At 41.6% G+C, this 144,179-nt stretch overlaps 1 protein-coding gene and 2 pseudogenes across 1 annotated transcript; 2 read left to right on the top strand and 1 right to left on the bottom strand.

Annotated features, from left to right (window-relative positions):
• Positions 1–4,982: 4,982 nt before the first annotated feature.
• LOC147421428 (uncharacterized) lies at positions 4,983–5,502 on the top strand (annotated as a pseudogene).
• Positions 5,503–80,909: 75,407 nt separating this feature from the next.
• Positions 80,910–143,026, bottom strand: LOC147421426 (neutral/alkaline invertase 3, chloroplastic-like). The gene is made up of 6 exons (XM_086503779.1): positions 142,269–143,026; positions 140,987–141,155; positions 82,902–83,113; positions 82,252–82,736; positions 81,629–81,677; positions 80,910–81,558 (listed from the first exon to the last, which is right to left on the bottom strand). The coding sequence occupies exons 1-6, from the start codon at positions 142,881–142,883 to the stop codon at positions 81,211–81,213; spliced, it is 1,878 nt and encodes a 625-aa protein (XP_086359905.1). The 5' UTR covers positions 142,884–143,026; the 3' UTR covers positions 80,910–81,210.
• LOC147421427 (uncharacterized) lies at positions 136,685–137,234 on the top strand (annotated as a pseudogene).
• Positions 143,027–144,179: the final 1,153 nt, after the last annotated feature.

Below are 144,179 nucleotides of genomic sequence, written 5' to 3'. Positions count from 1 at the left end.
GGCCACAATAGGTTTCTTCTTGATCAACCATGATATGCATGAATTGAGTTAAATCTTAGTGAAAATGTGGGGACAAACCATTCAGGGCCCAGTGGTACCCCAGATGACAATCTATTTAAGGGAGCAGAAGACACAAGAAGCGATTCATCTAGTGACTCTTCACTAGAGATCAGTCGTAATAAAAAATTAGACAAGAAGAGTAAGAGATATAAGAGGCAACGATATTGAGCAAATGTGCGTGCTAGAAGTAATGAAAAGAAATCTATCGCGGAATGGCTTAATTATATAGGGGCATGTGATGCTCATCGGAAGTTGGTAGATAACTGGGGTGAATACCTTCAAAGCGTTATGTGGTGTAGTCCACAACCCATTGACATCGTACAACTAGATGCTACAGAGAAGCCAAAGTTAAGCCGTACCATAAGGAGACGACAAAATCAAGAGTTAGCTCAACAACAAAAGAAATCGGAAGTGAAATCGCAGTCCACAGAACAACAGGACCCCACAAACTTACACCCTGCGCCCAAACATTTCAAATCCTATACCACAGAGGAACGTAAGGTTGTGTATACAAAGGCTCAAAGAAAACCTATCGATGGGAGCGATGGAGTCTATGACGGTCCAACAATAGTTAAGGAAATAGAGTTAGCAGACCCAAAAGAAGAGTCCAAACCTGTTTTCATTGCCCAAGATTTGACAGAGACTGAGGAATGTGTACTTAAAGAACTTCTCAAGGAATTCAGGGATATATTTGCCTGGATATATCATGATATGAAAGGTGTTCCACCTCTCGTGGTGCAACACAAAATCCCCACGAATAGCATGGCTAAACCAGTTCAGCAACGACCCTACCCAATGAATCCTAAATATGAAAAAATTGTTCAAGAAGAGATTGAAAATCTTGTGAAATGCGGATTCATACACCCTATTGAGCACTCAGAATGGGTGTCTCCAATAGTGATTGTACCAAAAAAGAATGTGAAACTCACAGTGTGCATGGATCTCAAGAAGGTCAATGCCGCCACTAGGAGGGACCATTATCCCTTGCCATATTCAGAGCATGTGCTTGAAATATTTGCAAAGAAGGAAGCTTATAGCTTTTTAGATGGGTACTCTGGCTACAATCAAACCACAATTGCGTTGGAGGACCAAGCTAAAACAATCTTTATAACCAAATTTGGAGTGTTCGCATTTTGTGTTATGGCTTTTGGCTTAACCAATGCCCCTGCTACCTTTCAAAGATTAATAAACACTGCTTTTAGAGAATACTTGAGGGAGTTTTGTGAAGCTTTCTTAGATGACCTTTGTGTTTATTCCTCTAGGAAAGAACATCTATCATGCTTATGAAAAGTGTTTGAGAAGTGCAAATTATATCGCATCTCCTTAAAACCCTTTCAAATGCCAATTTTGGGTTAAACATGGAGTCATTTTAGGGCATATAGTGTCCAAAAATGAGATTTCCACAAATGAGAGCAAAATTAAAGCCATTGCTTAATTGCCACCACCTACAAACTATAAAGGAGTTCAAAGGTTCATGGGCCATGTTGGTTATTACTGACGGTTTATTTTAAACTTTGCCGAGATAGCTCGTCCTTTGTACAAGCTTTTTATTGAGTTCCACTGGACCGTGGAGTGTGACCATGCTTATGAGTCATTGAAAAAGACCTTGACTAGCGCTCCTATTCTACAAGTGCCCGATTGGAATGTAATTTTCCATGTGCATATTGATGCATTGAACTTTGCTATTGGGTGTTCTAGCTCAACTAGGAGAATATAAACTGGACTACCCCATTAGCTTTGCAAGTCGTCATTTGAATGATGCCGAGAGAAACTACACCACTACAGAGTGAGAGGGTTCAAGTATGATTTATGCAGTGAATAAATTTTGCTACTACCTTCTGGCCAACAAGTTTGTTTTCTATGTTGATCATCAAGACTTATTGTATCTAGTAAATAAACCTTGTTCCACGGGAAGAATTACACGATGGTTGTTAATTCTCTTTGAGTTTGATTTTGTCATTGTGGTGAGACCTGGTAAAAGACATGTCAGGTGGATCATTTGTCTCGCATACCCAATGGTGAAGCCCCTACTAGAGTCGATGATGAGTTGCTCGATACTTCTCTATTCCTAGTCAAAACTATACCTGAATGGAGTGAGAAGAGCTTCGTAAAGACATAGCTCAAAAATTGTTAAAAGAATGTGAACCTTACTCTCTCATTGCAGGAACTCTCTATAGGCTAGGGAAGGATGATATTCTTAGATGTTGTGCCCGTGAAGATGGGTATTTATACATAATGCAAGAAGCCCACATGGGTATAGCCGGAGGACATTTCTCAGGGGAACTAACAGCTAGAAAGGTGTTGCAATCAGGCTATTGGTGGCCTACCTTATTCAAGGATGCATCACTTTTTGCAAAAGGATGTGATGAATGCCAACGCTACAAGATCACACAACGAAAGGATAAGATACCCTTACATCCTGTTAAAGTGACTCAACCATTTGAAAAATGGGGTTTGGACTTTGTAGGCCCAATTAGTTCGGTAGCTCGTAGCACTCAATCTCGATATATTATCGTTGCCACTGACTATGTGACAAAGTGGGCGGAAGCCAGGGCGACATGTAAGGCTGATGCGAGGTCAACTGCCAAGTTTCTCTTTGAAAACATTATTACAAGACTTGGTTGTCCCTTTGAGATTGTGAGTGACAATGGTACTCATTTCATAATGGAGTAATATAAGAACTCACTACCAACTTTATGATAGCTCACTATAAGTCCACACCTTATTATCCACAAGCAAATGGCCAAGCTGAGAGCACCAACAAGACCTTAATCTCTATCTTGACCAAAATGGTGGAAGATCATCGCACAAATTGAGATTTAAAGCTGACTTTAGCTTTATGGGCTTATCGTACTACGTACAAAGTTGCCATTAATTGTGCACCGTTTAAAATGGTGTATGGCCAAGAAGCAGTTATGCCATGGGAGTTTGTCATTCCTAGTCTTTGAGTAGCTTCTCAAGAAGGTTGGGATGGTAACCCCTTAGTTGAGCAATTATATATCCTTGAAAGTCTAGATGAAGAGAGGCAATTAGCTGTGCAAAATGCACTTGTGGAGAAAGATAGGAGGAAGAAATGGTTTGATCGTCATCTGAAGAACAAAGATATCAATGTTGGTGATAAAGTCCTTATGTATGGAGTGCGTAACGAAAAGAAAAAGTTGAAATATGCGAGAAAAGGACCATATAGAGTATGTGATATCACCCACCCCACAAGGAACCACTCATGTGGAGAATCTTGATAGAGCTAAAACCATTGGATTCCTCAATGGGAGAAAATTTAAAAGATACTATGATCCTTTAAGCCAAGAGGAGCTACGTGCCATCCGTAAAAAAAAGGTAGCCAAGGCACAAACAAAATTGAAGAAGATACAAGCTCAAGCTGAGGCTAAGGAGCGACAACAACGCATAAGATGCCAACGAGAGGCTAACCTTGGAGTTACACATGCATTCCACATTGAAACAGACAAGGATTGGTTGGACTCTAACACACCTCTACGATACCCTATTGAGCTAAACAACGCCTATGAAAAAGTGCTATATAATACCTTATTGGACACGGGTGCTAAATATAATCTGCTATCATATGGGGTGTGGTGTCAGTTAGGGAAGCCACCTCTATCTGAGAGTAGTATCCAAGTCAAGGGTGCCAACAAGAAAAAAATTGCGGTTTTTGAAATCTGGCACACTTCTATCAGTTATGACAATGGGGTTGTAGCTCAAGACTTTTTAGTCATGCCTGTTGGAACTATAGAGGGTAATATAAACCTAGGATGCACATGGATGATAGCCACCAAATGCACTATTGATTGGGGGACAGGGGGTGTCACAACATAGAAACCAACTCTTAGCCCTACCACTCAATCCATAAAACCCAAAACATTGCATGTCCAAGAGATTGAACCATATGTCCCCATAGCCCAACTCTCTAGAGCTTCAACTGATGTAGTTGAAATAAAGCTTGAGACACACACGATCCATCCCAATATAACAAAGAGAACATACAAGTGGGTCCCTAAAGCTTCTTTAGCGACCATAGCTAGTGCTAAAAGACAGGAGCCTGGTAAGAGACATCCCACTCGCCCCAAGAAATGTAAAGAAACATTGCATTGGATTCCTAAAAAACTATTAGAAGCCCAAGGCTACTATGAAGGAAATGACCAAATCTGGGTGCCAAAACGTAAATTGTGCTCTTACTTGTCACATGGCCCATGTGAGCCCAATCCTGTGGCTCCAAAACTAATTGAAGATCGCGGAAAGGAAAAAATCACGGAATGCTACACACCCGCTCCAGAGCTAGTTTGGTATCGAAGAAAGAACGATTTGTTCCACCTAGCTCAGGAACATGGAAGTCAAATGAAGCTTCTTGCTCTTCATGTAGTTCCTATGCAGAAATAGAAGCTTTGACACAACCTCCACCTACCATTGTACATATCCATACAAACAAGGGAGAGTTTGCACCTCCCTTTGTAAGTTCACCACCTACAACAACGTTGCAAATAAAATCATGGGAGAGTACCTTACCACCCTTGTAACTAGATGAAACGCATAGGGTGGTCAAAAACTATTGGTTAAAGCCTTCACCCATAACAACTTGGAACAATTGGTTTCAAAATGTGACGACATCATTCCAAAGGTATGATCTACCCAAGGAAGGGGGGAGCGTTTGCTGACATCCATCATTCACTTGCTTCCCTCTCAACCTTCCTCCCTGACCTCTCAATATCCAATCCTAGGGAATGTATATATAAATCCTTATACTCATAAAAACAAGATAAAAAAGTAAAAGAGAAAGAGCCACCAAACAATAATGTGGAAATTTACAAGTTCTATACATAACACAAAATCATAAAAACACATTATGCACAAGAACACGACCCTTGTATTATTTGCACTCTAACCATCATCTATCTGTGTGTACAGATATGTCTAGTACATTAGAGTCATCCACTCCTGCCTTGGGTGAGAGGTACCCTCGTTACTTTTCATAAGTGTTTCACATGGTCTTTTTGGTGCTTGCCTGTGAATGGGATTTGATAGGTACGCTAGCATGTGAGAGGAATTTAGAGGAGTTAAAATGGCTGATACGTCTCTTGACCACGACTAATCCATACATAGTAGAGAGTGTCTCTCCCATTGCACAAGCCTATCCTTTTGACCAAGATGACTATAAACTCCTAGTGACCTTCTTAGTAAATATTGGTGCCTCTGATGATGAAGAAGATTTACATGATTACACGGATAGGACATACGGTGTCATGGAGGATGACTTAGTTTTTTTCCACAACAAGGATAGGAGTTTAGCCTTAGGGTCCCCCCCAATCTCTACAATATCCTATTCCCTTGACTCTCTAGGGAGAGTGCAAATAATTAGGTTAGGGTTCCTTATGTTTTTTAATTGTGTTCAAGAAGTGTTGGTATCTTTTCCCACTAATGTGCCTCTAGAGTGACTATTGTGCAGTTTGTGACTACATAAGGATGCCTTTGAAGGACAACGACAATGGAGTTTTAGGTGTAATGCTTCCTTTTATCTATGCTTCCACATTTACATGTTTGCATCTTGTCATTTGAATTCTAACGTCGCATAAGAAATTGTGACATTGCCAATTTAGATGCTATAATTTTTTCAAACTTCTAGTACCTTGTTCTTCTCTTTGAGTTTGGTCTATTAGTTGGCTTTAAGTAGGTATCAGGACCTTAGGCTAAACTAGACCACTTAATTGCTGACTTTAATTCCTAAATAGTCTATTAACTGTAGTAACTTTAGTAATGTTTTGGGCTATGAGGATATAGTTCTCTCTAGTTTATTTCACCTAAGTGTGACTTGTGTCATGGAAGCCCATGTGTTAAGCTGGCATTTGAGACCTCGAGTCTCCTGGCTAGTTTACGCTCAAGCTGGTATTTGAGGCCTTGAGTCTCCCAGCTGCTGGTATTTGAGACCTCAAGTCCCCCAGCTACTTGTAGCAACTATGACAACAACAAAAAAAAAAAGAGAAAAAGAAAAGAGAAAGAAAATAGCACAAACTTCCTTGTATTTTATGTGGATCACACTTAAGTGGCATAAGTGACAAGACCACGTCCTTAGACCTCGACAAGCATTCCTAGGGTTAACTACTCTTTAGTCGATATTTTTTATTTAACATTGGTCAATCTGGTACTTACTTTAGCCCTAGCTCTTGTGTACTTCTCTTAGAGTCGACCTAATAGACCCTAACTCAATTGCATTTTCTTCAGGTACTACGCTTGTTCAGTTGGCAATGTTACAATTCATGGATTTTTTTTTTTGCATTTCCTAGAATATCATGTATGCATCTCACTTATTGCACACCTGTACATGCTGCCTTTGAGCTTTCACAATGTTGATTTTCTTCTGACACAGGTACTTCTATCGTGGATCCTGATGCTGCACTGTTATATTCCAAGGATGGAATCTACATCAGGAAGGGGGTCATGTTAACCACTGGCGTCCATTGCTAGTAGTCATGGGCTGGGCTTGTCGGTCCAATAGAAAAATTATAAGAGTGGTCGCCGATGAGAGGCGCACTCTAACATGAACATTCAAGGGTTAGTTGGCTAAGTATGGGCGCCCAAGTGTGAATGGGGGAGCTCATATAAAAGTCACCTAAACCTAAAATTCATTCATTCTTTCATTTGTGCAATTGAAGAGTGCTCTTACTCCATCTTCTTCTTCTTCTTCTTCATCTCCTTGTGTGTGTGTGCGTATGCGAGAGAGAGAGAGAGAGAGAGAGAGAGAGAGAGAGAGAGAGAGAGAGAGAGAGAGAGAGAGAGAGAGAGAGAGCATTGCGATGACGGCACGGCGGCGGAGAGGCGGTTGAGCACGGCATGGCGGTAGCTCCGTCTTCTTCACGGCAAGGAATCCTCCACGAAGGCGAGCGTAGGGCGGTGAGTGACACACCCTTGCTCTCTTGAGCTTGCTAGATTAGTCTAGTTGTGTGCTTAGAGCCATTTGCGGTTCTCACATAGTGTATTGGCAAGTCTCTTGCATTGACGCGTGAAACACGCACACTACATCTAACTATCATTGTATGCTTACATCACTACATTCACTTTTGTAGAGGGCATGAGTGTTCCCAAGTGGAACACATTTTCCAGGGTCTAGTGACAGGGTGCATGGATGTGGCTCGTGAGTTTTTGGCAGATGAGGGGTTTTTAGTCACCATGTGCATGGCCGAGCATATTGGAGATTTTATTGTAGATGCTACTAGGGTAGGACTTGTGTTGTTACGAACATGGAACCTCATGTGTACCAAGAAGGCATACCGGCATCCACTCACTAGAGAGGCGGTGAGATAACAAACTTAATTTCATAGTTTTATGTCCTAACTAAAAACTTTATGGCTATGAAATTATTTGAGTTATTTTTAATGCAGGTACTTGATCTTACCATGTGTCTTTGGTATTGTATTGGCCATCCTAAGCCACACTATGATAGAGAGGCAGGGGAGAAAATTGCCGAAAGATTGTTTCCAGCAGATTGTAGCTACATGATAGATGACGTAGTCTTCCCCATTGAGATTGATAGTGTCATTCTTAGAGTTGGGGCACCGCGGTCTTCTTTATTCTTTCGGTAAGATTAGTCTAAATTATGACACTTGTGAATGTTATGGTATATATGTGTTTGCAATATGTTTCTAATTTACTATTTATATGGTTAGGTGGTTGCTGGCAACGTTTACTAAGCCTCAGGACTATGTTTTGGACTTGTTTGCGGGGTGTGGCGATTTGGGCCGAGCTTCTGTGGAAGATATGAGGCATTGCATGTGTCTAGATCTAGATGATGTGCTCTACGAAAGATGTTTGATAGACATTGCATGTGGACCTGTGAAATGTTGATTGCGGATGCACACTTGATTGGGGAAACACTGTTCTAACAATAGACATCTTGATTTTTTTATTTATATTTTGATGTACATGGTGGCCATATGACATTGACATGGCATTTTGGTGTGCTCAATACATTTCATTTGGATGTTTCTTTTGTGTTTGTTTGGTACATGATGGCCACATGATGTGGAGATGAATTTGATTGTGCTTTCCTATGTAGTTGTATTATGCTGACACCATTGGCTTGTGTGTTGATTTGTGTGAGATAATAAAATCATTTAAGTAATGAAAATAAGATTTTATGTGAAGGAAATCCCATGTGGGAGCCCAAGAAAGGGTGTACAGGTTTTTTTAGAAGAGATATCCATACAAAGGAGACTCTGGCAAAAACTTTCAAATGAAGTTTTATGTGCAGGCTCGAAACATATACAAATGGTGCTTTTTGTAAAATTTCATTTTGCATAAGCATTGTTGTGCTTCCATATTTTACAACGTGTTTGGTAGTTGAATGATTTTACTGTAAGGTTTTCTGCTACACAATGATACTTAAGGATATAATTTGTGTAAAATCAAGGTTCAAAATCTCAAAAAAACAGTTCCAATTGTAAAAGCTTGAAACTGAAAGCTTGCAAAAAAAAAACCCCCCGAAAAGTATAAACCATGTCTTATGGTATATCACAATAGTTTGAAATGTTTTGGGTTTTTAACCTGTACTGTTCAATCTGGATGGTTTTCCTAGGAGTTACTTGTTTTTATTGCATTTTGCACGATTAGACAAAGCATTTCAAAGTGAAAATGGTTATCAACATGAATGACTATAATCTTGCACAATCTTTAGAAGTCTTTAAGTCACGGTTATGGTTTGTCTAAACTAGTGTGAGAGTGAAACATGTAAAATATGAACTCATGTCTTATGGTTTATCACAATATGTTGCAATGTTTTGGATTTTTAGCATGTATTGTTCTATCTGGATGGTTTTCTTAAGAGTTACTTGTTTTTAATGCATTTTACACGATTAAACATAGCACTTTAAAGTAAAAATGGCTATCAATCTGTATTAATATAATCGTGCACAATTATTTGAAGTCTTCAAGTCACGGTTATGGTTTGTTTGAACTAGTGTGAGAGTGTAGGTGCACCCATGAAACTGTATTTGATATGTTGTTTTTTATTGTCCAATGCAAAAATGACACCAGAGAAAAATAAAATTTTTATGCCTGCCATTCAAAAAGAATGTATTCTGGAAATATCTTCATGTGCAGATGGTCGCATACAACAGATTAATGAAAGTGACGTCTTAATTAAAGATCTCACTAGTGCTATCTGGGAGAACATAGAGTGCAAGTTGCAAGGCAAAGTCTAGTATGAGTTTTTGATTCCTATAGGGATAAGAGAATCTGACCTCCACCACAAGATTAGGACAATGCGGAGCAATATGAAAGTGTATTGTAGAGACTTAAAAGAAGATCTCCCTGCCACTTGCGATATCGCAAAAATAGAGTTGTGGGGTAAACAATGGGAGGAGCAAAAGGTAAAGATGAAGCAGGTGAAAGTCAAGAACAAGCCTCCTTACCCACGCAATTGAAGATGGCCCGATGTGCAAGCGGCCAAAGGTGGTTGATCCGTCGATGCAAGTGACACCGACAAAATCATGCACAAAACATTGAATTTGAAGTGCACACATTTGATCGGCATTCCTCACAAAATCTTGGTGAAAGGTGTAAGGATTGGAGAAGTCTCTTTTGGTGTATGCACATTATACACCATTAAAATCATTTCTTTTTTTCTAGAGCACATTACATATGTAGGAAAATGCTACAAGGGAGGAATGAGGCAAAATTTGAGAGCTTCTAGACAGAGCAAGGAATGCAAAAACTTCATCCATTGATTGTAAGATGCATTGGATTTATCGAGGCATCCTGGATCACAATCTTCACATACTACAATGGGGACACCTTGAGAGACAAGATGTGCCACTGCCATTTTCCCAAGGAACATTCAAACACTGCATGCACAAGCTACAAAATGGCTGGAGGACTTTGCCACCAGCAACTTAGGACTTACCAAAGATAGAGACTACATGCCTCAAAGTACTGATTGAGCATACATATGCCAACAATCTTACATGCTCTTATTGATGGAATTAATGTTGCTCACTCAACTGGTATAGTGTACAACGATCCTTTCAACATAATGTTAGATTTTACTCGTGCAAATAAACCCCACCTTGGAATCATTGATTGGGCATGATGCTTAGAATGCTAGCCAAGCACGTATCAAATAGTTTTTTTCATCCTCCAGCTCAATCAAACTTTGCAATTTTGGAGGCAAAGGAAGCAAGGGAATGAGAGCTCGCAAAACGGTCGTGGATTGCTTTAAAAATCTATGAGTCCTTTTACCCAGCTTGAATCGTTTTTACTTTGCTATTGACTTGTTTTCTGGGTATTATATTTGCATTGAAGTCCACATTATGGGTGGTTCACCTCACTTGAAGTATATTTGGATGGGTTGTCTCTAGTCAAATGTCTTGTGGTACAATTGGATCAATTGTGATATTTTTTCTCCATCAATTGTGGTATCTTTGAGGGTGTTGAATCGAGAGAACAACTGTTTATAAAAGACAGGTAGAGTATATATATGTCCCATGAAACTTTGGCAATTCTAGGGTGCTCAGGGTCTTCACCTTAAAGGAAAGACCTGGCCAATGAGAAGATCCTGTTCATCTGATATTTTGCAGGCTTCCAGCAAGACATGAAGTATATGAGAGAGGGAAGAATGTAATGGTGAAGCACAAAAACTCTAGAGGGAAAAGACTGTTGATATCCCTACCATCTGAAAAGTTTTTGTTTGAACCTGTTGACCACCCAATCCCATCTTTAAGAGAATGTAACCTTAGATCCCTTGGGACCATCAATGTTCAATTTGCATCCAGCATCCACAATCATCTGAGGGGGTTTAATGTGAGAACATTTATAACCAATTTTACTGTGATTGATCACTAAACCACTTGCTATGAAGAAAGTGTTAAGGAATTTCCAAAAACATTCCACAGTTTGAGCATCACTAGACATGAGGCCATTTGTATCATCTGCAAATTGTTGTAAGCAAAGGTCTTTATTGGATCTAAGGATCCCAATGCCTTTTATTCTTCTGTTTTCCATGGCATCTTTAATGAGCCACCCCAAGGCATCAGAGAAGATAGCAAATATCAAAGGAGCTATTGGGCAGCCTTGTCTGGCTGATCTCTTAAGAAGGAATGCCTCTGTCAATTCACCATTGATTGCTAATTTGGCAAAAACATTGCCAAAGAGGACCTATATAAATATGATGAACTATTTCCCGAAGCCAATATCATGAAGTGATTGAAAAATAAAGTCCCATTCTACTCTGTCATAAGCTTTATCAAAATCGATTTTAAAGAATATCTTTTCCAGTCACAAGATCTATGGTTTCCCATAGAGTAATTATAGCATCTAAAATAAATCTGCCTTTGATAAATCCCTTCGGCTCTAGGAGATTGATTTTGTCCATACTGCTACTTAACCTCCTAGCTTGGGAGAGATAAAAGACCTTATAAATGGAAGTCAGACATGTGATAGGCCGCCAATTAGCTAAATCCTCTTTTGCCCCTCTCTTGTGGATTAATCTAAACACCCCTGTGTTCATTTTGGTAGAGAGTGCTGTTATCTTAAGGTCTTCTTTCCAGATTTTTAAAAGATGAGGTATAAGAAATTCATGATATTCTTTAAAAAATTCATTAGGAATGCCATCCATACCATGAGATTTTTTAGACTTCATGGAGAGAATAGAATCTCTTAGCTCCCCCTCTTTGAGGGGCTGATCCAATTGAGCAGCCATTTGAGTAGTTACCATTTTTTTCATGATCCTAGCTATCTCAGCTCTAGCTCTGCACTGATCAGCCCCTCTTGTGGGAGGAGCAAAGAAGATACCAAAATAATATTTAAAAGAAACTTTCATATTTTCTTTGTGGGAGCTGACAACCCCTCCTTCTTTATCCTTAAGAAAAGGGATAAAGTTTTCCAAATTTTTTTGATATAGATTAAACATATTTTATCTGGTTTATCAACGTTTCCAATTCAGAAATCTCTTGTCCAATTTAAAGAATCCTTGGCTGATAGGAGCTTCTCTACCTTCAACTGGTTTTTTAAATCCACAAGAGAAGGGGGGGGGGGGGGGGGGGGGGGAGAGGACTGTTAAGAGGGACAGATTTCTCTAATTTAGAGATTTCACAATTTATCATCATCCTTCTTTTGGTCCTGATCTCCCTAGCCAATTTCTTATAAGAGTTGAGGATTTTCTGAGTGTCTTTGGCTGCATTGTCCCAAGTTTTGAAGGGGGAAGAGGTAGAAACAAAGGCCTTATCAAAAACTTTTCTGACTTTATCCTTGTCTAAAGATATGAGGGAGTGATCTAAATGAGGCCACCCATATTTACACTTGAATTCCTCTTTAGTCAACTCAATAATAACAGGAGAGTGATCTAAAATTTGTAAACTACTATCTTTATGACAGGATACTTGCCAAAAATCTTACAGCAAAGATGCGTTCATATATAGCATGTCCATTCTTGCTGCTCTGTAGCAGTTCCGATGTTGCTTTTTTGTCCAAGTGAAGTCTGTATCCACAAAGACATCAATTAGGTTAAGAGAATTAACCATCTTATCCTATGAATTCAATTCACTTTTATTCATTGTGGTACCCAAGTTGTTCCACCTATCCTCAATGGATTCAGTCATATTAAAGTCTCATGCAATAATACAAGGGTTAGGAAGGGAAGCAAGTTCCTCCACATTTGAGCTCTTTCACTGATAGAGTTAGCAACATAGACAAATACCAAAGTAGAGCTGAAAGGTGGAGAAAGGGTAACAACCACCAACTTTTACGTTTTATGGACTTGAGTCACCAACTAATTGTATTTGTCTGAAATGGCAAGAACTTCTCCACTCCTTCCATAGCAGTGGTTTGAAGAGTGCCATCGAAAACCTGTCCCAATCTTTGCAAGTTAACCATATGGATATTACCTGCAGCTTTTACTTCCTATAGATAGATGAAATTGGGCTTAAGACAGACATCAAGTAGCCATTGTTTAACTGCTTCTCCCCTAATAGGGTCAGTTAGCCCCTTGCAATTGAGAGTTAAACCCTTGACAACTGGACACTTCATTTCTTACTCCTCTTTGAAGGTTTTTCTATAAACATTGATTGTCTATTGGTATCTTTGGAAGATTCCTTACTTCTTTTAGGCTTCATAGCTTTAGGAGAGGGAAGTTTCTCCTCCTCAGCTTGAGTCATCAGCATGCCCGGGGGATTCACCATGGAAAACTTATCGCACCACATAAGAGAAAGGGAGGGTTTTTTTTACAAGTTACATAAGTGTATAAGTGAGGGGTAGGCCCCCAATAATTTATCTCCCAAGCTTAGAAGTAAGGGAGGTGGTATCATATTTATTGGTTTTGGGGGGGGGGGGGGGGGGGGGGGGGGGGGGGGGGGAGAAGAAGCGAGAAAAGGGAAAAATGAGAGGAATTTTTTGTGCTTCAAAATTATGGCTTCCCAAAAGAGTCTGCCCTTGAACTTTTGAGTCAATAGCGACAAACATCCTTGCAAGAACTAACACTGCTTTGTATCAATTGTTTGTTTTGTGATTATAGTTTATTTGTTGAGGGATGAAATCTATAAAGAGTTTAAATAGATGCAAATTTACACGAAGAACCTAGCACAACTTTGTGACCATGTTTTTGAGTAATTTAGATGAGGAAAAATTGGATGAGCAGCTAGAGTGCAAGTTGAGCGGGTACATAGTTTGAAAGCCAAACTAAGACACATTGAGGGTACAACTAGTTATCAACATAAATGGTTCCTTAGTACGTTGCCAGTCACTATGCTACTTGCACTTTCACTAGTTTTACTCAGTAAGATCATTTAAAACCTAAATTTTATATGTAAGATATGGTGTATGGTAATTTTGTGCATTAATTGTCGTATAAGTGTAGAAAGGGGGGTCATATTCCCTACTATGAGTCATATATAGGGGTATATCAAAGTTTTTGGCTCACAAGTGGCGTCCTATTTTATATACAGAGTGAATCCCTCGGGTCAGTATGTCCACATATGGTTCATGGTCATAAGATATCAACACTGTCTCCTTGAATTTTTAGTCTTTTTGTTCCAACTGTTTTTCAAAGGTGGCAATATCTTCATCCATCTTAGATTGCATTTGGGTACTAGGTATGGTTTCTTCTTTTGAATCTGAAGAAGAGTCTGAAGATAATCTTCTTGTTTTGTCATTTGGATTGGTTGGTGGGTTGGGAACCTACCTTGGGGAGTTTTGAGGAGTAGAGACATGGTCAGTTTTTTGGGGATCTTTGTCAATGCTGGTCACTTCATCTACTACATCAGATTCTACTTCCTTGTCCTTGGAGGGTTCCAGGTCGTAGTTGAAAGGATCATAAACATCAATTATTAGAGGGCTGAAATCATTCCTATTTCTCCCAGAGGAAGATTTGAATTTTTTTTGTGTTTGTTAGAGTTTCTTCTATTTACCTGCTAGAACCCATCTTGTTTGTCACTCTCATTTTTTTAAGGTATAGGTTTGAGGTTTTGATGTGATGTCCTTGCTTGAGGCAATGAAAGCAAGGCAAGCATTAGGCATGTTTTTATACACAACTGTTTGCAAATCGAGCAGCTTACCACATCAGAGTCCCTAATAGGAATGTAGATTTTGAGTTCATCTTTTAGGTCAATTTCTATCAGAAGCTGAGGATCCCATTTGGGGTTTATGGCCCCTTTGGATCTTTGTCCTAAAACTGTGCCGACACTTTCCCCAACCTTTTTCAACCATGGATAGATTTCAATAAGCAGATCAGGGAAATCACCCCATATTGGGACTTTGGTAGGTTTAGGTCCTTTAGGATTGAACCCAAGGTACCAATTAAATACTGACATAGGGGTGTCTTTAATCAACCACTGTCTGAATTCGTCCACCTGGAGAGCTGCATTGTGATAATCAAAAAAGAAAAGGTAGTAGTTGTTGGGGAGATATTGCACATGAGAAGCTTTATTATTTCTAGTCTCCACCTGTTGAGCCATCCAAATTTTTAATGCATCAAGGGGAGGTCTGATCCCATGACAGAGACCAATGATTACCCTATTTTGGATTTGAGAATACCAGGCACAACAAGCTCTTGGGTTGGAATGGTGACACCATCCTCTCTGGGATTAGCTTCCTTGTGGGCAGAGTCAGGATTCCCCTCCACTTCGCTAGTAGATGGGTTGTCTCCACCTTGAAGAGGGACATATTCATTTGCATGGGAAGCCCCATGATTGGGAACAATGTTCGTACCAAGGGAAATGGATCTAGATTCATGTAGAGGATCTACATAGCCAGTCCTATTATCTACACCACTTATATTAATACGAGATTGTTGAGCAAAATCAGTATCAGGGTTACCTGGATGAGAATGGACAACAAGAGGGAGAAAATTCATAGTACCCGACTAAGATTGAGAGCTCCATGCAGGCATTGCAGCTACTGATGCAATATGCGTTAGGGACAGGAGGTTGAATCTCCATCCCTTCCTGAAGTTGATGGTTGAAGAAACCCAGTTAAGAGAATGCAGATTGGCCTTCCAGGATTGAAGGTATCATTCTTAGGGTTGAACGCGGGGTGCTTCATAGAGGAGCATTGTTGACCATAGGGGAGAGAAGGAGGTTGGGCTGAAACTGAGGGAAGGAGGAGGAGTGGGGAGCAGAAACCATTGCGCTTGAAAGTAGTAGGGACACCAATGGGGATGAGATCATCCTTCAGGGCCACCTGTAGCTTCATAGACCTCCCTCCCATTGTGAGGGGGGGGAGGAGGGGAAGAAGGGAAAGTAGAAAGGGACTCGCTATCCATGTCGTAGTGAAGGTACCTTGGAGACAGGGCTTGGGGAGATTTTGAGGACGGATTTGTTAGCTGCCCATACTGTACAAATCTCCCTCCTCTTCTCATCCGCTCCCTTTCTTCTTCAGAGTTCCTCCCACATCATCATCTACACTTTTTTTTTTGAGTCTTGAGCCTTGCAATTGTAGACTCTCTCTTTCTCTCTCTCTCTCTCTCTCTCTCTCTCTCTCTCTCTCTCTCTCTCTCTCTCTCTCTCTCTCTCTTCGTATTAACTGGCTTGGCAACTTTACCTGGGCTCTAGAGGATTCCCTTAATGGACGACTTGGGATCGACTTGCCGTTGCTAGTGTGGAAAAGATGCCCTTATGACTTCGAGCGTGACCTCAGTTGAGTGCTCGAAGTCTGCCAGTGCTCCCATCCCCTCGTGACTATTTGACACCTCACTTGTCAGGTGGGATCAACGGTCCCCATGATCGTCGAACAATGTGAACCGTCCGTTTATTCTCAAGAATAAAAATATTCCGATCGATTGAGACCCCACTGTTGGAGCTATATATGGCTCACTCTCCTCAACTTGGTCTCACCTAAATATCTGTATCTTGTCCTCAATATGAATCAGTCTTTGGGAGTGTACATGGTGTGTCTCTTGTCTCATCTCTCTCTTTCTCTCTACATCTCAACATGGTATTTGAGTGGTAATGATCACGCGACAATTCAATTCATGGTGACAAAACAGAGTATGTGTATGCGATTCACATGTAAGATTCAGAATTGCTACAAATCTTATTTTTGAATATTCATTTTTGTTAATTGAGGTTGTTTTGTGTTAAGAAGAATATGATTAGTGTTTTGTGTGGTGTTTATTGCTAATCGATATAATGAATCGTTGATTACGCTTTCTTGTTGATTTGTCTTTTGACACCTTGAACTTCGTTTCAATTTTTGAGGGTCTTCTGCTCAAAATTTGGAGAAACGGGAAAAGCGCGGAGCGTAACGCCATGGCACTTTTCATCACTAACTTGTTTGTCTCCTTGAGCTCTTTGATTTGAGTTCTAGGTTTGCATCAATTGGAGTTTGCAACAGAAAGTTATGTTGTTTTTACTACAATTGAGCTTGACGTATGTTTTGTCCTCGTGCGTCTTCGTGAGGCGTCCGTGATCGTTTTTCTAATTTTGATGTCAACTTTTTTGAGCAAATTTAGCTTTTTGCTATTCATATTGTGGCCGTCAATCTTGAGTCTCATGTCGCATCTCACGTCACTCTATTTTGAGGACTCTTATTAACGTCTCCTTTTCCCTACTTTTTTGGGTGATGTCGCTCACATAATTTGACGTTTATTGAGCATCCTTCTTGCGTTTATCATTGACAGAACACAGTTGTCATATTTCTCTCATCCTCAATTGCAGCCTTCACCATATATGGTGTTATATATCTTCTCACAACCAGATTATGGCTATGACTATTCTCGTTAACGGTTTTCCTTCTGGCCAGTGTTCTGTTCCTCCTTTCCAAGGCCAAGGATTTCCAGGCTGGAAAGCAAAGATGTTAATTCTTGAAGGCGATGAACTCTCTAATACTGTCGTTGGAAATTGTGTATGTTTGCCTCAGCCTGCTGATACGGATCATGACAACGTGCTTGATCGCTGCCAGTGATCCTCTTCCACAAAAACAATTGATTACACTTCTCCTTGATATGGTGAAGGACTCGTCTTATGATAACATTGTTACCATTCTTTCTAATAAAGATGGTCTTGATTTTGACCAAGCCTACATGTCTTTAATTCAATACTCTCAACATCAAGAACAACATAATGCTAGTCATGATACAACTATGATTTCACAAGAGGAGGATGAATCACAATGACAGATGGAACGTGCTTTTTATGCTTGAAGGCTTCGATTTCAACGAGGAAACCCCAGAGGTGGCCATCGTGGTAATATTTTCTCTCGTCTCAAATTCCCTAATAAGCAATGTTCTTACTGCAACAAAAATGTCCATACTGAAGATGATTCTTGGGCATGTCAGTATGATGAAGAACACAATTTTACCACTAAAAACCCACATTTATCTAGAGATTCTTCTTCTTCTTGTGAATATTATGGACAATTTGATCATCCCACTCATATGTGCTATAAGCGTCCATTCAATACAGATAGTAATAGAGCATATGCTAATGAACATCGAAACAATATTGTACCAAAAAAAAGCTGCATCCTATGTTCAGTTGCTCTAGACAGAATACTTTATGTATGTGACGAATCACTTTCTATTCTCGATTTAGGTGCTACGGGAAATATGACATATCAGTCTAAGTGGCTCCATAACTATCATCCACTATTAGTTCAACGTGTTGTTTATCTTGCTGATGATACTTGTCAAGTAAAGGGTATCGGAGATTATATTTTGGTACCTTATCTTCTTTCACTCAAGTTTTGCAAGGAGTATTATATGTACCAGATCTTCAACGTAATCTTCTTTCAATTGCTAGACTTGTTGATCTTGGTCACTTTGTTGGATTTGATCATACCAAATGGCAAATTGAGAAAGATGGACAAACTATAGCCATTGCTCCTTGAAATGGTAATTTGTTTGAACTCTCTCTCAATGATGTTGTAGCAAATGTTGTCACTGCTGCTGGTGATCATGATTGCAAAGTATGAATCACCGATTTGTTCATGCTGATTTCTCAAAACTCCTTGATCTTCAACGTCGTGATCTTGTTCATGGCATGGATCTTAAAGCTCATCCTCAGATGGGAATTTGTGAGTTTTTTTGCTCTTGGGAAACATAATCGTAAACCCTTTCCTCTCTCAACATGGTCCATGGATGATTCTGATCATACTAAATCATTGCTTCAAGCTTTTCCATTTCTTTCAGATGATGAAACTCTTCCTATAGAGAAGCTTTCCTCTTCACAACCATCCATTCCAAATGTCGCCAATGATGATGATATTGATATTTTTGTTGATTTGCCTATTGATTTTGAACATGGCTCATGTCATGTTTATGATGACAATATTGTTGATAATGCTTTCTCTACTTCTGAAGATCCCTTTACTTATAATGAAGCTATCTCTTCACCATAAAAGGATCAATGGCAAGACGATATGGAAGCAGAGTACAATTCTCTTATCTCTAAAGGTAAAAAGATACTAAATGAACTACCTCCTGGTCATACAACTATTAAGTGTAAGTGAGTGTATAAGACAAAGGTAAAAACAAATGGATATTTTGACAAGTTCAAGGCATGTTTAGCTGCAAAAGATTACTCCCACGTTGTTGGTGTTGATTATCAAGAGACCTTTTCACCAGTTGTTCGCATTACAAGTGTTCGAGTTTTATTGGCATTTGCTATTCAATTTGATTTAGAAGCTCATCAAATAGATGTGCGAACTGCCTTTCTTAATGACCACTTGGAAGAGAAAATTTATATGGAACAGCTAGAAGGGTTTGTTATTCCAGGTAAAGAAGACCTTGTTGCTCAACTCCATAAGGCAATATATGGTCTCAAATAGGCTTCGCTATCCTGGTATACAAAATTTGATCTTTTCTCACCTCTAAAGGATTCACCTCTTGCTCTTCAGACCCCAACTTATACATAAAGCACTAAGGTAGCATTTTTGTGATTCTTGCTCTTTATATGGACGATACCATCCTTGTTTCCAATGATTTTGGGATTTCTTCAGCAAGTGAAAAAGTTATTGTCTTCTGTATTTGATATGGTGGATATGGGAGAGATTCACTTGTGTCTTGGCATTCAAATTCAAAGGAACCACACAAAAGGTATTTTATTCCTTTGACAGTCAAAGTTTATTGCAAATACTACTCAAAAATTTGGTATGGAATCAGCACATTTGGCTAACACACCTTGTCTTGTGAGTTCTACGAAGAGCACTTTTGACAGTGGTGGTCAACTTATCACAAATCAACCTTATGCTAACTTGATTGGATGTCTTCAGTTTGTTGGCACGAACAATCACCGTGATATTGTTTGTTGCTCATTATCTTGGACAACATCTTGTATGTCCTTCTCTTAAGCATTGATTTGCAGCAAAGCGTGTATTGAAATACTTTAAAGGCACTATAAATTTTGGTTTGGTCTCTCGACGACAACTGACATTGGATTCTATGCAATCTCTTTCTCTTTTGGGTTACACAGATGCCGAGTGGGCAAGCTTATATTTATCTATGCGATATACTAGTGGAAATTTCTTCTTTATAAACAGTTGTCTTGTTTCTTGGACCAGTAAGAAACAACGATGTGTTGCAGTTTCTACGACTGAGTCAGAATATGTTGCTGCATCATTTGCAACTTGTGAGCTAATCTGGATTTGACAAATGCTCATTGATATTGGTCACTCTCCTCTTTCTAGCACACCCTTGCGGTGTGACAACCAGAGTGCTATTAGTCTTGGAAAATACTATGTTCAAAATAATAAGTCAAAACACATTGCTGTCCATTATCATTATTTCAGCTATGAAGTACGCAAAGGCACCATAATGGTTGAACAATGTTCAAGTGACTAGATGATTGCAGACATTCTTACCAAAGGCCTCAACGAGTCACATTTCATCGTCTTGAGCTTGGACTTACTTTGGCCTCACTCTTTTTAGATTATCTTCTCTGCTATCGTGATAGCTTTGTATATATGACATTGTAATATTATAGGTACCATCCACTATGCACAATTCACACTTGCACAGTGTGATCTCTCAGTCACTTGTATATTTGTATATAGATACACAATTCACTTTCACATCATCATCACTAGTTCATATTTTCACATTGTATAGGGGCTTGGGTTTTTCCCTTGAACTCCCCAAGGGTTTTTTCATCCAAAGCTAGAGACCTTTGTTTGAGTGGGGGTGTTGGAGATATATATGTCTCACTCTACTCAACTTGGTCACACCTATATATCTATAACTTGTCCTCAATATGAATCAGTCTTTGGGAACGTACATGGCGTGTCTCTCTTGTCTTGTCTCTCTCTTTCTCTCTACATCTCAACACCCGCGCCTTGAACCCACCACCTACACCACCGGAGGCCATGACTCTCCCATTAAGCTATCACGTGCCACTTGAAATGGAGGTGTGAACATAGAATCATATAGCAAAAATAATGGGGTGGGGATCACATGGTGTCCACTTGGAGATCACTTTGGAATGGTTGGGCCCCATCCCGTTGAACATCGCATTCACTCCTCTCAAGCCTGAGGAGGCTCTCATTGTCAATGCTGTTAGGGACAATCTAACAAAACTCTACTACATTGGGACAACAAGCATCAGCGTCAATCGAGATGCCCTTCACCTCCTCGCAGAATCCAGATGTCTTTGACATCAACCTCGGCACAAGCTTTGGTGGTACCACCATCGCCTCCAAGATCGATACCAACAACATTGTGGCTTCCCATACATACCTGGCTCTGTGTGACAGCTTCATAGCCACGACACCCAAGACGATGGCATGCCTTTTGTTCCCTTGCACTTTCAGTTGTGGCAGTTTACTTGCAGTAACCCCCAACCTTCTACATATTCCCTTTCAGTATGGGGATGATCTTGAGGAACGTTTTTGTTTGAGCTTCACTATGCATAGGCTCCCTGATGACACCATGACTACTGACGTCCTTGGTCAACTCCATTTGCAACTCAACCTCCATCATGTGAGCTTGAACAAGTGCTCAAAACCCCAATCACCTGCAAGATCAGGAGCTCAAAAACTGCGCTCAACCTTCATCACCTATGCTCAAACCAGTATTCAAAAAGCTTCCTGGTCGTCTTCGTGCATCTGTAGGAGTAGCGAGCTCTACAAGACGCTCAGCAAGTGTACCCTCCATTTTCCAGGGACGTGCAGGCAGTGATGAAATAAGGGGGCGAGGGAAACTTAAAACCTAATCCTGATAGATTTTCTTCAAGACAAGTTAGGAAACTACTATACGTGGGAGAGGACAATCTCTTACGTTTTAAGGCTGAAGAGAGTGACCTTCTGGCACAATGCTATGAACCAAGACAGACTCCCAAGATGGTTTTGGTAGTTAGGGCCCTATCACACAAGGGCTGTCAAACAAAGCAAAAGGGCTTTTTTTGGGTGCCCTATGTGTCACATGAATGGTGGATAATGATCAGCTTCTTATATTTCCAAGAATCCAACATCAAATCAAGATAGCACACCTTTAAAGGCATGCACCTCTAGGCCATACGTTGGGAGTTCGGATCCGATTTGCTGCTTTCGTGTGTCTCATATATTGCAAATATCAGTCGCTAGCTTATTGTGGGCGATGAGGTAATCCCAATTAGATTTTTGCTTTGCCAGACAACAAGCTGCACCAATGGTACTATGCCAACTCAAAGTCATGCACGTTCGGGTTCACGTGTGTGACAAGGGCCTTGATGACTTGAGTGAAGCCAAAGATACACCACTACTTTCTAGACTGGAGGAGTGATCTTCCAACACACCATTCCTCTTAGAAATGGAGCCCAACCCCACAAACAACATCCTTACTTTTATAATGACACTTTTTTCAAGAGTATTAGGGAGAAAATAGATAAACTATTAGAAGAATAACTTATCTATGAAAATGAGCACAGAAATTGGGTATCCCCAATTGTGGTAGTGCCAGAAAACAATGGCACACTCCATGTTTGTGTCAACCTTAATGCTGCCACTATTTGTGAGAACTACACTTTGCCCATTTCAAACAACTTGCTTGAATGAGCAACAAAAAAAGAATCTTATACTTTTCTAGAGAGCTTCTGAAGCTACAATCGAGTGAAGGTAGCACCTCAAGATTAGCACAAGACCACATTTTGATAGAAAGGGGAATAATTTTTTTTTTCCATACTCACAATTGTGAGTTGAGAGAATATTTATTAGCTTGAAAAATATAGCTTCCCTCAAGCACTACATGTGCCTTGAGGGGGCTAGGGTGCCATCAGAGACTTGTACACATAAAAAGTGGATACCCACCAGAGATGTTACTCCTACCCTCTTGAGTGCTCTAAGCAGCTCAAAGCATGCACCCATCCTTCATCTTTGTCAACCGCCCCGATTCTTGCTCCTACCATATATATGAGCTCAGTGCTCAATCGCACAATATCATCAAAGAGAGATACATCCAGTTTGCTCTCAAAGACTTGATGGTTCGTGGAGTACTAGACTTGGTTCAAGTAGCAAAATTTGATCGTTTGAGTGCACACCAAAATGGCCTAGCTTTGGATACAACACCCTCCCAAGATCATGCCATCCGTAACAAATATGGTCTTCCAAGTCCTTCATACCCACTTACAAACCCTAGCGGCTAGTCCCCGTGAAGTAGGGCACTTGCCGAACAGATGAAGGGGGTCTTTTGAGGCTGACTTGCAGCCATAGCAAGTGTCAGAGCCAAAACATCTAGCTTGCACCTTAATCCTAGTGGGCAAGACTCCCTAGAGCACCTTCCAGATGAATACCTTTATGTAATCCGGCCATTTAATCTCCCAAATGGTAGTAACCCTCTTTTGCCAGCATTCTTCTGATCATTTTTTCTTTCAAATTTTTGTTGAGGGGCAAACCAATCTGCTTTGTACACCTGCACATTATAGGTACTCTGGGACTTGGGGAGAAAGAACACTTTGTCTTTCGACCAATGCCAGGCTCTCCAATCTATTTCTGATCCGCAGACAGAAGGAAATGAGGATGCCAGCACTTCCAAGAGTCTACTAATCAGAAGCCTTTCATATATGCCCAATTTATGTTGCATCACCATGAGCTCCACATCCTTCTAGCAAAAGCTTCTGTCATCCCAAAGATGCAAAAGTTTAGAGACTCCTTGTTGTACACCCTCTATGTAACTTCCCTCCAAAAGGGTCCAAGGAGCCCCTTCCAAGTTTGGAGAGTCAGGGGGACCCATTGCGGGAGGAATCCTTGAAGTATCTAAGATTCTCTCCCCATTCCAAGGTTGTGGCTGCTTTGACACTTTTGTGCTAGTTCCTCTGTGAAACCCCCAAGCTTGAGGGATGTCCAACAAGGTGCTAGAATCTTGTCCAGCACAATGGACATCTTCCAAATGCCCCCCATTTTCTTATCTAGAGTGATGCCTTCTGGGCTCATGAATGATGAAACTATGTGTTAGTGACCCATGTGCCATGCTTTTTGAGAATATATCTTCAATACTTCTTGGAATTCTCCACGAAGGACATATGCATGCACGCAAAAGAGAGGAAGGACCACATAGACTATTTCCATTTAGTGTTGCACCTATCACATCTACCTACATCAAAGAAATTTTAAATTTGTGGTACACGATCGCAAGATCTTCAGTCACATTGTGCCAGAGCATGGAATTACCATTTACATGGATAAAATCTCAATAATTGTTGATCTACTCAAGCCAAAAGTCCGATGCAATGTGCTTCTTTATGGGCCATCGCGGATACTGTGAGAGGTTTATTTGCACGCATGAAAAGAAAAAGCATGACCTCTATACCGGGTATTCATTAAGTTTGAGTCAAATTTTGATTATGATGAAGCATTTGAAAAACTCAATTTTTCACTCATTGGTGCACCAATTCTAAAGGCATCCGAATGCAAAAAAATCTTTCACATCCATATAGATGCAAATGCCTATTCAATTGGCTACATATTGGCTCAACCAAGAGATGGAAACATGAATCTCCAATTATCTATGTGAGCAGACATTTGAACCAAGAGAAGCTACCACTATAAGAGGAAAAATTGAGAGCCACCGTTATTATCGTGGATTAACAAATGAAAATGGAGAGAGAAAACATTTGTTGGTGGTAATAGGTGCGGCAATAGTCACGACAATGGTTAGCAATAGATGCGGTAATAGTCGCGATATATATCCGTGACTATTACCATGTTTATTGCCATGCCTATTACTGCGGATATTATCGTTGTACGAATTTTCAAAAATGAAGTTGCTCATTTGGTCCACCCAATTTTGGGTGTCCCAAATGAGCACCTTTATTTTTTACTTGCATAAAACATATGAAACATCAATTGCATTTTGAAAAATGTATAGAAAAAAATAAACAATAGACTTTGAATATATGTTACCTTGACAATTTAAAGTACAAAAGCTCTATAATTTAAAAATTACAAATAAGATCAAAATTTTAGTTGAGCTGTATATACATGCAATGCTCATAGAGTTTTTTGGTGTCACATTTGCACTTTAAAAGAGGACTCAAAAAATTATCTGTCTGTCCAAATCCTCGTCCTCCTCCTCATCCATAAGCTGAACCTTGAAAAATACTAATTTTACATGGAATTATTTGTCTATATTTTTTTCAGCTCCCTAATTTTGGTGAGGTTCTTTATGGCTAGTGAGAATAAGAATTTACACAAAAGTTACTTAAAGCCAGTAAAGTGGCTTATGACAACCCGAGTGTGAGGCTATTGACCAAGCTTGCAATATCTTCATTATGTTCCATTTTTAATTTGTATAGATCCTTCTTTAAGCTCACTTTGCTCTTCTTTTTCCTAGCTCCAAAGTTTTCTTCTAGTGCTTCCCATGCAACTAATGAGGTTTCACAATCATCAGTAAAGTGGACATAATTGTTATGTAGTGCAGTGTTTATGATTCCTAATGCCTGTTCATTCTTGGCTTGATTTTGTGCACTCATAGCTCGTGTCAGTATGTGTGCACCATCAATAGATGTTGGATCATTGATCGTTGACTTGACTACTCCCCACAACTGCTTTTTCATTAAGTAGCCTTTCAACTTGGTTTGCCAAGTGTGAAAGCCTTCCCCATTAAATTTCATAATCGCCTTCTCTTCCATTGCGCTAATAAGGGATCTTAGCTTAGGAGACTCTCCCAACAAGTGTCTACCTCTTTACACAAGCACAACTAAAAAATCATCCCGGTAAATGTGGATTATGATATTCATTGCAAAGACTATTGTGATTGGTTGCAAAGTTTTGGATTTAGTTGAGGTTGAGAGCGAGAGAGAGAGAGAGAGAGAGAGAGAGAGAGAGAGAGAGAGAGAGAGAGAGAGAGAGAGAGAGAGAGAGATTTCCTTGTTTTTGTGAAGTACCTCTTCACCGTCGGTGAAGCCCCTCTTCACAAATAGTGGAAAGACTTGATGCTTTGACTCTTTGCTTTGAAGTAACCAAATGGAGCCTCTTGAAGTTCTTTGGATGCCTTTGAGTGCTCTGGTTTGATAGCTTCAATGTGCTTTTGACTTTTCTTCAATGCTCAAAAAATGGAATGTTGAAGCTTCCTTTGAAATTTTGAAGTTGCTTTCAAGGCCTTTGAATAATCTTTGAAGTCCTTTTAGAGGGAAGTGTGAGTCAACCTTGAGATAGGAGGCCCTTGGGGCATGCAATAGCATGGGAATGCCTTCTCTGCTTGTTGGAGTTCTGTAGAACCGTGGCCATGGGGACCTCCAATGGGAGGGTGGCTCCAAGTCTTGGAGCACACAACACCGCGGGAACGCTCTTTTGCGGACTTAAAAGCACTTTATGACCTATTTCATGGAACTTGACATCCGCATGTGAGCAAAAATGGTGATGCGCATGAAGAGTCCCCTGCGGACCCCGACTAAGGCCCAAAGGCAAATTGGATGGAGAGTTTGTGTCTGCGCGTGATGTCTAACCTAAAGGAGGACGATCTGAGCCAACAAAGCAAGCTTGCACACTATTTTTAGTGCACTAGCCAACAAAGCAAGCTTGCTTGCTTGTGAGAAGCTTCTAAAAATAGAATTTTAAACCGAGTTAGTAGGGCTCCATATAAATAGCTACACACACCTAATAATAAGTAACATTGAGGATAGGAGTAATAGAGCTCCCGGGCTCGGATTGTAGAGCTTGAAGGATCTATGGAAACCTTGCAATGGGCACTTTGGAATGAGGAGAGCAATGCACGATAATTGCAAAATTGGGGAGATTAATTGGAGATGAAAACCACTAGAAATACGACACAAAAATGATTGGATTAAGGGCCCCAATTAAGAATTAGCAAATCCTAGCACTAATTAGGATACTAATGATCAAAGAGTAGTGTCCCAAGAGTTTCAAAACTCAAGGACATGCTCAAAATAACCATTACAGCTCTAGTAGGAGAGAGAGGGGAGGGCTAATAATCAAGGATCTTGCTAATGATAATCAAGGAATGTTAATCATAATAACAAACCTAGCTAGCATAACCTAATGCTCTAATACCAATGGGAATGGGATCGTGCTAGCTAGGGTGGATGAAAGACAAAGATGGTGCACACAAGTGAGTGTATGTTGGCTAGATTAACACTCAAGCAAATTAGGTTGCAAGATGAATTAACTTGGACTCATAAACACGATCTTGAGTAGTTGCTAAGCCATCACAAGCTCACCATAAACAAGAGAGATGTAATGCAAAATGGAATGTGTTTGTTAATTCATGAAATGAGCTTTAAGTAGATCTATAGCCTTGCACCAATACATGTGGGATAATTCCACCATTTCCCTCCTTGACTCCTCATACTCTAGTACTCTAGTACAAAGCTCACACCTTACATGATCCCTATGATGGAAGGGGAGTGGCGCTCTGATGGAAGGGGAGTAGGTCGGTAAGAAGAGATCGTAGAAAGAGGTGCCATCGATGTGAGGCTTGGATATAGGGAGTCCCTCCTTGGCTCCCCCATGGCCTCGTCTACAGAGAAAGATCGTAGGCCGCAAGCTGCTACTGAGTGTTGCAACCAAACAATCCCTCCATCAAACGGAGGTACTCATCCCACAAAGAGAGTGCATACCGGAGGTATGGGATCTACCATTAGCGGAGAAACCTGGGTAGATGGGTCAGCACCTTTGTAGGTGAAAGAGGGCCATGCCTACTCAAGAGTTTGGTCCACTAGAGGCCACATCCACCCTAGATGGTGGCCCATCTGGGATGTGAACCAACCAAAGGAAGAATGAGTGGGTTTCTCCCTAGTAGGTGGTCTCTCGTCCAACATCTACATTAAAGGTAGGTAAGTATTAATTTTTGATGATGTCCCTTAAACCCTATAAATAGGCATGCAAACTAAGATAATAAATCTCAATCCCACTTACCCTATTGCAATGAGCAACTCCAACCTTTCATAGATTAGAGGGGTGTATCTCTTGTTAGGTAGAGAAGAAAGAAACCTAGGCTCTAATCACTCACTATCTATCTCTGCACTCTCTTTATAGTAGAGAGGTAGAGAGGGGTAGGATGAGGGCATTAGAGTAGAGAGAGAGCAAAAGGATATTTTTCTACTCATATTGGTCTCTCTATATACTCATATTGTCCTCTATCTTTCTAATATGAGAGAGAGAGAGAGAGAGGGTAGAGACTAGAGAGATAGGGTAGAGAGAGCAATAGGAGATTTATCTATTACTACTCTCTCTATCCTCCCTCTCTCTACTCTCTACCATCTTTCTCTATTTTCTATCTCTAAATTCTATCTAATTTTAAATCCTAAATCTAAACCCTAATCCTAACGCTAGATTCAAACCCTAATCCTAAAGCTGCTATAACTCCCTATTTTTCTTTCCCTCTCTTTCTCTTTTTATCTCTCTATCTCCCTCCCGGCCCTCTCTCTCTCTCTCTCTCTCTCTCTCTCTCTATATATATTCTCTCCCTCTCCCTTTCTCTTTATCCCTCCCCCCCTCTCTTTCTTTCTCTCTATCTCTCTCTCTTTCTCTTTTCTCTCCCTCTCCCTCCCTCCCTCCCTCTCTCTCTCTCTCTCTCTCTCTCTCTCTCTCTCACTCAAACAAGCAACACGTACAAGCTAATCAAACACTCTCTACAAGCAATCAAGCAACGCAAGTGAGGGCAAGGAAGTAAACACCGCTTACATGCAAGAGGTATGACATTTTTTAATCTCTCTATTTTAATGTATGTGTGTTTAAGACAATAGGGCGTGGTGGGTTGGTGAAGAAGCTTACCTCTTGCTCTATGTCTACCGTGGTTGTATCTTCTTGCTATCTTCTTGTGTAGAGCTTTCACAAGATTGATTCTTCTTGCGATCCCACTCCTTCTCACGGTCCACCCTTTACTCTCCAACACTCCACCAAAGAGTGGTTGTGTGTGTGTATGTGTTTGCTTGTGTGTGTGTGTGTGTGTGTGTGTGTGTGTGTGTGTGTGTGTGTGTGTGTGTGTGTGTGTGAGAGAGAGAGAGAGAGAGAGAGAGAGAGAGAGCGAGAGAGAGAGAGAGAGAGTATTGTTTAAAATTATATCCAGTACTATTTTTAAACTTTTTACGTTTTTCTCTCTTTTTCTACTCATTGTACTTTATTTAAAAATATTTTTAGTCATTTCTTTCAATTTTTCTATTGAAAATCTAGCTAACACTTAATCTACTAATTGTTCATTTTTTAGAGCATATGTGATTTTTAATAAATTGTAATACTCATTGTATTTTATTTAAATATATATTTAGTCATTTCTCTTTTTTCTATTGAAAATCTAGTTGACACCTAATCTACTGATTAATTGTTTATTTTTCAAAGCACACGTTATTTTTATTTTATTTTTTGAATTAACATGTCTCTCTTTCATGCGTGTGCATAGGCCCTCCAAACAGCTTCAAATGTGATCGGTGGCTCAAGGACACACTCTCTTGTCTTTGTGCCAAGTGCAAATGGACAATCCCTCGCTTGAGGCACATTGCTATGGAGTATGTGGAGAACGAAGGGCTTTAGCGATCTCAAGAAGGCACTCCAGTAGATGAGAGTGCAGTCCTCCCCTTGCTTGAGGGCGAACGCATGGCGTGTGGTGACTCTCCCACTAGCTCTACTTTGAGAGCTCCTCCACACGTGTCTCAGGACACTTTGAGCTTGAGGATCACCACATGTTGGACATGGTTAATGAGTTAATGGCTCATGAAGGCATGTGCGAGGAAGATTGTAGACCATGCACTCAACGGGTAGCAGCAACGGAGGACAATTTGTTGACAAGTGCCCGAACTCCGCTTTATGAGGGTGCACAATACTTGGTACTCTAGTCATCATTGGAAGTCCTCAACTTGCAAGCAAAATTTGGTTGGATCAATGCAAGTGTAGATGCACTCCTTGGGTAAGTTCTACATACTAGCCTTTTTATACATGACACTTCCTTCATGGCATGGGCTTGCATTTGTATTAATTATATTTTCGTTGTAATTTGATTTGAAAAATTCTTCCTAAATGTCACCACATGCTGTGAAATAACTAACAAGATAGATTGTATGTCATTGCACTTGGCATGGAGTATGAGCGCATCCACATGTGCGTCAATGATTGCATACTATACCACAATGATCACGCCATGCTACCCCATGTCTCGTGTGTGGGGAAGCACCCTACAAGACCAAAGTGAGTGGTGCACACCTACTCGAAAATGGATTGAGACATTTTTCACTAATCCCTCGTGTTCAACACATGTTTAAAAGCGGGTCTATGGTGGATCTTCTCACATGGCATGCCAACCAATGGTCAAATGATGGAATGATGTGTGTCCCTACCAATTGAACTACATGGAGGCACATAGAGACTTAGTGGCCAAAATTTCAGCTAGAGGCTTGACACTTGAGACTCGGTCTAGCAAGCAACGTTGTCAATCCCTTGGCACCAGGTCCACTTCATGAAGCACTTGGCCTGTGGTGATCATCAACTACAATATTCCACCATGGGAGACAACCAAGAGGGTAAATATACTTCTTTCCTTGCTTGTTCCAAGAAATTAAAAGGTGGAAAATATCAATGTTTACCTTGAGCCCCTCATCAAGGAGTTGGAGGAGTTATGGAGAGGCATCCACGTTGTAGATGTCGCACTTCCAAAGGAGAGGAGAGGAGCCATTGTGAGAGGAATCCTTATGTGGACTATGCACAACTATCCTGGGCTTGGAGATATTTTTTGTATGTTAGTTTCATTCTTCTCTTTGGTTACCATTTGGACTTTGAAGCTTCTCTCTAACAATGTGATATGTGTGCAAGGTTTTCTACATCAGGCCACCATGCCTACTCTACTTGTGGGCCATCATTGGTGAGGGAGAGAACAGATTCCTTGCCCAAGGTAATCTATTAAAAAACCCCAACATTTCTTGCCCCAAGGTCATAGAAAATACAAGGCTCCAAAAAAGGGAAGACGCCACTAATTTGCATGATGGCAGATTGGGCAACTATTTGGGAAGAGCACTACAACAGTGATCTGGCCCCGACTACTCCACCAAAAGGTATATCAAGATATTCCATATTGGAAGGGCTAAAAAATACAACACCTCTTTGATCCCATGCACATATTCAAGAATGTAGCTCACACCCTGTGGAACCATATTATTGGAAGAAAATACTTATTTGGGGTGAGCGAGGATTTGAGGGCCTTGAAACGTCTCCCCACCTCCGCGACTCCACATCGAGCCCCCAATGCAAAGATTCTACTTCCTCAAGCACCATGGATGCTAACCAAAGAAGCGCTAGATCAAGTAAATGGTTCCAGTGCATCTATTTGCACACCAACAGGATACATGAGGTCACTAAAGGGAGCTTTTACAAAAGCAAAGAAAGGTAAAAACATTCAATTGTATAGGTTGAAGTCCCATGATTGGCACAATATGCTACATGTAATTATCTCTCTCTCTCTCTCTCTCTCTCTCTCATTGATTTGTGCATATGACTTTCTCTCACTTTTTTGTTTACTATTTTGACATTCTAGTTCATTTTTTCGATGAGTATGTGCATATGCCAGGGCAAGAAATTGAGGGAAGCTATTTTCAAACTCGGGGAGTTAGTAAGGTACACCATATCTCCACTCAGCTAAACTTTTTTATGTAGACAATACCCTCATCAAGCACTTAGTGTACTCTTGTTTGTTCTCTTGTAGACTTGTAAGCTCCAAAGAAATTGAAATTGATGCCATCCCTGCTGCTCAAACACTTGCCATGGAAATTGTGTACCATTGAGGATGCATTTCCTCAATCCATTCTTCTTAGCCAAATCCACCTCTTGGTCCACGTGGTTGGGATATCTCTATATGTATAGTAGTGCATGCATGATGGATGTTCTTTTTACAGAGGTTTTTACAATGATTTTGTGCAGCTACGGTCCCATTGAGAGGTATGTATGGCCAACGGGTGATTCAAACAAGAGGCATTTGTTTACATTTTAGAGTAGTTGGCACAAGTTGATCCCTCAATGCCTCGCATGTGGTCAGATGAGGAGGATGCAAGGATGACCTCACACTTGACAAGTGGAAAGGGAAAATTAGTTAACATGGATATGGATCTATCTCGATTGGTCAATAACTTTTGTATCCTCAATGCAAAAGTTATGACCAAGTGGATGGACTTGTAGACAATGGCAAAGGCAAGGAGAGGGAAGCATGGAAGCAAGCGCCTGGAGGTAGGAGGGAACCCCCAGTGTCTAGACACCTTCCATGTCTCCTAGATCTCACTAGTGTCATGTGGATTCATCAGAGAATGACCGAAGAAAAAGCACGTGGAGAAGACATCACCGATAAAGAATGGAAGTATGCACAAGGTTGCGTACCAAAGATAGAGTACTCATATACTTAATCCATATTATATAGTTTTTTCTTTATTTTATCTTTGTAATTGATAAAAGATATTTTCTTATTTTGTAGTGCCTTTCCTTTAACTATATGTGGTCAAAGGGTCGACACTTTTGTACATGCCACATTGACGAGCGTCGAATTGCCATGGACTGTGGCATCATGGGTACCTTTGACAAAGATGGTGATAAAGCCAGCTATTGTGGGACTATTGAAAGGATACTAAAGGTCAATTTTAGAACCTTTCATACCTTCATCTTCAAGTGCAAGTGGTTTGCAAATGTTTAGACGGTTTGAGAATGGCCTCTACATGGTAGACTCTAGTGTGCACCACACAAGGAGGTATGCCAATTTAGTTTTGCTACACAATTATGAGCAAGTGAGTGATTAATTTCTTTATTCTTATTTGCTTGTAACATTTATTATACCAATGCTACTCGCTTTGAACTTCTCTTCTATAGGTAATCTATATCCCGGCAATCCATAAACCAAAACTTTGGTTTATAGTTCTCGTAACATCTCGACGCATAACTAGTTTTTCCACTAATGAAGTGGAGACCATCTTCGACCCTCTCCCGCCTACTACTTTGGATGGGGGGGGGGGGAGATAGAGGAGAGAGAGATCGATGATTCAAGTCCAACGGCCGCAAGTATTATCAAGGATGATTTCCATGAAGATGATGATGATGAGATGGAGGATGACCAATTGGAGGATGATGAAGCCAACACATCCACAAACGGCAATACTATTTCTCTCTTTATTGATTTAGGAGCCATGGGCTTAGAATTGGATGACGCTTCTTATAGAGATCTTTTGGAAGATGATTCATAAACATTTTGTATACTTTAAGTTTGAATTTTTTTTTGTTGTGTCATCTATTTATCTCTCTTTCATCTCTCTCTCTCTCTCTCTCTCTCTCTCTCTCTCTCTCTCTCTCTCCCCCCCCTTAGCCATTGTTTCATGTTTTAATATCTTTTTTTCATTTTCTAAAATTTTAAATAGTGTTCTTTAATTTTTATTCACAAGCAATACAGAGGAAAACACCAAAATTTGAATGTTTAAGCACTAAAGTGGGGATCAATAATAACCACGGCAATAATAGCGGCAAAAATGTCCCCTCCCCCCCCCTCTCTCTTCTTTGGCCATCATTTTGGACTCTCTCTTTACCAAATGTGCTAAAAGGTCGTGGTAAAAATTTTGATATTTTCATAGTGTACATGACCATAAAGTAAGAAGACCTTTTGATGATATATTTGCAAACAAATAGTCTCCAAAAATTTAGAGACTATTTGTCTTGGAGATAGGGTTGCAAGGAAACACACGCAGCTTGGAGAAGACGAAGGAAGCTTAAGACACACAATAGAGAGTAGTATTATTTAGTGTGCAATGGAAAGATAAGATAGCCCTAGAGGGATGGGCATATATACAATGCACGAGAGAGAAAACCCTCCTAGTGAGGGAAAAAATGTATTGATAGTCCTAAGCATGTTCACACACATCACAATCACATGTATATGGTAACAAATCTCCCCTTGAGAGTGACATAGTGAATGAGAGCTGGCATATAGTGTATAGGGAAGTGCCATTCCCTTAGCACAGCTGATCTCTCCCACTAATAGTCTCTCCCTGATATAGAGGTAATCTACTTCAATGTGCTTTCTGCGAGCATGAAAAAGTGGGTTCCTTGCAATTGTCGATGCTCTCTAAATATGAATGTAGATGATGTTGGGAGTGTGTGTCAAACACACAAATCAACCATAAGACATTTGAGCCATACACACTCAATCGTAGTTGTGAAGATTGTCATGTACTCAACCTCACAACTGGAAGTGACCATAGTAGGTTGCTTCTTGCTCAACCATGATATGCATGATCTGCAAAGCATGAAACAAAAACCACTTGTGGACACTTACGTGTCAATAAAAACAAACCAATCTAAGTTTAAAAAAACATGAAAATCTGGCGGCAATGATCCCCCCTTGGGGTAAAACAACCCAAGATGTAAAATGCAACTCAAGTAGCAAAAGATCCACTTTACAGCCTGCCAATGCTTAAATCCTGGGGTATGCATAAATCTGTTGACCTGTTGTGAGACTGCAAACTGAATATCCGGCCTCATGTTGCATACATAAATAAGGCATCCAACAATAGTTTGGTAAAGAGTGACATCGTCAGGATCACCAACATCATGAAGAACATGTTTCCATGGGAGTGGCAATATGTTTTGCAATCCTTAAGTCTAAACTTACACAACAGTTTCTCTATCTAGCTTGTCTAGCACAAAGCAAGACCACCATCACACTGCTTAAACTATGTTCCCAAGTAATGATGCAACAGCCCCAAATCTTACATCTTGAAAGTAGCATTCAAATCAGCCTTAAATTCAGCAATATGTGCCTCATTTGAACAAGTGATCAGCAAATCATCCACCTATAGAACAACAATGAGAAGTACATTGCCCGCACCCTTTACAAACAAAGTGCTTTCTATTGGATTGTTATGAAAGCCTCGTTTAACAAAATGAGTGTATGCTTTCACTGTAAGAGGAAAAATTGAGAACCTCGTTGTTATAACCACGGATTAACAAATGAAAATGCAGAGAGAAAACATTGCGTTGGCGACACGATAATAGTTGTAGATATATATCTGCGACTATAACCGCGTCTATTGTTGAGCCTATTATCGCAAATATTACCGATGTTCTGCTTTTAAAGAATAAAGGTGCTCATTTGGGCCATCCAATTTTGGGTGGCCCAAATGAGCACCTTTACTTTTGACTTGAATAAAACATATGAAACATTAATTGCATTTTAAAAAGTGTATAGGAAAAAAGAAACAATAGACTTTGAATATACTTTACCTTGACAATTTAAAGTACAAAAGAGCAATTATTTAAAAAAAATTACAAATAAGATCAAAATTTTAGTGGAGTTGTATATACATGCAGTGCTCATAGAGTTGTTTTTGTGCCACATTTGCACTTTACAAGAAGACTACAAAAAATTAACTATCTGTCCAAGTCCGCATTCTCCTCCTCGTCCTTGTCCATAGGTACATACGTTTGATCACCCTAACTCTAAATTAACCAAAACCAAATTAAACAAATCAATAATTTAAATCATTTATACAATATGATTTGCCCACACTTACCACCTGTAGAAATCCAACTGCTCAGTCAAATTGCTAGCGAGAGATGTGATGGTTTCAACAACCATCACCAAGTATCAAATTATATGTGTCGCTCTCGATACTTGACCATCTCTCTGGTCGAGTGACTCAGAGTGATATTTTTCTAAGTTAGCAACAACAAGAGAAATTCATAAACTTCAATATTTTTTCAATTGGTTTAGGTTCCAATTCAAGAAAACATACATATTTGTCCTTCCAAGCTGCTTTGCCTCCCGAACCATAGTGTCTAAGAGTTTTTCTAGCCCAAGCATCGTACTATTGAATATTAGACAAGCCCGTTGTAGCTTGTTTGTCCTTTTATTGTGTTGCCGACTCCCACTCCGTATCTGCCATGTTGTCCCCACGATAGCTTCTGTCTGAATTTACGACCTGTTGGCAGCTGCATGCCATATACTTGATTGCTTATTTTTCAAATTTATATTAATATAGCCCTCCAACCACTATGCTAGAAAAGGCATTTGAAAATTGAGCATGCAATGCTTCGTCATTGTAGCGTGCATGATCGGATGTTGGTCTCTAAATTTTACAATATAGTTCTTACATGTTGAGTGTATAAGAATCTAAAGATTGTGTCAAAACACCCTGCCCTATGCTATACCAAATTCCACTTTGCCGTCATACTTTACTATTTAGTAGCACCCATGCATGTCTAGCATGAGTGTGTCAGTGTTCTGGTCATCTACATCTAGAGTGATACACTCTGAAATAGGGGATTGTGTCTCCCCTCCACTACCAAAACAAGTAAAGCCACAGGATCTACAGTCGCTCCGCCTCTCATAGTGCTTGCTTCCCTGAGGCAAATGTCAGCACGCGTTGCCAAAAGAAGCTCGTCGACCAGCTCTGGACTATCAACAATGCTCGGGTGAAGCACGATTTGAAATGGCATGGGGCCCTATGATGGAAGGGGAGTAGGTTGGTAAGAAGGGACCATAGAGGGAGGTGACATTGGTGCAAGGCTTTGGACATAAGGAGTCCCCCTCCTTAGCTCCCCCATGGCATGGTCTACTAAGAAAAATTGTAGGCCACAAGCTGCTGCTGAGTGTAGCGGCCAAACAATCCCTCCGTCGAACGAAGGTACTCGTCTTGCAAAGAGAGTGTGTGTTGGAGGTTTGGATCTACCATTGGTGGAGGAAACTGGGTAGATGGACCGGCACCTCCATAGGTATAAGAGGGCCATGAGTGCTCAAGATTTGGGTCCACTGGAGGCGACATTCACCCTGGTTGGGAGTCCATCTTGAACATGAACCAACCAAAGGAAGAATGTCTCCGTTGCTCCCTAGTAGGTGGTCTCTCATTCGACATCTACATTAAAGGTAGGTATCTATCTTGTCATTGTCTCTACAGCAAGAACTTATTTTACTACAATGTTAACTCTTTATATCCTAACGTTATGACAAAGCCAATGCCCAATGGAAAACCTATATGGAATGGTAATTTGAAAGGTTTCCCTCGTTCTTCACTTCTTTCTACCTTAAGTCAAGAGATAGATTTATTAGATAGATTTTATTATCGTCCTCGAAGGTCAAATATGACCTATGGGACCAAAGTTACATGTGATGTAGTATGTGTATGGCTGATGAGTGACTCTCGATGCTCCAAAATTGTAGTGATGAGAGTCGCAATGGAGAGCCCACACTTTGGCTGGGAGAGGAAAGTGTGTAGGTCTAAGTTATGGCTGAAAATATGAGAGAAGCAAGTTCGGATGTGATCAAAAGCTGAGCACTCTAGTAGTGTGTGGTACTCAGACTCTCGAACTTGCAATGAGCATAATGTGCACAATCGACTTGACTCTTCTCCATTGCCCCAACGCCCTATCTCGCATCGAAGGAAATGGGAGCTAAGCCGAATTGCTGCGATAGTGCGTATCACGGACAAGGGAATAGGCTCAAGCATGTAAGTGTGAGTACGGTTTCCTCTCTCAGCGAAGAACATGGTTTTGTAGTTGGGGGCAATATAGGTGGTGTAATGTATGAAGCGTGACCCACCGGATTTCTCCCAAGCCGTAATACATTGGCGTTGTAGAAAAGCTTCATTCACTTGAGAGTCAATTGAAGCATCATGTAGCAAGTGTAATGCATCCCATCTCCCAAACCACTTCTTTATGTCTTGCATCCATCCCGTGCTCAAGATCTTGCTTTTATGCGTCTTTTGAACTTTTTTGCTTGCTTCCCATGCAATTGTAGGAAGTCGATGTGAGGGGTTTTGACGCATCTTTATCATGTACTCCACAACCCTTTCCATGCCCATAACCTCAATTGGAAGAGATCCCGACTCAAGAAGTAGGAGCATATATGGTGTTTGTGTCTTAACTTGGAGAAAGTTTGTAAGAAAACGCTTTTGGACATTCTCAAACTCTTTCCAAGTAGACTTTGAGATGCTCCCGCCCCACACTTCAACTCCATAAAGAAGAACCGGTGTCACCAATGCATCAAAAAGATACTTCTTGAGAACCCAACACTTGATGTTTCCCGCATTACACATGTTCTCAAATGCATAATATGCTCTCTTTCCCGCTTCCAAACGACGCATAGCACATTCCTGCCACTTGTGATTGGATGGAACCTCAAGGCCAAGGTACTTAAAGCTCTCAACAACTTCAAGTGTCTCCTTGTTGTACACAATGCATGGCTTCTCCTTATGGTTGGTTTTCACAAGCATAACCTTTGTTTTGGATTGATTTACAATCAGCCCACTATGCAAGCAAAAGTTCTCAAGGACAACCATAAGCTTTTGTGCATCTTCTAAAGTGTGTGCTAGAAGCACTACATCATCCGCATACAACAAAAGCATGATTACCGCATTGCAAATAGTGACCTCTTCAATGCCTTCTTCTTGCATAAAGTCAAGTACCATTTGTTCCAATTGATCGATGCATAGACCAAAGAGAGTTGGTGACAATGGACATCCTTGTTTAACCCCAATAGTGCTTACAAAAATTTCTGAAATTTCTCTTCCCATGCGCAATTGACAAATCACCTTCTCATAGATTCGAGAAACCGCAAGCATAAACTCACTTGGCACTTGGAGTTCTTCCATCCTTCTCCACAAATTGTTACGTGGAATCATATCAAAGGCTTTCTTAAAGTCCACAAAACAACAATACAATCGCTTGCCTTTCAACCGACTTTCCTCCATGAGAACACGAAGAGTGACAAGATGATCAATGGTGCTATGGCATCGACGAAAACCCGCTTGTCCCTTTGCACGCTTGTCATTCTCTTCAGCCCAATCACTCAATTTCATCTCCATTATGCACCCAAACAACTTTGCCATAAGAGACCCAATCATTATAGTCCGGTAGTTGCTTACATTCTTTACATCCCCTCCTTTATGCAAAGGCTTAACCCAATTAGTACTCCAATCATAAGGCATACCATGTTGAAGTGCAAGGTTGAACATATCACACATCCACTCATGGGTAAAATCTCCCGTCCATTTGATCATCTCCGGCTTGATACCTTGAAGATCTCCCGCTTTGCGAGTGGCCAACTTTTCAAGCCCACCGCATACATCCTCAATAGTAAAAAAAGACGGCATACATGGGAGTGAACCATAAAATGGCATTTTTTCAGTATTTTCTTGTTCATATAATTGCCTACAATGTGTGTACATATCCACTAGACTCAAGTTACCAAAATTCTCAACCCGCTTGCCTCTCAAGTTTCTCCAAAATCTTCCACATGCATGTGCCTTTTCTTGGACTTGAAATTCTTGTTGCTTTACTTCCCATCTTCTTCTCTTCTTTTGAATCAATGCCTTGTATGTATGCAAATGACTTTGATAGTTGTCTTTGTCCATAGTTGCATCAAGCTTTATCAAGGACTTTCGAGCATCTTGACATTCTTTATCAAACCACCTTTTGCGTGATCTATCTTTGTTGATACCATGGAGATGCTTTATGGCAAAGCATTCTTCCGCACAAGAACAAATAGCTTTCTTGAAAGCTTCCCATTTAGTTTCCAATGGTGCATCACATTGAAGCTTTGTCATCCATAATTTTTGCTCAACCATTTCAATGTACATTGGTGCCCGTTTGAAATCCATACATAGTGATAACTTCTCTTTCCTTTGGCTGAGATTATCATGCTTAGTTGCTTCTCCACATGAAAGGTCAATACATAAGGTGCGATGGTTGGACTCCGGGGTCCATTGACCAAACATAAAACTCTTTATGCGATACATGATGGCTTCAGAGAGTAGCATATAGTCAATCACACTATCCCCATTATGTCTTCTACATGTACATCCATTGGTTCCACTCCACAAAGATACACCATTGGCAATGAGCATACCGTGGAACCAATGGTGAGAGAGAGAGAGAGAGATAACCTAGTTCACTTACTTTTCTTGATTACACCATGTTTCCTCCTCCCCAAAGTGTGTGTCCCCTCTCCGAGAGAGAGAGAGAGAGAGAGAGAGAGAGAGAGAGAGAGAGAATCCTTCTTTGTCGTGGCTTGATACAACGCTTATCCCTCTGATATGGCTTCCCCTTTTGAACTCACGGCAAGAGAGAGTGTTAGGACATCTTACACACATATATACTATTAGACCTAAGTAGGGGCTAGTAGTGCCAATGGTCTAATAGCACCTCTTTAGATATCATCACAATCTCAATTGTGGTAGAACCAAGGGTACATTGCGGTAATCCATATATGAGTGGACCATAGACCGCAATTCCACGATTTAAAAGGGACTATACCCAAGAGGAAGTGTTAAATCATCCGGTGCCATTCTCCCTTGCTTAGAGTGTGTTTTATTTGCAAGCTTCCAATTTCGAGCTTTTGCAATTGAAACTAGTTTTGTGAGCTTCTTGATTTTAGATTTAGAGCCTTTTCTAACGACACAAAAAATTAATTCAAAACACAGAGATCAAAATATTATACACAACAAAAAACATCTATCATTTTTAAGCAATTTGGCTAAAGATTTTGAGTCTCTTTCAACAATACACACCAAGAACATCTCCAAGTTTCCAAAAGCCATAGTTTTGAGCTTGTACAATTGTCTAGATAGATAAAGGAATTCAAATAAAGTCACACTGGTCTACAAAAGCCACTCCACATCGAATATATAAGAGAAATCTCCCTCACTACATACATGTACACAACATTCTCCAAGATTTAGGTTCACTACACCACAGGCTTTATCTTGCATGTTTGCCCCAATACAAATGCTAGGTCTATGGGAGTTAGTGCAGGCTGATGAATGACCATGTGATCTTCTGGTTGAAGCCCTAGAATATGCACATACACATAGTACATGTGCTTACATGCCAAAAATGCTTTATGTGAAAATTGTCTCTTCTGAAAATAGGGATAGGTGCAATTAGGCTCTACCTTAATGTGTACATCATAACAACTCTCTGTCAATACCCAAAAAACTATGTGTTGGTCGCTTTCTAGTTTCTCATCCAAGAACGTTGCAACCATACTTGCAGCTGACTCCAATCTCTTTTGTGCTTCTTGGGAAATACCATGTCTCCACTTGCGCTTCCTGCTACTGGAGCTTCCTTGTGTAAGGACAGCATTTGTGTTGTTCATGCATTGTAGTGGTGTTGAAAAATCTGCAAATTGAAATCCACTTTGTACCAAACTATCACTCTCTTCCTTTGATAAGTTTGTACCAATATCCACTTTGTACCAAACTATCACTCTCTTCCTTTGATAAGTTTGTTCCAATATCCACTTGCCAGAAAGTAGGAATGTCTGGTGAGAATTTAACTTGCCTCTGTACTTTTTGTGTGTGGCCAACTTCAAAATTACAGCACCAATATCCACTGTGCAACTATCTTGTCTTTAAAAGTTCTCTCAGAACCAAAAACAGGGAGCAACCATTCCCACTTGACGGCTCTGTAATTTGTTACCACAACTTTTCTTCCCTACCATTGAAACATTTCCACATGCAATTGGCTGGCATCCTTCATAAATCCCACTCTCGCGGGCAACTTTGACCTCCTGAATACACCTTATTGAGTTCTCCCCAGGCTGCACTAGAATGCTCTCTCCTGCTTCACAGTCAGTGACAACATATACTTCTTCATTATCCTCTCTATCAAAATGTATACTCCGTGGTCTCCCTTTGGTTTTGCATTGTCTTGCTTCCATTACATATCCAAGCTTATGTGAGCTTTTACCGACTGAACTAGTTTTCTTCCTCCGTTGTACGGTCTCTTTGTCACCTTCCATCATAGGCTCCTCATACAAAGGACTAAGAGCAACCAAGCCTTTTAAGGTACTCGCAAACTGAGTTGGATTTGGAGATTCTCTGCGTTTGGAGCTGGCCATCATTGCTTCTATGGAAGGACCAGTTCCAATGTATTTGCATGTGGTGTATACCAATTTTGTTCCATTGAATATATGCATTCAAAACATCACTGACACATGCATCATAAAGTGATATTTTACGTTTACCACCTTCACTTGCAAGCCAACTAGCATGGATGCTCTTTGACAAGTTTATGCTCGGTAATTGAGCTTTCTCCCATGGCCGACCTATAAATATAAAATGTGTAAAACCATAAATATGTAAATCTTTGTTTTCATGTATTTAATAAGAACCAAAAAGATTGCTGATATACCATTGTCTTAGAGCTTCCCCAATGAGCAACAACGTTGTTCCCACCAATTAACCCATCTCTCCAAAGCCTTTTTATTATCCCTTGTCACATTTTTCACCCCACCATTCTTGTATTGTGGAAGCTATACGGGAGGCCTCATTTGTAGTCTTTGCTAGGCACCATGCTTCTCACATTTCAATGTGATGCATTTGTCTATCCGTAGTGACATGTTTTTTTGTGTGTTTGTGTAGACTCTGTTCCTAATGGAAAAGACAAGAGTGCTCCCTCCCCTCCATTACATTATGTCGTCCTCCATTGTATATAGCTCGTATTGCCAGCCAATTATCCATGGCTTCATCATACATAAACCCAGCAAGGTTAGTTAGTTCGTGCCCACACCTCTCCATAACTGAGTTTAAATTTCTCCAAAACAAGATTTGTGTATCTTCATCTTCTTCTTTACATTCACATATTGCTATCACCTGTAATGCTCTCATGCTGTACACATAGAACAAATTTTCAAAAAAAGTTATCTTATAACAAAACATTCTATATATCATATTTTTATAAATTCACTTACCCAGGATCATAAACCGAGCAGGACATAGTTTCCCACCCTTCAATCCGATGAGTATGGTTTAAGTGCACCCAAGATCTACTCAAATCTCCTGTCCCTCCTTGCCTCATTCTATTGGCTAACTCAACTTCAAAAACTGATCCTTTAGTGGATATTTTGAATACGTAGCATTTATCGTCAGGCCCACCCTGGCCTGGAAAACGGCTTCCATGAAAGAAGGGAAAAGCACAATGTTTTTGTAGCATTAGTATATTGTCGTATCCATCATCGACAACTTGACCCTGTTTAGCTTTCTCATTTGACACAATAATTTTGAAGCCCCTATTCTGAACAAGGGGCATCATTTCCTCAAGGAAATGGTTTACATCAGTGGCTTCTATATCATCTTCTCTAGTCAAATATTGAAATAGCATCTGGCGAGCATGTAAGGTTTCCAGTTTCCGAAACCTTCAAAATTGTACTAAGCTTGAAAAACTTAATGGAAAATGCTATTGCAGGACTCCAAACACTAATTATTTTGGTATTTTTGGATTTATAAGCAGAGCTTTACTATGTCTAGAAATTTTCAGAATCTGATTCCGATAAAAACAGGAACAGTTACGGGACCTGGAAAATTACCATGAAAATTTAATTAATAACAAAAATTGAATGGTTTCATTTTAATCATTAGCAAAAGACTTCTTTACACTAAGGTTCTAGAGTTAAATAGGAAATTCCAAATTTCATCATGGAAAATCTGCAAAAATCAAACAGGCAAATTCTGGAAGGTATGGGGTGAGTATGGAAGCTGTGGAAATTGGCCAGAAGCAGTGATGGCTGAAAAATGCGCCATTTTTAAGCTGGGGGGCTGCTTGGACTAGTGTGAAGCTGCCAAAAGCTGCCAGATGCTCAGAAAAACCTATAAATAGGACCATTCTCTTCATATCTTGTCAGACTCGGAGCCTTGCTACTCTCTCTCTCATCTAGAGAGAACACTACGCAGAAATCATTAGAGTTTAATCTCTAATTGATTAACCCTAACGGTAATTAACCTAATCCTTCTTAATTAGCAAGGTTAGATTAAGATAAATTGTTAATAAATCAAAGATTAGGCCTATGCATGCTCCTTAAACCTCTTTAAATTAATTAATCTCTGCTGATTATTGTAATTAAGCTTAGTAATATTAAGCTAATTAATTATCCTATCATATTATGGCTGAAATTAGCAAAATTAACCATGAATTAATGATAAATATATTAATTAAGCTTCGATTAAGATGAGGTAATTATCAGAGTTACATTAGACAGTCATTAAGCTAGGAAAATTATCCTATAATTTTCTGAGTAATTTTCCTAATTAATTATGCAGAATTACTCTGTTTTTTGAGCTATTTAAATAGGGGAAATTAGTAAATTGATTTCAATTGCTATAATATATTTATCAGTGGTTAATTGGGTGCTAAGGAACCCGTGATAATTAGGAAAAACTCAGATAATGAATCTAGCTAATTAATTATGCAGAATTACTCTGTTTTTTGAGCTATTTAAATAGGGGAAATTAGTAAATTGATTTCAATTGCTATAATATATTTAGCAGTGGTTGATTGGGTGCTAAGGAACCCGTGATAATTAGGAAAAGCTCAGATAATGAATCTAGCTAATTAATTAGGTAGAATTACTCTATTTTTTGACCAATTTAAATAGGGGAAATTAGTAAATTAATTGCAATCGCTATAATATATTTATCAGTGGTTAATTGGGTGTTAAAGAACCTGTGATAATTTGGAAAAGGTCAGATAATGAATTTAGCTAATTAATTATGCAGAATTACTCTGTTTTTTTGAGCTATTTAAATAGGGGAAATTAGTAAATTGATTTCAATTGCTATAATATATTTATCAGTGGTTAATTGGGTGTTAAGGAACCCGTGATAGTTAGGAAAAACTCAGATAATGAATCTAGCTAATTAATTATGCAGAATTACTCTGTTTTTTTTAGCTATTTAAATAGGGGAAATTAGTAAATTGATTTCAATTGAATCGAGAACTTTGTCAAAGGTTTATTAGACCTCAAGGAACCTGTGATAATTATGCTACCTTTAGGAAATTAGTTTAATGATTTATTCCAGTAAAATTACTCCAATTTTGGGAAAAATAAAAAAGGGAAATATAGTAAAATAAATAGAAAACCTTTGATATCAATATCAGAGAAGGAATAGACCTTGGAAAATCTATTATAATTATCCTAACCTTAGATAAATAGTTTAGGTACATATTTTGGTCAAAAGTAACCAATTTGTATATAATGGATAAGAAAACTGAAGAAATAAAATTATCTAAGCACCAAAGAATTAAACGAGGTCCAAAACCCTTATTTTTGGATAAACAAGGAAAAATAAATGTTATTCAACAAATCCTCTAATGGATTAAGTCTTTTTATAAGGCCGCCGAGATGGCCCCCAAGAGAACGAGGGGAAACCCATTGACGGAAGATGAAGATACTAGTAACAAACGCAACAAAGCCAATAACGACCATGAAGCAGGGCCTAGCCATAGGCCCACAGAGGAGAGTTTACAGGCACCTGGCCCACAGCAGATGGACGACCAGTCCCAGGTGGTTTTCAATTATGCTATTAATAAGCTTTTAGGATTCAATTTAAGTTAAGCATTGCATACGAAGGTTTAAGAAGGAAAACACTGGCTGAAAAAGGAAGGTAATTTCCACGAAACCCATGATCAATGAGTGTAATTAGGAAAGGAATGATTGGGTTATTACTGGTTGAAATAGGAAAGAAATGTTTGACCATCCTTAAGACAACTTGTCTCAAGACACCTCTGATTCCTTGGAAATATTTTTACTCCAGGTAATGAGTAATGATGGAGATACCATCATGGAGGAGTCGGTTACCTCTGCACGTGTGGAGTCTTTACCCCGTGCTTGTTTATGTTTATGGATAGTACTTTTAAGTTTATCCTAGAGGAACCGCCCGGTTGTATGGGCAACTGGTTTTTGGGCGTATGGGCGCCCGGACTTTGGGTGAAGACTTTTTCCACCCCGGTTATATAAATAAGGAATGGGTGTCGTTTTTCACCCTTGTATAGGTGGTCTTGAGACAAGTTAGTACTGGTCAGTGATACTTTAAAATGACAGTACCTTGTCTTAAGTATAAAGATGTCTGTTTTCTGAAAGAATGCTTTCAATGCTGTCTTCAAGGAATTACTGTGATGGAACATTAAAAGAAACCATTATTTTAAATGTTAAAACAATGTAATAATAAGAAAAAAAAAAAAAATCATGTGTGAGTGCGGGGTGGTAAGTGGGGATTGACTCAGGTTGTCAATCATGGACGGGTGGACCTGATTAGTCAGGTAACTATCCATTCCCGCGCACTAAAACGTGTAGAAACTTCACTTGGATGAGGAATCCACCAGCGGTTGTGCCCTCACATATGTTAGAGGGAAAAAAGCGTTGGTTAAGGAGACCTTAATCTAAAGGATGAAGATTTACGGCCGGAAATGTTGTTTTGGGTCCCGTTTCCATTGCGAGACAGGACTAGGTCTCTTCTAGGGCTATAAACCTAAACCATTGCCAATGGTAAGGGTGAATTCCCTGGAATTTTTCTTGTTAAGGACTTCGACTTTAGTAGGCCTAGAGACCTGTCAACGGTTTCATCCCGCTTTTGGGTGTCGGCGGGTTTGGAGACCTTACAGAGCAACTAGCATTTGTTTTTTTTTAGGACCCCCCTTCTCAATATTTAAAACTGTCTTAACAAGATTGCGTACCTTTTCAAGAGCTGCCCTTCTAGTTCCTTGCTTTACATTGTGGTCATGCACTCCCAAATGGATCACCAAACGTGTTATTGTTTTTTCCTTTGGCATCACATAATAGATCATACACTTGCAAACATTCAAACAAGTGACCGTTATGTCACAATAGTGGCAGGTTATTCCAGATTTACCTTTGCTAGCCGGAGAGCCCATGCTGATTTGTCTGTCCAAATGTCCATGAAAGAAGGCATCATTGTATCTCCTTTCACCAAGGTAAATGAAGGAGTACGAGCGAAAGTGCGACGCGAGAGAGAGTGCGAGAAGAAGAGCACGACGATATGGTGAACTCGCTCTACTGTAATGTGTAGAGCATAGTGAATTCTTATTAGGTTTTTACAAAAGAATATGTGTACATACCTGGCGGCCCTCCCACTTACCTGGGCGACCACATTGGGCTTTATACCCCAACAACCTCCCACTTAAAGTCCAATGTGGTACTTTAAGTGTGAGAGAAGCTACTATACAAGCTAATATACAAGAGATGTAGAGAAGTGATGTACTACCCTACACCTAACTGCTTGCGAAAATGCGCAAAGCTCTCTGAGGGAAATCCTTTTGTAAGTAGATCAGCAGGATTTTCTGTGGTGTGAACTTTGACAAGCTGAAGTTTCTTATCCTCGAGCATTTCCCTGATGAAATGATACTTCACATCCACATGCTTTGTCTTTGAGTGATAAACTGGATTGCGAGCCAATTGTATAGCACTTTGACTATCACAATATAACACAGGCATCTCTTCTTTGATTCCCAAATCTGTTACTATTCGATTAAGCCAAATTGATTCTTTGCATGCCTCTGATGCTGCAACATATTCAGCCTCTGTAGTAGACTGAGTAACACAATCTTGTAATCTAGAACACCATGATACTGCTCCACCAGCCAATGTAAATACATACCCTAACGTAGACCTTCGGTTGTCTAAGTCACCTGCATAATCTGAGTCTGTAAAACCCTTTACACTTAGCTCCTGACTCCCATAGCATATACGCATACTCTTTGTAGCTTTCTGGTATCTCAATATTCTTTTCACTGCCTCCAAATGTTTCTTGCCTGGGTTTGACATGTATCGACTTACTACTCCCACTACAAATGGAATGTCTGGGCGAGTAGCAATCATTGCATACATCAAACTACCCACTACATACGCATATGGAATCTTATCCATTTCAGCATGTTCTTCTTCAGACACAGGACAATCTTGTTTGCTAAGTTTCACATATGGTGGCAATGGAACACTCAATGCCTTTCCCTTCTCCATATTGAAACGTTGCACAACCTTGTCAATATACTCAGTTTGAGATAACCAAATCAACTTCTTTGATCTGTCTCTCTCAATGCGCATACCAAGTATATGACTTGCCTCACCCATGTCTTTCATGTCAAACGATTTTGGCATCTTTGACTTCAAAGCTGAAATTTCTTCCAAGTGCTTGCCAGCAATCAACATGTCATCCACATACAAAATAAGGATCAGCCAACTGCCATCCTTAGCCTTCTTTGTATATAGAAAGTGATCGAACTCACTACGTTTGTAGCCTTGAGAAAGCATAAACTTGTGGAATATATGGTACCATGCCCTCGGTGATTGTTTTAAGCCATAAAGACTCTTTAACAACTGGCATACCCATTCTTCATTGCCTTTCTCAACAAACTGGCATAAAGACTCTTTAACAACTGGCATACCCATTCTTCATTGCCTTTCTCAACAAACCCTTCTGGCTGCTGCATGTAAATTTCCACATCTAAATCACCATGCAAGAACGCTGTCTTGATATCCATTTGGTGCAACACCAAATCTAATATGGCAACCAATGCAAGAAAGCATCTCAATGTAGTCATCTTGACCACCGGAGAGAAGACTTCATCAAAGTCAATCCCTTGTTCTTGCTTAAAGCCCTTGGCAACAAGCCTTGCTTTGTACTTTGGCTGACTATCATGAGCGGTGATCTTATACCTGTAAACCCATTTACAAGGTAGAGCCTTTTTGCCCTGTGGTAATTTAACTAGCTTCCATGTTTGGTTTTTATGCAGAGCTGTCATCTTTGACTGCATGGCCAATTGCCAATTCCCGGAGTCCTTCATTTGCACTGCTTCCTTGTAACATGAAGGCTCATTGCAATCAGTCAACATGACATAGTTCATAGATGGAACAAACCTATCAGGAGGTCGCGTGACACGTCCAGATCTACGCACAATAGGTGGCTCAGGCTCAGCCACAACCTGTGGTTCCACTCTATCCTGTCCTTGCTCCTCTTGAGCCCTGACATTTTGTCTTGCACGTGCAGGTCCATCTTCTTGGAAGACAACTCTTCTAATCTCCTCAACCCTCTCTGGTTTAGAATGATATTTGGATTCATTAAAGTGAACATCATTGTTGCGGACAACCTTTCTGGATTCGGGATTCCAAAGTCTGTACCCCATCTCACCAGAATTACCATAGCCTAGAAAGATGCACTTTCTACACTTTGGCTCAAGTTTGTTCCTAAATTCTTTTGGAACGTGAGTATATGCCTCACAGCCAAAGACTCTGAGATGCTTGTATGAGGGCATTTTGCCTGACCATACCATCTTTGGCACTGAATCCTTCTGCAAAACCTTGCTAGGAGATCTATTTACAAGATGAACAGCTGTTGATACAGCTTCAGCCCAAAACCCATTTGGCAGTTGTGCATTAGACAACATACTTCTGACCTTCTCTTGTATGGTCCTATTTATCCTCTCAGCAACACCATTTTGAGGAGGATTGTAAGGAGCAGTAAGTTCACGTTTTATACCTTTTGACTCACAAAAGTCCTGAAAGGCCTTTGAAACATACTCTCCACCATTGTCAGTGCGTAAGCATTTAAGCTTCTTGCCACTCTGATTCTCTACAAGTGTCACAAACGTTTTGAAAACACTAAACGCTTCATCCTTGTGCTTGAGAAAGTAAACCCATACTTTCCTCGAGTAATCATCTATAAATGTCATAAAGTAAGAAGCTCCCCCTAGAGATAGGTTAGGCATAGGTCCACACAAATCACTATGAACAAGTGCCAACTGTGTATCTCTTCTACTGCTTCTATGCTTATGTGGCTGCTGTGTTTGCTTATCATACAGACAATGTTCACACAATTCAAAATCATTAAATGAAAAGCCAGGCAAATAACCAGAACGAGACAAGATTTCCATTCCCTTCTTGGACATATGTCCTAACCGGCTATGCCACAAAGAAACGTTCGGCTGCTCGGTTACATTGATTACATTTTTAGAGACATTTGATACATAAATCATGTAAAGTCCTCCAGAATTTACTCCATGTGCTACTGTCATAGAACCCTTGGATATCTTCCACATGTTCTGTCCAAAAGTGGTGACGTAGCCAGCATCATCAAGTAAACCTGTGCTGATCAAGCTCTTTGTAATTGCGGGAACATGTCTCACATTCTTCAGCGTGAAAGAAGAGCCATTCTGAAACTTCAATTGAACATCTCCAACACCTAAGATCTCACATGTCTGCCCATTGCCTAGCCGAACATGATCTTTAGTGGTCACATAAGAGGTAAACCACTCCTTGTTTGGAGACACATGAAGTGATGCCCCTGAGTCTATAATCCAGTCACTCAGTGCATTTCCATCAGATGCTGTAAGAAGAGCTGAGTCCATTGTATTCTTCAAGAAGTAGATGTCTCCTGACGCTAGACTGTCATCCTCTGCAACAGTGTTTGTCACATTTATTTCTTGAATCTTCACTGAGGACTTGTTCTTCTTACCATGGTCTTCAGCTTTCTCTTTGCCTTTTTCTGCTTTCCATTCTCTGCAGTCTCTTTTCATGTGACCCTTCTTGCCACAATGGTAGCATTCTATGTCACTCTTGCCTTTAGCACTGCGGGACTTGCTACGAGACTGATTCTTCTTTCCACCTTTGTACTTTTCTTTGGTCCTTCCCCTGACAACTACGGCTGTTCCTTTGCCTTTGTCCATTGTCTTTCTATTGGTTTCTTCAGTAAGCAGACTTCCTTCTACACCTGCTATGTTCAAACCATTTGGAGGTGCAGAATTACTCAAAGCTGTGCGAAAAGTGTCCCAACTTTCCGGCAATGTGATCAACAGGAACATAGCTCTAACAGGTTCATCAAACTTGACACCTTGAGCTGACAACTGACTGTAGCTTGTGTTGAATTCATTCAGATGATTGGACATAGGTGTCCCTTCTTTCATCTTCAAGTCAACAAGCTTCTTAAGCCAGTATACCTGTGAAGCTGCACTCTGCTTCTCATAAAGATCACTCAGCTTTAACCATGCTTGATAAGCCGACATCTCGTCTGCTACATTGAAGTAAACGCTTTCTGCCAAAGTCAGCATAATGGTAGAAAGTGCCAATTCATCCATTTCGCTCCATTCATCTTCGTCCATATCTTCTGGTTTTATCCCCTTGAGCTTTATAGGTTTTATCTGCTTCTTTTGTACCAAAACGTGCCAAATCTGCTGCTTCCACAATGGGAAATTGGTTCCATCCAGCTTCTTGATATTGTAAAGAGCAGTGTCCTGTGATCCAGCCATAGCTACGCTTCACAGTAGTTTACTTTTCTGGGAAAAATTCGGCAGAGTTTCCCCTGTAAACTGACCTCTGAACCAATATCAACCTGTCAAATGAACCAAGAAAGCTTCAGATTCTGCATAAATTTCGGCAGAGTCTCCTTTGTAAAATGGCTCTCGTATACTCAAAAAACAGCTCAAAAAACACTGTCTCTCTGACACTGTAAGCTACGGGTAAACCTGTCCTACACCTGTACTGTCTCTCACTGTCCTGTCACTGTCCTATAAGCATAGAATGCGACAATGCCTCAACGGCAGTAAAGCAAAGATGCAATCCCAACTGTCTAACTCATAGTCAATACATCCTAGCTGCCTATCTAAGGGTGCTCGAGGGATCACTCCAAGACCTGTATCACCGAAAGGATCTCAACATTCGAGAATCCCCCAGCTCAATAAAACCTCACTCGACCCTCAACAAAGGGTGCAGTAAATCTGACAATACATAGACTTCCCACAAAGTCATACATCCACAAATTTCCCACTGTATGTTGTAACCGCTGCGGCGGTTGTTTGCTGCGTGACTCACAGCCAGCAAACCCTCAACAGACATACATCATCTCTGACAATACATCCCATGTGGAAGTACTTGCAATGTCAGGATGAAATCTGGAATATCAAGCAACAAACACAAGCTACCTGATGAACTAGTGGATGTCGCCTACAGTCTGTGTGTAGATGCGCCCATGTCGTATGTGACACGCCTCCAAGAACTGTGAGCCGTCCTTCGATGTGTAGACAGCCACAAATCAACACTCTAGGAGTGTCGATATCCTCAACACCTGCAGTCGTAGGCCGAAAACCCCAAATTTGCAGAGTCGGATCTGCACCCGTCGAGACCACGTAGTCGAAAATGGCCTGCGCAGACCTTTATCGAAGCTGAACGGTGGCCGAGATGACCTCAGAATGCAATTCTGAGAACACCAAGCCCGTCGGGCTTTCCCACAGGATTTGGGGCCGTGTCTTCGGCTGTCTAATTTCACTACAATCAGAGATGGTGACTCTAGCCTCCTGCAGTGCTGCCCCGAGCCCCGATCTGAGCTCTGATACCAGTTGAAGGAGTACGAGCGGAAGTGCGACGCGAGAGAGAGTGCGAGAAGAAGAGCACGGCGATATGGTGAATTCGCTCTACTGTAATGTGTAGAGCATAGTGAGTTCTTATTAGGTTTTTACAAAAGAATATGTGTACATACCTGGCGGCCCACCCACTTACCTGGGCGACCACATTGGGCTTTATACCCCAACAGTAAAAAGGGCATGTCACTCTGCAACATTGAAGGCTTCCAAGACAATAACGCAAACGCACAGTGCAATCTATAGCCATGTTGGCCGATGTTGGGCAAGACCAAAGGTGACCGTGATACTTCTGCTCCATACCAAGCATCCTTTTATTGTTTTGAATTGGAGGAAGCTCAAAATAGACATTGCCATCATAAAAATTTGGAAGTTCATCAACCTTTTTGGGAGGTCCACAAATCTCTAAAAGTTTAGACAGTCTACACACTTTACCTCTCTTTGTCATCCATGAAATGATGGATGTATCCTGCTTTGTATGCTCCATCCCATCTTGTGTGTCTTGAAAGGACTCTATGGACCTAGTTAGTTTTACATTCTCTAAAACAACTGCGTCTGTCCCCTCATCAATATCAACATTTAATTGTGATGTAGTCGATCTTTTGTTAGATGGTGTATCAAGCACAGAAGAATCACCGACTTCTTCACTTGGTGTAGCAAGCACAAAAGAATCTTTGACTTCTTCACTTGTTTCCAAACTGTCAGCTACATAAACAAAGTCATTTGAATGAAGAATGTGGTAAGCGGAGGATAGAGTATGGTCAACAAGGTAATGTTTTTTATCTTCATGATCCCATCTTGGCAAAACTTTGACCCTATACTCTGACCTCCCTATATGAACAATTGCCAGCAAGCTTTCAAAATTAATTAAAGGAGGCAACAAACTTTGAAGAAAATATTCACTAAGCAGAAGCTCTCTATTTCGTAATGAGACTCTGTAATCCATTTGAGCACCATTAATCGTCCATGAAAGCATAGATGTAGTAGTAGCTGTCATGTTAGAGACAAATATGAAAGAATAATACTTGAGGTAAATAGAATGATGAAAAGAGAAGGAACAAAATGTGTATTTGGTACAAAGAAAGAATAAAAGCATTCATCTGCAAGAAATAAATGCATTGATTGAAAACTATTCTAAGTAGATTTGGAATATTTAGTCTTTGAGATTTCAACAATCATAGCCTTTAAGATACATTTGAATCAGCATTTTGTCAAATCCATCTATTGATTTTTAGAGTTGTCAAAATCTTCTCATTAAAAAAATAAAAAATAAAATATATAAAATATGCGATGTTATAAAAATTATATATTGAATAGAATATAGAGTATATATATTGTGTAGGGTATGTTTTATATATCACCAATTAAACACTTCAAAATCAAAATAAACATAGTATATATAGAATATATGATATTTAAGTATATAGTATATATAGTTAAATGCATATTACATCTATAAACTAATAAAAATGGGATTTAAGTATATAGTATATAGAACTACACTAAAATAATATATCTTATTGTAGTATACAATATATTGGTATATTGCATACTACACATATTATAGTTTAGTTTATAGTTAAACTATAATGATATAATATATAATTAATATTATAATTAGGTAATATAATCATAATTACATATATAATAGTACATACTTAATATAGAATCATAGTAGATAATATATATACAGCTATACTTATAGCTATAATATACTTATTAGCTTTAACTAACTATTAACTTATGATATACTTATTAGCTATTACATAGTATACTTATTCCTATACACATACTTATAGTTTTAGATATAATTGCTTAATATAATAGTATGAATATAATAACAATAAGTATAACTTTATGAGTATAAATATAGGTATAACACTATAAACTATAACCATAAGTATAAATATATAGCCATAGTTATAACACTATTACCTATAGCTATAGTTATATTATATACTTATTTTAATATAGTATCTTAATTAGACTATACATATTAGACTTATATTATTAACATTTTAACTATACGTGCTATATAATTATATAATATTAACATATATTGTAATCTTATTATAAAAATATAATGTACTAATTTTTACTACAAGATATATATTATATTAATATTATAAACGTAAATATTATATATTGTATTATTGCTATATAACATATACATTTTATATAAGTATAAATTATAAACATACATCGAATGCTTATTATATCTATTTATATGTATCTATAATATAACATACATTATACTAATAAAATTACTATGTTCGGAATATATAATTAATGTATAATATTATATGTTATTATATCATATTATACTTATAATATAATGTATTATGTAATTATATAATACTATCATATATTGTATATACTATTTAACATTATTATCATATACCAAAATTTTATAACTTCTTCATATAATGATATACTTACCTAATATACGTATACTATATTTTAAACTATATAATATAAAGATTTATATCTTACTTACTATATATTAATGTATGTATACTATATATTAACTAATAAACTGATAATATATTACATACTATATATTAACTAATAGATTTATATTATATTATATACTATATATACACGTATAAATACCATATATATTAATATACCTAACGTAGTTATACATTATATACTATATATATCTCCTATAATTACAATAAGATGTAGTATATTATTATATAGCTAGTTTAGTTAGTGTAGTTTTTTGTCCGGGCATAATATGAAATGGATCTAACCTAGGGTTATGGAATTTTTCATATTGCAGCGTTTGTGTCCATCTGCTCGACCTCATCTCTCTTCACCTTCCCTGCGACGTCCTCGGTCCAGCTACGTATACACAGCAGGTACCTTCCCTTGCTATCTAGCACAAATCTTGTCTCTCAAATTCCGCCGCTTGCATCCTCTACACAGTCCGCCACAGCCCGTTTATGAGGAAAAAAGGGCACGTGGATGATGGGGGGGCTATGCCCCCCTCCCCCCTTTTTTGCATAAACGGGCTATGGCGGACTATGTAGAGGATGCAAGCGGTGGCATCCAAATGGATTATCAATCCTAATCTTGCGAGTTTACATTGATTATTGCTCATTATGTTAACACGCATCTGCTCTCAATTGATGTTTTTGCCAAAAAAAAAGGGGCGGGGGGGGGGGGGGGGGGGGGGGCGCAGAGCCCCCCCGCGCGCGGATGATGGGGGGGCTTTGTCCCACCCCCCCTTTTTTTTTTTGCAAAAAAACGTGCTATGGTGGATTGTCCATAAGCTGCAAGCGAGAAACTCATTACGGATTAATGCTAATTATGTTGATAAGCATCACTTCTCAATCCAAAAAAAGCAAAAAAAAAAGGGGGGGGGGGAGAGCCCCCCATCATCCGCGTGCACACGGATGATGGGGGGCCTTTGTCACCCCTTTTTTTGCTTTTTTTGGATTGAGAAGTGATGCTTAGCAACGTAATGAGCAATACATGTTTGTATTCACACATATTACCAATTATTTCCTTCACTAGGCCCATTGATTCGACAAAAAAAAGGGGGGAGGCAGAGCTCCCCCATCTTCCCCACACACGGGACATGGGGCATTTTGGCTCTCTCTTTTTGCTAACAATGTTTGTGTTTAACTATTTGTTTTATATTTTGCTGCAGCATTTCTAGGGCACATGTCATGCCAAACATCACTCATGAAGTGTACATGTTTCAAAGATTTGGCATGGCAAATAAAGAGTCTATCCTTCAAAAATTGACACCCGATATGAGAGAATGGGCTAGAGTGGAGATGACTGTTGAGCCACGTTATTACCATGGTGCTGCACCATGGTACAATACTCCATGTGGATTGATATCAAAACTTGTGTGTAAGGTGATACCTACTCTACATGTTGGGTAATTACTGCTAAATTTTATTGTGGTTTCAATACAGTGTTTTGTATTAGGATGATTTTACTGCCTTTATGTCCAAAGAAAGAGCAAAGCTAGATGCTCTTGGACTAAATGATGTTGAGAAGAAGAAGAGACTTGACATGGCCAGAAAGGTAGAAGAGGAACAGTTGAAAGATAGGGGCTACAAGTACCTATCAATCGCTAATCCTCTTAATGGTGATGAGTTCTTCAAGTTGCTTTTTAGCATCAAGTGGGATGAACCTGGAATGCTAAAGATCACTAGAGATAAGCTCTATTGTTTGACGAGCTCTAAAATCACTTCTAAGAGATATTGTAGCTATTACTTTCTCATTTGTTATTGTGTTTGATCCATTTTGATTTGCTATATGATTGATTAATATGTTGTCTTTTCTGGTCGTAGAAAGAAGATAATTTTGCACCTAATGAGCCTCACTAAGTCTAAGGATCCACAATATCTTCATTTTGGTGATTACAAGCTATTTAGAAGCTACATAAAAAAGGAGACTTATTGGGCTCACTTGCATGGGGAAGCTACACTTATGATTGAAAGGCTGCAAGTAGAAGGTCCACCACTTCCAAATTCTTTTGATCTATTCTACAAAATTAGCATGAAAAATCATATTTTGCAGGTAGATATTTCACCATTGTTTTTAATAGAATATAGAAATGTTTTAATTTACATAAGATCAAGATGAGTATGTTTTTTTATTTTTACTATGTGTGCAGGCTTTTATTTTTCTAATGGATGCGTTGAAATCTTTCGACTCTAGTGAGAAGATGTCGGAGCTTGTGTTGTCTGCTAAGAGAGTGATTTACACATTTGCATCTTCCACTTGCACTCTTTGCAAAATAAGAGCATTTCATTTGTTCGCCATAGTTAGGTCACAGTGGGTTGTATTGAGATTGGTGACATGTCATTTTCTGTTTACAAAAAATCCTTAAATTCCCTGTGGAAGCCCAGTATGGGGTGGATGGTTTTTTTTACAAAACGGCGTGTAAAAATCCAATGTTGAAAACACTAAAATCCCTTGTGGGAGTCCAAGACAGCGTTTATGGTTTATTTTGAAAAAGTGTACTCCATACAAAGGAGACTCTGGCGTTTTTTTTTGGGTTATGTGTCATTTGTTATAGTATTGTGTGTATGGTTTTCAAAGTTGATGATGCCCTAAAATTTTGTAGATGGGTTATACAATGCAGTGAGACACGTGAATTGAATGAAGCCCCATTATTCACTAGAGAGTGGATTAATGTGCGTGATGAGAATACAATGTTCTCTCCCTTTCTAATTGAATAGAATTTGACAACATGGGAAGCCAATGTTTGTCCTTGGTGGTTGGATTATCCACTAGGAGTTATTCCAAACCAAGAGTTGGAATTACGGACGAGTAAGTACCTATCACTTGTCGCTCTTTTCTTTTGAGATTGTATATCTTACTTTAGTACTAATCTATGTGATATTGTGTTGTATGATTGTTGAATAGAGGGTTTCAAAAAGAGAATGATGAGTACTTAGAGGAGACACAAGAAGAGTCTCTCCCTCCCGTTTCACTTAGAGTTACTCAAAACACCATTGAGAGTGGCTCTCAAGGTACTCCACTGGCAAGCAATCTACTCAAGAAGGATAAAGAGACCATGGAGCTCCAAGTACAACAAGATTACCTACTCCCTCTTCGATGCCTCCCATTGTGCCATCTACTGAGCTCGGCATGTCCTCTTTGGCAACCACTATACCACATATGACACCCTCTTCTAATGTGTCCACTACATCCTCATTAGCACACACAACTTCGTTTGTTGCAGAGTCTTCACTTGGGCAAGAGGCTTGGGAAGGAAGGCCAATCACACAATCTGTTGGTAAGTTTAATAAAATTGCAAATCTATCTTTCATAGTTCCTAATTAAAATGCAATTTGATTAATGCTTGTAGGGTTCCATTACCAAACCATTGTAGATGTTTTGCTTGTGGATATCACAAATTGATAAGTTTGCCCTTGATAGGTGGATTTCCATAATGCTTACTTCTTTGCATTTTCTTCTTGCATTGTTCTATGATTTTGAACATGATTCATGTTTGGTTTTCCTGTAGCATCAACAAATTTTTTGCAACACAAAATACCAATTTATATAGCAAAGATAGTGTGCCTGGTTGTAAGGTGGCTAGGCTTATCTTTCTGGATTTTCCTACAAGTTTACTTGTGGATGGTCTAGGACCCACTCCGTTGGGTAAGTAACTTTTCTTTGGGGTAAATACCTACAACTAATGATAGCCGTTTTTCGGCTTTCCATAATTGTTATAGTAAGTTACCTCACCCTATCAAATCACTCAAACATTTTGGTTATCCCTACCATTTCACTGTACATAGGCGTGTGTGAGTTAGGGGGCTTTTCCCATATCTTCTTAAAATCCTCAGCTAGCTAGTCACTAGGCTAGTTGAATCAAAAAAATAAATAAAATCAAAAAAATAAAAGTATATTATGGCCTCTTTGTGTGTAAATATTTCATTGTATATATGGCCTAAATATAAGGATTTTTTATAATTATTCTGGTATTTTATTTAAATATTTATACTTAGGTGTGTGTTTTATTAAACCTATGTACACCTTCTTTCATCCTCTTACACCATAATTATATTTTTTGCCAATATGTACATACTCTAACCTCATATTTTTTCTTTATACAAATCACTCCCACATTTTCACCCTCACCCTCGTGAAAACAAAAAATTGATTTCTACTCATTGGTCACGTTTATTATATTATTTACTTGCATACCTTTTCCTCTTTCACCCAAAATAATTCAAAGAGGGACCATATCATATGATTCCAATATCTTTCCATATCCATAACTCCTCCATATTTTTATTATTATTTTTACTCATTATTCTAACACCATGTGCTCATTGAGCTAAAGTCCATGAATAGTCCATACACTAGTCCCACCATGTATATATTTCTTTATTCACCAATAATCCTCCTCCATGCATGGGTCAAGGGCAACTTGGATGCTTTGTATTATGATATGACAACGGAGGAGCTCACTCTTGGATGCATTGTACAAATTCAACAAAGGAGGGGGCCACTAAAAGACTTTTGCAGGCATGAAAACAGGTCTTTTGGTGAGAATTTTGACACCTATCTCCACTCCGAATTTGGAGCGGCGGTCAAAAGAGAAAATGTAGCCCACGCTCTGAATAATCACCTCAAATTTTTTCATGATTTTTGGAGCTACCAGCGGTGAGCTATGATTTTTTTAGTGGACCCCAGTCTGCCCACTTTTCTCACAAGTAGCCCTTAGTCTTCTCTCACCCTTCCACACACCTACTCACTCTTACACATCCCTCCCTCTCCTTCCCTCACTCAAACCTGCAATTTCCATGGCTTCTCCCACCCTCTTCACCATTACCCTTCTCTCTCATCCCTATAGTTCTTTTATGAACCTCTACATACATACACCCTCTCCATGTCTCTCTCTATTGCTTCTATGTTACAATTTCATTTACCTCTCCTAAAAATATCTAAAATTCAGCATCTTAACCATGATAACTTCTGCAAATTGAGGATTTTTCATCAACAAATCCTCTTTTCATCGTGGTGGTCAACCGTGGCGGTGGCGTAAAGAAGCGAAGAAGAAGAAGAAGACCAGCGGTCATTTTTTCTACAATCTACACAAGGGTGAGTTCAAGCTTCTTCAAAGCTTCACCATCTCAATGATTCTTTTTTAATTCACCCCTCTTCCTTCATCAAATCAACTCATCCTACCCATTGTAAATGTATCACTAACAATTCTAGTGATTATTACCACTAACAACTAACTTCTCTTGTAAAAATGCACCCACACTATCAACATATGGAGTAGGCAACCGCACAAGTAAACCAAATTCACTCACTCCCATGGAAGTTTCTCTCCTTTCACCACATCAATAATTCTCTTACTTGAGCCCACATCCATGTGACTCAAGAGAAAAGAGAGACCCCATTCCCATTTGAAATTCATAAAAATTCTTAATCCTTGATCTTTCCTAATAAAATTGATTAGGCTTAATCCTAATCAAGGCTTCTAAAACCTATAAATAGAACCCATTCCTCCTTGTAAAAGACATCACTATACCATTGCACACTAGATTGAGCGTACCACACGCCAGTTCTATCTTGGTTGTACAGAGAGAGTAAGCTTTCTATACACCATCACCTTGGTGTATAGAAAAGCTTGAGCTAGTTTGAGTGAGTGTGAGTAGAAGATATTCTTCCTACCATTGTTGTATCTACCCCAACATCAATGAATTGGTAGTTTTGGGTGCAATTCATGTCCAAAGGCTCACGCTTCTCCTCCAATTTGTCTTGGCAAACTCATTCAGCTTCATAAGGTGACTTGTTTCATTGAAGGTTTTTGTTTTGTTGCTTGTGATTCATTGGCTATTGTTTGGCTACCATTGTAAGAGGGTGGATGGTGAGAGGGCTCCCATAACCCTAAGACAATGTGCTAGTGATGCTATAACCAAATCTTGTCACTTGATTCCGCAAGCTCTAAGTTCCTTTTTGTGCAAAATATAAAGTTGAAGCTAAGTTGTACACCATCTCTCTCTCTCTCTCTCTCTCTCTCTCTCTCTCTTGTTTTAGTGTGTGAGAGTGTTAGGGTTAGTGTAAATTCATTGCTTGTTTGTGGGTTGCTCTAACGATTCTCCTCTTTTGCGTCCTAGTTCGCTCTTAAACTAGGTGGTGCCCCTTGTGTAGTTGGGATTTGGCTGTGGGTTTGTTGTTTTGGTTTGTGTTGTGTTGTGCCCCAGCCCCATTGAGCAGCACGGGAGCCTTGAAGGGCGTCTAGAGGTTGCTCTTCTTGTTGCCCGCCCCGGACCGCCTCACTAACTATGGTTGTATGCTTACATAACTACATTCACTTTTGTAGAGGGCATGAGTGTTCCCAAGTGGAACACATTTTACAGGGGTCTAGTGATAGGGTGCATGGATGTGGCTCATGAGTTTTTGGCAGATGAGGGGTTTTTAGTCACCATGTGCATGGCTGAGCATATTGGAGATTTTTATTGCAGATGCTACTAGGGTAGGACTTGTGATGTTATGTACATGGACCCTCGTGTGTAACAAGAAGGCATATCGGCATCCTCTCATTAGAGAGGTGGTGAGATAACAAACTTACTTTCATAGTTTTATGTTCTAACTAAAAACTTTATAGCTATGAAATTATTTGAGTTATTTTAATGCAGGTACTTGATCTTACCACGTGTCTTTGGTATTGTATTGGCCATCCTATGCCACACTATGATAGAGAGGCAGGGGAGAAAATTTCCGAAAGATTGTTTCCAACAAATTGTAGCTACATGATAGATGACATAGTCTTCCCCATTGAGATTGATGGTGTCATTCTTAGAGGTGGGGCAGAGTGGTCTTCTTTGTTCTTTCGGTAAGATTAGTCTAAATTATGATACTTGTGAATGTTATGGTATATATGTGTTTGCAATATGTTTCTAATTTACTGTTTATATGATTAGGTGGTTGTTGGCAACGTTTATTGAGCCTCAGGACTATGTTTTGGACTTGTTTGCGGGGTGTGGTGGTTTGGGCCGAGCTTCTGCGAAAGATATGAGACATTGCATGTGTCTAGAGCTAGATGATGTGCTCTACAAAAGATTTTTGATAGACATTGCATGTGGAGCTGTGAAATGTTGATTGCGGATGCACACTTGATTGGGGAAACACTGTTCTAACAGTAGAAATCTTTATTTTTTTATTTATATTTTGGTGTACATGGTAGCCATATGACATTGACATGGCATTTTGGTGTGCTCCATACATTTCATTTGGATGTTTCTTTTGTGTTTTTTTGGTACATGATGGCCACATGATGTGGAGATGAGTTTGATTGTGCTTTCCTATGTAGTTGTATTATGCTGACACCATTGGCTTGTGTGTTGATTTGTGTGAGATAACAAAATCATTTAAGTAGTGTAAATAAGAGTTTATGTAAAGGAAATCCCATGCGGGAGCCCAAGAAAGGGTGTATAGTTTTTTTTAGAAGAGGTCTCCATACAAAGGAGACTCTAGCAAAAAAAATTCAAATCAAGTTTCATGTGCAGGCTCAAAAACACACATAAATGGTGCTTTTTGTAAAATTTCATTTTGCATAAGCATTGTTGTGCTTCCATATTTCTACAAAGTGTTTGGTAGTTGAATGATTTTACTATGAGGTCTTGAGTTTTTTTGCTACACAATAATACTTCAGGATATAATCTGTGTAAAATCAAGGTTCAAAAGCTCGAAAAAATAGTTCCAATTGTAAAAGCTCGAAATTGAAAGCTCGCAAAAAAAATCCCCCCTTGCTTAGTGTCTACATACATGCACATACACACACATATACATATGTATGTGCTACATAGATACACACATATACACAAAAATTTATTCATGCCTAGATACAAACATATACACACACATCTATCCCAAAAACACCCCTTGGTTCAATGTTCACATATGTCCACACCAAGGTCTGTATATGAGATGGAAAAAAACCACTGGCGAGCTAAGGTCTCTCTATATCTACCCCTTTCCTCTCTCTCTCTCTCTCTCTCTCTCTCTCTCTCTCTCTCTCTCTCTCTCTCTCTCTCTCTCTCTCTCTCTCTCTCTCTCTCTCTCTCTCTCTCTCGCTCTCGCGCGCGCGTAGAGAGAGGGTAGAGATAGATACACATTAAAGCTTCGATTACTACTTCTCTTAGCCTTCAAAAAAAATGCACTCAAGTAACATTTTAAAATATTTTTTATTGCAAAGAGTAGTGGAGTGGGTATAACAATGCTAAGTTGGCAACGGTTCCTATCAAGCTTGCTTAGATGCGCCACAATTGCCATATCCATAATGTAATTCACAACCACATACTGCTATATGAGCAGTGTTTACCAAAATTATTATAATTCACAAGCCACTCTGACCATAACAATATTCTTCCACCGTCATCATAATCATTCAGCACATTCAATCAGTTTCCTAGAACCAAGGTTGCAATAGTTGAGTAATAATATTGTACTAGTACACAGTTAGCACCAGTACCAGTCTCACAAGCAGCCTCCGTACCAGTAAAATTCACAAAAAGTATCAGTCTCCCAACCGGTATATCAGACAAGTGACTGCAGTATCAGTTCAGTGCAATAAAGTACAATAAAGTACTAGTATAAGTACAGAATAGCACTAGGACACTATTGAACCCAGTATCAGTACATAAGTATCACTATTGAACCCAGTCATTTTAGTGCAATAAAGTACCAGTACCCGTTCAGTGCAGTACCAGTACGCAAGTAACACCAATATCAGTACATAAGTAGTATCAGTGCTAGTCTAGTATAATAAGTACACGTACGAGTACCAGTACATAGGTATCATCAATACCAGTACCAACTCTAGTACCAGTACACAAGTAGTACCAGTATCAGTATAGTGAATTTGACACTTTATCCTAGCAGTGTGTGTGTGTGTGTACATGTGTGTGTGTGTGTGTGTGTGTGTGTGTGTGTGTGTGTGTGTGTGTGTGTGTGTGTGTGTGTGTGTGTGTGTGTGTGTGTGTGTGTGTGTGTGTGTGTGTGTGTGTGTGTGTGTGTGTGTGTGTGTGTGAGAGAGAGAGAGAGAGGGAGGGAGGGACAGATGGAGAAGGGGAGGGAGTGGGTACAATGGCGGCAATTCTTCAAGAGCAAGGTATGTCCAAAAAATGCGGCATACCTTGCTCTGTCTATTTTTTATGACCGCCAGTTATTATCGCGTTCGAGAAATCCAACATTTAAAAAGTATCCAATGTTGCAGTCTTTTTGCAATCCCACTCTACTTTTCCACCCCCTTTAGTACCTTTTTTTTTTTTAGGCTCTCTTTCTTTTCTTACTCATTGCATCTTCTAAAATTATATTTTTAGTACTATTTTTATTTATTTTTTTAAATTGCTCTCTTTTTCTATTCATTGTATTGTATTTAAATATGTTATTAATCTTTTCTCTCAATTTTTCTATTGAAAATTTAGCTAACAACTAATCTACTAATTGTTCATTTTTTAGAGTACATGAGATTTTTAATAATTTTCTTGAATTAACATGTCTCTCATTCATGTATGTGTTGGAAGAATGGGATGATTGCAGCCCTTCGAACGGCCCCGAGCATGATCAGTGGCTCAAGGACAAACTCCCTTGTTCTTGTGCCAAGTGCAAATGGGCAATCTCTCACTTGAGGCACATTGCCTTAGAGCATGTGGAGAATGAAGGGCTTTTTCACTCTCAAAAAAGTGCTAGGGTAGATGGAAGTGCAGCCCCCCCCCCCCCCCCCCCCCCCCCATTGCTTGAGAATTCCCCCCACTGGTGGTCTGTGTTCGGTGGTGGTAGAGAGACCCACAAGGCTGAAAGATATTGGTAAGAATCCTTGAGGGAAGGCATGGCAAGAGGCTTGGGTGGTGGAACTAGCTCCACTTCAATACCGCATCCACACACGTCTCAAGGGAACTTCGAATTTGAGGATGAGCACATGTTCAACATGGTGTATCAGTTGTTGGGACATGAAGCCAACATGTGCAAGGAGGATTGTAGACCTTGCAGCAAGCAGGCAAAGATTGTGCATGTCCCGTGTGTGGGGAAGCACACTACAAGATCGGAGTGAGTGGGGTGCACCTGCCCCACAAGGTATTGAGACATTTTTCACTTATCCCTTTGATTCAACACATATTTAAAATCAGGTCTACAATGGAGCTTCTCACTTGGAATGCCATCCACCACTCAGATGATGGTCAATTCACTAGCACGGAGGCACATCGAGACTCATTGGCCGGAGGTCGGGGCTAGAGCCTTGTTACTTGAGGCTTGGCTTGGCAAGTGATGATGTCAATCCCTTTGGCACCAAGTCTACATCATGGAGCACTTGGTCAGTTATGATCATCAACTACAATATTCCACCATGGCAGACTCCTAAGAAGGGCAATATACTTCTCTCTTTGCTTGTGCCAAGGAAGTACAAAGTGAAAAATATGGATGTCTACCTCGAGCCCCTCATCAAGGATTTGGAGGAGTTATGGAAGGGCATCCCATTGTGGATGTTTAACTTCCACAGGAGAGGAGAGAGGTAATGTGACGTGCATCCTTATGTAGACCATGCATCACTATCTTGGCCTCGGAGAGATTTTTGGTGTGTTACGTACATTCTTCTCTCTTTTTACCATTTGAATTTTGAAGCTCCCTCTCTAACAATATGATATGAGTGTAGGGTTGTACACATTGGGTCACAATGCATGTCCTACATGTGGGCCATCATTGGCGATGAAGCGGCCAAATGCCTTACACAAGGTAATCTATCCAAACAACCATCGTTTCATGCCCCAAAGTCACAGCAAATACAAGTCTCTAGCAAATGGGAAGACACCTTTAAAGCTTACAGTGGCAAATTGGACAACCGTTTGGGAAGAGCACTACAATAGTGATCCACCCCTGTCTACTCCACCAAAAGGTATGTCAAGGTATTCCATATTTTTAAGGTTTCCATATTGGAAGGACTTAAAAATACAACATCTCTTGGATCCTATGCACATATTCAAGAATGTTTCTCACACCCTATGGGGTCGTACATTATGGGAAAAAAGGACTCTTTGGGTGCTAGAGAGGATTTGAGGGCCTTGAAACGTCTCCCCACCTCTATCGCTTGTTGATGTAGAGCCCCAAATGGGAAGATTGTGCTTCCTAAAGGCCCATGGACTCTAAACAAAGTTGAGCTAGATTGAGTGAAGGCTTCCATTGAATCTATTTGCACACCCATAGGGCACATGAGGTCATTAAAGGGAGCTTTCACATAAGCAAAGAAAGGTGGAAGCGTTCAATTGTATGGGTTAGAGACCCATGATTGGCACAAGATGCTACAGGTAATTCTAACCTTCTTCTCTATCTTCTCCCTCATTTTGTATAGATATTGAATGGCATGCAAGACTAAAATCATATGGTATTTTAATCTTTTGATATTGTAGTTCATTTTTTCGGTGAGGATGTCCATGTGCCGGGAGTGAGGGAAGCTATTTTCAAACTTGGGGAGTTACTACACTATATCGTCTAGTGTGTTAGCTTAGTGTACTTTTGTGTGTTATCTTGTAGGTTTGTGAGCTCCAAAGAAATTGAAATAGATGCTTTCCCTATTGCTCATTTGCTTGCAATGGAATACTTTGTGTGCCATTGAGGAATCATTGCCTCGATCCGTTCTTCTTAGTCAAATCCACCTCTTGATTCATGTGGTTGAGGAGATCTCTATATGTGGAGTAGTGCATGCACAATGGATGTTCTTTCTAAAGAGGTTCTTAGAGACTCTCAAAGATTGTGTGCGACTACGGGCCTAGCCAAAGGCATGCATGGCCAAAGGATGGATCATGCAAGAGACACTTGTTTACATTTTAGAGTATTTGGCACAAGTTGATCCCTCAATGCGTTGCATGTGATCAAATGAGGACGATGCGAGGATGAATTCACACCTACCAAGTGGAAAGGGGAAATTATTTAGCATGGACATGGACCTACATTGAGTGGCCAGTAACTTTTGCATCCTCAATGAAAAGGTTATGACCAAGTGGGTGGACTTGTGGAAAAAAAGGCAAGGTGTTTGCAGGAGAGGGAAGCATGGAAGCAAGCTCATGGAGGCAGAAGGTCACCCCCAGTTCCTCAACACCTTGAATGTTTCCCAAATCTCATTACTGTCGAGTGGATCCATGAGAGAATGACCGAAGCAAAGGCATGCGTAGAGGAAAACAAAGAGTGGGAGTATGCATGAGGTTGCATGCCAAAGGTATATATAGTACTCATATATATCTATATATATATAACTAAGATATAGTACTCATTTTCCTTGATTTTAACTTTGTAATTGAGTGTATAAGGTTTTTTGTTGTATAGTGTATTTCCTTTAACTCTATGTGGTCAAAGGGGTGATGCTTTCGCACACGCCACATTGATGAACATCAAACCACCATGGGTTGTGGTGTCATAGGCAACTTTGACACAAATGGCAATGAAGCTAGGTACTATGGGACTATTGAAAGGATACTAAAGGTCGATTTTAGAACCTTTCATACCTTCATCTTCAAGTGCAAGTGGTTTGCAAATGTGTCTAGATGACATGAGAATGGGCTCTACATGATGGAATCTAGAGTGTATCACACGGGGAGGTATGACACAACTTAGTTTTGTCACAAAATTGTGAGCAGGTGAGTGTAAACCTTCTTCACCCTTATTTTCTTGTAACATAATACCAATGTCACTCATTACTCTTTTATTTTCTATAGGTCATCTATATCCCATCAATCTATCGACCAAAAATTTGGTTTGTAATTCCCATAACACCCTGTTGGACAAACCATTTTTGCCACTAATGAAGTAGAGACCGTCTTTGATCCTCTCCCACCTACTACTTTGGATGAGGGTGAGACAGGGGATAGAGAGATTGATGATTTGAGTCCCAGCGTCCCCAATCTCATTGAGGATGATTTCCATGATGATGATGATGAGATAGAAGATGACGAGTTTGAAGATGATGAAGCTAGCGGATCCACAAGCAACAATTCAATTTCTCTCTTTATTGATCTAGGAGCTATGGGTTTAGATTTAGATCCAGCTACTTGTAGAGATCTTTTTGAAGATGATTTATATACATTTTGTATACGTTATTTTGGGAAAAAATTTGTCATGTCGCCTATTAATGGATCTCTCTCTCTCTCTCTCTCTCTCTCTCTCTCTCTCTCTCTCTCTCTCTCTCTCTCTCTCTCTCTCTCTCTCTCTCTATAATTTTTTCAACCATGATCATTTGACATCGCAGTTGCATTTTGACATTGCCCCTAGTAAGCATTATTTAGTCAATCATCAGACAACAAGTCAATAAGCTCGAGAGTCAATTCCAACTAACCTAGCCATCTCATTTTTCTTTCATTTTTTAAAATTTTAAATAATGTTCTCTAATTTTTTTCATAAACAAAGTATAGGGAAACATGAAAATTTGAACATTTAAGCACTAAAGCGAGGTTGATAATTAGCACGCAATGTGTGCGGCAATTTCTATGGTTAATGTTTGCGGTAATAATTGTGGTAATATTTGCGATAATACTTGAAATGAAAAAAAATGTGCTCCCGCCCTCCTCTCTCTTCTTTGGCTAGCCCATTTTGGGCTCTCTCTCTACGAGACGCGATAAAAGGTCATAGTAAACCTGTTGAGATTTTCATATTAGTACTGTGACCAATAAAAATGCATTTAATAGCCTTATCATACATTTTTTTGCATTGCGTTTGTGGCACCAAAGCATAACCCAAACAACCAAAATGCGCAAGTGATCTCAATAGATGGATTTCCATCAAGCAATGCTTCATAAGGAGTCATTTACTGCAAAGCTTTCATAGGACACCTGCTACGTACACAAGTGGCACACATGATAGTCTCAAAGGCCAAAACAAATGTGGCAAGGCTTGACTTTTGATCATACATCATGCCATTTTCATAAGCGACATGTTTTCCTTTTAGCAACACCATTTTGATGAGGTGTATACGGCACTGTACATTGGTGTTTATACCAAGACTAGCCAAAAATGCATTAAATTCATGAGGCATATGATCCCTCCTCGATGTAACCGGAGGGTGTCCATAGTACATTTTGAGACATTCTCCATAGCACGCAATGTGTGAGGCAATATCTATGGTTAATGTTTGCAGTAATAATTGTGGTAATATTTGCAATAATACTTGAAATGAAAAAAAAAATGTGATCCCACCCCCCTCTTTCTTCTTTGGCTAGCCCATTTTGGGCTCTCTCTCTACGAGACGCGATAAAAGGTCGCAATAAACCTGTTGAGATTTTCATATTAGTACTGTAACCAACAAAAATGCATTTAATAGCCTTATCATACAATTTTTTGCGTTGCGTTTGCGGCACTAAAGCATAATCCAAACAACCAAAATGCGCATGTGATCAATAGATGGATTTCTATCAAGCAACGCTTCATAAGGGGTCATAGAGTGCAAAGCTTTCATAGGACACCTGTTACGTACATAAGTGGCACAGCTGATAGTCTCAAAGGCCAAAAAAATGTGGCAAGGCTTGACTTTTGATCATACATCATGCCATTTTCATAAGAGACATGTTTTCTTTTCAGCAATACCATTTTGTTGAGGTGTATAAGGCATTGTACATTGGTGTTTTATCCCAAGAGTAGCCAAAAATGCATTAAATTCATGAGGCATATGATCCCCCCCTCGATCTGAACGGAGGGTGTCCATAGTACATTTTGAGACATTGTCAGCCATAGCAAAAGATTATTCGAAGCACATAAACACTTCGGAATTTTCTTTAAGCGGATACATTCATGCATGCCTTGAGTAATCATCAATGAAATTCATGAAGTAAAGCTAAGTGCACACGAACAGAGTTTGCATGGCTCACAAACATCACTATGTGCAAGCTGCAATCTGCATGTAGCCCTAACTAAACCATGAAACTTTGAACGTTGCATCTTACCCAAAATACAACCTTCACAAACATGCTTCAAAAGTGCTTCAAGAGGCGGCAAAGAAGCAACCATATTAGATTTCTACAAACGTAGCAAATTGGCAAAATTCAAATGCCCAAAACGTGTATGCCAAAGTTTTGCATCTGAAACGGCCTTTGAATCCACAACTACATTTTCAAAATTTTGCCCACACTTGTCATACAAAGTGATCTTATGCAGCCCACGACATAAAATCCAGATGCAACAATTTCATCACCAAAACTAAGATCATGAAATGTACATCTGTCATCCACAAATTTCACAACTCAACCAAGTCTAGCAAGTGCAGATACAAACAAAAGATACTTTTGATCTTAGGTAAATACATTGCTTCAACAAGTGTGAAAGAACTGCCATTTGTAGCAATTAGCACAATCTTTCCAACTCCCTTGACTGGATTAGAGGCATTGTTTGCACAAGTAAATGTGTTCCCATGAGGGCATCCTTGAGAGAGGTAAACAAGTCACGATGAGAGGTAATGTGCTTTGTAGCACCACTGTCAAAGTAACACACGTGAGCATCTGCATCACAGATAGAAGGATCATAAGTGCACTATGCACTAAAATCCCATTCTACATCTACATCAACATCACAATCTCTTTTCACAAAAGACTCTACAATAGCTACACTTGTAATAGAACCATCCTCTTTTGCCTTCAATTTTGGACACTTCTTAATCAAGTGATCATTAGCTTTACAATAATGGAAATGCATCTTATTTTTTGCCCTTTTCACCAGAATTACTAGACAAAGTGATGCTAGTAGAAGCATTAGAAACGGGTAATTTTCCACTCACCGAAGAACCATGAGAATTGGCTACATTGTTATTACCACTTTTTTTTTGAGCAGCAACAAAGGCATGTTCAACTGCACGCTCTTTAGCCATGTTCTTTCTCAAAAGTGACTCTTGCAACAGCAAAGTGCATAATGCATCAAACTTGGTAGCATCACGATTTTCTTGGGTCATAAGTCTCCAAGTACTAGCAAAAGTCTGATAAGAATCTGGCAAAGCATCAAGAATATTCTACACAAGGGAACTGTCAGAAATGACTTCGCCTACAGAAATAAGTTGCTCATTTATATCCTTGATACCAGCAAGGAAAGTGTTCATTTCATCTACTCATGCATAATCTTTGACTCCAGTTGTTTACGCAGCAATGCAATTTTAGCCTCATTGCGACTTGCATAAAGACCAGCTAGAATATCCCAAGCCTGTTTTGCAAATTTAGTTGAACAAATGTGAAGAGTAATAGTGCACTTAATAGATAATTCAATCAATGCATGAGCATGTGTATCTCTTACATCCCAATGAGCCTGCTCAATCATAGGCAAAACAGCTCTAGCAGTACCAATCCTGCCACCAACACCTCCAACATCCTCATCGCCTGTATCCACAAAACCAGGATGTTCATCAATGCCCTACACAAGATTCCAAAAACACTTTGAAACATGAACATTCCATCGTGTAAGCCCACATTGGGTAACTTTTTCCATCCAATCCATCCTCAGCAGCAACATCTTGAATACATTTGTATTGTTGTTAGCCATGGCGATTGCTTGTACCTGATGTGAAAAGCTGCTCGAAAAGAGGAGAAACGGAGTGAGACTAATGCATGCTATATAGCATAACCCAAATAAGATTGTAAGGAACTTGCTATCCAAACAACGTCATTGATAAAAAGATTGCACAAAATGACAAAATTGTCTACGCAGTTCTGCCTACAGTGGAAATAGAAGCCGAAATGAGCCTGAATGAAAAATCTAAGTAGACTAAACTCTACGAGCTTATCCAAAGCATTTTTCAACTTATTGACACTCACCAAATCTCACTAAAATATGAGAAAGTGAGCAGGCATGTGCTAGCAATGCTGGCAACTAAGCTCGGGAGGACACAATCTGCTCTGATACCCATTATTAGAAATAGGGTTGCAGGAAAACACACACAGGTTGGAGAAGATGAAGTAAGCTCAAGCACACAACAAAGAGTAGTATTACTTAGAAAGGAAAGATAAGATAGCCCTAAGGGGAAAAAAACTCCTAGTGAGGGGAAAAATGCCCTTGCGGTCCTAAGTGTGTTCACACACATCACTACCACACATGTATATGGTAACAATTTGCTTGCAAATAAGTTTTTCTTCTTTGTAGAATCAGGTTATACTCAATATTTTCAACAAGCCCAAGCCTTCAAACATGGCCAATATTGTAAGATGATTTATCGGAGAAGTAAGTTTTGAAAAAAATGATGCCTTTCTCATACTCAAGTAAGTGATCGCCCTTATCTTCTCCCACCACCTGAATGGTCTCCCTCTTCCATCTTTATAGCCCTGATCTAGTCAATGTTATATAGTTGATCTAGTCAGCTCTAGTATAAGAATTTTCTCTTGAAATATTTTTATGAGAGTATAAGATATGCTCATCCCAAAATTTCCTAGCTTCCTTTATGGTCCCAACCATAGATGCCATAAATATTGTATCATAAGAGGTGGTCTACTTGCAGTCGCAGATAGACTCTTCCAGTAGGAAAGGGATTGTTGGATGGACTGGCCCAACTACTTTTAGTAATTATTTTGAGTGGGGTACTTATGAGCATGAAGCCAAATTTTGTTAGATCTTAACTACATATAGAGCCCACGAGGTCACTATTACTTTCTTTACTCCTCTACTTTAATCTACTTGCAAAAATTGAAGGTACTTAATTTTGTTTTTGGTGACATTTGGATTGTTTTTATGAAAGGTTTTAGATTTTTGTTGTTATAAATGCAATGGAGTGGATATATACTCTTGGATAATGTAAGTAAACATTAGAGACGCCCTCATTGATGCCAACTGGCCTTGTTGTCCCCCAGATCATTTTTGATAACAGAAAGGGGCTTAGATCGTTTTGTGCCTAATCTATTACTCATATCATTTTGAGACACAAGCAAGATTTTTCCCCAACATAGGGTATTGGCATAGAAGGAATAACCCCTCACCACCCCTAAACTTCACTAGTAACTAGAAATGCACCAACCAATCTAACCAAATACCTATTTTGGGCATGCAATAACTGAAAAATCTAACATTATACTTGTTTTGGACACGTGGTAGACTTTAGCTATTTTTGGAAAGATTGAACCCTTTTAGGACCTCATTGGAAGATTCGATGGGCAAAATGCCTTTGGCCTAGAAAGTGCTTAGATTGTTTTTAAACCACTAGATTCCAAATCCAATTTTAGGGGTATCTATGTGTCCCCAAGGATCCTATACCCTTTAGCCCACTATAGATCCTTGGAAGTCAACTCTATGCCCAAAATGATACAAGCAACCAAAAATGATTTGAGCAACATAGTGAGAGTTTGAGGTCCCTATAGAGTTGCAATCTACAAAAAATTCTATTCTAGGGAAAACCTAGTGCTGATGTAAACGCTTGACCAATTGTTTCGGATGTTGGAAGTAGAGAAAGAAAATTTAGGGTTTGCACAATCTTTGAGAGAAATGTGTATCTAACTAAAGCAAAATAAGTAGAAGTGACGTTTGCTACACACATTGTTAATCTCCTAACTAATTCTAAATCTTATTTTACTTTTAGTCTTACTCCTAATCCTACTTAATGCTACCCTTAATCATCAAAAGAATATCTCAATTGCAAGGTGTGTGAGGTTTTTCGAGCCTTTCGCAACTAATGGTAATGATTATAATGCCAATGCCTAACATAATACTAATCAAATGAGTGAAAATGTAGCCCAAAAAATAGGAAAATGAAGACAATGGTGCTCTCTTATGCCTTGAATCTTCTCATGTTCCCCAATAACAACGCCAAAAGAAAGTTGTGCGGCCGCCATAGTGTAACATCACTACTAACCATTTAAATTGTAAATCCAACAAACAAGGAAGTTGACCCTACCCTAGAGAGCAAAAACAATCTCAGCTACTACATTGGTAGTCTTGAGAGAATCACCTTATGTGCAATGCAAGATCAACCAATCCCACAATATGACCTACTCTACTTGGAACACTATGGATGCTCTTTGCTACAATGCAATGCAACTTGTTAACGCAAATGTGCACTCCAAGTCTCAACTCAATGCAACAAGAAGGGATGTAGCTTCTTGTGTGCACGAAGAGATAATGTGTGTGTCCAAATGAATTCCGCAATGCCTCTCTTCTACATTACACATACTATTACGCACAATCTAATTAACAAAGTGGAGATTCAAATGTCACCACGCAAGGGTATGGAAGATATAGGCAGCTTGGTGTCAAAATCTCTCAAGCTCTTGATGTGACTAACTCTCCAACTTTGAAACCCTCAAAATGACTCAAAAAGAGCTATTTATCATAATGGGCCCTTGTTAAAACTAGGATTCATATATGACCAGCCAAATGTGACCAAAAAAGGGTTTGGCTACCTAGTTTAGGGCTTTGTGAGCACCATAAAATTGCACAAAAATGACCCAAGACTCTTGATCCTCTTCTAAGGCAATCTAGTCCAAAACATAGGGTTTACATAGGGAATTACAAAGAATGTCAATAACTGGGGCTCCGATATTATAGCCACTTTGGCCAAAATAGTGGCTATAAGACAAAATATTCTGCAAAAATTGTGACTGTGTTTGGACGTGCTCATCCTCTTAAGTCCTTACATTGTATTTTCCCTACAGTTCTTTAAAAAGCTTTCACGGTTGTTCTCTTGCTTTAGCAAACCTTCCCACCTTGTGGGCGCTTTTGGGGGCACATGTGAAAATGATCATAAGCCCCTAAATACCCATTGATCATTCACAGCTTGGTGAATAGCCACAAGTATTATCAACAATTAAGGCTATTCCATAAAAAATTTATCGATACATTGTAACTGAAAGCTCATAACCAAATTTATTTCTTATGGGGAAGCCATGTACACGTGAGGGATGTTAACGTTGCATGCCTTTGATTGACAAGGAACAATTCCAAAAGTGACAAAATTGTGTTTATCATTAGACTTTTTGAAAGGAATTTAGCAAATAAAGATGTGCTTTATTTGGCTACAAGTATTGTCAAAGTAATATGAAAAAGCTAACCATAAAGGCAAATGATCAATAAAAAGGTAAGTACATTTATTGAGTTTTTTCTTTCATGTTGGCTAGTATGTACCTTATGGAGTAACTAACTTTCATGTGAGATTTTTTGGATGACATCTTAGCCTTGACTAGTGGGATAACATGGTACACGAGTCCCGTGTTCCTATTTATGCATGGTACTGTGGAATTGCATCTATTACTCTAGCCATAAAGACATTCTTATATGCCATTGATAACAAAAGGATATGGACAACATATCTCTTAGTGTATTAAATTTTAAAATCTCAAATGTGATACAAGTATGTGAACATGTTTATTGTTGCCATTTTCAATATAGAAGTCACCATAGAGAGTATAGCCATGTATTTCTTCTTTACCCTTCCAAGTCAAGGAATAGTGGTGTTTGGACAATAGTGGACAAATTCAACAAACGTGTTTCTATAAACATGTCAAGATGAGGGTTCCCTATGATGTGGCTATCCTGCTTGCATCACATAGATTCCATCATAGCTTGAGTAAGTTGAAACTATAAGTACTAATCACAACAGATAAGGAAAAGTGACTTATGAACTCCGGTGTTTTAAATCTCGTCCTGAACTAAATGGGAGAATTCTCAAACATTTCAAGAGTGTGAATATAACAACACAATGCATATTTCTACTATAAAATCTCCGTTTGAGATTGCCAAAGAAACAACTAAGGCTCCTTCCATGTTGATAAGATCAATGTTGATATAGAGTATATGCCTAATTTACAAATGGCTTTTCAAACGGTAAGACACAATAAACCACTCCAACCACAAGCAAAAGCTAGCTTTAAATAAGCACCATTGTGCTTAAAGTTTATCTTTAGAAAAGAAAATAATTGGGTTTTTCTTTGGTTCTCAAAGGCTTGCTTGAGGCAATACTATAGGCAAGAATTAGCAAGGCAAGAAAATTGGGCATCAAAGATATTATGCAAAGCCAAATCAACAATACTATGGCTCATTTCAAATTCAAGCTAAGATTAGCGACACTTTTATAAGCTAAAAAGTTTCACCTTAGTGGAAAATTCATAGCACATTTCATGTGAACTTACTAGTTCCATTCAAGTGTTCTCCTAACATGGAGCCAACTCAAGGATTCCCACTTGGATGATGCACTAGAAGAGATTTTCCAATCTAAGGCTATCATGTGACATGAGAAAAACCTATCACATTCCACCTAATAAGGGGTTCCCAGTAATCCATGCGACTCATGGAGACCGACGGAGGCCGGGATCCATGGGGAGCATGGATTGCGGAAAAAGCTTAGTCAACAACCTTTCCCGGCCTTCAAGGCCGGGTGGAGGGGGGCCAACGCTGTATAGCAGAGCACTTCAGGATTGCAGTAGGGCAGTGACACGGTGGGCAAGTAGTGTTACAATGGAGAAAACGTTTGTAGTTGCTCTAAACACACAGAATCAATAGGAATGGCAATGCTTGAGCCTAAGAGATGTAAAGGGATTTGAAACGTCCACAACCTTCTGAGAATTACTTCAAGATTTGAATGGATCTTTCTACAACTAAAATGCCCTAAACATAACCTTGAAACAACATTTTCATGCTCAAGAGGCACTGTAACAATGAGGAGAGTGGATTGCAATGCTTCAAATATTCATCAATGATGGGTATTCTTTTATGGATCTTGATGTATTACACCAAAATAAAGGTCATAAAAGTGAACCAAGAACTATAATTTTCATGTTCCCCAACAAGTACAAGAAGTACACTGAGAGAGAGAGAGAGAGAGAGAGAGAGAGAGAGAGAGAGAGAGAGAGAGAGAGAGAGAGAGAGAGAGAGAGGGACCATGAAAGGTTGGGCATCAACTCAGGGTGCTTCCTTAAGATCTAAATCAGCCCTAAAAAGAGGGCTCAATCTCTATGATGCAAAAAAGATAGGGGGCAACTAAATTATATAGAAAACAAAAACTTTTCTATTGTAGGAGAATGCATCATTGCATATGTGCACATTCTCTATTCTTGGAACCACATTCCAAGCAATCAAAAAGCATCCTCACCAGTTGTCCTCAAGTTTTTTCTCCTTTCAAAGCCAACAACGCAGCCAAAACCCATATCTTGCCTCCTTCAACACCATGTTTTGCTAAGAGTTCTTGTGCATCTACTACAAAGTCTTCCTAAATACTTGCGTGTGCTTACATTCATATTGAAACACTTGAAGAACTCTTTCTTGTCTTGCTATCTACTCATATTTGAAGAGGATTTTATTCAAAATGCTTTTCTGCTATGGTTAAATACTTATTCACTATGTACTAAGCTTTAATGTCCCACCTCTCCTCCTCTTTGTGAGTCAAACAAAATTCTTTCTTGTGCGGGGCCCTCGTAAGAGAGGGGGGGACCCACCCTTGACACTTTGTCTTGTGTAAATTCATGAATTTCTTGTTTGTTTGAGTATAGTTAATTTATAAAGCTATCAATTTAGCATTTGTCTCAAACAATCGAACAAGGGGCCAATTTGGTTTCAATGTTATACATTGAACTTAAGCGCCAATGGATTTCCATTTGGTTGGAAATAGGGTTGTAGGGAAACACACACAGCTTGGAGAAGACAAAGAAGCTCAAGGCACACAATTGAGAGTATGGATTGCTTAGTGCACAAATGAAAAAATGAGTTAGCCCTAGAATGATGGGCGTATATATAATGCATGGGGAAAAAAACCTCCTAGTGAGGGAAAAATGCCATGGCGGTCCTAAGTGTGTTCACACACATCACTACCGCATATGTATGGTAACAAATCCCCCTTGGGAGTGATGCAGTGAACGAGAGCTGGCACATAATGTATAGAAAAGTTTCATGCCCTAAGTGCATGATCAATCCCCAAAGGGGAGTAAGCCCAAAGCTTTGCGGAAAGCTTCAAACTTCTCACAAGGCAATGCCTTTGTGAACAAATCTGCAAGGTTGTCATGTGTTGGCACATAAGCCAAGCGGATCTCTCTTGCTGAGAGTCTCTCCCTAACATAGTGATAATGCATCTCAATGTGCTTTGTGCGAGCATGAAAACTAGGTTCCTCGCAACTGCCGATGCGCTCTGACTGTTAGTGTAGATGATGTTGGTAGTGTCCTATCCAACACCCAAATCAGCCATAAGGTGTTTGATTCATACACACTCAACCGTAGCTATGAACAAATCTGCAAGGTTGTCCTATGTTGGCACATAAGCCAAGCTAATCTCGATAATGCACCTCACTGTGCTTTGTGCAAGCATGAAAAACTGGGTTCCTCGCAACTGCCAATGTGCTCTAATTGTCAGTGTAGATGATGTTGGCAGTGTCCTATCCATCACCCAAATCAGTCACTATAAGATGGATGAGCCATACACACTCAACCGTAGCTATGAAGACTGCTGAGCCTAACAATTGGAAGTGGCCACAGTAGGTTGCTTCTTGCTCAACCATGATATGCATGAACTATCGAGCATGAAACGAAAAACACTCATGGACACTCGCGTGTCATAACGACCAGCCCAATCCGAGTTTGAAAAGGCATGTAAATTTAACGGCAATATTTAGGACACTGCTTAATCAAGTGATCATTAGTCTTGAAATAATGGCAACGCATCTTATTTTTTGCCCTTTTCACCAGAATTTCCAAAAGAGGTGCTGCCAATAGAAGCATTAGGAACAGGTGATTTTCCACTCACTGAAGAACCATGAGAAGTGGCTACATTGTTGTTGCCACCTTTTCTTTGAGCATCAATAAAAGCATGTTCAAGTGCACGCTATTTATCCCTGTTCTTTCTTGAGAGTGACTCTTACAACAACAACAAATGCATCAAACTTGACAACATTAGGATTTCCTTGGGTCATAAGTCTCCAAGTACTAGCAAGAATCTGGAAATGCATCAAGGTCAGTGTATACAAGGGAACTGTCAGAAACGAATTTGCTTGCATAAATGAGTTGCTCATTAATATCCTTGATGCTGACAACAAGAAAAGTGTCCATGTGATCTTCCTCATGCATAATCTTCGATTCCAACTCTTTACGCAACAATGCAATTTTACCCTCATTGCGACTTGCATAAAGACCAACCAGAATATCCCAAGCCTGTTTAACTTGTTTAGGCGAGCGAATGTGAGGAGTAATAGTGTGCTTCGCAGTTAACACAATCAATGCATAAGCTTAACATATCTAACATCCGAACGAGATTGCTCAGTCATAGACAAAACAGCTCTAGCAGCAGCAACATTGCCACCAAAACCCGCAATATCCTCAACAACCTTGTATCCACAGAATGAGGATGTACATCAATGCCTTGCACAACATTCCAAACACCCTTTGACATAAGAACATGTTGCATCATGTATGCCCACATTGGGTAATTGTCCGCATCCAATTTATCCTCAACAACCAACATCTTGAACACATTCGTATTGTTGTCAGCCATGGCGAATGCCTGCACCTGATGTGAAAACTGCTCGAAAAGAGGAGAAAGGAAGCAAGACTAATAGTGCTATATAGCACAACCCAAAGACGACTATAAGAGACCTATCATGCAAAAAATTTCACTGACAAAATTCTGCACAAAAATTACATGTGTCATATTGCTTGTAGTGGAAACAGAGGTCGAAATGAGGTCGAATGGAAATCCTGAGCAGACACAGCTCTATGAACTATCCCGATGTATTTGTCGACCTGACGCTCACCAAAGGTCACCCAAATTTGAGAAAGTAGCAGGTATGTGTTGGCGACTATGCTCAGGAGAACGCAACTTGCTCTGATACCAATTGTTGGAAATAGGATTGCAGAAGGAAAACGCACACAACTTGGAGAAGATGAAGAAGCTCAAGGCACACATTTGAGAGTATGTAGTGCTCAATGCACAAATGAAAGATGAGTTGACCCTAGAGTGATGGACATACATACAATGCACGAGGAAAAATTTCCCGGTGGTCCTAAGCGTTCACACACATCACTACCACATATGTGTGGTAACAATTTCATGAACTTGAGTGGTGACTCTAGTTGAATGCTAGTAGGATAATACTCGAAATCAGTGACCTCAACTAATACACTATTAGCAAAATGAAAATTTTAATGAAAAGATATAACATGGATTTAGCCTAATACATACATATGTTAATGGAATCAAAATGAAGTAAACATGGCTCGATACTAAAGATTGGTTAGTATATTCGAAGGTTAGTGTAGACAAAAAGAGACTCAAACTTAATTTGTGAAACATACTTGAAGAGTAAGGGACATGTTAGAGGCCAACTATAGGTGATTCATGTGCATGAATTATTAAATTGTGGCTCTCCCCCCCCTTCTCCTAGACACTCTTTCAAGAGCTTTACCACTTTGCCCTTGATAATAGAGCAAACATTGTAACGTTCGTGCAACATTGATTGTACTAGAGACAAATCAAATGCAATGTGGGTATGATGAGTGTGGCTATAGGGTAAAGGAACCAATAATAGGACAAGGTCCAAAACAAAGCCAACATCAATTGGGATCTAATTTATCATGCAAATCTTAGGGATTCTTGATGGGATAGCTTTTGCTATGACTAGAGCTTGTCATAAGCTCGTTTTTACATTATTTCCATTCATAATCATTGATCATAGTGAGAGATTGAGTCATTTCAATCTGAATTTCCCTCTACTGGCTCCTACATTTTAGTTGTCCTTAAGTTGGCTCCTTTACAATGGTATAGCCTCCTGAGTAGAAGTGGGGGGGGGGGGGGGGAGAGAGAGAGAGAGAGAGAGAGAGAGAGAAAGAGATCTATTTACCTTTGGGAGAGATTCTTGACCCATTTAGGGCCATAACAAACTTGTTTTCATGTACTTAGGAGCTCTTTAAATAACGACATGACGCCCAAGTTTTAACCTTTGATGCTTATATCCTTTTCTAATGTTGATTCAATTAGGTTATGGTCAATGAAAGTGCAATGACGAACATGGGTATTCTCATGTGCACACTAAAAGTGATCTTTATATACACATGAACAAATGTTTGAAATAAATCGGTGTGGGTGAAAGATAAATAGCTAGCTTGAGAGAGAGAGAGAGAGAGAGAGAGAGAGAGAGGTCACATGATTTTGCTATTTTGCTAGTGGTTGGGTGAAATATGTCAGCCAAGCGGTTGCGCATGCCTTGTCTCACAAGCCAGATTGGAAGAATAGCATTAATGTAGCTCAAGTGCTTTTTGAGTCAACATACCATAATTTTTAATGTAAGGAAACAACCCCAAAGAAAACCTAATAAAGTGGTTAATGTTCACAAAATTGTGCTAAGGTTCGGTTTTAGAGGGCTAAGGAAGGGAAGTAGTTTCAGTTGAGGGGCAAGTGTGTTGCTGGATATGATGATGTGCATGCGTTATAAGTAAGAATGAGCCCAATGAGAGTGGTCTCTAATATGTTGCATTAATTGAGTGAAGAAGATATCCTAGCATCTTTCTAGGTTACAAAAATTTTATTCCAATTACATCTTTAGTTGTTTTGAAAGAACATTTGGGTGATTTCCTGCGGGTTGAGGAAGGAATTTTACTCAGGACGTGTCCGTCATATCGATAGAACTCTCTCTCTCTCTCTCTCTCTCTCTCTCTCTCTCTCTCCGACCCAACTTCCCTCTTGAGTTCAAGCCTTGTCGGATAGATCTTTAAGGTCTCTTGGGATTGCTTCTTCTCTCATTTGGGTGGGGTGATGGTGGGTGGTTTGCGGGCAGCAGCAGCTGCTGCTCGCCTGCGCTTGGGATTAGCGGCTTGGAGTATGGAGCGTGTCTGCAGAAGCAAGGCATCGTTGTCCTCATCAAAAGCCAGAATGTCAAATGCTTGCGGTTTGCGCAGCAACTGCTTGGATACCAGGTAGCCCGCAATGGTCCAGGTCTGGAAGAGCCGCGCCTGCTTACCAATAAACTTACCTGTCTGGATGTCGTAGTATTCGGGCCATCGATCCTTGGCCAGTCGCTTCTCAGCTACCTCCACAGCCCTTTTCGCAATGCCCTCCCTCTTCATTTTCATGGCTGCCACCGTCAGCTGCACAGTCAATGAGAGTTCAATGTTTCATTCATCGTGGGCAGCAAAATATCAGAATCGTTTAACTCACCTGCCACAGCAACGTTGGCCATGATCCTCCATTGTGATAGGACCAGGGTCTGAAAGATAACATTCCAACATTTTCCACATAAGAGCGTGCAGGATGTTGCTGATGTATCAGCTTACTCAACCATAGTCTTGTGTCAAAACATATCAAATGACAAAGAAAAGTGCTCTTTCGGACAGGACTTGAAGCCATAAGAAAAGGCTTGAACACATTTTTCGAGAAAAGCATGTCTCAGCTTACAATTGTGCCGCTTGATGATTCAATAATGTCGATAGGAGCAAGAGGAAAGAGAAAATGCTCCCCTTTGAATTTGAGAAAAATAGTGTCAGAATGTGAAAAAACAGCTTCCAATAAATTTAAATCCGCTAGTGTTAAGAGGAGCATTTCTTTTCTCCTCTTGCTCCAATCGACATTGGAGTACTCTTACAAGATGGAAGAGTACTCCAATGAAGCAGTCAATAAATGTAACGAAGTGTTAAAATTTCCTCTTTAGAAAGGCATAAAAAAAGAATTTTGTATGGCTAGGGAAATCGGTTTTCGTATACTTTGCTTTAATGTGCTTAAGGAGAGATTTATTCCACATGCATGCCAAACCTCAATTTTTGAGAGAACATTGTGAAGCTTACGTGTTTTTGGGATCACTCCCGGTGATGATCCGCCATTCCTCACCCTCTAATGCAGGGTAGCATATCTTAAGTGGCATCGCTCCCACTAAGTCTGTCCACTTTGCCTCAATCAAGTCTAAGATGGCATCTGATTGTTCTGGAGTAGCAAGTGAACAAACAACCGACCATAGATTTCCCAATGCAAAGAATCGAAAATCCATATGAGCTGGCTGAAGGTTTCCTATGAGGTAGCCACCACGATCCGGTATCCATTCAACCAGCCAAGAGGGTATTTGGTCAGGATAAATGTTAAATTTATTGACTGCTTCATTGGAGTACTCTTCCGTCTTGTACCGGTATATAACATTCAATCTCTTCATGTCCAGCCAAAAATACTCTCGTATGTGATATGACAAAGCAATAAGTCTACTATTGATGGCTGCAATCAGGTCATCCCCCGGTTTCAGCATCTCTCGTGCACATCGGAGAGCTGAGAAGAACAAAGCCTGGAAAAGTTGTCTGTTATTCTATTCTTTTGAATCAGTGAGTTGTTTTACTGCAATTTTCTTATAAGAGTTTATATATAAACGAATGATGGAAGAAGAAGAAAAGAGGTACGTTGTCTGCCAAGATTGACTCAAGGAAGCAGATGCTGAAGGTTGAAAACTTACTTGAATTTCAAGAGGATGTCCATGTATTCCCATCCGACGATCAATCATACAAGATCCATCTGTTACCAATAGTGTGGGAAACATATCGAAGCCATCCTCCAGACACAATTTCAAAATCATCTTAATGCCTGTCTGAACATCAACTCTTGTTTGAAGAGTAAAATCGCCAGTGCATTTCCCATATGCTCTCAGTAAAATAATCCACCAGAGACCTAAAAACTCATTTGAATGCACATTAACCTTTCACTGATTGCATTTTTAAGAAAGGTTCAAAACGAACACTGAAAATGATGAATAGGATCATGAAGCTGATTTCTGGTGCAGTGTCCCGTCAACGTGTGTGAATGTTTGTGCAAACACCATGCACCGTGTGCACATGCGAGAGAGAGAGAGAGAGAGAGAGAGAGAGAGAGAGAGAAGAAGAAGAAGCAGCAGCAGAAGAGAAGAAGAGAATTTGAACGTTGTAGGAAACTATCCCAAGAGAGCAGAGAGAGAGAGAGAGAGAGAGAGATGCAATGAAACGATATATTAACGTCTTCAAGAGGCCAAAATGACCTATGAGACCAAACATAGACATTTAGATCCTAATCCATCATCTTATCCTTTTTAGAACTCTTGATACACTAGAATGATGACTTGCCTAGTCATCGCTTTGATGGGCTCTTGATGCACGCAGTTCACCATTTATCTTAACCTAGCGGTACCTTTGATGCACTAGAATATGAAATTTCCAGAGTCAATGCTTCACAAATGCACAAATGATAGATGCATTCACTTGAACATGAATACATAAAGTACAACATATAATGAGTAGAATGGGTCCCGAATTCTTGTCCAACTGTTCAATGAAAATTGTAATAACTAAAAAGCCGTTAAGCCGGGTCTAAGTAACCATCGTATCAGGTCATGGACTCTTGCCCGCCCGTCAGAATATCATTACAACATCTTATAGATTTGAGAAATTTTGTTAAGTCCAAAAAAGTTCAAACCAATGAAGCTAGTTTAGACAGATTCCAATCAAGTTCAATCAACATCAAACAAGAAAGGGTCCCTTGGCATTACCTTGCAGTTTAGGTGCAAAACCCTAAACCTGCAAAAAAACACAGCAGCCTGCAATTCCCTGTTTCTTATCATTTTGAGCGGAGCAAACACATCTGCGCGTGTCTCAAAAGCTCCCGCACACAATGGGACAGTTCCCCTATAAATCGAACGAGGTTTCACTCTTCGTTTTCGCATTCCTTCGCGATGGAACTGTGCGTACCTGAAGGGGACTAGCGATTAGCTAATCCGGTTCTTGTAATTGCCTTGGCAAACGCGCATAAAACCCCCGGAACTGTACATGGTCATCTGAGAAGCCCAACTAGAGGGGCATTACCATATGTGCAAAGGGGGGAGAGAGATGCGCGAGAGCAAATCATCGCGCTGCATGAGACAAGGTAGAAGGCAATCTTTCCATTAAAGTTGTGATCACCTGCACCCACTACTCACGCACACACTGCAGTCACTTCTACAAAAATCAGCCTCCTCCCTCACTTTTGGGCGCCCCCTCTTGAGATGAGAGACTTTTGACCATGTGTTGACCTACAGGTTGCTCTCCTACTGCCATGTGTCCAGGTAACTCCTTTTGGTTTAATTCCTAGTACCCACCAACTTATAAAGTCCTGCTGAGGGGCCTAAATAACTTTAACTGAGCCTAGCCACTTCTTTACTAGTCGGAGTCCAGTGCCGATCGGCCCAACCATATCCTCACTACCTGGCCTTGACTCCTGCGGGTGAAACTCTCGGCCAATGGCCATTTCACACTGGCCATGCAATATCCGAGCATTTGTAATTTTAACAGGAGGGTCCCAAAAATTAAATAAAAATCAAGGGAAAAAAACCGGCAAATATATATATAGTGGTCGTCACAGTCTCGTGACACATTTTACTGATTTCTTCATACAAGATACTGGAGAGATAGAGGAGCAAGATACTGGAGAGATAGAGGAGCAGCCACCAATGCAACGCTCAGCTCATACTCGCATCCCCCGGTACTCTCATTGACCGAGCATTGGAGCTAGGGAGATCGAGACGCCCGCGACTAAGGAGAGGAGTTTCACAACATCGATGGAGACTGCAACAGAAGATTCAAGCCATACTATCTCAACATCCAGAGTACTGACAAGGATAAACTCATTACCCATTACGTCACCCTCTTGTATTGGGCATCCATTGTACCAATGATCACACATACCCCACACAGTTTTATTTGTGGAACTTGATTTTGTGTGGAACACTGTGGATACACTCTTGGAGAATGTCACTGAATTGGGTCTCAAATATTAAGTTCTCTTTAAGTTAAAGTATTTCAAGTGTTGCAAATTGTTCTAGTTGTTATAAAGTCTATTCCAATCCATCTTTCCCGTTGGCATGTGGTGCCCTCCAGTTACATTAGGAATGCCTCTTTGGTTTATCCACCCTAACTTGAACAAGAGGTAGCACATCTTGCAAGGGAATTAACCACTTAGTTAAAAATTCTAGCTTATCATTCTACTGTACTCATCAATCTCTTGATCCTCTATGTGTAGGCACATCCCTAGTAAACCCAAGGAGCTACCACCCTCCATAGATTGATTTGAGTTTATTAGAAGAGCTTTAGGTTTGTGAAGAGCAATTAGGCTTCAATTCATCATTCCATTTGCATCTCAATAAGTTTCTCTTAAGAATTCTCTTCATCTCATTACAATTGACTCAATTGGGTGGATCAATCTCTCTTGATAATTCTCTTAATCTCATTACAATTAACTCAATTGGATGGATCGGGTTGATCTCCATTGATCAATTGGATAAGGATTAAGTTGGATTAACCAAAGGATTATCTTGCATTAAATTTGTTTTTCCGTTTTTGCTTCATTCTCCCTATCACAAACCAGTGACGTGGCATGCCCGGTTACACCCAAATTCCAATTGGCTGGCAGCAGGCCCATGAAACGCGGAACAGTGCTGATGTGGCAGTCCCGGATTTTCCGACGCAAAACGCGGAGATAGGCTGACGTGGCACAATGCACGGATCCCCTGCTTTTGCGCAGCTGATGACATGGCAAAGCGTACGAAAAAGCTGTTTTAGCGCTGGCTGAATTTTATGGCAGCTTTTGGATAAAGTTGCTTTATTTTTGGAGAAGCTTTTGACTACTGCTTTTGGGGCTCTGCTTTTGGGCATCCCTTGTAACTTATAAATAAGTGGGCAAGGCCCTCACTTCTCAGAGCATCTGGACGCAGAGTCTGAGAGTGAGAACCCTCCCACTCTCTTGTACTTTGAACACAGATTAATACAAAAAGAAATACCGAAAGGGGCGCTAATCTTTGGGGCCAATATCTCTAGGCACGGCACTCCGTCGGGCCGTGTCGAATCAAGTGTGAATTGTGAATTGTTTTGAAGTGAATCTTTGCTGTGTCGCGGTAGAATCTTGACTTGGAGTGTCCAAAGTTTATTACAGTGGTATCAAAGCGCGGCCGATTTCTCTTCTACCAGGAAATCCGATCCTTTTCTTGCGACACTTATGGATTCCAACAAAGAACAGTCGACTTCCTCTACATCTGGGGATGCGGGAAGAGATCATGAAGAAGATTCTCACAAAGAGTGTGACCCACCTCAGCCTAGTCAGGCAGAGACTGAAGAGATGGAACGTCGACAATTGCTTGACGACGCGACAAAGATGATGATCAACATTGCGAAGGATCCGAAATTTGCAAAAATTTTGACTCAGACATCCTTCGACGAGGTACACACCCAGTGGCAGAAGGCCACAGAGCCACCCCTCAAACCAGCACTCAAGAAACCTCCTACTCCGAGGATGTTTACAAAGCAAGAATTGGAAGAGGTGGTTGATATACGGATTACTCAACTTTTTGACACAAACAAGAAAGCCAAAAAGCACGACAAAAAGCTGAAGAAAGGAGCTGACTTCCCGGGTTATTTGGGTCGTCAATCTACTTTTGCCTCGACAAGAAAGCAATAGAAGCGTGTGCGATTTGAAGGAGTATCCAGTTCTTCTTCTTCTTCTTCTTCTTCTGACAGTTCTTCTAGCTCTTCTGACTCAAGCGAAGAAGATAGGAAAGGGAAAAAGCGAAGCAAAAAGCAAAGCGTCGGCAAGGGCAAGAAAAAGGCAAAGAAGCCTAAATTTCGCCCAGTTTCTGACAGTTCTATAGAGGACTCATCCTCAGATAGTTCGGACTCCGACGATCACAAATTTTACGCAAAGAAGAAGCATTTTTATAAAGCCAACCAGTATGACTTCCTCGAGGATAAAAGCAAGAGAGTTAGAGAATTTAAAGAAGGTGGATAGTCAATTAAGTTTGACACTTTTTCTGGATTCCGAGATGCTTCGAGGGCTTTGGCCTTCATACAACAGTTTGATATAGCTTTCTCTGGAGGGCATTACTCAAAGTACTCCAAGATTCGGAGGGCTACCTCTTTCTTCAAGGGAAATGCTCGAACATGGTGGTACACCCTTCTATTGAGCAAGGAAGCGCCAGTTAAATGGCTGAAATTTAAAAGGCTTTTTATTTCTTCTTGGCTGACTTGGGTGTACGAACGAGATATACGAACTGCTTGGAATCATCTTTGGATGACCAAGAGAGATTCTTTGGACGCATATTGCGAGAGATTTTAGAGCTCTTTTCTACCAGCTTCTTTATTTAAGAAGATCTTGTTTAAAGAACAGATTGAGCGGTTTTGCTACGGACTTCCTACAGAGATCCGAGATCACTGCTTAGAACAAAAGTCAGATTCTATTCAAGAATTGATGGGTCATGCAAAACGGGGTTTTGCCATACATTCAGGCAATCTGACTTACCCCACAGATGAGATCATAACTCAGAGAACCGAACAGACTTCTAATAATGAAAGTAGAAAAAAGAAGAGCCCCCAAGAAAGGAAAGGTAAGGATTCACGACCCCGGCTCACTCTTCGGGACAGAGCGAACTACATCAAAGCGGGGAAGTGTTTTGGATGCGGGGAACATGGACACATCTCCGCGAAGTGCCCTAAAAAGGCACAGCAAGCACAAAATGAAGAAAGGCAAGAGAGTTCGAAAGCAGCTGAGGAACGTGGACGAAAAGGCAAGATGGAAGTAGGACCGGTTCCAGATTGCATGGGTACTGACCCAAGCACAATTGATGAAAGTACAAAACTTTGCCGAGCTTGGGGCAAAGTGAAAGATCAAGAAGCCCTGATTTTCTTTGATGGTGGAGCCAAGGCCAACTTCATTTCACCTGAATTGGCGGCGCGGCTCGAGATTACACCCGATCGGATGGAGCCACAAGCAGAGGCAGTTCTAGCGGCACCCGACAGGGACGTGGCCATTACACTTGTCATTGGCAAACTTCGGTTGCATTGTCAGGGGTATCTGGGGCACGAGCACTTCTACATAATACCCTTGGAAGGTTGTGATGTCCTCCTGGGAGTCCCTTGGTACCATAAAAACAACGCCATGGTCAATTATCGAGCGAAGAAAGCGACATTGAATACTGAAAAGGGCCGAAACATTGTATTTGATGTGAAACTGAAGGGCGAGTCTGTCCCTATTATATTGGCTTCGGCCATTTTGAAATTAATAAAATCCAGACTGTTTATTTACTCGATCTTTTGACAGTATCCCCACTCAATAAGTGACTTTCCCGGCGCACACGGACACTTCACAAAACCTTGCGAGAATCTGCAACACAATGAATTCTCTGTTTTCTGACCTGAAAATGCGCCGGATCACCCGCACAACGATTCCCTCGCGTCCTCGGACCTCCTGGGGGTATTAGGGACCATTTAGGGCCGAAACCCTAAACCTTCCAAAATACACAGCACGCTGTATTTTCCTGTTTTGGGCTCCGTTTCGGGAGCAAAACGCATCCATAGCGAGCCCTCGTACTCCTGCACTTGTTGGGTTACTTGCCCTCTGAATCAGACGAGATTTCTCGCGAGAAATCTCTCCGAATTCACCTGTACCTACGGGGGATTAGCAATTAGCTAATCCGATACCTAGACAAGAGGCTCTTGCCTCGGCATACGCGCATAAACCCACATAACAGTACATACAGATGACTAGCCCTTGAGCAGGGCATCATGATTCTGTATTCAATAGGGGAGAGAGGTGCGCGAGAGCGGAATCATCGCGCTACATAGTGCAAGGGAGAAAGCAAGCTTTCCATTAAATCTTCAACAACTGCACCAACTACTCACACACTCACTGTAAGTCACAATGAGAGAGAGAGAGAGAGAGAGAGAGAGAGGCAGCCCCAAATTGATTTTTGCACCAATTTTTGGCTAAGGTGGCAGTGGAAAGTCTCCTGCAACTTCGGGTGTTGCCATGTGTCCACTATGCCTCTTTGTGTCACGAGGACGTGGCAACTGCTAACCTTAGTTGTTGGTTTCTTTCCAATGATTTTTGTTTAATTTTTGAGACCCTCTTTTTGAAGTTGCAAATGGTCGGACATTGTGTGGCCAATGTGAACGGTAGTTTCACCCGTAGACGGGAAGTTGGTCGGCACAGGAACTCGTAAAGTAAAAGGATGTCTAGGCTCAGTTCAAGATCATGTAGGTCCCCCCGTCGCACTTAGCAAGTTGGTGGATACTAGGAAGTGAACTCAATAAAGGTACAATGTCAAGGTGGGGTCACCAAAGGAAAGTACCCGACAGCTCGGTTACATTGCATTTTTGGATGCGGTCCCAATGGGCATTGATGGTCAGATGACCAATGGAAGTCCAACGGAAGCATCCCCTTAAATTTAGGGAACTGCTATTTTGGGCCATGAAATCTGTTCGCGTCATTAGCTTTAGAATGGCAAGGGGAACATTTTATTACTCTGCTGCAAAGTCAATTGATGCACCGGTTCAGAGATTTTAAAGCGGGAAGCCCAATGCGGGGAAATTGCATGTATGAGTGCCAAGTGGCACATTTTGACCAATTTACCAAGTCTAGGAGAATAGAACTCGTAACTGACTTTTTGGAGCAGTTTTGGAGGCTGATAACTCTGATTTTTCAGCCATTTCTCTCCATTTTTGAGCTTCCCATGACTTTACCTAGGACTAAGGAGCTCATTTTCAGCATTTAAAGGCATCAGATGCGTGTTTACAGGGCTGTTTTGCGGCGTTTTCAGCGATACGCAGGTTTTGGCAGCCATGGAAATCTTCCCTTTTGCATCTATTTGTTCACGGATGCATTACAGGTCAAGCGCAAAAGAGGGGACACTCGATTTATGTTGGGGGGATGCTTCATTGAGAACCTGTCACAGGTTAAGAGCTATGGAGTGCTTCCTTTCCTCTCTATGTACAATGTGGTGCTAGGAGTGATGACCTGCACACTACACACTGCTCTCTCCCCCTCCTACGTGTAGTTATGTGATGCCCCACAAGAGGGCTCTTCATTTAACTGATGTACAGCTGTGTGGTTTCATGCTTTTGTGCTGAGGCAAGAGCCTCCTTGAGCAGGAACAAGAGTAGCTAACTACTACTCCAAAAGCAAGCACTTGTTTTAGGGCTGTTATGCTACCGAAATTTGGCCAAAACAGGTGATATCTAGCTGGATACGGGTAAAGAATTCCCAGGACTCTACTTTGTAATTTACCCTCTCAAAGTATAAAGAAATACCGAAAGGGGTGTCAATTTTGGGGCCTACAAGTTGTCGGCGTCTGCTCGGAGCATTTTAGCTTCCGAGCCGTGTGTGTACTTGAGTGTTAATTCCCGTCACGGGTTCCTTTTGTATCAGATACACCGCATTGTAACTTTTTGGTCTCATAGGTCACTTTGGCCTTTTGAAGACGTTAATATAACATTTCATTTCATTTCATCTCTCTCTCTCTCTCTCTCTCTCTGTGTGTGTGTGTGTGTGTGTGTGTGTGTGTGTGTGACTAAAGTAAAGTAAAGAATTTGAGGTGAAAGCCAAAGCCTACCGCCTCACGAGCCGGTTTCAAGGTTCCATTGCCAGGATATCAATCACTTTTTCCTCAAAGAGTGAGCCTCGGTTGTTTTGGGTAAAGACAGAGTATAGGAACACTAGATTACACTATGGCCGACAAAGGAAAGGGCATTATGGAAGAGGGTTCCTCTTTGGACGACAGGCGGGAAACTCATATGGTGTTTGAGATTGGCGAGAGCTCACGGCCACGTCAGACTGTACCTCCTATTGATGTGAATTTCCCTCCAGTAGTACAACGCTTTATGAATGGGCAACTTGAGGATGATGCGTTCAGGACTCAGTTAGTTGCCGCGGTGAATGTCTTCTCGCAACTGGTGCAAAATCCAAGGTTTATGGAGTTCTTGCAAGCGCCACCAGTGCAACAACAAAATAGGCAACATACACCGCGAACGGAGCTTGTAAGTACTTCATGCGACTCATCAGGATAGGGAACACTCGCATGTTGCGGAGTCAGGGGCTACAAAACAAGTTTCTCCCGTCTTTGAACAGGTGGTTAGGATGCCTATTCCACAAGTTATGCCAGTTCAGTCCGCCACCTTTCAGAGCCCGCATGCTGTCCTGAATGGACAAGGAACTCGTTACCAGACAATGCATCCAGTTTTTCCACCACCCATGGTACATCCTGGTATCTCGCGGGTGGATCTGTGTTCCAAAGTACGGCTGGTTATGCGCCTGGAAGTCAGCCGTACATGCCAGGAACAGTGTTTGGGGGTATGCAAGGCATGATGCCAAACCCCATGTATGGTAGCATCGACATGAAGCAAGGTTTTCATAGCAACCGGGGCCAGTTTGGGGTGCCACAGGATCATTTTGGCATGGCTGGTTTTTCTGGACAGCAACAAGATATGGTACCTATGTTAATGGCCAAGATGTGCCGATGATGCCTACTACAGTGCCCATGTTGCAGACTATTCCTTATGACAATTTGGGGGCACTAGAAAAGCCGAAAGCTTACAAAGAAGGTGGTAGAGCTGTAATTTTCAGCACTTTCAGTGGCTTCGAGGATAAAGCAAAGGCTCTCACTTTCCTCCAACAGTTTGATAAAGCTTATTCAGGAGGGAATTTTACAGAGGCCTCTAAGGTCACGAAAGCTTCCACTTTCTTAAAGGACAATGCGCTAACATGGTGGACAACATTGTTAATGCAAGGACAGGCACCCGCCACATGGGTCTACTTCAAGCAAATGTTTGTATCTGCTTGGCTGTCAAATGAATTTGAAGCCGACGTCATGACAGATTGGCACCAACTTACTTCAGCTACATGCAAGAGCTTGCTGGAGTATAATCGGAGGTTTTGTAAAGCGTTACTCTCAATGAACTACTACAGATTTGTGCCATTGACAGAGCAGATAGAGAAGTATTGTTGTGGGTTGCCTAAAGGGCTTCAGGACAACTGTACCAAGAACAGAGTGGCTACCCTCACCCAGCTCATGGAAGTTACTAACACTCGTCTTGCCTTATTAAAAGGAGAGGACAGTGGGTTTCTGAGCAACGAGAAAGGAGGGCAGCAAAAGAAAAATTCAGCGAAGAAGCCCTTTGTGAAAACAGCTCCTCAAGCGTCACAGGGGTCAATTAAGGCCACCAAAGACAAGGATTCAGCCGGGACTTCTGGAGCGTAGGCAAAGAAACAGAAAAGGAAGCCTTTTGTGCGCAAGTCCTCGAGGAAAAGAAGGTCCTAATGGCTGATAACAAATGCTTTATATACGAGCAGCCTGGTCACTTTGCTACCAATTGTCCACAAAGGAAAAGACCAGCTGACTCAGATGATAAAGAGGACCAGAAAGGCAAGAAGCCTAAACCCACGACAGGTTTGGTGCCAGATATGGTGGGTGATAGGCCCAGTACAGATGCCAGCGAGTTATGCAGAGGATGGGGTAAAGTTAGAGATCAGACGGCACTCATCTTCTTTGATCCAGGTGCCAAAGCAAACTTTATCTCACCCGAGTTAGCTATGAAGCTGGGCATCAGAGCTGAAGAGATGGGGTACACAGCAGAGGCAGGGTTGGCATGTCCTTGCCACTCAGAGTGTGTTATTCCCATTATTGGAAAGCTAAGTCTGCACATTCAGTCATATGTAGACACAAAAGAGTTCTATATCATGCCATTCGAAGGGTGTGATGCGTTACTTGGAATTCCATGGATGTTCAAAGTGCATGGCGTGCTGGATGTCTTCGGCAAGACGATCACCCTTCACCATAGGGGCAAAACTCATGTTTCGGATGTAAAGCTCAAAGGGCAGTCTGTTCCTATTGTATTTGCTTCCGCTATCACTTCTATAATAAAGAATCATCTTTCTGTGTACTTGATTTTTGCACGTGATGTCTCAGATAATTGTCAGTCAAATTTATCTGTGTTAGATAAAGAAAGTTCAACATTTTTGCAAGAGTTTAGTGATTGTTTCTCTGATTCATTGCAGTCGCAATTGCCGCCAGAGAGACTTGAGGATCATCGGATAGATTTGGTGCCAGGGTATAGCTCACCAAATAGACCTCCCTACAGGTTAGCGCGGCGCAGCAGAAAGAGATTATGGGCCAAGTTGAGGAGTTATTAGAGAAGAGGCTAATTCAGCCTAGTTCTTCACCCTCTTGCTCCCCAGTGCTCCTAGTGCAGAAAAGGGATGGCTCATGGCGCATGTGTATTGATTACCGTGCGTTGAACAAGAATACCATCAAGAATAGGTTTCCTATTCCTAGAATTGATGATATTCTCGGCCGTTTAGAGGGTGCTACAACTTTCAGCAGGATAGACCTTAAGAGTGGGTACCATCAGATTCATATAAGGCCAGAGGATGTACACAAGACTGCGTTTAGAACGACATTTGGTCTTTACGAGTTTCTAGTGATTCCGTTTGGACTAACAAATGCTCCTGCCACGTTCAACGGAATGATGGACCGGATTTTCGGCTCGCATCAACAGTTTGTTGGGACGTTCTTCGATGACATAATAGTCTATTCTAAGAATGAAGAGGAGAATAGGAGTCACTTGACCATTGTGTTCGAAGAGTTGCACAGTCACAGGCTACTTGTCAATCCTAAGAAAAGTGAATTCTTCCTGGAAGAGATCCACTTTCTTGGCCACATAGTCTCAAAGGATGGTGTAAGAATGGATCCCACAAAGGTCGAAGCTATTAAGACATGGCCAGACTTGAAGACTGTGCACGATGTCAGAAGCTTCTTGGGATTGTGTTCCTACTATAGAAGGTTTATCAGGAATTTTGCAGAGATAGCATCATCACCTCTTCACGCTTTGCAAAAAAAAGAGGTCACTTTCAGATGGACCCAAAAAGAGATTTCAGCTTTTAGTCTCTTAAAGGAAAAGTTGACTTCAGATCCACTAATTGTTTTGCCAAATCTCAAGAAGTCATTTGTGGTCCAATGTGACGCGTGTGGCAGTAGCATCGGAGCAGTGCTGATGCAAGGTGGACGGGTAGTAGCTTATGAAAGCCGAATTTTGCAAGGGCCAGAGAGGACTATGCAAGTCTATGAGAAAGAGCTCTTGGCCGTGATTTATGCGCTTTCTATCTGGAAGCACTACCTTTTAGGTGTTGATTTTGTTGTCCAAACAGATCATCAGACCTTGCAATACTTCTTGACACAGTCAAAGTTATCTAAAAAGCATATGCGATGGGTAAACATTCTTTCTATGTTCCACTTCCAGATTATGCATGTGGAAGGCAAGAAGAATGTTGTGGTTGATGCGTTATCAAGGAAGCCACAAATTTCAGTTGTGTCAATTCCTTATCATCATGAGCTTGATGACATGAAGGAACAGTATGCTACTGATGAAGATTTTGCAAGGATCTTTGAACAGTTGCAAGAGGTCAACATCATGAGCACTACCTCCTCAGAGATGGTTTTATGATGATGCATGGCAGACTTTGTGTCACTAGGCCATTGCGACATACGGTCATGGAAGAGAGTCATGTCCCATCGTATGCAAGGCATTGTGGTATTGATGCAACAATTAAAGCGGCAGAGACATTCTTCTATTGGCCTACCTTGAGGAGAGATGTGGATGCCTTTGTGCGAGCATGCTGATTTGCCAAAAGGTCAAGTTTGACAGGCAAAAGGCACCAGGGCTGGTACAACCACTGCCGATTCCGGATAAGCCATGGGAAAGCACTGCTATGGACTTTATCTTTGTTCTTCCACGAACACCAACAAGGAATAATGGTATATGGACCATTATCTGCAGGTTCAGCAAGCAGGCCCATTTTATCCCTGTCAGGAAGAAGATAAAATTTGATCAGATGGCACGCTTGTTTATGTACAATGTGTTTAAGTACCATGGTATGCCACAATCGATTGTCAGTGATCGCGATCCTCGCATGACCAATTTGTTCTGGAGAGGATTGTTTGAGAACATGGGCAGTACGCTCAAGTTCTCGTCTTCGTTTCATCCACAAATTGATGGACAGTCAGAAGAGGCTAATTCTATTGTCTTAGATCTGTTGAAATGCTATGTGTCAGATAATAAGGGCAAGTGAGAACAGTATTTGCCTATGCTTGAATATGCGTACAATAATACGGTGCATTCGTCGACTGACAAAGCACCTTTTAAGATTGTTGAAGGCGGCAAAAAAATTCCTCCCATTTTACATACAAAGGGCAAGATTTTTGAGGCAGATCGATATGTTGATGTCACGTGAAACATCCCAACCCTATGTGTCCGTGGACAAGCTACACCACAGCAGGGTTCAGTCAGTTTAGATTAGCAGTGATCTGGCACTTTTGTGAGTCTATTCGTAGACCATGCATGCCCAGTCACTTAGCATAGATGCATATCCTCCGGTTGCACACAGCAGAAGCATGAGCATTTCCATCAGATTCCATCAGAGTCAATTTGGGAATTTTTCAAGTGACTTTATCCCATTTTCCCTATTTTTGACATTTTTCACTTATTTATTAAGTGACTTTTGTTGGGTAGTCAGTAGGGCAAATTGGGTAAGTTAATATATAAGCAAACCCAAGTTAGCACTCCACAGCAGAAGAGGCAGCAGGAGCTTCCCGCTCAACAGGCAACTTCTCAGCAGACCCTCGCCATCCTCCCACTTCCCTTGGCGTTTTTCATCTTCAGTAGCTGTCGCCATCATTCCCCAGTGCTTGGCGTTTTCCCCATTACCAGCAGCAGTAGCAGGATTTACTAACGCTAGAGAACCCTTGCAAAACCTCAGCGATTTCAGCCCAAGGCCCAGCGTTTTTGGTTCTTTGACCCAGATATGCCTGGCGTTTTTGGCAAGAGATAAGATCAGCCAGCGTTTTTGTTTCCAGATATAAACTGCATCAGACCACAGCATTTTCAGCCCTTTACACAGTAGCAAATTAGCCCCCAAGTTGGTTGCAGATGTTCCCCCATTCTCAGCCATAAAAACGCAGCCAAAACAGTCATTTTCAGCCACCGAAACAGTCCGGAAATTCAGCGAATAGAAGAACTCAGATTTCAGCCATCAAGTCACCGTCGTCCTCATCGGCATAGTCCCATTGCATCAGTCCATTGCATACGCATTGTACACCTTTGTGCAATCAAAGTAGACCACTCTCGCCGACGAGAGTGGGGCCTTCGGAGGAGGGTTTTACAACCCCTCGGTGTCGTATCTCTTCTCTCTCCTTCTCTCAGTCTCATTCACTTGCACGCACAACATCCACTCACTTTTTTCGTGACCACATCACTCTACAAGACGGAAAGCTCTCTCTTTTCCTAAGAACTAAAAGGAACCTTGAGCAATAAAGATCACTAATCTTGAGAAAATACAACATTCATTTCCGCTGCACCTAACAGTTGAGAACATGGATGAAATGTATAAAAAAATTAAAGTTGCCTTGGAGAAGACTCACGCAAAGCAAAAAAAGATTGTTGATCGTCACCGTCGTGAATTGCTGTTGTAACAAACTACTGACGTGTCAAAGCCTTGAAAAACGGAGTCAACTTGCAGATCCCGACCGAGGGGTCTAAACCCTAAGAAGAAACGGTAACTAAAGAAGAAGTCCTACCAACTTATCGGGACCCGTCCGATGGGGCATTAAGTGTCACAAAGTGATGAGGTGGCTGCCCGAAACCATAATTCTGTTGAAACCCAAACCCTAAAATCAAAAACCCTAATTCTTTTGAAACCCTAACCCTAAAATCAAAAAAACCCTAATTTTGCCTAAAACCCTAATTCTTATAAAACTCTGACCCTAAAATCAAAAACCCGAATTCTGTCCGAAACCCTAATTCCGTTGAAACCCTAACCCTAAAATCAAAAACCCTAATTTTGTTGAAACCATAACCCTAAACCTAACCCTAACCCTAATTTGCTGACGTGGAGGGTTGACACATGGCCTCTTGTACAGACACCAGCACGATTTACGAAAAGCTGGCAGCTTTTGGCATTGCTTTTTGGACCAGGAGCTTTTGAGTTTTGAAGGCTTTTCACTGTAATAGCTTTTTAAGCCAAGGGCCTTTAAATATGAGGTTAGGGCTCATTCTCTGGCATGCTTCTTGGAGAAGGTGAAGAGTCTGGAGTACCAGCTTGTACTTTGATGATGCAATATAAAGAAATACCGAAAGGGGCGCCAAGGTTTGGGGCCAATACTCTCTGGGGTGGAATTCCGCCACTCCGTGTCGCGTGTGCTCTCTCTCTTTCAGTTTCAAATGTTATTGAAGTGCTAAAACTCTGTTCAATCTGTTCTTTTCTATTGGCACGTGGTGCCCGTCTTGTGACAGTGGTATCAGAGCATCAAGCGTGTGCTTTTCTGAAAGCATACCGGTCCTACAAAAGAGCAGACAGAGCTATTCGAATTTTATTATTTGAGGATCCTGAACTCACTAGCCACTCCCACCCTTACTACATCGCGCATCGAGCGCGCTCCCCGTCTTCACCGCTCATGTCTTACAGAGCATAAGCCATTAAGATCACTTGCAAGAGAAGGGATCCAAGAGTTGTTTCGAGCTGCTGTTTTTTTTTCAGAGACAGTACCATGCAGATGTCTATAGCTACCAAGACGCACACTTCCAAGGACTTGGCAAGCTTTCAAGCTTTCAAGTTTCTGGCATCTTCCTTCGGAGTGCAACTTCTAGCAGAATGGGGTATCCTAAAATGCTTGCCATGGAAACCCTAGCAGATTATAACTTGAAATTTCTCGACATCTCTCAGTAGATGTCTCTTCACGAGCAGATGACCTTGGAGGTTCGATGTGATTGCTATCTCTTGGGACTACCATTGCCGCCAAAGAAACACTATCTGTCCAAGAGCTAATGGACCATGCTGTGCTCGGCAACGACCTCATGGAAGGAGCCTAACCCTAATTTTTTATGCACGTTTCAAGATGAAAAGTCAGTCGACTTTTCGAGCTCGACTGATGTCGAGATTGCTTTTTAAGTTTCAAATCTGTTTGAGAACTTGTTTGGCGCTCCTGTTTGGAATTTGTTTGAAATGGATGCTATCTGTTTTAAACCTGTCTTGGTGCCGATTTGAATTGTTTGACTCTGGTTTTAATACTGGTTTCAATGATTGGTGATTTTACTCCCGGGTGGAGTAGTGAGAAATAATGTTTGAGAATGCGTGTTTATACTCATGGCCCAGACCCTTGTGGTTATTTGCGGGGGGAGTATTGAATGATTGAAAAGTGTTGTTTTACTCATGGCCCAGACCCTTGTGTTTATTTTCAAGGGGAGTATTGAATGATTGAAAAGTGTTGTTTTACTCATGGCTCGGACCCTTGTGGTTATTTACGTGGGGAGTATTGTTGTTGTAGCTCTCGGCCCGGACCTGGATGGTTATGCGGGAGGAGTATTAAGACGTCTGAGCAGTGGTTACTCTCAGCATCTCCAAACGACGCAGGCTGCGGTATGGGGAGCGTTTGGTTGTAAAAGACCTCTATATCTCATGGCCCGGAGCTTTTTAGGTTATTTGCGGGAGGAGTGATGAGGGAGTCGTTAGACAGCTCATGGCCCAAACCTGGATGGTCATTTGCGGGGGGGTGTTCATCGGCGGCTTTCTGTTTCTATGTCTTGTAACATGCATATGCAAGCATTTGTGTTGCATTGTGATGTGCCAATTATTGAATATTCCTAATTCGATGAGATTGCCTGTGTATGTAATTTTTTTAGTGCATCAAGACACCCGTGGAAGATCAGTACGGTATGGGTGTGTTGGCTAATTTTACTATGCCGGAATATCAAGAGTTCCGATCTGGAAGAAAGAAGAAGCTAACTCCTTGATCAAAAGAGCAGAAAGGAGAAGCTAACTCCTTGATCAAAACAGCCGAAAGGAGAAGCTAACTCCTTTATCAAAAGAGCAGAAAGGAGAAGCTAACTCCTTAATAAAAAGAGCAAACTGATTGTCCCTCGAAAATTTTTTTGAGCTAACTTCAGTTGTTTTGTAGATATGCTGTAATCGCGGACGATCACTGCCTTTCAAGAAGGGGAGATGTTACAAACTGCTGACGTGTCAAAGCCCTCAAGAATGGAAACAACTTACAGATGCCAACCGAGGGGCCTAAACCCTAAGAAGAAACAGTAACAGAAGAAGAAGTACTACCAACTTATGGGGATCCATCCGATGGGGCCCCAAGTGTCACAAAGTGATGACGTGGCTGCCCGAAACCCTAATTCTGGTGAAACCCTAACCCTAAAATCAAAAACCCTAATTCTGCCAAAAACCCTAATTCTGTTGAAGCCCTAACCCTAAAAATCAAAAACCCTAATTCTACGTAAAACCCTAATTCTGATGAAACCCTAACCCTAAAATCAAATATCCTAATTCTGCTACAACCCTAACCCTAAAATCAAAAACCCCATTTTTACCCTAACCCTAAAATCAAAAACCCTAACCCTAAACCTAACCCTAACCCTGATTTACTGACGTGGCGGGTTGACACATGGCCTGTTGTACAAACACCAGCGCAATTTACGAAAAGCTGGTAGCTTTTGGCATTGCTTTTTGGACCAGGACTTTTGAGTTTTGAAGGCTTTTCACTGTAATAGCTTTTTAGGCCAAGGGCCTTTAAATATGAGGTTAGGGCTCATTCTCTGGCATGCTTCTTGGAGAAGGTGCAGAGTCTGGAGTACCGGCTTGTACTTTGATGATGCAATATAAAGAAACACCGAAAGGGGCGCCAAGGTTTGGGGCCAATACTCTCTGGGGTGGAATTCTGCCACTCAGTGTCGCGTGCTCTCTCTCTTTCAGTTTCAAATGTTATTGAAGTGCTAAAACTCTGTTCAGTCTGTTCTTTTCTATTGGCACGTGGTGCCCGTCTTTTGTTAGCTGTTGTCACCTGGTGATTGGGTTCTGTTAAGGTTTAAAAAGGCAAGGTTAAAGAAGATGAAGGGCAAGGAACAGCTGTTTCCTAAGCTCAGTATGCGTTATTATGGGCCTTTTCAAGTGCTTGACAAGATCAGCGATGTAGCTTACAGGCTGAAATTGCCTGATGCATAGAAGATTCATAATGCGTTCCATATGAGTCTTGACTCTTCTAAGACCCTTCGTGGGTGATGTGCCAGAAGATATGCCAGATGAGGATCAGCCAGAAGTTGAGGAGCTTGATGAGATCTTGGTACCTAAGCAAGTTTTGGCACATAAGCTAAATGACAAGTTGCAAGATGCTATGTGGTGAAGTTCAAGAACTATCCACCTATGGATGGAAAGTCGATGGAAGAGCACGAACTGTCAAGAGTCACCATAGGTATTGCAGCTTCACCTTGAGGTCTTTGGGTTACAGCCTACTTATGCCCCAACCCAACGTGTGCAAAGGAGGGATAATGATAGAGTTAGCACATCATATGTACATATGAACTCAGTGTAATAGATGGAAATGACAAAAGTATGAAGGTCTCATTAAGTCATTTGTATCTATGTGTTACGACCTTTCTTGCGGATACATGCGATGATAAAAGAGTGCTAACAACACAAGATCATCAGTGGCATGTATTTATGGTATGCAATCGAGGACGTTTGCAATTTCAAGAGGGCGGTATGTTACGAGGATGTGGCAATTGCTAACCTTAGTTGTTGGTTTCTTTCCAATGATTTTTGTTTAATTTTTGCGACCCTCTTTTTAAAGTTGCAAATGGTCGGACATTGTATGGCCAATGTGAACGGTAGTTTCATCCGCAGACGGGAAGTTGGTCAGCACTGGAACTCACTAGCGTAAAAGGATGTCTAGGCTCAGTTCAAGATCGTGTAGGTCTCCCCGTCGCACTTAGCAAGTTGGTGGATACTAGGAGGTGAACTCAATAAAGGTACAATGTCAAGGTGGAGTCACCTAAGGAATGTACCCGACAGCACGACTACATTGCATTTTTGATGCGGTCCCAGTGGGCATTGATGGTCAGATGACCAATGGGAGTCTGACGGAAGCATCCCCTTAAATTTAGGGAACTGCTATTTTGGGCCATGAAATTTGTTCACGTCATTAGCTTCTATATGACAAGGGGAATATTTTATTACTCTGCTGCAAAGTCAACTGATGCACCAGTTAAGAGATTTTTAAGCAGGAAGCCCAATGTGGGAAAATTGCATGTATGAGTGCCAAGTGGCACTTTCTGGACAATTTACCCAAGTCTGGGAGAACAAAACTCGTAACTGACTTTTTGGAGCAGTTTTGGAGGCTGATTACTCTGATTATTAGCCATTTCTCTCCATTTTTTAGCTTCCCATGACTTTACCTAGGAACAACGAGATCATTTTCAGCATTGGAAGGCATCAGGTGCGTGTTTACAAGGCTGTTTTGCTGCGTTTTCAGAGATACGCAAGTTTTGGCAGCCATGGAAATCTTCCCCTTTTGCATCTATTCGTTCACAGATGCATTACAGGTCAAGCGCAAAAGAGGGGGCGCTCATTGTGAACCTGTCACAGGTTAAGAGCTATGGAGCGCTTCCTTTCCTCTCTATGTACAGTGTGGTGCTAGGAGTGATGACCTACACACTACACACTGCTCTCTCTCCCCCCTAGGTGCAGTTATGTGATGCCCCACAAGAGGGCTCTTCATTTGACTGATGTACAACTATGTGGTTTCATGATTTTGTGTTGAGGCAAGAGCCTCCTTGAGCAGGAATAGGAGTAGCTAACTGCTACTCCAAAAGCAGGCACCAGTGAGGGTGATAACCTCACCGTACAAGTGCAATTTCAGCGCTGGTTATGCGCTGTATTTTGACTGTTTTTCAGCCATACGGACGCCAGAACCATTGGGAACAGTGCCCCATTGACAGAGGACAGTTCGGGGACTGTTTGGGGCTGAAAACAGGGCAAAAACCAGAAAATACAGCGAGCTGAATTTACTGTTTTTGGGCAGGAATCAGAGGGGTTATGCCAGTGGAAGTGAGTTCAAGCAGGGGAATTGGTTTCGCGCAAGTTTTGGGGCTGTTATGCTGCTGCAATTTGGCCAAAATAGGTGGTATCTAGCTGGATACAGCTAAAGAATTCCCAGGACTCTACTTTGTAATTTACCCTCTCAAAGTATAAAGAAATACCGAAAGGGGCGCCAATTTTGGGGCCTACAGATTGTCGGCGTCTGCTCAGAGCATTCTAGCTTCGAAGCCGTGTGTACTTGAGTGTTAATTCCCGTCGCAGGTTCCTTTAGCAAAGTACTCTCTCTCTCTCTCTCTCTCTCTCTCTCTCTCTCTCTCTCTCTCTGTGTGTGTGTGTGTGTGTGTGTGTGTGTGTGTGTGTGTGTGTGTGTGTTTGTGTGTGTGTGTGTGTGTGTGTGTGTGTGTGTGTGTGTGTGTGTGTGTCTAAAGTAAAGTAAAGAATTTCGGGTGAAAGCCAAAGCCTACCGCCCCACGGGCCGGTTTCAATTTGAGTTAATTTTCCTAGTACCCACCGACTTATAAGTGTAGCGAGGGGGCCTAAATGACTTTGAACTGAGCCTAGACACCCTTTTACTGCTCGGACTCCAGTGCCGGTCGGCCCAACCAACTCGTGGCGACAAGGCCTTCCCTCTCGGCCATTGGCCATTTCACACTGGCCACACAACGTCTGGCCATTTGCAACTTCAAAAAGAGGGTCCCAAAATACAAATAAAAATCATTGGAAAGAAACCAACAACTAAGGTTAGCAGTTGCCACGTCCTCGTGACATACCCCCCTCTTGAAATCGTCAACGTCCTCGATTGCATGCCATATATACATGCCATTGATGATCTTGTGTTGTTAACACGCTTTTATCATCGCATGTACCTGCAAGAAAGGTCATAACACATAGATACAAATAACATGGATACAAATAACTTAATGAGGCCTTCATACTTTTGTCATTTCCATCTATGATAGAAGTGAGCATAATACCTTTTAAAACTTAAAGAGTGATGCATACTTCTATTGCACTGAATCCGTATGTACATTTGATGTGCTAGCTCCATCATTACCCCTCCTTTGCACACGTTGGGTTGAGGCATGCGTAGGCTGTAACCCAAAGGCCTCGAGGTAAAGTTGAAATACATTTGGTGACTCAGACAGTTCATGCTCTTCCATCCACTTTGCATCCATAGGTGGATAGTTTTTGAACTTCGCCAAATAGCGTCTTACAACCTGTCCCTTAACTTTTCTTTCTTTATGTGCCAAAATCTGCTCAGGTACCAAGATCTCATCAAGTTCATGGACTTCTGGTTGATCCTCCTGTGGCAAATGTTATGGCACATCACCCACAAAGGGTTTTAGAAGACTCACGTAAAACGCATTATGAATCTTCCAATTGTAAGGCAATTTCAGCCTATAAGCAACACTGTTGATCTTATCAAGAATTTGAAAAGGCCAATAACGCATATTGAACTTCGGAAACAGCCTTTCCTTGCCCTTCATCTTCTTTAACCTTGCCTTTTCAAATCGTAAGTGTACCCAATCACCAGGTGAAAACAGTAATTCACGACGATGACGATCAACAGCCCTTGTTGGAGTCTTCTCCAAGACCAGCTTAATCTTCTTATACACTTCATCCATGTTCTCAACATATCGATCTGCCTCAAAGATCTTGTCCTTTGTATGCAAAATGGGAGGAACCTTTTTACCACCTTCAACAATCTCAAACGGTGCTTTGCCTGTGGACGAATGCACCGTATTGTTGTACGCATACTCAAGCATAGGCAAATATTGTTCCCACTTGCCCTTATTATCTGACACATAACGTTTCAGCAGATCCAAGACAATAGAATTGGCCTCTTCTTACTGTCCATCAGTTTGTGGATGAAATGAAGGCGTAGTGCCCATGTTCTCAAACAATCCTCTCCAAAACAAACTCGTCATGCGAGGATCACGATCACTGACAATCGACAATGGCATACAATGGTATTTAAACACGTTGTAAACGAACAACGGTGCCATTTGGTCAGATTTTATCTTCTTCTTGACAAGAATAAAATGAGACTGCCTGTTGAACCTTGCAAATAATGGTCCATATACCATCATTCCTTGTCGTCGTTCTTGGAAGATCAAAAATAAAATCCATAGCAAAGCTTTCCCATAGCTTATCCGGAATCGACAGCGGCTGTAATAATCCTGGCGCCTTTTGCCTGTCAAACTTGACCTTCATTAGGAAGGGAATGGGGTTTAAAGGGGCCTCTTTATTTGCCATGGGATTAACAAGGAGATTAATGGAAGGGACAAATGGGTTGATTCCATGTGGACTGAAATGGTGGGTATCGCAGGACCTAAAAGTAAGTGGTCAAACTTGGACTCTTTTATAAAATATAAAGAGAAAATCCCTTATAAATTCAAAAAACTAAACTTTTCCCTAAATAGTGAGTAAAAACCAATCCTTTCTCTCTCTAGTGGTTGCCAGTTTCTCCCCCCCTCTCTCCTAAAAGGGGGTCCCTCCAAAAACGTGATGATCATTCCCTCCCTCTCTCTCTACTGTACCATCTCTCACTTCTCTTCACTTCACCTTGCAAGTTGCTTCTCTTTCCTTCCTTTCAATTTTCCCTCCCAAAAGCTCTACAGCAAAGTTTGAACCTGCTTTCCCTCCTCAAGCTTATTGCATTCTTGAGGGCTACATTCTCCTCAAGCTGAAGTTCTCTATTTCTCCATGGGCCTCACTAAACACCTCTAGCTAAAGCTGAAGATCTGCAACATATTCTTCTGCTAGATCATCTCTCTTTCTTTCCTCAACAGATTTCCTGCTCCTTGTCCATTAAGCTCTCTAGAGATGATCTACTTCCCTCTCCAGCTTTGCAACATTATCTTCCCCATTAAGTCAACAAGCAAGTAGAGCAGTATAGCAATAAGTGGCATCCTTCACCTTTGTGTACCATCAAGAATCTTGCTCTTTATACAGCTGAGAACATGGATGTGCAATGTCTAATCATAAGTGTTTGTCTGCAGGTTGTGTCACTATTCCCCGTGGCATCATCAGGTACTCGACAACCTAGGAGTGTCATTTTATGCAGCAATGTATAAGACGACAATGGATATTGGGTGACGATGGAGTTCAAACGAATGATGTGGGTGACAATGCAACCCAGCTCAAGAGGTGCACACAAGGTCTCAAGGAGACACATGGCTTCTCGAGCACACCATTGGAAGGGAAGAATCATGGAGTTCAAGCAAACACAAGACGGCAAGAGGCTTACGAAGGTGCAGTGTCACAAAGTGATGACGTGGCGGACAGCAGAAACCCTAATTTCTGCCAGAAACCCTAAAATTCCTGCAAACCCTAATTTTTGCCAAAAACCCTAAATTCCAGAAATCGCGGAGGCGGATTATTATTAAAAAAAAAAAATTTGGAAAATGATGAGTGATGCGAATTTTGCTTTTGCTTTTTTTTTATAAAAAAAAAAGAAAAGAGTCTCTAAGAGAGAGAGAGAACTGATGCTTTTGATTTTAAAAGCTTTTGGGGCTCTGCTTTTGGGCATCCCTTGTAACCTTTAAATTAGTGGTGAGGGCCTCACTTCTCAGAGCATCTGGACGCAGAGTCTGAGAGTGAAACCCTAACCGCTCTCTTGTACTTTGATGATTGATTAATATAAAAAGAAATACCGAGAGGGCCGCCAGTCTCTGGGGCCAATATCTCTAGGCACGGAACTCCGCCGGGCCAGTGCAAATCTATTGTGATCTGTGAATTGTTTTGAAGTGGTTATTTGGTGCTGTCGCGGTTGATTCTTGACTTGGAGTGTCCAAGTTTGTTACAGTGGTATCAGAGCACGGCCGATTTCTCTTCTACGGGAAATCCGATCCCCGAAATTTTTTTCCGCGGCACCTATGGCTTCAGGCAATGATCAGTCGACTCCCTCTGCATCTGGAGATGCGGGCTGGGATCACAACGAAGATTCAGGCAGAGAGTAAGGCCCACCTCGGCCTACTCAGGCGGAGCAAACAGAGATGGAGTGTCGTCAATTGATCGGCGATGCAACAAAGATGATGCTCAATTTTGCCAAGGACCCGAAGATGGCAAAATATATGAACCAGACCTCTTTGGAAGAGGTACAGACGGAGTGGAAGAGAACCACAACACCACTCCCGAAACCCGCTCTCAAGAAACCTTCTGCCTCCAAGAAATATACGGAGAAGGAACTGGAGAACGTGGTTGATGCACGGATTGCTCAGCTTTTTGCCACGCAAAAGAAAGCCAAAAAGCACGGCAAAAAGCAGAAGAAAGGCACTGACTTCCCGGGATATTTGGGTCGTCGGTTGACATTCGACAAGGCAAAGAAATTGAAGAAGCGCGTCAAGTTTAAAGACCTACCCAGATCTTCTTCTTCTTCTTCTTCTGACAGTTCTTCTAGCAGCTCAGATTCGAGCGAAGAAGACAGAAAAGGTAAAAAGCGAAGCAAGAAGCAACGCTTTGGAAAGGGCAAGAGAAAGGCAAAGAAGGCTAAATCTCGCCCAGAGACTGACACTTCTACAGAGGACTCGTCTACGGACAGTTCAGACTCTGACAACGAAAACTTTTATGCGAACAAGAGGAATTTTTACAAAGCCAAGCAGTATGACTTTCTCGAAGATAAAAGCAAGAAAGTTCGAGAGTTTAAGGAAGGTGGCCAAGCACTTAAGTTTGATAATTTTTCGGGATACTCAGATGCTTCGAAGGCTTTGTCTTTTATACAGCAGTTTGACATCGCTTTCGCGGGAGGACGCTATTCAGAGCACTCCAAGATTCGGAGAGCTGCCTCTTACTTTAAGGGGAATGCTCGTACTTGGTGGTCCACACTTCTATTAAGCAAGACTGTGCCAGTTACATGGCTGAAATTCAAGAGGCTTTTTATTTCTTCTTGGTTGACTCAAGAGTTTGAGCGAGATATACGAGCTGCTTGGAACCATCTCCGGATGACCAAGAGCGATACAGTGAATTCTTATTGTGAAAGATTCTGGAGCTCTTTTCTACCCACCTCTTCATTCAAGAAGATCTCGTTCAGAGAACAGATTGAGCGGTTTACCTTGGGTCTACCTACAGAGATCCGAGATCACTGCTTGGAACAGAAGTCAGCTTCTATTCAGGAGTTGATGAGTCATGCGAAGCGGGGCTTTGCCATTCACTCTGGCAGTCTGACCTACCCCACAGATGAGGCCATGACACAACGAGCCGAACAGACTTCTGGGAATGAAAGTAGAATGAAAAAGAGCAACCCAGAGAAAAAAAAAGGATGCACGACCCAAGCTTACTCCTGAGGAGACAGCTCGCTTCATCAGAGAGGGGAAGTGCTTTGGATGCGGGAAACATGGACATATTTCCGCAAAGTGCCCTGATAAGGCACAGAAAGAACAGAATGATAAAGACGACGACAGGTCTGAGAGTTCGAGAGCAGCTGAGGAATGTGGCAAAAAAGGCAGATAGAAAAGCAGAACTTGTACCACATGGCGTGGGACTTGCACCGAATCAAATGAATGAAAGTACAAACTTTGCCGTTTTTTTTTTGGGGCAAAGTGAAGGATCAGGAAGCTCTTTTGAAGGAGCCAAGGCCAACTTCTTTTCACTTGGAATTGGCGGCTCGATTTGGAACTACGCCCGACAGACTGACGCCACAGGCGGAGGTAGTTCGACTAGCACCCGGATGGGATGTTGCCATTACACCGAGCATTGGCAAACTTTGTTTGCAATGACAGGGGTGTTCAGGGCACGCGAGTGACGTTCTACTCGGGATCCCTTGGTACCACAAGAACTACGCCGTGGTTGACTACCGGGCCGAGAAAGCGACTTTGATAAATGAAGGGCTTAGAGATTGTACTTGATGAACTTCAGTTTTCTTACTCATTCTTTTGGGAGAACTGAACAATGGATAAAGATTGAATATGTTTTGACCTAAAGAAAAGAACGCCAATATTTTTTTTTCTCCACGCTCATGCCGATTGCTTTTGAGAGGGCCTGAAGATCATACCATTGATCTGATATCTGGAAGCACGCCACCGAATCGGCCACCTTATCGTGTGAGCCGAGTACAGAATGAAAAGATTATGAACTCAGTGAAAGACCTCTTGGAAAAGAGTCTTGTCCAGCCTAGTACTTCACCGTATTGCTCTCCAGTGTTGTTGGTTTTGAAGAAAGACGGATCTTGGAGAATGTGCATCAATTATAGCACTCTCAACGAAATCACCATCAAGAACAGATTTCCGATTCCTAGGATCGATGATATACTCGATAGGTTACAGGGATCCTCGTGCTTTAGCAGGATTGACTTGAAGAGTGGATATCATCAGATCAGGATAGCGCCAGGAGATGTCTACAAGACAGCTTTTCGGACGACTTTTGGGTTATTTGAGTTTTTGGTGATGCCTTTTGGCTTAACCAATGCTCCTGCGACATTTAACCGGATGATGGATAGGATTTTTCGAGAGTACAGGCTATTTGTTGACACTTTCTTTGACGACATCATTGTTTTCTCCAAGAATGAGGCAGAACACAGAGATCATCTGCTTCAAGTCTTTCAGGCATTACGAGATCACACATTAGTGATTAATGCTAAGAAAAGTGAATTTTTTTCCTACCAGAGATACATTTTTTGGGACACATTGTGTCAACAGCAGGAGTGCAAATGAACCCGGCCAAGATAGAGACTATCCGTGATTGGCCCGATTTGAGGAATGTCCATGAAGTTAGAAGCTTCTTGGGACTGTGTTCGTACTACAGGCGGTTCATACGAAAGTTTGCAGAGGTTGCTTCCCCTTTGCATACCTTGACACAGAAAGGAGTACCTTTTTCGTGGGGACCCACAGAGGTGACTGCCTTTCGGACATTGAAAGAGAAATTGACTACAGGACCAGATTTGACTTTGTCGGACTTGCAGAAGTCATTTGAAGTATTTTGTGATGCTTGTGGTCGTAGTCTGGGTGCGGTCTTGATGCAAGAAGGCCATGTCATAGCTTACGAGAGCCGTTTGTTCTCTAGGCCGGAGATGACAACACAGATCTATGGGAAAGAGCTTTTGGCGGTTATCCATGCTCTTACTCAGTGGCGGCATTACCTACTCGGAGCGGATTTTACTGTCTTTACAAACCATCAGAGTTTGCGTTACTTCTTGTCACAGAAGCAGCTTTCGGAAAAGCAGATGCGGTGGGTGAACATCTTGTCACAGTTCCACTTCCAGATTGTCCATGTGCAGGGACAGAAGAATGTGGTGGCAGATGCTTTGTCTCGGAAACCGTTGGTTCTGGCTATTTCCGCGATACATCATAGGAGCTTCGAGGATATGGTCGATCAGTATGCCACAGATACAGGTTTTGCAGATATTTTCACACGGATACGGGATGGGGAGACAGTAGCTGGATACACCCTTCGGGAAGGCTACTTGATGAAAAAGACTATGTTGTGCGTTACACAGCCGTTGAGGGAAAAGGTTATGACTGATTGCCACTGTCCACCTTTTACGGGTCACCACGGCATTGCTACCACCATAAAAGGGGTAGAGAGAGATTTCTTTTGGTGAAGACTGAAGAAGGATGTGGAAGAGTTTGTGCGCAGTTGCTTGGTATGCCAGAAGGTCAAGTTTGACAGGCATAAAGCATAGGGATTGTTACAGCCTTTACCCATACCCACCCGCCCCTCGGAAAGTATTGAAATGGATTTCTTTTTTTTTTTATCTCCCGAGAATACAGAATGATCACGATGATTTTCCGATTACATGGCACGCCTGAGACGATTGTCTCCGACAGAGACCCTAGATTTATGAGTTTGTTTTGGAAGGCAATTTGGGAGAACATTGGCACGCGGTTGCAGTTCTCGTCATCGTTCCACTTGCAGACTGACGGGCAATCTGAGATTGCCAATTCAGTGATTTTAGATTTATTGAAGTCTTGTATCTCGCATCAGAAGACTCAATGGGAAAAGAACTTACCTTTGGTGGAATTTGCCTACAATAACACGATACACTCTTCGACGGGGAAGACGCCATGAGAGATTGTTGAAACTGCTACGAAGGTTCCATCCTTCCTGAGCACGAAAGATTAGAAATTTGAAGCGGATGAATATTCGCGAGATTTGGATACGACTTTTGCCAAGGTTCGCGAGACTTTACAGAAGTCTCAAGAACGACAGAAAAAGGCAGCGGATCGCCATCGTCGCGACTTGAAACTGAAGGAGGATGATTGGGTGCTCTTACTTTTGAGAAGGCACGCCTAAGAAAGAAGAAGGGAAAGGAGAGGCTTTTTCCAAAGCTTAGTATGTGATACTACGGACCTTTCCAGATTACTGACAAGATAAATGATGTCTCCTTCCGATTGAAACTGCCAGATACTTGGAGGATTCACAATGCATTGCATGTGAGTCTCTTGAACCCTGTTAAGGGTGATGTGCCTGATGATGGGGAGCCTGATGAGCAACCCAAAGTGGAAGAAAACGAGGAGATCCTTGTTCCTGAACAGATTTTGGCACATAATGATACGAAGAAAGGTAAAGTCCGAAGGCGGTTCTTGGTTAAGTTCAAGAACTTTCCTGCATTTGATGCGAAGTGGATGGAGGAGGAGGACCTAGCAGATACTCCTCGGATTGTGAAACTTTACCTCGATGTTTTGGTTTAGCATAGTCTACTCCAAACGGAACCCAGAAACTCAGCTTGGCCGAAGATCTGGTGCAGTGGGATGCACAAGAGGGGAGTTACTCCGCTCCTTTGTCAACAGATGCCTCGATTTTGATACTAAAGTCACTGATGTCTCTTTGAGCTTCAGGGATACTGAGAGCTGACAGTATTCTGCAGGATGACTTTATGAAATGGAATTCCTGATTATGATACTGATTTGTTCTTGACTTCTTGTGAGTGCAGGAACTGATAGCCGAAATGACTGCAGCATTTTGGTCTGATTGATCTCGAATAGACATGGTTGCAATAGGGGTTAGTCAATCGGACATCGATGAGGTCCCGATTGGACGTAGATGTGATTGCTAGCTACATTGCCGATAAATCATGGTCTAAGATCCGAATGAATGTTGAATGTCATGTGATGTCCTGTGATGTCTGGTGATGTCCTGTGATGTCGTGTGATGTGACTGTCGATTTTGTACATGTGCTAGATGTGCGTTCCTAGTACGTAGGTACTAACAGTCAGTGTCTGCTAAGACGGTTTATGGCTTTTGTCTGTTTTGCAGGCGTAATCGCGGTCGATTACAAAGCTTTCAAGAGGGGGGTATGTCACAAAGTGATGACGTGGCGGACAGCAGAAACCCTAATTTCTGCCAGAAACCCTAAAATTCCTGCAAACCCTAATTTTTGCCAAAAACCCTAAATTCCGGAAATCGCGGAGGCGGATTATTTATTTTTTTTTTAAAAAAATTTGGAAAATGATGAGCGACGCGAATTTTGCTTTTGCTTTTTTTTTATAAAAAAAAAAGAAAAGAGTCTCTAAGAGAGAGAGAGAACTGATGCTTTTGATTTTAAAAGCTTTTGGGGCTCTGCTTTTGGGCATCCCTTGTAACCTTTAAATAAGTGGTGAGGGTCTCACTTTTGAGAGCATCTGGACGCAGAGTCTGAGAGTGAAACCCTAACCGCTCTCTTGTACTTTGATGATTGATTAATATAAAAAGAAATACCGAGAGGGGCGTCAGTCTCTGGGGCCAATATCTCTAGGCACGGAACTCCGCCGAGCCAGTGCAAATCTATTGTGATCTGTGAATTGTTTTGAAGTGGTTATTTGGTGCTGTCGCGGTTGATTCTTGACTTGGAGTGTCCAAGTTTGTTACATGCAGCATGTGTATGTTGCTTCACAACTGAAGCCAGATACAGCAGTGGCTCCATCGAGGTTTCCTGCAAATTGTAATTTTACTCCTCTTTTAAGTTTTTCGGTCGTCTATTTAGTATTTTTGCCTTGTGTGTTGCTTTTGATGACTGTAAGATTTCCATTGCTTATTCATGCTTGCAGATGTTTTTCCATCCGATTTTATAGAGTGGGAGCCAATAGAGTCCTTCACTGGAACTTTTGAGGCCATCCACACTGCGCTTAGCAAGTTGCTCTATGTTGGTTGTCCATCCTCTGAGCTTGCCTCACATGACATTTTTTTTTATAATCATACTTATGTCACACCTAAGCGAAATGGGTATGGTAATCTATCTATGGTTCACTCACCAACCTTGGAGAGTTTGGATGGCCTAAGCCATACAGTGCCTTGATCGCAGTAACCAAAAGGAGAATCGAGGTGGATGTGCAAGCAACAATGAAGTGCACCTATGGTTCCTACAAAGCCACGGTAACATGGTTTATGTCTCTTCATGTGTTTGTGTTTATATTTCGACTTCAGAGTGTTCACAAGACACGAACAATGTGGACTTGCAAAGAGAGAAGTGCGATCAACGGATTCCTTGCAGCTTGATGGGAAACTAAGGTGGTCAACCATCAAGGAGATAGAATCAAGTGCTCTGTAGTTGCTGACAATGTGGTGTTCAAATACCATATTGCGAAGCAAAGCTTGTCGATGGTCTTTCCCTATAGAAGATGGAAGCTGACGATGGGAGAATGGGAGGCACTAGACTCTGATGTTGCTGCTAGAGAATCGGTTGACCTGCAAATACGCCTCCACGATGATACAGTGCACCACATTACAGTGAATAATGACTAGCACCTCAGTCACCTTCGCGAGTATCTTAATCTCAAATATACCTTGTCCAAGCAATATCTCTTTGTAATCAATGAAAAGGTTGTTCGCTCCAAAAAAGAGAAGAGCTTTCTGTGTGAGAACGTTCCGTTTCCGCGATGTATTTTTGTGAAAGCTTGTAACTGACAGGGATTTTGCTCCTATTAATACATACGGTGTTTTAAATCTTGTTTCTGCGCACAGGGTTGTACTCGTACGACGTACGGGACGATTCGTACAAGGCCAAGGCGTGCCGATCATGCGTAGTACAGTGCCCATGTTGCAGACCATCCCGTATGACAACTTGGGGGCACTAGAGAAGCCGAAGGCTTACAAAGAAGGTGGTGCAGCGGTAAAGTTCAGTACCTTCAGTGGTTTCGAGGATAAGACAAAGGCACTCACTTTCCTCCAGCAGTTTGATACAACTTATGCGGAAGGGAATTTTACAGAGGCCTCGAAGGTCAAGAAAGCTGCCACTTTCTTAAAGGACAATGCGCTTACATGGTGGACGACATTGTTAATGCAAGGACAGGCACCCGCCACTTGGGTTTACTTCAAGTAAATGTTTGCATCTGCTTGGCTATCAAATGAATTTGAAGCTGATGTCCTGACAGATTGGCACCAGCTTACGGCAGCTTCGTGCAAGAGCTTGCTGGAGTACAATAGGAGGTTTTGTAAAGCATTACTCTCAGTGACCTCCTACAGATTTGTGCCATTGACAGAGCAGATAGAGAAGTATTGTTGTGGGCTGCCTAAAGGGCTTCGCGATTACTGTACAAAGAACAGAGTGGCTACCCTTACTCAGCTTATGGAAGTTGCGAACACTGGTCTTGCCTTGTTGAAAGGAGAGGACAGTGGATTTCCGAGCAGTAACAAAGGAGGGCAGCAAAAGAAAAATTCAGCGAAGAAGCCCTTTGTGAAAACGGCTCCTGATGCGTCACAGGGGTCAGAACAGGCCACCAAAGACAAGGATTCAGCTGGGACTTCTGGAGCGCAGGCAAAGAAACAGAAAAGGAAGCCTTTTGTGCGCAAGTCGCTCGAGGAAAAGAAGGTCCTAATGGCTGAGAACAAATGCTTTATATGCGAGCAGCCTGGTCACTTTTCTATCAATTGTCCACAAAGGAAAAGGCCAGCTGACTAAGAGGATAAAGAAGACCAGAAAGGCAAGAAGCCAAAACCCACGGCAAGTTTAGTGCCAGACATGGTGGGTGACAGGCCCAGCACACTTGCCAGTGAGTTATGCAGGGCATGGGGTAAAGTTAGGGATCAGACGGCACTCATCTTCTTTGATCCAGGTGCCAAAGCCAACTTTATCTCACCAGAGTTAGCTATGAAGCTGGGCATCAAAGCTGAAGAGATGGGGTACACAGCAGAGGCAGGGTTGGCATGTCCTGGCCACTCAGAGTGTGTTGCTCCCATCATTGGAAAACTGCGTCTGCATATTCAGTCGTATGTGGACACTGAAGAGTTTTACATCATGCCGCTGGAAGGTTGTGACGCCTTGTTGGGGATCCCGTGGATGTTCCGAGTGCATGGAGTCTTGGATGCCTACAACAAAAAGATCACTGTGCAGCATAGGGGCAAAACTCACATCTTGGATGTAAAGTTTAAAGGAGAGTCAGTCCCTATTGTATCTGCTTCTGCTATCACTTCTGTAATAAAGAATCATCTTTCTGTGTACTTGATTTTTGCACGTGATGTCTCAGATAGTGATCAGTCAAATTTATCTGTGTTAGATAAAGAAAGGTCAGCATTTTTGCAAAAGTTTAGTGACTGTTTTTCTGATTCATTACCGTCGCAATTGCCGCCAGAGAGACTTGAGGACCATCGGATAGATTTGGTGCGAGGGTGTAGTCCGCCAAATAGACCTCCCTACAAGGTTAGTGCGGCGCAGCAGAAAGAGATTATGGGCCAAATTGAGGAGTTATTAGAGAAGGGGCTTATCCAGCCTAGTTCTTCACCTTTTTGCTCCCCAGTGCTCCTAGTGCAGAAGAAGGATGGCTCATGGCGCATGTGTATTGATTACCGTGCGTCGAATAAGAATACCATCAAGAATAGGTTTCCTATTCCTCGCATTGATGATATTCTCGATCGTTTAGAGGGTGCTGCAATTTTCAGCAGGATAGACCTTAAGAGTGGGTACCATCAGATTCGTATAAGCCCAGAGGATGTGCACAAGACTGCGTTTAGAACGACATTTGGTCTTTATGAGTTTCTAGTGATGCCGTTTGGACTAACAAATGCTCCTTCTACGTTCAAAAGAATGATGGACCGGATTTTCCGCTCGCATCAACAGTTTGTTGGGACGTTCTTCGATGACATGATTGTGTATTCGAAGAATGAAGAGGAGCATAGGTGTCACTTGACCATTGTGTTCGAAGAGCTGCGCAGTCACAGGTTACTTGTCAATCCTAAGAAAAGTGAATTCTTCCTCGAAGAGATCCACTTTCTGGGCCACATAGTCTCAAAGGATGGTGTTAGAATGGATCCCACAAAGGTCGAAGCTATCAAGACATGGCCAGACTTGAAGACTGTGCACGATGTCAGAAGCTTCTTGGGATTGTGTTCCTACTATAGAAGGTTTATCAGGAATTTTGCAGAGATAGCATCATCACCTCTTCACGCTTTGCAAAAAAAAGAGGTCACTTTCAGATGGACCCAAAAAGAGATTTCAGCTTTTAGTCTCTTAAAGGAAAAGTTGACTTCAGATCCACTAATTGTTTTGCCAAATCTCAAGAAGTCATTTGTGGTCCAGTGTGACGCGTGTGGCAATAGCATCGGAGCAGTGTTGATGCGAGGTGGACGGGTAGTAGCCTATGAAAGCCGAATTTTGCAAGGGCCAGAGAGGACTATGCAAGTCTATGAGAAAGAGCTCTTGGCCGTGATTCATGCGCTTTCTAGCTGGAAGCACTACCTCTTAGGTGTTGATTTTGTTGTCCAAACAGATCATCAGACCTTGCGATACTTCTTGACACAGTCAAAGTTATCCGAAAAACATATGCGATGGGCAAACATTCTTTCCATGTTTCACTTCCAGATTATGCATGTGGAAGGCAAGAAGAATGTTGTGGCTGATGCGTTATCAAGAAAGCCACAAATTTCAGCTGTGTCAATTCCTTATCATCATGAGTTAGATGACATGAAGGAACAGTATACTGCTGATGAAGATTTTGCAAGGATCTTTGAACAGTTGCAAGAGGTCAACATCACGAGCACTACCTCCTCAGAGATGGTTTTATGATGATGCATGGCAGACTTTGTGTCACTAGGCCACTCGACATAAGGTCATGGAAGAGAGTCATGTCCCACCGTATGCAGGGCATCGTGGCATTGATGCGACAGTTAAGGCGGTAGAGACGTTCTTCTATTGGCCTACCTTGAGGAGAGATGTGGATGCCTTTGTGCGAGCATGCATAGTTTGCCAAAAGGTCAAGTTTGACAGGCAAAAGGCACCAGGGTTGTTACAACCACTCCCGATTCCGGATAAGCCATGGGAAAGCATTGCTATGGACTTTATCTTTGATCTTCCAAGGACGCCAACAGGGAATGATGGTATATGGACCATTATCTGCAGGTTCAGCAAGCAAGCCCATTTTATCCCTGTCAGGAAGAAGATAAAATTTGATCAGATGGCACGCTTGTTCATGTACAATGTGTTTAAGTACCATGGTATGCCACAATCGATTATCAGTGATCGTGATCCTCGCATGACCAGTTTGTTCTGGAGAGGATTGTTTGAGAACATGGGTACTACGCTCAAGTTCTCGTCTTCGTTTCATCCACAAACTGATGGACAGTCAGAAGAGGCCAATTCTACTGTCTTAGATCTGCTGAAATGCTATGTGTCAGATAATAAGGGCAAGTGGGAACAATATTTGCCTATGCTTGAGTATGCGTACAATAATACGGTGCATTCGTCTACTGGCAAAGCACCTTTTGAAATTGTTGAAGGCGGCAAAAAGGTTCCTCCCATTTTGCACACAAAGGACAAGATCTTTGAGGCTGATCGATATGTTGAGAACATGGATGAGATGTATAAGAAGATTAAAGTTGCCTTGGAGAAAACTCAGGCAAAACAGAAAAAGGCTGCTGATCGTCACCGTCGTGAATTGCTACTATCACCTGGTGATTGGGTTCTCTTAAGGTTCGAAAAGGCAAGGTTAAAGAAGATGAAGGGCAAGGAACGGTTGTTTCCTAAGCTCAGCATGCGTTACTATGGGCCTTTTCAAGTGCTTGACAAGATCAGCGATGTGGCTTACAGGCTGAAATGGCCTGATGCGTGGAAGATTCATAATGCAATTCACGTGAGTCTTCTAAGACCCTTCGTGGGTGATGTGCCAGAAGATATGCGAGTTGAGGATCAGCCAGAAGTTGAGGAACTTGATGAGATCCTGGTACCTGAGCAAGTTTTGGCACATAAGGACAGAAAAGTTAAAGGACAAGTTGCAAGACGTTATTTGGTGAAGTTCAAGAACTATCCACCTATGGATGCAAAGTGGATGGAAGAGCATGAACTGTCAGAGTCACCAAATGTATTGCAGCTCTACCTTGAAGCCTTTGGGTTACAGCCTACTTATGCCCCAACCCAACGTGTGCAAAGGAGGGGTAATGATAGAGCTAGTACATCAAATGTACATATGAATTCAGTGCCATAGATAGAAATGGCAAAAGTATGAAGGCCTCATTAAGTCATTTGTATCTATGTATGTTACGACCTTTCTTGCGGATACATGCGATGATAAAAGAGTGTTGATAGCACAAGATCATCAGTGGCGTGTATTTATGGAATGCAATCGAGGACGTTTGCGATTTCAAGAGGGGGGTATGTCACGAGGACGTGGCAGTTATTAACCATGTCACAGAGATGTGGCAACTGCTAACCTTGGTTGTTGGTTTCTTTCCAATGGGGTTTATTTTATTTGTTTTGAGACCCTCTTTTTGAAGTAGCAAACGGTCGGACATTGTATGGCCAATGTGAACGGTAGATTCACCCGCAGACGGGAAGTGGTCGGCACTGGAATTCGTATGGTAAGAGGATGTCTAGGCTCAGAGCAAGATCATATAGGTCCCCCCGTCGCACTTAGCAAGTTGGTGGATACTAGGAAGTGAACTCAATTAAGGCGTAAAGTCAAGGTGGGACTACCAACAAAAAGTATCCGACAGTTGGGCCACATTGCATTTTTGGATGCGGTCCCAATGAGGATAGATGGTCAGAAGACCAGTGGGAGCCCAACGGAAGCATCTCCTAAAATTTAGGGAACTGCTATTTTGGGCCGGGAAATGTGTTCGCGTCATTACCTCCGGTATGACTAGGGGAACACTTTATAACTCTGCCGCGAAGTCAACAGACGCGTCGGTTGGGATATTTTTAAGCGGCGAACCCGAAACGGGAAAATGCTTGAAAATGCGCCAAGTGTCACATTTTCGTGAACTTTCCTCTTGCAGAAAAATGGGCGCTGATTTTTATGCTGGGAGAGGCCTCATTTCAGCTTTTGTCACAGGTTAAGAGCTATGGAGTGCTTTCTTTCCCTCTCATGTACAGTGTGGTGCTAGGAGTGATGCCCTGCACACTACACACTGCTCTCTCTCTCCCCTACGTGCAGTTATGTGATGCCCTACAAGAGGGCTATTCATTTGACTGATGTACAGTTGTGTGGGTTCATGCTTTTGTGTTGAGGCAAGAGCCTCCTTGAGCAGGAACAGGGGTAGCTAACTGCTACTCCAAAGCAGGCACTGGTGAGGGTCATAACCTCACCGTACAGGTGCAAAATCAGCGCTGTGTATGCGCTGTAAATTCACTGTTTTTCAGCCGTACGGACACCAGGATCATTGGGAATCGTGCCCCACTGGCAAAGGACAGTTAGGGGACTGTTTGGGGCTGAAAACAAGGCAAAAACCAGTAAATACAGCGTGCTGAATTTACTGTTTTTGGACAGGAATCAGAGGATATACGACAGTGCAAGCGAGTTCCAGCAGGGGAATTGGTTTCGCGCAAGTTTTGGGGCTGTTATGCTGCCGAAATTTGGCCAAATCAAATGGTATCTAGGTGGATACACGTGAAGGATTCCCAGGACCTTACCTTGTAATTTACCCTCCTAAAGAATAAAGAAATACCGAAAGGGGCGCCAATTTTGGGGCCTACAAGTTGTCAGCGTCTGCTCGGAGCATTCTAGCTTCCGAGCCGTGTGTGTGATTAAGTGTTAATTCCCGTCGCAAGTTCTCTTTGCAAAGTGCTCTATGTGTGTGTCTAAAGTAAAGAATTTCGGGTGAAAGCCAACGCCTACCGCCCTACGGGCCGGTTTCACAATGCGTACTGGAGGTTCACGCAACGTGTCCATGGGTAGGGATAGCTCGCTTCGGCACTACCTGAGCCACCTGGAGCCATCAATTCTTAGAGCTGCTCACACAGAGTTCTCCCAAAATGGTTCCGCGGAGCTGCTAAAATGCAAAGCATTAAGTGCAAGACTCGTTGAAGATTCCCTCACCCTAAATGCTCACAAATGTATATTGGTGGACCGAGAGGCAGCAAGCAAGCACCAAGGCTCGATCCTCTCCCACTGCGCCTTGAGCGTAGGTCAAGGGTTGACAAACCCAGAGGAAATTGTAAAATCCCTTGGCATCAAGTCAGCCATTCGCCCCATACCCACAAATGTAATTCGTAGTAAAATTAATCGACCATGATGTAATATCCAAATCAATATAGAACAATTGTTTTTGTCAACATTCGGTACTTTTTTTTTTTTTCTTATTCATATTGTCCAATAAATTTTATTTCTGCAACACATGCACAGAACCTTGAACATGCAGCCACCCGTTGGCCGGGAAGCACATCTCGGTGATTCTTTTGCGAAACGGGGCGACCGGGGGGGGGAGGGGGGGGCGTACGGGGTCAATCGGACCACATATGACCACGAGGCGCCCGACGGGGTCTGACGAGGCAAAAAAAGCCCCTGTGCGCCACTGCGCGTCGTGGTCATATGTGATTCCGTTGACCCCGTACGCCTTCCCGTCGCCCCGTTTCGCAAAAGAATCACCGAGATGTGTCCTCTGGCCGACGGGTCGCTGCATGTTTGAGGTTCTGTGCATGTCAACACCGTCGGACGAGCCGTGTGCCGTGGTGGTCAGCTTAAATTTAACATACCCAACAATTCAAATACTTATAAAAAATAATGTACAAAATCAAGTTAAACAATTGCACGGAATGGTAGAAATTCAACAATTGATATTATAGGAAAAGATTACAAAATTCATCAAGAGAGAGTACATGGGATAAACTATTTCTGATGAAGGCATCCTTTATTTCGTAAATTGATTGCTAAAGCTAAATCCGTATTTTTCGATGTTACACGCTTAGCATGCACCATATAGAAAACGCCATCCTGAAACAGCTGCACCAAAATGTCTTCGACTGTATCCTATAGGGCCAGTAAAGCTGCGCGTTATATACGTGTAACAGTCGCTATATTCGTCCATTATCTCTCTCACCACCCGAGAGAAGGCCGCTTTGGGTATGATTGGCTCAGTGCTCTTTTGATATTTTCTAATCTCCCGCAAAGCAACTGTCCATCTCCGCTTTTTCTGTACTGTTGGTGGTGGTGGAAGAGCCGCCTGCCTGGCCCATTGAGGAGAATCATCTTTATACTTTTTCCTCCTCTCCTCTTGGGCTTGTTGTTCTTCAGGCGTCACCTTGTCCTTTTTTCTCTTTGCACATTGCTTAACTCTTTGAAGTATTTTTTAAGGCCTTGGCTCCCAACCTTTGCTTGTTGGGTGGCTTGAGCTCTATCCTCTACTGCCTTTCTCTCTGTCTTTGCTCGTGCTTGTAAGTTTGCCAAATGAGCCCTCTCGGTCTCGACTCTCTGCCATTTCTCTTGCTCTCTTTGTCTTCTCTGCTCTTCTTGCACTCTTTGTGCTTCCTTCTCAACTGCCTCTTTCTTTTCAATCTCCCTCATTCTTTTCCTCCTCTTGGTCTCTCGTGCTTTAGAAACCGGGTCGCCTGGTATTACCTTGATTACTCTGTGTTTGATTCGTGGTGGAAATTTTCGCGGCGTGGTTTTCGTGGTGGCCTGAGCTCCAGTTGTTGTGACAGCAGGCGAGGGCTCCGGATTTTGAAGCGGACCTCGGTATTCTTCTTCTGTTGCTCTGTTTCTTGCGTGGCTCTGTGTAAAGATAAAATCGGTGGGGGATCTGGCAAAGGTGTGCGGTTGGCATGGTTTAATTCTCCGAGATTGCCAAAAAAATGTCGCATGGTGGTTAAATCATCTGGATTCGGTGGTTGGGAAGGCTCTTGGGTGTCTCGGGCGGGTTAAGACGATGGGTTATCTAATTGTGGTTGGGGATATGGATTTGAAGCCGTAGATTCTGCATGGGATTCTGGCTGCGGATTTTTTGTGGTGTGAGTGGCTGTGGTGGTATTGTTGTGCGTAGTGCCAGTCTGCTCATGTGAATCGTCCATGTGGTGCAAGATATGAGTGCGTGCACGTTTGTGCTCGAGAGGATCTTCTAGAATGTGCAAACAAGAAATAAACTTCAAGTTGTGAGTTTTGACTTATATAGTACTAAAAAAATTTTGAAAACTTAAAAACTCAGTAATACTGATTAAAAATTTATTAAAAAAAACTCCAAAATTAACGAAATTTGATTCATGGAACCATTGATTGGGGCGTCAACAAATCACGTAGCATTACAATGTATGTTTATAATAAAGTGGTTAGTGTCAGAAATTTATTGGTTTTCCACCCAATGCCTGCCATTTCATCGCCTTGTCTCCAACCATCGTCGGAATCGATCTTTTGCACTAGAAGCATGATATGATTGTGATCGCCTCACGCTAATCACTTTCTCTATTCTGCATTTCAAACTTCTTTGCACTCTAGTCTTCTTCCTTTTTCTCCCCGCTAAAACTCTGTAGAACCGATTGAACATTTCGTGTAGGGCATTGCTCTTTTTCCTCTCACCTCCATGCCATGTATTTTTAATATATACTGCTTTTGTTTGATAGTGTGAGCACTCCATTCCTTGGCTACTCCAATGTCCAATGAACCGAATGTGTCGAGAAAAAATGAGCTATGAGCAAAAAGAATGTGCTGAAAAAATAATAAAACTTTAGTTCAAACACTGATGTTTGTTTACTACAAAGACGAAGTGTTCAACCCACCATGTAATGTGTTATGTGCGTCTCCCCCCAGGCATCCACCATTTGCGCCATAAAACTATTGATTACAAACTTTAAGGTAGATATCTCAGCACAGGTTAGCTTTGCATTTTCAAGCAAACGAAAAATATCATCTACAAACTGCAACACGAGCACGCTTAATTCCTAGGGCTGCTTCGTTACCCCTGTAGATAGTAATGTCACACACCTTTTTCCACAATTGAAACTCATTGCGACTTTGGGAGTCAGAATAGCCTGAAAGCATATACCTAGCTTTACTACCACCCATGCATATTTTATTAGGACGATCCTATGTACTTCCAGATGCCTTCTTCTTCTTCATAACTCTACTGCACCCCCATGTAGGCCAACACTTGATAGAATAGATTCGAGTTCTCTGATACACTCTTCTCTTCTTTCTGCAGGCTCCATATTCCAAGCATAATTAATATGGAGCATAAGCAACTTGTCAAGAATTCGTAGACGGACATGAAGAGTGCACACATGCACAATTATCAAAGGAATCGGTAGAATAGGATTCCAATTTGGATCGTCCATGTCTCGATTAGGGAGTACACTCTGGTTACAACTAAGGATACCTTGAAACCATTGTTGTAATGCTATACCCACTATTTGTGTAGTGGACACACCTTTCGCAGAGTTGACTGCAGCTTTGTCACCCTTACCCTTATCGCCCTTTGAGTTGTTGGCCTTTGAACCCTTGCCCTCAGTTCCTAGTGAGACTTTACTGTGGCAGCAATAAATGCATCGAAAGAGGGTCATTGCACCTTTCTTGCACCGTAACATACACTTGAGAGTTTTCAAGTCTCCAGCCGAATGCCACTCCACCTGGAACATACCCAGATCTGAAACCTGCAACCGTTGTGGGGACAAATGACATCAACGATTTGGGTGTGATTAAAATACCATTTGAGGGACTCATGTGTCTTGTGTGGAGATAAAAAGCTGCCAGCCACCAAATATTCTTCTCGGACTGAACACCTAAACAGGTGTTTCTCTTCTCGTTGGCATTTAGCTGAACATCGACGCCCACCAAGGCTCTGTTCATAAGCGTAACGCTTACCCTTTCGAGTCGTTGACCTTTGACAATATGGCACTCATCAAGCTTCATCACAAATATAACTTTGCCATCACACGCTTCCTGTGTCAACCCAAAAAATCTGATCATTGACTCCTGGAGCTTCAACAAGTCAACATAGACATTATTGAACTCGTAATGGAAAGATTTTCTCTCTTCTAATGGCAGAGCATCCTCCACATATTGAAATCCACCCAACAAGCTTACAACATCATTCTTGGTGCACCTTTTCGCAATGCTGACACTATAAAGTGTTGGCAGCAACCTAAACAAACCTTTTGCTCTGTGACCAAGTGTGACAAGTTTATATAAAGCTTCGTAGGCCTTGAAACTTATTCCTGCGTTGTCACACACCTCCATCATCTCCTGAGGCAACACAATGCTCTTTAGCGCACTAAAATACTTCTGGCATAAAACATTAGCAATGCCAGCATTGGATGGATCATCCAATAGCTCCACCAACTCCTTTGGTATGATGATATGCTGCAGCAGAGTATGTCCAGTCGTTTGAGCATCGGAATCAATTCCCATCATCATCCGAGCCAAGTTCCTACATTATTAAGATAATATTGGCACGTTGCTTTTGGTGCATCCCTTGTAAGAATAAATAGACCCTTTGGGACATCACTTTTCAGAGCATTTGGATGCAGAGTCTTGGAGAAAAGGACCCCTCGGGTGTTGTACTTTGCTCAAGCAACAATATAAAAATAAATACCGAAAGGGGCGCCAACTTTTGGGGCCAATACCTCTGGGCACAGAACTACGTCGGGCCGTGTCAAGTAAAATTGAACTGTGATTTAAAGTTGTGAAGTGAAGTGTTCTCTCGTGTGTCGTGTCAAATTTCCGACTTGGGGTGCCCAAGTCTGTTACAGACCTAGCTCACACTGGCCAAGCACAGCCACAAAACAGCCCTCACTCCCTAGCACCTATCTTTGGGAGAAACTGGGACCGACTAGATAAACCAAAAGAGATGCCTGAACTCTAACGCTTAGGAACTAAGCTGAATTTTTATTCGGCTTATCATGCTCAGACAGATGGACAAAGAGAAATCGCTGACTCCACAATCCTAGACATTTTAAAGTGCTATGTCTATAGAGATAACACAAAAGAATAGGAGAATTATCTACCTCTCGTAGAATTTGCCTATAATAGCATTGTACATTCCTCGACCGGAAAAGCTCCTTTTGAGGTTATTTATAGCAGACCACATCTTCCTCCCATCCTTCTCACCAAGGATAAGATATTCGCAGCTGATGAATTTGTTCAAGATCTAGATACCACTTACACAAGTGCAGCGTGCTATCCTCCAATCTCCAGAAAAGCATAAGAAGGCAATAGATAACATCGTCGTAATCTCAAGCTAACTGAAGGACAATTTGTTCTTCTCAAGTTAGATAAAGCACAACATAAAAACGTGCCAATCAGAAAGGGAAAGTTGCAAAACTTTCCAATAGATAATATGGCACATTTAAGATTACAGAGCAAATAAATGACATTTAATTTGGATCTTCCAAAAAATTAAAAAATCCATAATGCTTTTTACATGAGCCTTCTACGACCTTTCATTGGCGACCCTCCTGTTGAACCAGTCACCGAAGATCTCCCTCAGGTAGATGAAACTAAAGAAATACTTCTTCCAGAATAGATCATACACCATCAAGAGCGCCCACTGAAGTCTGGAAGAACTCGTCGTAAGTAATTAGTCAAGTTTAAGAATTACTCCCCTCTAGATGCTCAGTGGATGACAAAATTAGAAGTGTACGATTTCTCAAACATCTTACATAAGTATCATGAAGTCTTACAGCCAAGGACAACTATTTAGAAGCCAGAGGGATATAATATTTTAGCTACAGCTATAGATATATAAAAATGATTTTTGTGCACGGAATGAATACATGAATTCATTGGTACCAATTATGAACGGGTAAATTTTCCAACGCAATGCACCATCTGGAAATTTATCCATGCCCAGATAGTATGATAAGTAGAATAGTAGCCGGACGCAGTGCAGAATAGTTCAAAACAAGCACATGAATAAGATGGTGTCCCAAGTTTGCTCAAAAAAAACTATATTTTAATAGTTTTTGCGGAGGCCGCCGCCCGGACACAATGGAAATACAACTCGACAGGAGCTGGCAGTCACAAACGGGAACGCATAGCAATATAAAAATACATCGGATAAATAGAATTTATCACTTAATACTGAAGCCGGAGGATATAGAGAGAAATAGATAAAGGGAGAGATAGAGAGTGAGAAGATCGACACAGTACTTGGGACCAGAAGATGGGTTGGTCCCCCCCCGTAATAGTATCTTTATTACTGAGGAGAAGTCTATACAAGCACTTGAACCGAACGTATTACCACGTTCGTTCTAGAATAAGACTTGATGGTTCCTAGAAGCCTCAGCTTCCGATTCCTAGGGCAAAACCCTATTCCAAGGAACTTCCGTTCCTTATTCCAATTCCTCAAGAATCAAGATTCTCGCCTCTCGATCTCACCTTTCAGACTCAGGGCATGGCATTCCTACAACTCTTTTCCGACTCTGTTCCCAGAGACCTCTTCCTGCAGAATAACTCTGCTTTCCCGGACATGAAGTCCTTCCCTTGGGAATTTCAACTTCCGGATCACATCTTGAGAGCCTACCACTCTCGGATCCGTGGATCTATTTCCCAACCTCGGGTATGAAACCCTTGGGCTGATTGGGTTCTAGTTCCTCAGAGCGCTTTTATCCTGCAGAGGCTCGTGCCTTCCTCTGCTCCTACTCCCTCACGAAGAGGAAGTACACTTGCAATCAAATACTCAGAGATCATAACATGAAAATCGTTACCTTCACAATCTCGACGCTCGAAACACAGCTCAGTTCTCGAAAAGCAATTCCTCGGAAGAGATCTCTACATAGAAAATCCTCTCTTTCAATCCTACACACAAAAGAGGTGTCCTCGGGTTCTTTCTCGTAAATCAGCCCCATTTACAACGTTTATGGGCTGAAAACAGAGAAAAACAGCAGCTTGTCGTGATGGAAACACGCTCCGTAGGCACTTCTTCAAGAGGGAACTTGCGCACTAGGTCTTGGCGACATCTAGTACACTTGGGGCAGCCATGGGCATCACCGGCAACGTCTTCTTTGCGGATGGAATCTGCAGCAGCATCTCCTCCTTGCAAAGATTGGTCTTCCCTCTGAGTGAGGGCATGTGATGCTTTTATAGCTCCTGGCCACGGGCACGAATAGTTGAGCGCAGGCTGCTCGCGTAGAGATTGCGGCCGTTCTTTTTTTTTTCTTTCTTTTTTTCTTTCTTTTTTTCTTTCTTTTTTTCTTTTTTTTTCTTCGCTGTTCTGCCAGAAAAGAGAGAGAGAAAACGCTCGCTGATCTGTTGCCTTATTTATCAGATGGCTACCCACTTATTAAGTGGGCGGTCGGCATATTTTAAAATAGTCTAAATCTGCCCAAAAACTCAATAAAACCTTATAAGTTATAAACAATGCTTTCACGGCACTTCCCAGGCAGCCCTGGATGCAATCACATGCACAGTTGCAATGCAGACATAGACTTCCTCGCGGGAAAGCATCTGTTTTTTCCTCAAAGTTTCCTCTGAACCCATCTTCATTCAAGTGCTTGCTTTTCCTTATGCACAATTCTAACACACTTTGGAATTTCCTCCTCACTATGGATATTCCCTTTCTGATGCACCTGTCACCCACCTTGTGACGCATCAGGAATACCCATCACCTAGTCTTTTCCTACCGAACTTACGGTACAATCTCCTTCACGATGCTCTATGTCATCCATCCTATGACGCATCAGAGATGTCCGTTCCCGAATGGTCGGATACTTCTTTTCAATGCTCCCCGTCACCCATCCGATGTGACGCATCAGAAGTACCGGTTCCTGGTGGCCTTACAAATATTCCCGTTCTCAGTGCTCCCGTCATTACTTTGAATGACGCACTAGGAATACTCTATCCTCGGATGTCTCCAGTGAGAAAAACCCTCTCACTTAAAATTCCAATAATTTATTTAGAATTATTTTTCCTTGGTGTTCCGAGCGAGAAAACCCTCTCACTTCCCAGGCGTCCCTGGATGCAATCACATGCACAGTTGCAATGCAGACATAGACTTCCTCGCGGGAAAGCATCTGCTTTCCCAAAAAGCAATTCCACTTCCTTAGAAAGCATCTGATTTTTCCTCAAATTTTCCTCTGAACCCATCTTCATTCAAGTGATTGCTTTTCCTTGTGCACAATTCTAACACAGTTCGGTATTTCCTCCTAACTATGGATATTTCCTTTCCGATGCACTTGTCATCCACCTTGTGACGCATCAGGAATACCCATCACCTAGTCTTTTCCAACCGATCTTATGGTACAATCTACTTCACGATGCTCTATGTCACCCATCCTATGACGCATCAGAGATGTCCGTTCCCGGATGGTCGGATACTTCTTTCCGATGCTCCCCATCACCCATCCGATGTGACGCATCAGAAGTACCCGTTCCTGGTGGCCTTACAGATATTCCCGTTCTCAGTGCTCCCGCCATTACTTTGAATGACGCACTAAGAATATTATGTACTCGGATGTCTCCATTGAGAAAAACCCTCACACTTAAAATTCCAATAATTCATTTAGAAATATTTTTCCTTGGTGTTCCAAGCAAGAAAACCCTCTAACTTATAAATCCAATAATTCATTTAGAAGTATTTTTATGTCAGATAAAGCCAATTTAGCAACACTGGCAAATTGAGTCGGAAGAGATATGCAATCGATCGGGTTGATAATGGCCCATATTGGCCAGAAAAGTGGGATTTAATGCTCGTTTTTAAGTGCAAAGGTTAAAAACCTTATAAACTCAATGGCCGGTCAGTTAGAACGCGGCTAGAATTAATGAACATTAATACAGTAGACCAATGTGGAAACATTTTACGAACTCTCTCCCGCCCCCCTCCTCATGCAGCACCAGGTGTCCAAAACACTCGCCCAGGCATAAAAGAGCTAGCGCTACCTCTCTTGAGGAGTCTGCAACAGTTTCCACCCACGCAAAGACTCTCCTCTTTCCGCTCTCAATTCAGCCCGTTCCCTCTTCTCTCTCACACAATTTCCTTACTCTAGGATCCGTGTAGGCCCTGCAAAGGTTGTGAAGCCTACGGCGGAGGCAAAAGGTAGCCATAGGAACTTGTGTGTCCCTGCGGAGAAAAGTCATACTCAGACAAGGGCAGCACCAGCTGCCATGAAAATTTCAGCATTCTAACGCATTCCAAAAGTAGAATTCAGCAAAGGAGAACTCGTGTGGGCATCTCCTACGCGAGCAAATACTAGCAGAAGCCGCTTCCCCGCAGAAATTCTCAGTACGAAGCAGTTTTAATCAATCATGGCTACAGGTATGAAAAATTTCACCCAGTAGGCTTATGAATTTCGTGCATTCTTATGCATAACAATAGTATTTGGGATACAAACAGCGTATGCTGTTTAGGATTTATGTGCTTGTAATACTAAATAGTTCAAGAAGCAATAAGAAAGAAAAAAAAAATCCTTCAAGAGAAGAGAACCGGCTCATCTTCTGGTCCCTAGTGTTGTGTCCGTCTTCTCTGTCCTATGCTCTCTTTTTTGTGTGGAATCTCCTATGAAAAGCTAAATTCACGCTTCCATTTCACTGGCACAAAGTCTTGGTGGCTTTCAACAAGGGATTTTGGAGCACTTACTATTGGGTACACCTTAAACCCAAGGTTTGGCAATGAACCAAAAACTCCATTTATTCGTAGCTAATTTTTTTTAACCTACACCCTTTCTGTTCAAGGGTGGGTTTACTATCATAGCACAAGGTTATAAATACACCAAAATCCTTGGTTGTGAGAGAACTTAAAACTCGCAATTGTCGAGTACACCAAAAACTCGAGGTATCATGAGAGTGATGTATGTAGTTCGCGCTTGAGGGGGGGATTGTTAGGTTTCAAGCCCTAGTCGGTTATCTACCCGTGGGAATTAGCTCTTAGAGCATGCACGTGTACTCCAACTCCTTTTAGAAGTTTGCATGGCAAGGCCTCTTATTTGTAAGGTCTTTATTATAGAAGATATAGCGTGCTTTTTCTTTCTTGGTGTTGAAGCTCTCTCTCTCTCTCTCTCTCTCTCTCTCTCTCTCTCTCTCTCACCTTCTTGCACCCTATCATGGCTCGTCCACCTCGCCATCCTCCATAGCGTGCACCCAACACTGGTATCAGAGCTCGTGGCTGCAGGCAGTGGAGCTTCAAGCACCGTATCTTGAAACGTTGCTCCAGGAGGCCGCTTGGTGCACAGAGAGCGTCTTGATACGCTGCAGCGAATCAAGGTGAGGGCGCAAAACATAGCTACTGGAACACGTAGCATCTCGAGATGCTGCTCGATTTGGTGGTGTAGATAAGAAGACAACGCAAGAAGGCGTTTTGAAACGCCGTTGTTCACAACAGGAAATTTTTTCGGCAAGCAAGGCTAGCATTCCTCTCTGAGGAGTGTTTTAAAACGCTGTCTATTGTTGGCAGTTTCGGTAGCAGTCCCATAATATCATAGAACGTTGCTTGTTGCTCTCATTGAATTTCACAACGCTGCCTCCTATTAGTAGCATATCAAAATGCTATTGTAGCAAATAGTCGACGAGCGGGCTTCTCAAAATAATTGTGTGGTCTAGAAGTGCATCTCTTAAAGCTTGTGACAGTGTAGCAACGGTGGTGAATTCTCACAAGTAGTTGGCGATAGGATTTGACATCAAGATCTTCTTGAAGACTTCAAATATGGCATTGAAAGTCGACAAATTCAATGGAGCGGACTTTCACACCTAGCAAATCAAAGTGAAGGGCTATTTGATGCGCAAGAACCTGTGGAGTGTCATGAAACCCTTATCAACCGACGAAGCCGGCACATCCGCTGCAATTACGAGAGCAGTCTATCCCAAGCAACAACGCAAGGACGAGCAAGCATTAGGTATTATTCTGACATCTCTCGAAGATGACTTTATTCACTACTTAGATGACGTGCAATCTTCTAGTGCTGCCTGGATACAGTTAGAGAAGGTTTTTGGTGTTAAAGCTAAGTATTCAATGATGAGTCTAAAGATGGAGTTGTACTCTCTTGCTATGCCTGCCGATGAGAACATCACATCTTCAGTTAACCAACTGAAGCGTATTAAAACTCAACTTGTTTATGTTGAAGCCCCAGTGCCAGAAGAAGATCTCATAGCTGTTTTGTTAAAAAGTTTGCCTGATAAATTCCATCAGATTGTTACTGTTTTAAAAGAGAAAGATCCGCTACCCTCCTTGGATGGTATCATTAATTCACTGCAGGAAGCAGAAAGATGGGTATCCCGTACCAATTCTTTGATTATTCCTACTGATAGTCTCCCCTGCAGTATCTCCCATCAGTTCTTCTGGTACTCCCAGTGCCTATGCAGTCACTAATTGTGCTTCTACCTCATCTTCATCTCAACCATCCATTCGTACCAAACCTTGTGCCATTTGTGGGTGCAACAATCACCAGACAAAGGACTGTTTCAAGAAGAATCCTTGTGTTCACTGTGATAAAACAAATCATCCTTCAAATAGATGCTGTCAAAAGGGTAAAAATCATATTCATGTGATTGATGGAGACACAGAATCTCAAATGTTTTCTATTGACAATGATGTTTTTTAGATCAATTTTTTAAATATTTTTCCTAGTCAAAATAAATTATACGAGCTATAGACACTGCAACACATGAGTGGTAAGACCTCCCAAACTATCAGGTTTTGTTCAAGTCCTATTTTGTTTCTCCTTCTCATGAGGTTATTTGGTACACCTTAAATCCAAGGTTTGGCGGTGAACTAAAAACTCCATTTATTGGTGGCTAATTTTTTTTAACCTACATCCTATCTGTTCAAGGGGGGGGGTTTACTATCATAGCACCAGGTTATGGATACACCAAAATCCTTGGTTGTGAGAGAACCTAAAACTCACGGTTGTCGAGTACACCAAAAAGTCGAGATATCATGAGAGTGATGTATATAGTTCGGGTTTGAGGAGGGGATTGTTAGGTTTCAAGCTCTAGTCGGTTATCTACCCATGGGGAATTAGCTCTTAGAGCATGCATGTGTACTCCAACTCCTTTTTGAAGTTTGCATGGCAAGGCCTCTTATATGTAAGGTTTTTATTATAGAAGATATAGCATGCTTTTTCTTTCTTGGTGTCTTGGTGTCGAAACTCTCTCTCTCTCTCTCTCTCTCTCTCTCTCTCTCTCTCTCTCTCTCTCTCTCTCTCTCATGGCTCGTCCACCTCGCCATCCTCCATAGCCAACACCCAACACTTACTGAGAAGTTTTTTGGACGAGTTTGGGGAACGGCTTGGGCATCGAAGGTCTTTGTTTTTGGGAGCAGCTTGGAAGAACTCGGGATTGAAGCTCAAGAGAGGGACGACAGTAAAGAAATTAGTGCACGGCTTGGATTGTGTGCGGCTTTTGGAGTGCGAGAAGGTTTTTTTTATTATTTCCAAATCTTGTAACTTCAACATGGTCCCCCCTTGCTCGAGCGCCAGCAACAGACTGAACGGCGATAACTACGCCCGGAACTTGATTATGTGACTTTGGTTCTCACAAAAAGGCTTATGGGACATAGTTGACGGCTCGGAGCCCCGTCCTACGAGGGATCCCAACAAAAGGTACACTCGCCTTCAAGATGACGAGTATCTAAATTTGTGTGTCAATTGGGATGCTTGTAACTTGAAGGCAATGTCGGCCATTGCGGAATCTCTTACAAAGGAAATTTCTCCAGGCATTCAGACTTTGAAGACTGCCAACGATATGTGGTTGAAGCTCCTTGGAATGTTTGATCAAGATTCACAATGCGAGCAGTCGCCCTTCTTGGACAGTTATTGGCTTCTACATTGCATCAGTTATTCATTGCCGAGGTTGATTGGTTCAGGAGACTCTCTCTCTCTCTCTCTCTCTCTCTCTCTCTCTCTCTCTCTCTCTCTCTCTCTCTCTCTCTCTCTCTCTCTCTCTCTCATGGAGCCTGAGAGTTGCACTACACATGCCACTGCCTAGTTTACTATGAGATACAAGGCCACTTTCACTGCCTATTCAGAGAGGGCTTTGGACCACTCTCTAGAGGAGGACCAGAGATGTATGGGTCTATTTTTGCTCGAGCTGCGCAGACACAAAGAGAGACTGACGAGAGGCGAGGCTAGCCAGTGTCAGAGACGAATCACAGTCTTCTTTAGAGTGGACACTGGGCAGCCAGAGGAGCAGCTACCACAGCAAAGCTCACATTCTCCTCACACGAGCGGCACGTTGATCGATCGAGCGACCGAGCTAGGGAGATCTAGACGCCCACAACTTACAGAAGACTACAAAGCATCGATGGAGGCTGCATCAGAGGATTCGGATCACTTTGGCCCAACATTCACGACGCCCGATCAGACGATTGACCATGGAGGAGATTGATAAGATCCGCCAGCGACCGATGATGGATCTCCTATGTTTTAGCTCTTTTGAGGATTGTACACCTTGCTCATCTTGTATCAGCCTTTGTATTAGCTCTCGCCCATTATATTCCCACACGCACACCCACATTGTGTTGTATTAGTCCCCCAGTCACTACTTTCACCCCCCTACTCATATCCTACACAGTTCCAAGCTCCAGCTAGCTGCTTAGTTCACATCTAGCAGTTAAGATTTTAGTTTTTCACTTTACTCATTTTATTTTTGTACCCACACATTGTATTAGATCCACCAAGATTGTATCAGTTTGGTCTCATAGGTCATTTTAACATTTCATTTCATTTTCACTTCCCTCTTGAATAACAGGTCTTGAGTTCAACTCCTCATCGGCTAGATCTTTAAGGTCTCTTGGGATAGTTTCCTACGATGTTAGAACTCTCTTCTTTTCGTCTTCTCGGGGGGGGGGGTGTGTGCACTAATAAAAGAGGAAAATGGTATAACCTTTCTATCACCCAAGTGTGGCAGATTGGTTATGCCATTTCCCTCTTGAATAACAGCTCTTGAGTTCAGCTCCTCGTCGGCCAGATCTTTAAGGTCTCTTGGAATAGTTTCCTACAACGTTAAAACTCTCTTCTTCTTCTTCTTCTTCTTCTTCTTCTTCTCTCTCTCTCTCTCTCTCTCTCTCTCTCTCTCTCTCTCTCTCTCTCTCTCTCCAACCTCGCGCACCTACTGTCCTCCCACGCCTGCTCCCTCTCTCTCCCTCCCGCACTTGCTGTTCGCCAGCCCTTCCTCCCTCGCATTCGTTCCCTCGCACGCCTAATGTCCAGCGTTTTGCTGTTTTGGCAGCCTTTAGGGCTTGAGGGTGAGACAATAGCCACCAAGGGGGTTGAGGGTGGGGACCCCCTTTGGTGGGCACTTCCCTAACACCCCGCCCCTTACATACACACCCGCACTATGACAGGAGAGCAAACAAAATCTTTTGCCGACGTCCTGACACAACCAGACCGCATCCCTCCACCGGTCACAAAACAAACAGCATGGGAATCTTACCTGCTACAAGAAATGAAGAAATTACAGGCTGAACTCAATCTTGTCAGGCACGAGCTACAGAAGAAGGAAGAACACATAGCAACGCTTCAAACCAAAGTACAAGAGTTGACAACAAAGCAAACAGCAATGGAAGAGCACCCACCAAAGATTGAAGAAGACAAAGCTACTGTTAAGGTAAACCAGCAAAGCTTTTCCGAAGAAGTTTTGTCTGTTATTAAAGAAAAGGAGAGAGTACAAAGCACAGAAAGACATCTGAATCGAAGGTCTTCCCGATGGATGGGACACACAAAGACATGAAAATGAACAAGATGAATTTGAATACATTGTAGAAACAGATATACTGACTAAACGATTGTCTCGGGTGGTCCCTTTCATCGAGCTGAGAGAACCAATGGATGTAGGACGGTGGGATGCGCTTCTGTGTAGATTACAAAGGTCTCAATAAGGTCACTGTCGAATATAAGTATCTGTTACCTCGTATGGATGAACTTATGGACCGACTCTCAGGTGCTCGTTATTTCACCAAGATTGACCTACGTTCCGAGTATCATCAGATACGGCGTGATGTCCCGAAAACCACGTTTCGTACACGGTATGGACATTACCAGTTTTTGGTGTTACCCTTTGGGTTGACCAACGCTCTTGCCACTTTCCAACAAATAATGAATGGGTCTTTCGTCCGTATTTGGGAAAGTGGGTTGTTGTGTTCCTTGATTGTATCTTAATTCACAACGGAACACTTGAGGAACACCTACTATCACAAGACGGGCACCACGTGCCAATAGAAAAGAACAGACTGAACAAATTTTTAGCACTTCAATAACAACTGAAACTGAGAAAGAGAGAGAGAGAGAGAGAGAGAGAGAGAGCACACACGACACGGAATGGCGGAATTCCACCCCAAAGAGTATTGGCCCCAAACCTTGGCGCCCATTTCGGTATTTCTTTATATTACTTGAACTCAGTACAATGCCAGTACTTGCGCTCTGCACCTTCTCACTGAAGCGTGCCAGAGACTGAGCCCTCTGCACTTATTTAAAGGCCCTTGGCCTTGAAATGCAATTTACATGAAAAGCTTGAAACTCAAAAGCAATTGGCCCAAAAGCTGGCGCAGAAAATCAACTAGCGTAAATCACGAAAATCCATACAGGCTGCCACGTCAACAAGTCAACGCAAAATCCGGAATTCCATACTTGCCTGCCACGTCATCAGGCTCCACGCAAATAAGCTTGTGTATGTGTGTGTGTATTTTGGTCTTTATTTTAACATAGGTCACTTGGGCCCAATCGGACGGGGTCCCATAAGTTGGCGGGAACTTCTTTATAAGTAGACCCACTTGGCGAGGATCTGTAAGTTGGTGAGAACTTCAACTTCTTTGGTTGCTTCTAGGGTTTAGGCCCCTCGGCCGGGATCTGCAAGTTGGCTCCGTTCTTCAGTGGCTTGACACGTCAGCATCTTGTGACACCTACAACCTTCGTCTTGTCTTACGTGTTTTGAGACAAGAAAAGTTGTATGCGAAGCAAAGCAAGTGCAATTTTTTTCGCACGGAATTGCTAGATCTGGGTCATGTCATCTCGACCAATGGCATTCGCATTGACCCCGACAAGATGCGTGTTGTGCTGGATTGGCCCATTCTTCGCATGATCAGGCAAGTGAAATCCTTTTGGGTTTTACGGGCTTTTTTCGGAAATTTATCAAGGACTACGCTCGTATTGCCGAACCCTTTACTCATCTGCTAAAGAGCGTCAAAAGCAAAAAGCGTAGTGCCAGTCCGTCAATCCGATGGACCGATGAGCTCGATCATTGTTTCCAAACATTGAAGCGGCTTGTTACTACTGCATAGATGTTTCAAATTGTGGATCCAAAAAAACCCTTTGTGGTGGAAATGGATGCCGGTGATTATGCAATTGGCGCAATCCTGTATTAGGATGGGCCGCCTGTAGCCTATGCCTTGAAGGTTTGGCGCCATTACCTTTCTGATGCCCACTTTGTGCTGTGGACAGACCACCACTCTTTGAAATATCTCTGTGATTAGCCCGACCTTTGATTTCGAAGGCAAGGTGGGCCAAACTTATGCATAAGTATGATTTCGAGATATGCTACCGGAAGGGTGCTACCAATGTGGTAGTTGATGCCCTTAGTAGGATCTCTAAGGTAAATACACTTTCGTTTGCTGAAATTTCGACTGACTTCTATCTCTCTCAAAGGGCGTTGCCAAATGATCGTCACTTTGGTGCAATCTGGCAATCAGTCCAAGAGGGAATACGTAGCTCGGAAAACTATGGCGGTTTGGACGCCTCTAAGCTGGCTATAGAGAGAAAGGTAGCGGAGAAGTATTCCATTCGTAATGGACTACTTTTCAAGCAAGGCAAAGTCTGTGTGCCCGTTGATAAGGATATCTGCAAGCAAATTTTGTTCCAGTGTCGTGATGCACCAAGTGCAAGACACCCTCGCATACACCATACTCTGGGCCTTCGTTGGCCGGTATTTTTGGCACATGAAAGCTTTTGTTGAAAAGTATGTGCGGGAATGCACGCAATGTCAACTCAACAAAGCTAAACGACAAAAACACATTGGGTTATTACATCCTTTGCAAATTCCCAATAGCAAATGGGCAAGTATTTCTATGGATTTTGTAGTTGGATTACCCCGAACCAACCGTGGGCATGATACCATTATTGTCGATCGACTCACCAAAATGGCATGATTTATCCCTACACATTCCACCATAGAGAGCCAAGAATTAGCTCACCTCTTTGTGGAACATTTATACAAATTATATGGTTTGCCCGACGAAATTGTCAGTGATCGTGATCCAAAATTCACAGGCAATTTTTGGCAAATGGTCTTCCAAAAATTGAAGACCCGTCTATGCATGTCGTCCTCAGATCATCCTGAAGCTAATGGTGGACAGACCGAATACACAAATTAAACTATGGAGAACATGCTACAAGCGTATGTCTCTTGACGTCAATCTAATTGGGAACGCTATCTCCCATGGATTGAGTTTGCTTATAACAGTACAAAGCACTCGGCTACTAGTTATAGCCCGTCTATACTTACGTACGGTTATGAGCCGAAACCACCAATTGCCACTCGATTCAAGGGGATCAAGATGCGATTGCTAGCCGATTTCTTACATGATATGCAAGAAATGCTCCAGGTCACAAAAGAGAGCATTAAGACGGCACAAGATCGTGCCACTTTTTACGCTAATCAGCATCGGCAACTCCGCCAACTCCAAGAGGGCATGTGGGTGTACCTTAGAGTTCCAAAGGATCCCGAAACGATCCGAATTGGTGCATGCTCAAAATTATCTTCGCCTTATTGTGGTCCGATTCAGATCACAAAGAAGATAAGTGGGGTTTCTTATAAGTTGGACCTGCCTCAAGGCATTACTGTAAATCCCGTGTTCCACGTAAGCCGCCTAAAAGAACGGCTAGGGTAGAAGGATTTAGTGATTCCTCCTAACCAAGTCCCGAACTTGGAAGACACCACCCATTACATTCCACTTGAACCCAAATCGGTTCTCGACCACAGGGTGCGCAAGTCTCGCAAGACTTCTTAACCCCAAGTACTTGATCAAGTGGAAGCATCGTCTTGCATCCCAAGCTACTTGGGAATCACTTAGATCGTTAAGGAATCGCTTTCCCAATTTCATAACTGAGGATATTGCTGAGGACAGCAATTAAAAATAAGGGGAGAAGTGTTACATCCCCAGATATCAGGATGGGCGCCTGCAGTATGTCCGGCCAATGTGAACTTGGTCCATAGGTTATGAAGTCCTATTGATAGGACTTGGGTCTCATTTGTGAGACGTCTGGTGTGATCACCACACTTGGACTCTTGGCCCTCAACAGCTCTACCTATACTCCCGTATTAGTGTGGGCTTGGTGGTACGGGACGCCGGCCCTTGTGGTAGAGGCTAGCCCGCTTGGCTGCAGCCTGCGGGCCCCCAGGCTCGGGGGTGAGCCTGTATTGGCTATATGGCTGGGAGGTGAGCCTGATGTCTACTCACTACGTCTGTCTAGGTGTGAGTTTGGCTTGTGACATGTCATGTGTGCAAAATGGATCCGGCGAGGGACTAACACTTAGCATGCGTTACTATGGGCCTTTTCAAGTACCTGACAAGATCAACGATGTTTCCTATAGGCTGAAATTGCCTGACACTTGGAAGATTCATATGCGTTTCACAAGAGTCTTCTAAGACCCTTTGTGGGTGATGTGCCAAAAGGTATGCCTGATGAAGATCAACCAAAAGTTGAGGAACTTGATGAGATCCCGGTTCCTTAGCAAGTTTTGGCACATAAGGAAAGAAAAGTTAAGGGAAAAGTTGCACGACGCTATTTGGTGAAGTTCAAAAACTATCCACCGATGGATGCAAAGTGGATGGAAGAAAATGAACTCCTAGAGTCACTAAATGTATTGCAGTTTTACTTTGAAGCCTTTGGGTTACAATCAGTGTATGCCCCAACTCAACGTGCTCAAAAGAGGGGTGATGATGGAGCTAGCACATCATATGTACATACAGATTCAATGCAATAAAAGCGTACATTGCTCAACAAGTGTCACAGGTACAATGCTCAGTTCTATCATAGACAGAAATGACAATAGTATGAGGTTTCATTAATTCATTTGTATCTATATTTATGACCTTTCTTGCACATACATGTGATAATAAAAGGGTGCTAATCACACTAAATCATCTATGGCATGTATATCTGGCATGCAATCGAGGATGTTTGGGATTTCAAGAGGGGGGGTTATGTCACAAGGCTCTGACAACCACTAACCTTAGTTGTTGGTTTCTTTCCCTTGATTTTTATTTAATTTTTGGGACCCTCTTTTTGAAGTCACACATGGTCGGACATTGTATGGGCTTAGCCACTGCGAAACACTGACTACCAAGAGATTCACCCACAACAGTGAAGGCCAGGTCGCCACGAGTTAGTCGGGCCAATCGGCATTGAAATCCGAGGAGTAAAAGGGTAGCTAAGCTCAATTCAAAATTTCAAAGTCATTTAGGCTCCATGCAACACATTTTACGTTTGTGGGTACTAGGAATTTAACTCAAAAGGGCAAACCAGACACATGGCGGCTCTAGATGCATCTGCCAGACACATCAGCAAGAGGGGGTGCCCAAAATTGAGCGAGGGAAAAGGAGCTGATTTTGACTTCATAAGTGCTACTATGTGTGTGAGTAGTGGGTCACAGCCTTAATAGAAAGCTTGCCTTCTCCTCTGATCTATGTACACGATGTTTCCGCTCTCACGCACACCTCTTCCCTTTTAAATACAGAAATGTGATGCCTAGCTCAAGGGCTACTCATCTGTATGTACAATTGTGTGGGTTTATGCGCGATTGCCGAGGCAAAAGCCTCTTGCATACGTACCTGATTAGCTACTTGCTAATCCCCACAAGTACAGGTTGATTCGGAGAGATTTCTCACAAGAAATCTCATCCAAATCAAAGTGTGAGTAGCCCTACAGGTGCGTGAGCTCAAGGGCTTGCTATGAATGTGACCGGCATGCGAAACAGAGCCCAAGGCAGAAAATTACAGCCTGCTGTGTATTTTTGCAGATTTAGGGTTTTGGCCGTTTTTGTTGCCTAACAGGCCCAGGAGCTTCAAGGAAGCTAGGGAATCGCTATATGGGTATTCTGGTGCATTGTAGAGGCCAAAAACAGAGAACTCAGCATGCTGTAACTTGAAATTTTTCGCCAAGTTTAGAAAAGTGCTCTATGCGTTGGGAAAGTCACCTATTTCATGGGGATTTAGTCTGTGAAGTCTTCTACAATTGTTACGCTGCCAAAATTGGGCTAGAGTAGGCCATTTTCAGCCCAAAAAAAGCGGGAAAGTCACCTATTTCATGGGGATTTTGTTTGTGAAGCCTTCTACAGTTGTTTATGTTGCCGAAATTGGGCTAGAGTGGGCCATTTTCAGCCCAATAAAAGTGGCACGGTACTTAGGAGTTTACAGGTTTTTCTCCAAAGCTTAATTGGATAAAGAAATACCAAAAGGGGCGCCAACCTTTGGGGCCAGCACTGTGTCACTGTCTACTTGGGAGCACTAGCTGCCAAGTAGTGGTTTGTTTGAAGTGTTGAATTCTAGTCTCAAGTTTATTCGTAAAGTTCCCCTATGTCGTAAAGTACCAAGTAAAGTTAATCAAAGTAAAGATTGAGTGAAAGCAAAAGTTTACCGCCCTTTAGTGAGTCTACTAGCCGGTTTCATTGATCCCAAGTTGCTCAGGGGAGATGCATTGCTCCAAGGTTCTTTATGTTCCATAATTGGGCTTCCATCTTGTCGGTGCACAAGGTGTGTAAGTTAGGCAAGGAGGTGGTCTTGACAGAGCACTCGATTGCCTTTCAAGATCTTGAGTCTGGCAAGGAGGTCAAGGTGGGCACAATGGAGCACGGTCTCTACAAGCTCCAGGCTGTTGGGAGGTTATAGGCTCTCCTACAGGTGATCTCTGGCATTATTGGTTTGGCCACTTGAATATTGATGCTCTCCGTCATGCTTTTTGTAATCAGATGATACAAGCCTTACCAGATGTTGAGAATAAGCAAGAACAATGCACTTCGTGCATTCATGTAAAGAGGCTATTTCAAAGCACTCTACACGCCAAGCTACTACAGTTATGGAGTTGGTTCACATCGACCTTTGTGGACCTATGCAAACTTCATCCTTAGGTAGAGCTCTATACTTTATGTTTCAGCCAATTTACTTGAGTGTACTTCCTCAAGCGCGAGAATGAGGCTTTTGAGATCTTCAAGAATTGGCACACTTGTGAAGGAGTTGTTTGTGCGGACAAGGGTGGCGAGTTTACCTCCAATGCTTTTGTACAGTTTTGTGCGGACCATGGCATCAAGTGGGAGCTTTCGAATACTAGATCACCCTCAGAAAATTCTTTACTACCATTCTCAACTAGAGTTGGGCAACTGTGACTTTTCTTGGTGGTTACCAACATATGGGACTCGTTCTTCCGCTGTCACTAGTTACACCCCAGTGGTGTTACCTGTCTAGCAAGTTCACACTACCTATCCTTCAAAATGAAGCATGAAGGGCAATGTCAGTAGCTTCAGGATTCATCCCGTTCATGAAACTATGGTGACCTCCATGATGGCTGAGCAAGGGATGTTCTCAAAAGAAAGGGGCAATCCATGTATAGAGCATACTTGGTGACAAGAAAAGACACGTTTACTCTCTACTTATGGAGATTGATGTGGCTATTGAAAGTCTGTTACCAGATCCTTGAAAAGTTGATGTTTCTTCTGCTTGATCACTCTAAAAAGATTAGTTTGACATCGTTAGCATTAGAACGCTTAAAGAGCTAGGGCAAGCTGATTTTAGATTCATACAAGAGCTTGCTGCCAGTGCAAGGTTAGCCTATTCTCACAAATAATTATAGATAACATTCTAAAGCACGGAGGAGTTGAGAAAATATACCAGAGTCAACGGGAGCAACTCGACCAATTGCTGCTTCTCCAAAATCAGGATCTAATGTCTCCTCCATTTCATTCGTGCCACCACCTTCACGGGGAACCATGTGTACTTTAAAGCTAGCTGGCATTAGGCCTTGACCAGGGCTAAAACAGTCCACAGTTTTCTCCCAGCTCTGAAATAAAAGCAAATATCGTGACTCGATGGACGCAAGAAGCCATTAAGGATGGACATTTCACTCCATCCACGTTTAGATAAATTAGATGTTTGCAACCTTGTGCATTTGGTTTGAAATCATGCTTTGTGTTCCTTATATGTAGTTTTCGGTTTTCCCTTCTTTCACTTTTGTTTTCCTTTGTTTGATTTTTTTTTCCTGGGGGTTGGTATCTCTGTGTTGTTTATTTGGGGAGAAGGGCTCATCTTGTTTTGTAGTTTATCTGCTTCTGCCCCTTTTTTCACTTCGGATTTTGGCTCTCCTCACATAGGCATATGGTTGATAAAGTGTAGCCTTTTTTTCTCCTCACAGAGCTTTTTTATTCTCGCAGAGACACATGGTTGATAAAGTGTAGCTTTTCCCCTTTGACAAAAAAAAGGAAATAACAGGCCATCAAGAAGCAGAGCTTCAGTTTATGCAACAATAATAAAGAGCAAAATCCTTGTTTAGAGATTGCCAACTGTTGGCAACAATTTTCTCGCCAATGAGTCTTCCTGTTGGTACATTATGTGGAGTAGGACTGCCATGCATGAAAAACCAGGTTGGTTTTAGAATATTTCATCCCTGTTATTGTGGCAATATGAACCGAGACACTAAAGGACCAGTTTTGCATAAAAGACGTTATATGATAGGAAATGGGCGTTTAGCTGTGCACACCTTAGCAGGAGAGTACAACAGCCTAACCTCATCTGTCATTGAGACCTCTGCGTGCCAAAAAGCTATTGGCTTACACATGCACCAAATCAAAAGCAATTCAACCTAAAGTTTTTTATATCATCTAGCTCCAGCTGGACTGATCTAGCTCCGACAATGTATAGATTGTTCTTTAACATGTTTTGATATAGAAATGTAGGCTTTCAACGTGCAATACAAGAACCACATGGTGGAAGAGAGATTGTGAATAATCCGGATCATTATCAAATCCATTGTACAGCATGGACAGTGTTCCCTCTTCCAAATACTTAATGCTTAGAGCAGCATTTACGTCGCTTCTTATGTTTCATTTCTCGAAAGGCAATGTACTAAGAATTCACAGTGTGTATGCTAACAGACAAGAGAGTTGAAAGCTCAGACCTGAAGCTGGAGAGTATGGAGAAGAAAATTGCGAACAATCTCAGGTTGGCCATCAAGCAAGAAGAAGATGGCAGAGGGCACAAAGTCACGGATAAATACTTGATCATAATTGAGGGCATCGGTTTCGTTGGGGTCGCAAGCAGCAATGGTGCCGCAGGGACTGCCCAGATATGTAACAGTAGCCCTGCGCAGTAGCTCCCGGGCCTCCTTCTCCATCTCCTCTGCCTCAAATTCGCCTGCATTTTGACTAGAGTCACTCCTACCTGCACCACTGCTTGAGAATGCACGCAGGGGTTGATATCCTTTTCCTGTACATTGCTGCTGCGGAGAATGTACACACTCAACATTCATCGGGTATCCACTTTGGGATGAAACAAATGCAGATACAGAGACTCTGTCAAAACTACTTGGTAGCTTGCAGCCCAAGGTGGTGGCCGAGAAGTTGACGGTTTGCAGAAAGCAAACTGCTGGTTTTGCACGGCGAACGTGTCTCCCTGACGGAGCAGACGTAATGATGGGTCCATGAAAGCTGCAGGAGATGGGAGGCTGGGCGGTCATGTTGTTGTTGACCAGATAACGTCGAAGCAGAGGCTTGCAAAGAAGGGTGCGCTGCATGGTGTGTGTTGAGTCTCACCTGGGACGAGCACGACCAGGCGGGAAGAAGGCAAGATCCCCTGGCCCCTCGCCTTCCCCTTCTTCGTGCAGCTATGTACAACGCAATTTGGCATTCTAACGCGGTATAACTGCAGCAACCAGTGTTTGGAGAGGGGGGAGAGAGAGAGAGGGGGGGTTGGGGGGCATCATTTTAAATACCATCTATACTATAATAAATATAAATATAATATATATAACATATATGTAATATAATAATAAAAGGGGGAGGGATTCCGCCCCCTTGCCACATGGCTGAAGCTGCTTAGTCCGGCTGGTGTAACCTGCAGCTCCCGGCAACACAGCGTGGGCTTTGAAACAGCAGTGAGCACTATTGAATGCCTTGCACAATGGACGGGATCAGTGGTTGCGAATAATGTTATTGCACGCAGAGCCTATGAGCTTTGAAATAGTGGTGCCAATGGATGCCTCAAATAGCGGGCGAGTGTTGTAGCCGTTGGACGTCGAGCTTCCCCCCCTCGGCCCCTCTCTCTCTCTCTCTCTCTCTCTCTCTCTCTCTCTCTCTCTCTGTGTCCCCCCCCCCCCCCCCCCCGCTCTCTACTCTCTCTCTCCCCCCCTTCTCCTACATATGCTACTGCACCTCGGCCCTGTTCTCTCTCTCTCTCTCTCTCTCTCTCTCTCTCTCTCTCTCTCTCTCTCTCTCTCTCTCTCTCTCTCTCTCTCTCTCTCTCTCGCATATGCTACTACACGACAGTGTATGTATGTATGTGCAACTGCGAACGGCACTGGCTTGAAGAGTTGTTCTTGATGATCCCCCTCTCTCCTGCTACACAATGGTGTATGTGTGTGCGTGCACGCTTTAGGCGATGTCTTTGTGTGTCTGTGTGTGTGTGTGTGTGTGAGAGAGAGAGAGAGGGAGAGAGAAAGAGAGAGATTGTGTCTGTGCTTGAGCGGGCTGAGAGAGGGCAGCTCATGTGGTCTTACTGCAAGCACCAACATAGGCATCACCTGCACTCGCCCTTATTTCCGCAGCCATCATTGTCCAAACGATGGACCTAGCATCAGCTATGGCCAACAAACGCAAGGAAATTAGTGGATCAGCCTGCATAGAGAAAGATGTGTGTGCGTGCGATGTTCATGCCTACATGTGTGTGTGTGTGTGTGTGTGTGTGTGTGTGTGTGAGAGAGAGAGAGAGAGAGAGAGTGGACATTGTTCCATTGAAGAGGTGGCCATTGGCACTGATGAGCCTCAAGAAATCGTAACATGCACCCGATTAAATAATGCTGGCCAGGATGGTT

This window comes from Adiantum capillus-veneris, chromosome 27, assembly GCF_014529385.1.
Source record: "Adiantum capillus-veneris isolate H3 chromosome 27, ASM1452938v2, whole genome shotgun sequence".
In the NCBI taxonomy this organism is placed as follows: domain Eukaryota; kingdom Viridiplantae; phylum Streptophyta; class Polypodiopsida; order Polypodiales; family Pteridaceae; genus Adiantum; species Adiantum capillus-veneris.
The sequence above is the reverse complement of the archived record's forward strand: the minus strand, read 5'-3'. Positions and strand labels throughout refer to the sequence as shown.

Coding starts and splice junctions, on each gene's coding strand:
- LOC147421426 (XM_086503779.1), bottom strand. CDS start 142,883: ATGCAGCGCACCCTTCTTTGCAAGCCTCTGCTTCGACGTTATCTGGTC. Junction 81,678..82,251: donor GGGAGTGATCCCAAAAACAC/GTAAGCTTCACA, acceptor GTTATCTTTCAG/ACCCTGGTCCTATCACAATG. Junction 81,559..81,628: donor GGCCAACGTTGCTGTGGCAG/GTGAGTTAAACG, acceptor TTGACTGTGCAG/CTGACGGTGGCAGCCATGAA.